This window comes from Notolepis coatsorum (genome assembly GCF_963971535.1).
Source record: "Notolepis coatsorum genome assembly, chromosome: 8".
Classification (NCBI taxonomy): Eukaryota; Metazoa; Chordata; class Actinopteri; order Aulopiformes; family Paralepididae; genus Notolepis; species Notolepis coatsorum.
Window position 1 is genome coordinate 9456541 of NC_140172.1, and position 144179 is coordinate 9600719.

A 144179-nucleotide genomic window follows, 5' to 3' on the forward strand; every position below is an offset into this window, starting at 1 on the left:
CATTTAGTTTTCTTGTTCGCCCAATAATGTTAACCAATGGACACACACAAACACACACGCTTCTTTCTCTCGCAGACTTGGTCTCACAGGCACAGCCGATCAAAAAAAAAAGTTTCTGCTACTGTGTTTAAATCCAAAATATAGATAAATCCTCTGCCATTGTTGTGTAACATGTCATCTGTTCTCTAGTCTTCTTCAGTCTCGGCTTCACGTTAAGTTAAATCCTGTCTACAAGTGAAACTGAAACTAAGTTGTTGCATAAGTTGTTAAGGGGGCAGTAGGCAATTAATTTACTGGATGCCTGAACACAGAATGACACCAGTATCACTGACTACCACGGCAAGCCTATAGAATATGATTCTATTTAATAATAATAATAATAATAATAATAATTATTATTATTATTATAAATGTATAATAATTATAAATATTTTTTTCCTGTTGTACCGAACTCATACCAAACCGTGACACCAATACCGAGGTACGTACCGAACCGTGGCTTCTGTGTACCATTACATTTTTTTTTAACAAATTGACAATGACAGAAATAATAACAATAATGACAGTCCAGTAATTAAATAAAAATAAATGTAGATTAAAAGACATAAAAATTATAAATACAATGTGCTCTTGCTCGCTCTTCCTCGCTGTTTCCTTCCCCTTCCCTCCCCCTCCACCCCCCCCCCCCCCCTCAGGACCCCCACTTGGACTATACATCCACTATTTCATTTAACATCAGAAAATTACAAGTTTATATGCTTCCCTTTATCTTCTCCACCACAGCTACCCAGACTGCTATGCTGGCTTCATAAAATTTGTGCAGTGGATATCTCTAGATAAATCACATCGAGAACCCATACCTTCCGGCACATTTTATCCGGTTGAATCCAGCGTGACGCTATCAACTTTTTGGCATCCGTAAGACCGGACAAAATTAAATGTACAGAGGTTGATAACTGAGAAACATCATTCAACAACGATACAGAAGGCAGTGTAGGTAGTGTACCACTACATTTAGTAATTTAGCTGACGCTTTTATCCAAAGCGACTTACAAGTTCTGTACGACAAGTCATCAGGAAGGGTACAACTCTATCAGCTGAGTAACAATGGTTGAAGAAGTGCGTCTTTAGTCGACGGTGAAAGATTGGACAGGTTTCGGCTGTCCTAACTGGGGTGGGTAGTTCATTCCACCATTGTGGGGCAAGGACTGAGAATAGGCGACTTCTCTTTGATGACCCTCCCGGAGCTCGGATAGGAGTAGGTCTGAGGCGGCCAGAAGATGCAGAGCGTAGGGGTCATGAGGGTGTGTAGTTAGAGACCATTGACCGGAGGTAGGTGGGAGCGGTTCCCTTTGCCGCACGGTATGCCAGGTCGAGGGCCTTGAAGCGGATTCGTGCAGCAATGAGGAGCCAGTGCAGGTCCCTGAGAAGTGGGGTTACATGGGCCGACTTCGGTAGGTTTGATCAGGCGGGCCGCTGCGTTCTGAATGAGTGTCCACTTGAATAACATGTCCACTTGTTATTTTATAGCCTTATATAATAAAAACTCCAAACCTTTGTCCAACATCTCATCAAGCAGAATCAGCAGGAACATTGTCCTCCTTCTTCTCCACCATGCACTGCTGCTGGGATGTTAGTGGAGGAGGATGCTTTATGACAACGTGGTAATGGATCAGACCACCTGTAGTCGATACTGATCACATGTAGCTAGTATCAGCCTGATAGTGGTGTTGGGTATAGGATCTGTGCATCCCTATATATTGGTTCAGCGTGTTGTTACTTTCCTGTTAAGAGAGTAGTGTGAAATAGTGACCTGTCCCTTTGTTACTTTCAAAAGCAATGGTTACAACAAATTACATTTAAATGATTGTATGCCCTTCTTTCTAGACTCCATGGCCTTACAGCTGTTTATCTGTGAAGAGGAGGTTCCCCCTGAGCAGCAGGAGAGGAGCCCCAGTCTGGTCCAGGAGGAGCCAGAGCTCCTACAGATGAAAGAGGAACAGGAGGAACTCTGGGTCAGTCAGGAGGGAGAGGAGCTTCCTGTCTCTGTGAAGAGTGAACATGATGAAGAGAAACCTCAGTCCTCACAGCTCAGCCAAACCCAGGACACAGAGCCCCTCCAGATTAAAGAGGAACAGGAGGAACTCTGGATCAGTCAGGAGGGAGAGGAGCTTCCTGTCTCTGTGAAGAGTGAACATGATGAAGAGAAACCTCAGTCCTCACAGCTCAGCCAAACCCAGGACACAGAGCCCCTCCAGATTAAAGAGGAACAGGAGGAACTGTGTCAAGATCTAGAGGAGGCTGATGGCTCCAAGATGACCTTACAACCTATGAAATGTGAAAATGAAGGTGAGAACACTTTGTCCTCACAACTCAGCCAAAACCGGGACCCAGAGCAGATTAAAGATGAACAAGATCAAGGGCTGGAAGAAGCTGATCTCTCCAAGATCACAGTAGACCCAGTGAAATGTGAAGATGGTCAAGAGAACACTCTGTCCTTCCAGCCTCTTCAAACCCAAAGGGAGAAAAACAGAGAAGCATACTCTTTACCCAGCACCTCAACTGAACACATGAAAACAGAACCTGAAGGAGAGGACTGTGGAGTAGCGGAACTAGCCAGTAACTTAGATCCAGCTGGTGATTTGGAACCAACTAGAGATAGCCAGCCTCTCTCTTCAGACTGTTCTCTAACTGAGACTGATGACAGTGATGATGACCGTTCTGGAGCTGAGACTGATGACGGTGATGATGACAGTTCTGGAGCTGAGACTGATGACTGTGATGAATGGAAGGAGAGTGGAGGTCCAGGTTTGATGGCAGTAAAACAAAAGAAGACACAGAAAATACAAACGTTGTCTAACAGGCCTGGGTTCAGCAAGAAGAGAGATCTGAAGATGCACATAAAAAATCATACCGGAGTGAAACCAATTGGGTGTTCAGTTTGTGGGAAAGGGTTCAGTCTGCAATCACGTCTGAAGAGACACATGAGAATTCATACTGGAGAGAAACGATTTAGCTGTTCAGTTTGTGAGAAAGGGTTCAGTATGAAGGCACAACTGAAGAGCCACATGATAACTCATACTGGAGAGAAACCTTTTAGCTGTTCAGTTTGTGGGAAAGGGTTCAATCAGCAAAGACATCTGAAGACACACATGATAACACATACTGGAGAGAAACCATTTAGCTGTTCAGTTTGTGGGAAAGGGTTCAATGATAAAGGACATATGAAGAAACACACTAGAACTCATACAGGAGAGAAACCATTTAGCTGTTCAGTTTGTGGGAAAGGGTTCAATGACCAAGGAAATCTGAAGAAACACATGATTACTCATACTGGAGAGAAACCATTTAGCTGTTTAGTTTGTGGGAAAGGGTTCAGTAGGGAGGGAAATCTGAAGACACACATGAGAACACATACCGGAGAGAAACCATTTAGCTGTTTAGTTTGTGGGAAAGGGTTCGGTAGGAAGAGAGATCTGAAGATACACATGAGAACTCATACTGAAGAGAAACGAGAGAAACCATTTAGTTGTTCAGTTTGTGGGAAAGGGTTCAGTATGAAGGGAGATCTGAAGATACACATGAGAACTCATACTGGAGAGAAACCATTTAGTTGTTCAGTTTGTGAGAAAGCGTTCAGTATAAAGGCAGCTCTGAAGATGCACATGAGAACTCATACTGGAGAGAAACCATTTAGCTGTTCAGTTTGTGAGAAAGGGTTCAGTATGAAGGCACAACTGAAGATCCACATGATAACTCATACTGGAGAGAACCCATTTAGCTGTTCAGTTTGTGGGAAAGGGTTCAGTCTGAAATCAGGTCTGAAGAGACACATGATAATTCATACTGGAGAGAAACCATTTAGCTGTTCAGTTTGTGGGAAAGGGTTCAGTAGCAAGGGAGATCTGAAAACACACATGAGAATTCATACTGGAGAGAAACCATTTAGCTGTTCAGTTTGTGGGAAAGGGTTCAGTAGCAAGGGAGATCTGAAGATACACATGAGAATTCATACTGGAGAGAAACCATTTAGCTGTTCAGTTTGTGAGAAAGGGTTCAGTATGAAGGCAAATCTGAAGAGCCACATGATAACGCATACTGGAGAGAAACCATTTAGCTGTTTAGTTTGTGGGAAAGTGTTCAGTCTGCAATCAGATCTGAAGAGACACATGAGAATTCATACTGGAGAGAAACCATTTAGCTGTTCAGTTTGTGAGAAAGGGTTCAGTGTGAAGGGACAACTGAAAAGACACATGATAACTCATACTGGAGAGAAACCATTTAGTTGTTCAGTTTGTGGGAAAGTGTTCAGTCAGCAATGGGTTCTGAATAAACACATGATAACTCATACTGGAGAGAAACCATTTAGCTGTTTAGTTTGTGGGAAAGGGTTCAGTAGGGAGGGAAATCTGAAGACACACATGAGAACACATACCGGAGAGAAACCATTTAGCTGTTTAGTTTGTGGGAAAGGGTTCAGTAGGGAGCGAAATCTGAAGAGACACATGAGAACACATACTGGAGAGAAAGCTTTTGTTTGTTCAGTTTGTGAGAAAGGGTTCAGTGTGAAGGCATCACTGAAGAGCCACATGATAACTCATACTGGAGAGAAACCATTTAGCTGTTCAGTTTGTGGGAAAGGGTTCAGTAGGAAGGGACAACTGAAAATACACATGAGAATTCATACTGGAGAGAAACCATTTAGCTGTTCAGTTTGTGAGAAAGGGTTCAGTGTGAAGGCATCACTGAAGAGCCACATGACAACTCATACTGGAGAGAAACCATTTAGCTGTTCAGTTTGTGGGAAAGGGTTCAGTAGGAAGGGACAACTGAAAACACACATGAGAATTCATACTGGAGAGAAACCATAACAAATCTGAAGAAACGCATGATAACTAATACTGGAGAGAAACAATTTCGTTCAGTTTGTGGGAAAGTGTTCAGTCAGGAAACATCTGAAGACACTAGAACTCATACAGGAGAGAAACCATTTAGTTGTTCCGTTTAAGCTGAGAGTAGACTTGAAAAGAATAAAGACAACAGGTCCCCAAACACAGCTTGCAGTATATTAAATAGAAACCCCATGTACTTTTTTAGAAGAAGAACACACACATGCGGGATGTGCGACACACAGGAACACTCACACACATGCACTGAAATGTGTGCACTTTTCTCATCCCATCGTCCTCCCCCCCCCAAGGGCAGACATGGTCTGTGGCTGATCCCTAGGAAGACTTCAGTGTTCAATGTTGAAAGACGGACACATCACATTGGACCTGGACTTTAATTTAAAAACAGAAATGGACTTTATATATTATATATTATGTTTTATGTATCAATGTTGTAGAATGTGGCTGCAATATTATCATTCATTGATGATTGTTCCACGGTAACAATTAGGGATTGGAAATGTAGCAGCCAGAATAGTGATTTTGTGTTCATGAAGTTTTTATATTCATTTATTCCCATTTACATTATTGAATTGAAATATTTACACTAAATTTGATTTAATATAAAGATTTAGTTTTTGTTCATATTACCGATGATGGCTATATTATTAATTTGTGAGAAATCTCTTAATGTTGTGGGTTTAACCTATTAGCCCCTCTCCCCGTAATATAAGGAACAGGAAGTGATGTGAACTTTAAAATATTTCTTTATGTCAGTAAGATTTTAGAGACGTAACCTAGGCAAAAAACAGTGACAGACAAAACAACACTAATTACAAAAGAGAGACATACAATGACGCTACCATCTATGTCTGCTAAAACAGCTAGCATGGCAGCTGAGCACCTGACCCAGGTGTTCGAGCATCTCTGTTTGTATCTCCATGCGCAAAAGGCCTATAAATTACTTGTTTGAGGTGCAAATAAAAAAATTAAATGCTGGAAAAGAAAGCTGGATACCGTGTACCATTCTGCCTTATGCTTTGTCACGAGATGTGGCAATCGAGTGCACCATTGCACCCTATATGCCATTGCAAGTTACCCATCTCTATTTGTAAGGCGATTTTCTCGATGGCTCTCTCTTGTGTACGAAGCTCTGCTTAAGCTGATTCCCTCGTACCTAAGCGTGCTTCTGTGCACTAAGCATTGGCAATACAAGTATGCCCTTCGTTCCCAAGATGCTCTGAAACTGGATGTTCCCTATATGAGAACTGAATTGGGAAAAAAGGCTTTTAAATATGCTTCTCCTTCATCCTGGAACAAGATACAGGAGGACCTAAATTTGCCAGGACTGGTCACCCTCGGAGAATTCAAAGCCATCTTAAAAACCTACAAATTCAGTTCCCTCGGACAGTGCAACTGTGTTTGATAACTTGCCTGTTTGATAACTTGTCTGAAATTGGATCTTGCTGAGAATGTTTTATCTGTATTTTATTTTTAAAAGTATTTTATCTTTTATTTTATTTTATTTACCGAACTGTAGGAGTCGCTGTTTACAATGACCCGGACCCACCCCGCCAGCTTCTCCCACCCTCTAATACAGCCAATTGTATTAGTGTGCAGGCCTGTACACTGCGATGATATGATCGCGAATTGCCCCTTTAATTGGCCGTTGCGATTGGTAAATATTATCTGGGGGCGGGCTTGCGAGTAGTGCTTTCAAGCCTTGCATTCGCATTTCACTCCTAAGTTATCCAAGGCGTGTGATTACGCCACTCACGCGAGCTGTCAGTGCGACACAATGTCGTGGTGCTATGAAAGAATCTGTCGGCAATGAATGAACTTACTGCGATCACCGATAGCCTGAGTGAAAAAAAAGATTTGCGTGTGGAGTGAATCTAGGTCACGCTATATACTTGGTACTTGTAGTCTATCGTGCGATTAAAGACCATGTCCCTATCTGCGTAGTCTATACATCCAACACCAAATCCCATAATTCCTAGCAAAACGAAACTGAATGTGGCCTCTCTTCCTTTCAATATGGACTATTGCATCGCCAAAGAAGCACCTCATTTCAATACATTTAAGATACAAATTTTGCTCTGCAAGAACAACGGAGTGGATATCAGTCCATCTTATGACAACCACGTCCGATGTGGAGAGATGATAAGATGATGATGATTGACGTGATGATGTGATGATTGATTGACGGGGACACGGACACTTCTAACGTTCAGGTTCAGCCATGCATTAGGTGAGTAGTAGTAGCCCACTATTAGGACGTGAAATACTGTCTACTTAAATTTATAAAATATCAACCTATCTATCTATCTAATAATGAGACAATATGCAAATAAGATAATACAATTGTCACGGTGTCCCCGTATATGAAATGAAAGTGGCTTGCAACTTTACTGGCTGTCACAAACTGTTTATTTCTCGTTTAGCATATTACATTCCACTTCTATAAACAATCAAAGTCCTACCGTAAGAGCCTCATACGGGTCAATTAAACCTTTTTGATTAGTCTTTCCTTCGAGCTAAGTTGGACTGAACATTTCACTGTCAAAAGCGCAAATGTAAATAAGGTTGCGTCGCAACACGGTTTTCAAAATAAAGGTCACATATACAAATACCTCTCAATTCTTACTAAAAAAAAGTCCCGGATATACATAAACATTAATTGGCATAGATCTCTATAAACGGCCCAACACATTGATCACTTTAGGCACACACTGAAACCAGTAACATCACAAATATGAAGCAGGTAATTACCCATACAAATAATAAACCTTTCATGGGGTTATTTACAATAATAATTCATTTGATTTCTAAAGCACTTTTCATTGTGAAACAAATGTATGCAGAGTTTCTTGTCCTCCTGATTAATGCAATGGTGTGTGTGTGTTGTGGTGATTTCATTCAAGGAGCACTACACAAGTGCGCGCACACACACACACACACACAGTTTGTTGTTTTTGTTCTATTAGTGATTTACACACTTTCTCGGTTGGTTCATTATAAAAGATACAAACCTGAAAACAAACGCACTTAAATGTTAAATAAAAGGACCACAGTAATGAGGCAGGAGGAACATATTTTTTTAATAATGGTAAAATTGTTATTTAAAAATTTGCCCCTAAAAAATATTTTTTGCAAGTGTGCCCCTAGTGAAAAAGCTTAGCGTACAGCCCTGGTGTGAACGGCCAGCCAAGCTGGTGACAACCCAGGAGCTGTGAGCTGGATTCGAACAGGCGAATCCAGCTCACAACTCCGGGGTTGGTGACGAACGCAATCTCCGCTCGGCCACCTAACCGCCCTTGGTGAGTTGTTTCTATACAATTCAGTTATATGACATTTAGGTATGACACAGGACTACACAAGCATTTTTAGTATAGAAATGTGTCAACAGACTAAAGCAGGGAACCACAATATTTTGCATACGAATTATGCAGAATGTAATATCATAACTGTCTATTACTTTTCTTGCAATTGAGCCAATTTTCCTTAGGTACGGTTTTGAGGTGTGTGTTCAACAGAATGTAGTATCAAAAACACATTCACAAAAAGTATGGGTTACTGAATGCTGAATTGCACTATTATAATCACTAATCCCAACCTTACCTGTGTCCCTGTATCTCTTGTCTCTGCTGCCCTTTGATAAAAAAAAACATCCCTATGTCCATTTTCCTTTTTTTTGGGGCATATTTCAGTTAGTCACAGCAAAAGTCACCTAGTAAAAGTGAGATAATTGACAATATCAAAACATGCTAGGGCTGTACCGAATAGTTCGAAGCTTTTCGAATTCTAAATCAACATAATTTTTTTTTTTTTTTTTTTTTTACATTTTTATTTGCCAAGGTATGGCGAGTGCCATACCTTGCCATACCAAATGGACACCCCTGCACCAATTACATAATCCGACATTGTGTAAGAAACTAATATATTCGCCGTGACAATAGTTTTTGAATTAGTCGTTATGACGCTTTCAACACATCCATTCGTAAAGATTATTGTCCGCCATCTTGGTTTTTCCTATGAGAAAGTCGAACTGGCGGAGTGATTGTAATTCGGTTGTGGGCGGGTTCTGGGATCACGAGCGTGTGTTATAAGAAATAACCACGTCTAACTTGACTGTTTCAGCCAATCGGAATCAAGAAATTTGCATGCCATTGTATATGTTATGCCTATTCCAGACCACGCAATTCAACCAGCCGATCACTTCTTTATCCATCGCAAGGATCGGACAGCAGAGTCCGGTAAACAACGTGGAGGAGGTAGTGCCTTCATGTTTAACAAAAATTGGAGCGATCCAACTAACGTGAAGGAATTATCCAACCACTGCTGCCCAGACCTGGAGTATATAACCATCAAGTGCCGTCCTTTCTTCCTCCCGAGGGAGTTAACGGCGATCATCCTTGTAGGAGTGTATATTCCACCGCAAGCCAGCAACAACGCCGCGCTCTCCAGACTCCACGACGAGGTAAATAGAATACAAGCGACGAACGTTAACGCCGCCATTTTGGTGCTGGGTGATTTCAATAGCGCCAATCTGAGAAAGGTATTACCTGACTTCTATCAGCATGTGACTTGCAACACCAGAGGCGGTAACATCCTAGATCACTGTTACACGCAATTTAAAGGTGGCTACAAGGCTCATTCTGATAGTGGCTTTGGTAAATCAGATCACGCGTCAATCTTTCTTTCACCAAAGTACAAACAGAGAATCAAAAGTACTCCTGTAGTCTCGCGAGAGGTGCAGAAATGGGATTTGACGTCAGAGGAGACGCTCCGGTCTGTGTTTGACTGCACAGACTGGAATGTGTTCCGCGACACAGATAACATTAATGTCTACACGGAAACAGTGCTGGACTATGTTTGTACTAGGGTGGAAGAAACAATCCCCACTACCAAAATGAGAGTTTACCCAAATCAAAAACCCTGGGTAGACAAATCCGTCCGTGAAGCTCTGAGAGAGCGCACCAAAGCATACAACGACGGCCTAGTGGCAGGCAACATGAATGACCACAAGGTGGCGCGATACAACGTAAGGAGGACAGTGTCAGAGGCCAAACGGCGCTACAGGGATAAAATTGAACTCCAGTTTGAACAAGCTGACTCTAGAGCTATGTGGCAGGGGCTCAAAACGATGACAGACTACAAAGGCGCCTCCCTCAAACTGAACAGTGACATCTCCTTAGCAAATGACCTCAATACCTTCTATGCGAGGTTTGATGCTGGTAATAACAACACCAGCTCACAAGCCACGGCAATGGGGGGGGGGGGGTCGGCTGCTGATGGAGGCGCAGTGTTCAGGGTAACAGAGCATGAGGTGAGGCGGACCTTTAAAAAAGTGAATATCAGGAAGGCAGCAGGTCCGGACGGCATCCCCGGCCGCGTCCTAAAAGTCTGTGCCGACCAACTGGCCCCAGTATTCACTGACATATTTAACCTGTCCTTAGAACAGGCTGTCATCCCCACCTGCCTGAAGAAGTCCACTATTATCCCTGTACCCAAAAAATCCAAGTCTGCTTGCCTCAACGACTACCGCCCTGTAGCTCTCACCTCCATAGCCATGAAGTGCTTTGAGAAGCTAGTAAAGGGCTACATCTGCTCCTCCCTCCCCATCAACATGGACCCCCTGCAATTTGCATACCGCCCCAACAGGTCCACGGAGGACGCCATAGCCCATGTGCTGCACACAGCAGCATCACACCTGGACAAGAGGCAGGGGAACTATGTGAGAATGCTATTCATCGACTACAGCTCGGCATTCAATACCATAGTCCCCTCCATACTCATAGCCAAGCTCAGGGACCTGGGCTTGAACTATGACCTCTGCCAGTGGGTCTTGGACTTCCTGACTGGCAGACCCCAGGTGGTGAGAGCAGGCAACTGCACCTCCTCATCCATCACCCTCAACATAGGGGCCCCCCAGGGCTGTGTTCTGAGTCCCCTCCTCTACTCCCTGTACACACACGACTGTGTGGCTCAGCGGAGTAGCAATACAATCATCAAATTTGCTGACGACACAGTGGTGGTGGGCCTGATCTCTGCCAACGACGAGAGGGCCTACCTGGAAGAGGTCAAGGTCCTGGCGGGATGGTGCCAGGAAAACAGCCTCTCCCTGAACGTCAGCAAAACAAAGGAGATGATTGTGGACTTCAGGAGGTCGGGGGTCAAGGACTACAGCCCCCTCAGCATCGACGGGGCACCGGTTGAGAGAGTCAACAGCTTTAAGTACCTCGGAGCCTACATATCCGAGGACTTGACATGGACCACACACATTGACAGTGTTGTGAAGAAGGCACGACAACGCCTCTACTTCCTCAGGCGCCTAAGGAAGTTCCAAGTCAGTCAGAAGATCCTTAAGAACTTCTACTCATGTACAATAGAGAGCATCTTGACCGGCAACATCACCTCCTGGTTTGGGAATAGCACTGCACAAGACCGAAGCAGACTACAAAGAGTGACACGTTCAGCCGAACGCACAATTGGAGGGGGGCTCCCCACCCTCCAGAACATTTACAACAAGCGTTGCAAGGGCAAGGCTAAGAGAATCATTAAAGACTCCAGTCACCCGAACAACTGCCTCTTTGAACTGCTGCGGTCAGGCAAGCGATACCGGAGTCTCAAGGCGAGCACAGAAAGATTCAGAAGAAGCTTCTATCCCCAGGCCATCAGGCTGCTAAACGAACAATGAATGAACACTACACAACAACAACCACCAAACGCACATAGCACACACATCCACACGCACACACTCACTTTAAACAAACACACTGTAGCACCCACTCCACACACTTTATAGCACACACCCACTTTAAACAAACACACTGTAGCACCCACTCCCCACACTTTATATTTATTGATGAAGGATTGCACTACAACTCGTACACCTTACTGTAAATTGTACCTAAATTGTACCTCATCCCATTTCTGCTTTGCACTAGATAGTACTGTACATTAGTACACTGCATAGTATTGTATATTATATGGTAACTCAGAACATTGTACATATGTCTATACCGAACACTGTGACCTCATTTTCTTCTTCTAAATTACATGCTATACTATGTTATTTGATACTATCTTGTCTAGCACAGTCTCTGGAGCGTAACAGTAAGAAGCATTTTGTATGAAAGTATTCTGTACTTCTGTATGACAACTAATAAAGAAACTTGAACTTGAAACTTGAAATGTCTATAAAGTCTCGAAAGTCTCGACTACATTGAAAATGTAGAGAATAAATAAAGGTGGATGATGATGATTCAAACTGATGGGGAAATCAAACGTCTGGCAGTGTATAAAGAGATTTTAATCTCAATGATGCTTATCTGGTTAAATAAAGGATTTTATTGATTGATTGAAGTGACATCAATCAATCACTATCATGTAGTGATTACAAAAAATTATATACAAAGCCAGAATAATGTTCATTCATACAAATACATTGAAAGAGGTGGACACATTTATTGTCTTATTAATAGCCTTTTTGTTTTTGGAGGAGAAATTAGTTTTCATGATTTGCTTGGTTTCATTTTACAATAATAAATAAGTGTTTAGTTATTCAATTTGGATTTGTGGATATGAAATCTTGCTAAAAGAATGATTCGATTAGATTGATTGTATTGCCATTACATGTATTGAAAACCAAACAAAACATAGGCATAAAGTGTGTGGATTTGACAACATAGGAAACAGAGACAACATCACTCTGAAATAAACCATGTATACCTAAAGCATTAAATCAAATCAAATGTATTTGTAAAGCCCGAAATCACAAGTTAATGTCCCCATGGGCCGGACAAGTCTTCTTCTATATGAATTGAAAATGGGGGACCCTGATGGAAACAAGACAAACGTCTTTCTCAGGTCTGCATCCCCTTAACAATTGTATGTATTGAGCCGTACTGTATTGTACCCATTCTGCAATCTGTTAAATAAAGTTTTCATTCATTCATTAATTCTTTAACTCTATTCTTAATCGCATTGTGTGTAGAGGATGCCTGTTTCATCTTTTAGATTTAGAGTGACTGTAGACTCAGTGTTTCCCAACCGGGGGTACGCGTACCCTTAGGGGTACGTGGGTGGTCCCCAGGGGGTACATGAAAAGATACGTTTTTTTTCTTTTTTTTTACCAACTTTTTTTTAAGCTTTTTTCAGTTCAGAGGAAAGAGACATTCACATCAGCATTTCACATGAATTCCCACAGTGGCATAAAAAAGTGTCTTTGCACTATATAGATTGTCCGTCAGTATAGTCATATACTGTGTAGCCTGCCTGCTTGCAGTTGTGATTTTTAGAGATGAATCATCGTTTAATAATAAAATGTGTGGCAAACAAGGTATGTTTATCTCCGTTATATTAGTGAGAAATAATGCAACCTTGGCCCAAAAAGCTAGTACTCCTGGACATTCCCACATCATATGTATGTATGTTCCTATGACTTTTTGCAGACATAAAGCACATAGAGGACTTTGTAAAACTTTGATTTGACAGTTTCCTGGGTGACAGATAAAATCTTTATCAGTTTGTGATGAGTTAATTGATTATTATAATTACGAGAGGTTAACGGAATATTATCCCATACATTCTGCCAATTTATGCAGGCGTTGTAATCCTTTAAATCTATATTCCAGACAGTGGTATTACCTGTAGTTCTGTTTAGTTTTCCTTGTATTTTATTATATAACCCAGAAACAAAACTATTTTTAACATTTATGTCACTCACTATAATCATTAAAGGATGAACTGGTAAAGGCTGATTCCATGGGACACCATAAGTGCGCATTGCAGTGCGCAACTGTAAAAAAAAAAAAAAGGATGTACTAGGGACATTATAGATTTGTTTGAGCTCTTGAAAGGATCTGCGACCGTATTCACTGTATATGTCAGATAATTTGTGAATACCTTGTCTTTGCCAATTGGGAAATGTAGCTGGTTTCCCTCCCAACAGTAAGAAGTTCTTATCAAAAATAGGGGTATCTAGGTGCCATTTTGTGTCCCACTGTCCCATTTCGGCAATATATTTCCAAACGTAAATTGAATGTGCTATAATTGGGCCGAATTTAGTACGGCAAAATCTTTGGGATAGACCAGAAAAGAGGATATATTTGAGTGTATATGGAGATACAATGTGCTTCTCCATATTCACCCATGGTATGTCAGAATCATTATTGAACCATCTTAGCAACGGCCTGAGCATAAAAGAGAAATAGTACTGTTTGAAATTATGAACCGATAGCCCTCCTGCTTTCCTACTGTAAAAAAAAATAAATGTATGTACAGGGAAAACTGTACCCAAATAAAGAATAATGCATGCCAAAATTGGGGGAATTCAAATTAAGTAATAATTTGATGGATATAATATTATTATTGGCTATACTTGTTCTATTGTGCAACGTTCAGCTTCCCACCGGACTGTCAGGTGTTACACCGAGCATCATCATTGTAGTGTAGCTAGTTAGCAAAATATCAAGCCTCTTTCAAAATGTCTGTTAAAGGGGAACTATTTTACTATTTCTTTCACTATTTGGGCACTTTTACACAATTCCTGTGAGTCTATGGAACACCTCTGTAATATATATATTTTTTTTATTCATTGTTTTGTATTTCTAATCAAGTCCTCAAAAACAGCATTTTTCTACCTCAAGATCTCGAGCTGTTTTGAGCCTGGGCTGCAGGTGCCACCTAAACCACTGCGCCGCGTCATCGTCTATCTCAACATTAACATGCAGCAGTGACGGTGCATGTGCACTCGTGCAGGGCGGTACGACGGTGACGGAGATGGGCTGCTACGGCCTGGGCGTGAGCCGTATCCTGGCGGCAGCCATCGAGGTGACGTCCACGGAGGAGGGGCTCCGCTGGCCGGGCCTCCTGGCGCCCTACCAGGTGGTGGTTCTGCCCCCGAAAAAGGGCAGCAAGGCGGGCGAGGCGGCGGGCGCGGCGGAGGCGTTGGCCCGGACGCTGGGGAACGGCGAGGCTCTGCCCGGGCTGCGGGGGGAGGTGGTCCTGGACGACCGCACCCACATGACCGTCGGCAAGAGGCTGAAGGACGCCACCCGCCTGGGCTACCCCTACGTGGTGGTGGCGGGGCAGAGCGCTCTGGAGGACACGCCCCGCTTCGAGGTGATCGCTCAGGGGACGGGCGAGACGCTGTTCCTGAGTAGAGAGGGACTGCTGGATCTACTGGGAGGAGTGGAGACGGTGTGAACTCACTGGGAGGAGGGGAGACTGTTAAGGCTGAGACTACTACTTATCGATTTATCGATAAGTGATGTCACTTATCGATTTTTTTGCATGTGTAATATTTTTTTTATAAATGAATGTAAATACTTTTTTCTCAAAAAAGAAAAAAAAAGTATTTAACGTTAGTTTGTGTGTGTGTCGTGGGCAGTGTTGTGCTAGTTACTGAAAAATAGTAACTCAGTTACTTTACTAGTTACTTCATTTCAAAGTAACTTCGTTACTGTACTAGTTACTTACACCCAAAAGTAATGAGTTACTGTGAAAAGTAACTATTTAGTTATTTAAAAAAAAATTAAAAATAAAAATTGCTCAAGTCCCATGCCCCATATACTCAAAATCGGTTGATCAACTTGACAGTTTCCATTCACATCACCGAACTCTGCTAAGCAATGTGGTCTAGAGCGTTTCATTATATATTCCCTCCCCGCTGTATGTATATTTCTCTCCCACCCACCCACCCCCTCCTAATGTACAGTCCCCTCCCCATCATATGTATATACTCTGTCAGGATCTAGGGGTAACAGTACTGTATATTTGAATACCGCTTATGTCACAAATGTATCAGTACTAAATACCTATATGTCCCTATGCCATAAATGTCATGTATGTTGTGTATGTCATAAATGTCTATATGAATTGAAAATGGGGGACCCTGATGGAAACAAGACAAACGTCTTTCTCAGGTCTGCATCCCCTTAACAATTGTATGTATTGAGCCGTACTGTATTGTACCCATTCTGCAATCTGTTAAATAAAGTTTTCATTCATTCATTCATTCATCCATTCATTAATTCATTCATAACCATCTTGCAGCGTTGTTTAAGATATCAATCAAAGCATTGCAACGTTAGAATAGTTAGGATATCAATTGTGCATGAAAGGACTATATTTATATTGTTTGATTAGTATTATGAGATTCCCTGGCAGATTTCGTACAGTCAAAATCCGTTGATCTTGAGTTTCAGTGAACACATTGCACTCACCGTCACCAGTCTGCGGTGGTCGAGATGTAACGTTAGTCCAGTTGACTCCAGCAGCCCTTCAAACATGTTCTTTATCTCGTTTCCATGTTGTATATTAATTATCTCTCCAAGTAGTTGCTAAATGGTTTGTTAGTTCGTTATTATTACTATTATGTAGATTCATAGCGAGCGTCCTCTTGTTGTTTACTGTAGAGAGCGTCTATTTCTTTCAGAACGTCAGTGGCCAATCAGAAGTGCGAAAACCAGAATGAGGCTACGGAAAGAAATAATAATAATAATAATACTTCGTTTTATATAGCGCCTTTCAGTCTACAGTAAACAAAACAAACGCAGGCGAAATAAGGACGCTCGCTATGAATCTACATAAAAAGAACGCAGTAACGAACTAACAAACCATTCAGTAACGTAAGTAGCGTTACTGAATTTACTGAATACTTTGTAACGCGTTAGTCCCAACACTGACTGTCAGCGACAGGACTGGTAATAACTGTGTGTGTGACCTGTGAAACTCATATTACTGTCAGCGATAGGACTGGTGGTAATAACCGTGTGTGTGACCTGTGAAACTCATATTACTGTCAGCGATAGGACTGGTGGTAATAACCGTGTGTGTGACCTGTGAAACTCATTACTGTCAGCGATAGGACTGGTGGTAATAACCGTGTGTGTGACCTGTGAAACTCATATTACTGTCAGCGATAGGGTCTGGTAATAACCGTGTCTGTGACCTGTGAAACTCATATTACTGTCAGCGATAGGGTCTGGTAATAACCGTGTCTGTGACCTGTGAAACTCATATTACTGTCAGCGATAGGGTCTGGTAATAACCGTGTCTGTGACCTGTGAAACTCATATTACTGTCAGCGACAGGACTGGTAATAACCGTGTGTGTGACCTGTGAAACTCATATTACTGTCAGCGATAGGACTGAATGTGTATCTGAAAATAAACAAGGGTCTGAACATGTTTCCAGCCTCCCACTGACTCAGTGTGTCCAGCCTCCCACTGACTCAGTGTTTGCTCACTGGAGCTAAGATTAGTTGTTTAGCTGTATATATTGATTGATTGTAGGCCTGTCCCTGACTAAGGATTTGTATAGTCGACTTTGATTGGCCAAAATTAGCTACCAGTCGAAAAAAATATATATTATAATATATATATATATACTTTTGTATCATTCCATTTGGGCTTTGGGGGGTGCTTAATGTCTGAAGGAGTCGACTGAAGGCTTCTTGTCCTCTGCGAAAGCATGCAATTGGTCCACTGATGGATACATCTTGATATGTCTAAGAGATAATATAAGATAAGATATTCCTTTATTGATCCCCTTGGGGAAATTCCAGTGACACACACATACAGCTCATCGTCTCATTAACAACAACATATCACAATCATTAAATTTTTACAGTAACAATGGCACAACATAAATTCAAACAGACATGTACATTTGTTGACACATGTCCACTACAGAATGCCTGAGACACCATATGCGATAGTCGGCTGCGACAACACCGGGGTGTCGTTGCGCCAGGTGGCGGGAGGGAGGGTGGAAAGATTGTCCAGCGGGAGGGGGCAGGGACGGGGGGGATCGGGCTTTGGTAATGAGACAGTCATTTAGGCTCTCCCCTCCAGCATGCGTACTAGTCGGCTGCCATCACCATCACGTGGGAGTGGCGCCGGGCGTACACGCGGGAGGGGGGATTGGGTAGAGAGTGGGGGTGGGGGAAGCCGCTTGCCACTCTTATCTCCCAGAGGGCCTTCGACTCCAGCAGCTCCCTGTTTCGACCTTGGTCCAGGAATTTGTTTTGTCTGACTGACTGGCACATTTATCCCAGCCACGTCACTTTAAATTTGATTTGAATAGAGTGAAATATAACTATTGATTTGAGTGGAGTGAGTTTTAACAACTCTGTCCAAATGACTGAATGCATTATTAGTCCAAGTGTCCAAGTGTCTTAATCAGTTCATTTTGGTAGGTCCTGTGCGCGGTAAACAGATCCAAAATCTTCTTATTGCAGTCCAAAAGCTTCGATAATCCAAAAACGTCTTCAAGTTGGTAGCCCGATTATGATGTCCCAATAGGCAGAGAGGGTTAGCCTTATTCTGCTTCTTGAAGAAAATATGCAATCCACTGATTAGATCCATTTAGAGTTGATTTGAGTATAGTCCGGCAACCGGCACGAAGCAGAGCATAGCAGCGTCAGGCTTCATGGAGCAGTAGAGGCGGCGGTAGGAACGGCCTTGAGGAGCCTGGGGAGAGGAGAGAAATGCGACTGTCTCTGGGAAGGGCTGGGAAGGTGAAATGGTGAAATCCTCTTTCAGTGCCTCTGTGCCCGTTTTATTAGGCAGTTAGCCTCTCTGGTATGAGTGCCATTAGCGTTAGCCACGCTTCTAGACCTCTTTGCTTTTGTGTATATATATAAAAAAAAAAATTGCATTCGACTACGAGGTTGGCAGTAGACTATGGCTCCTTTCGATCGATTAGTCGACTATTCTACTAGTCAAGGTCAGCCCTAATTGATTGATTATTTTATGTTTGTGTCATGCACACAAAGTGCCAAACCCTCATTGGTTTATATTGGTTTATATGTTTTAATTGACAGTGTATTTTCTTTCCTTGGAACCGTGTGTCTAAAACCAACAGAAATATAAAAATGCTTTCAGTGAACGCAACTGGCAAGAGGTAAGAAACTATTTTAACAAGTACATTTCTGCAATCAATGATAACATTGACTTTTAACTGGATCTTGGATGCTGTGACTGCAACTTGTTCCTGTTCGCAGACGACTCAGCCCTACTGGTCTCTGACAGAGACAAGTTGCAGGTTTAAAAAACCCTCAGCTCTGAACTAGGCAGAATCTGCACCTGGCTCGCTGATAACAAACTATCATTACACCTGGGCAAAACAGTCCATTCTCTTCGGATCAAATAACAAACTCACTGTGTTACAGTGGGTGACAATATTGTCACAAGGAAAGATGAAATTACCTACCTGGGTTCCATCCTAGAGGCTAATCTTCTTTCCTGTGACAAAATGGCAACCAATGTAATAAAAAAAAGGCAACCAACGAACAAGATTCTTGTACCGATCTCCTCTCTGTTAAACAAGAATACCCTGAAGACTCTAACAGGAGCACTCATTCAAGAGTACTACGACTATGCTTGCACCTCATGGTACCAAAGCACCTCAAAAGCCCTAAAAACAAGATTACAAACAGCACAAAACAAACGGGTCAGACTACTGCTTGACCTTACTCTTAAAACCCACCTCACCGCTGCCCATTTTGACAACCTAGGATGGCTTAGAGTAGACGACAGAGTACAGCAACTTGCAATGGGCCTGGTCTACAAGATACACTACACCACTAAGATACCCATGTACATGTCGAAATACTTCCCAAAGGTCAGTGAATTCCACGACCACAACACCAGAGGGAGTTCCACAAATCATGTTAAACCCAGATTCGGCTCAAACAAGGGACTAAATACGTTCGCAAATATGCCACAACAATGTGGAACGCCCTACCCTCAGCCGTAAAATAATGTGAATCTCTACCCTCCTTCAAAACCGCTCTCAAAGAGCACCTACGGGAGGCTGCAATTCAAAACTGGCCCCGGTAAATGTCCAAATCACCCAACCCCCTACAATGTACAGTTTCTTCCCCCTCTAATGTATATATGTATATATTTTCTCTTAGGATCTCTGTCTCTTAAACCGTACTGTATATTTGTATATCTTGTATGTCATAAATGTCTGGATGTAACAGTACTGTATGTTGTGTGTATGTCATAAATGTCATGATGAATTGAAAATGGGGGACCCTGATGTAAACAAGACGACAGCCTTTCTCTGGTCTGCATCCCCTTAACAATTGTGTGCATTGAACCATACTGTATTGTACCCATTCTGCAATCTGTTAATAAAGTTTTCAATCAATCAATCAAGTCGCTAGTAGCAGCTAACCTCGATAAACAAGATGAGTGCGACTGATTAGAGGTAAAGGAACATGCCAACATTATGGAAATGTTTTTACCGTCTTCTCCAGAGTCAGACAAGAAGATAGATACCAATTTCATCCCTGTGTGTTCAATAGAAAGCTATCCGGCCTGCAAGCTAGCCTAGCTTAGCACAAATGAATGGAAGTGGATAAGGGGCCAAAACACACCGTTTAGTGGTCCGTATCCACTTCCATTCTTTTGTGTTAAGCTAGGCTATCTTGCAGCTTCATAGCTTTCTATTTAACGCACAGAGAGTCTTTCAACATTTCCCATAATGTTGACATGTTACTTTTAACTAGCTGGGCGATTAATCGAACATTTATTTAAAAAAATTTATTACACCTTTTATTTTACAAAAAGTTATGTTAGGAGAAAGTTAGATTTGCACTTTATTAATCCCAATAGGGAAATTCATTCTTGTTTGATGATCAAGAGGCACCTTTTATTTGTTTTAAGTGAAGTTTGGTGAAAAAGCAAGTTATTGCACTATTAATCCCAATAGGGACATTCATCTTTGTTTGATCACGAGTAACCTTATATATATTATATATATAGTATATATATATATATATATATATATATATATATATATATATATATATATATATATATATATATAATTCTATTTTTTTAAGTGAAGATTGGTGAAAGTTAGGTTTGCACTTCAATCCAAATAGGGAAATTCATCTTGGTTTGATAATCTTTTTGTGTCAGATAAAAACAAAGCTCAACACTGCTCAAAACGGCTGTATTTCCGGCGTTGGGTGCATGATGCGCATGCGCTGTGATGGCGCCAAATACGGAAATACAGCCGTTTTGAGCAGTGTTGACCAGTTTATAAAAATGATTTAAAATGTTTATTAGCAACGCCAAGCTTTCAAACCCGCGTGTGTGTGTGAAACCCTAATGGAATGCTGGGTACCTTTGAAATGTATCTTTCTTATATATTTTGGACCCACCGCGAGCTTTTAAGCAGTGCTTGAGGCGCACATTAACATGGTTAGTAACGTGGGAGCCAGTGACTGCGTATTCAAGCGAGGCTTGCATAGCAGTCACGAAAGGGGCTAACTTCTACCTGGGTAGTCTGTCTGTCATAACGTTAGTGATGTGTGGGACAGTGTATATTGACTATATTCCTGGCTTCAGGGATAATACTGGTTTGTTTATCTATCTATCTATCTATCTATCTATCTATCTATCTATCTATCTATCTATCTATCTATCTATCTATCTATCTATCTATCTATCTATCTATCTATCTATCTAGTCAGTCAGACCCTTGTCAACCCCCAACAGCTTTAGTCAGTCAGACCTTTCTAAACCCCTAACGTAGCTTTAGTCAGTCATACCTTTCTAAACCCCTAACGTAGCTTTAGTCAGTCAGACCTTTCTAAACCCCTAACGTAGCTTTAGTCAGTCAGACCTTTCTAAACCCCTAACGTAGCTTTAGTCAGTCAGACCTTTCTAAACCCCTAACGTAGCTTTATGTAGCAGGTATATATAATATACTGTTATGTATTCCACAAATAATCCCTCACGTTTTATTTTATTGCTTTGGTTTTATTTCATTGCTTTCGTTTTATTTTATTGCACTTTTGGGAGCTACGTCTTTTATTTTGAAATCGACACCGTTGTCACTTCCTCCCGAAGTGACGTATTTCCTTTCGACCGCCCCTCCTCACGCTGCAGTCTTTACTGGGTATTGAGGAGGTAAGATGTCTACTCTGGCTGTAAATATATTTCTGGTCTAAAATAACGTTATTATGGTTTAAATGTTGTAAATAAGGTTTCGGGCTATGAACCATTTGTATATAATAGTATCTATGTTAAGGATGAGCAGTTGTGCATTTGTTGTAAAGAAATTTAGCTGTGGTGACGAACTTTTGTAAGAACACATGTGATTGAGCTAGTAGTAATGGACGAGCAGGTTGAGTAGGCCCTGTTCTGAAATGTGATATATTTTCCTCATTGCAGCCTGTGAGCAGTTGGTGCAATCCTGTGGACAAAAGATAATTGTATTTATCTGTGTGTCTCACAGGTAAATGAATGACCCATATTGTTTATTTTGTATTAGTTTATTGTACTGTTTTATTATAAATGTTTTATTTTCAATGCTTGATTAAAAATGGCAGTCTTTACTGGGTATTGAGGAGCCTGTGAGCTGTTGGCGCCATCTTGTGGACAAAAGATAATTGTATTTATCTGTGTGTCTCACAGGTGAAATAAATACTAAAATGGATCACGAGCCTGTCTTCACTTCCTATACACGTTCGACAGAGGAGTAGGCTGCAGACCGGCTACATTGGTGCCGTTTGACCCGGATCTGCACAAGAACCAGCTTGGTCACCGGAAGTCGAACGTGAAATTATGTGAAAAAAATATCTTCTTCTCTCTTTATCTTTTATATCTGGTTTTTCTCCTCTCTTAGTCAAGTAGAAGGGAGAAATATTGTGGCCAACATATATATATATATTTTTTTATCCTCTTTTAGTCAAGTAGAAGGGAGAAATATTGTGGCCAACATATATAAAAATTCTTTTCTCCTCTCGTAGTCAAGAAAAAGGGAGAAATATTGTGACCAACATATATATATATTTTTTTCTCCTCTTTTGGTGTAGGAATAGCCAAGAAAAAAATATTGTGATCAGTAGAATATATATAATTTTTTTTCCTTCTTTCCTGATAGCCCGTTTTATAGAAAAAAGGATGGATCCCAATAGAGGTAGAGGGGGGAGCCGTCGGAGAGAGCGGGTCTGTTGTAGAGGGGGGAGCCGTTGGGGAGAGGGTGGTCCATGACCCTAGTGATTTTGCGTCCGGGAGGGGGGCACAGCTGTTGGCTCGAATTAACTCGCCGGGTGTTGGTTTGGGGAGGGGTTCATCGCTGCTTAATTCTTATGGGAGAGGGTTACAGCTATTTAATTCCCCAGGGCCGAGCCCAGGTGAGGGGAGGTCACGAGCGCCCAGTCAGACCCAGCAGGTTAGTGTCCCGGGCAATGAAGGTTCCCCAGTCTTCACCTCAACCCATCTACCAAGCCACACACCCTTTGCCCACAGACCTACCTTTTCACCTGCGGCCATTCCCGACAGGAACGACCCAGCATTGAGTGACCTGATATCACACATTGCCCAGCAGGTGGGACAGTCAATATCGGCTCAGCTGAGAGGAGAGAGCCAGGCGAATGAAGGCAGTCAAGAGCGGGTTCAATACCCAGGTGGGAGCCAACCACGTGTCGACTCCACACTCAATCTGACTGGCGTAAAGCTGGTCATGCAGTCGGATGTGAGGGAGCCTCCAGTGTACAGAGGAGATGGGTCTGACAAGATCTCAGTGCATGAGTGGGAGGAGCTTATGGACACCTACCTGAGGAAGAGGGGTATAGGAGTGGACGAGCAGCATCAGGAGATGTTGTCCAGGTTGATGGGCAGAGCCAGAGACGTTGTGAAAGTAACGCTCCGTAGCAACCCATTACTAAAGCCTCGTGAGAACCCCAGAGTTGTGACTGACATACTGAAACAACATTTCGGTGGCGTGTCATGTTCAAGCATGCCTCTTGCAGATTTCTATAGCACTGTGCCTGTGACAGGGGAGGACCCTGTCAAGTATTGGATCCGACTTAACAAAGCTGTTGATGCAGCTGAGGAGGGCCTGAGCAGGCATGGGCGACATATTGATGACCCCCGTCGGGAGGTGACCATGATGTTTGTGAAGTATTGCCCCGATCCCTCCCTTGCTGCAATCTTGCGGTTCAAAGCACCAGAGGAGTGGACAGCTGGTGAAATACAGGACCATGTTGACCGTCATCAGATCAGCATGAGAGGACAGCTGAACACCAGAACAAACCGTGCAGGTCTGGGGAGACCTTTAACAGTTCATGTCCAGACACCTGTGTTTGAGGAGGGGTCTGCGCCTAGCCTTCCAGAGTCGCCCCCTGTTCAGGTCGGAGCGAGTGTCACGATTGATGGTAATTGCCTGAAGACTCTGATTGGCCTGCTTGACCGGACACTCTCTCAGAACAGTCAAGCGATGGCTCAGAACAGCCAAGTGATGGCTCAGAACAGCCAAGTGATGGCTCAGAACAATCAACCAATGGCTCAGAACAACCGGCCGATGGCTCAGAACTACCAGCCGAGGGCTCAGGGCAACCAGCCAATGGCTCAGAGCAACCAGCCGCGGTATGGACGGCGAGATGTCTGCAAGGTATGCAAATCGACGAGGCATTCCACTGTGTCACACTGCATGAAGGAGCACCTGTGCTTGGGTTGTTTTGAACCTGGCCATATCCGCAGAGACTTTCGCAGTTACACTCCCGGACGGGGAGACCAGGAGAGCAGCAGTATTTAAACTGTCTAAACCCGCATTTGAAGGGGGAACGTGTGGGTGAGGACAAACAGACCCTCAGTGCTGAAAGTGAACATGAACAGTGTTATGTGAAAGTGTGCAGCGCAGCACCGGCTGGTGTGAAGATCATAGCACAGAACATGCAAAGAGTTGAGCCGTATGATGAGCTGTTCTATGCTCCAGTCAATGTAAATAATATGTTTCAGATGCAAGGGATGCTCGATTCGGGTTCCATGGCATGTACTTTCAGTGAAAATGCAGAGGAGAGGATGTTGAAGGGAAAAGTATTGCAAGAATCAAAACCGATGACTGAGGAAGTGGTTTTAGTGGGGTGTGGAGGGAAACTCACTAAAGTGTGTGTACGAAGTTGAACTGAAAATGTATGGAGTGAGCTGCATCGTGCCAGTTCTTATGGTGCCAGGCCAACGGGATGATCTCGTCGTCGGCACGAATGTGATCAAGTTCCTCATGCACAAGTTAAAGAACAGTGACGATTACTGGCGGCTCATCTCCGTCTGCAGTCCATCCTCATCCCCAGGCTGTGAACAGTTTTTGGACCTCATGGCGAATACATCCCGTTGGAGGGGTGAAGAGCTACCAGATAAGATCGGCACGGTCAAGCTCAAGCAGTCGATCACTCTTCTGGCGATGCAAGAACACCTCGTCTGGGGTAAGCTACCCAAAAATACCATCATGTCGCCGGGAAGCACTGTGATAGTGGAACCGACTTCATCAAGATTCATGCCACGGAATATTATGGTTGGTCGGATCGTGACACCTCTGTGGGGTGATGGGTGGGTCCCCATGAAGGTCACCAACCTGTCTGAGATAGACCAGTTACGCTGAAGAGGAACTGTAAGCTGGCAGATGTGTCTCCCTGCTTGGCTGTGGAAGATTTGGAGCTTCTCCAAGGCTGTAGTCGGATTGACAGGGCTCCTCCGACCGAGCACCATACGGCAACCAGTCTTTCAGACTTCGAACAGAGGCTACGTGATGTTGGTCTTGACAAGCTCGATATCCAACCCTGTCATACCAGCAACACAGGAAAGGAGAAGTTAGTCCCGCTACTCGAGTCTTACAACGACATCTTCTCCAAGCATGAGATGGACTGTGGTGAGGCAAAGGGCTTCGTCCACCGCATTCGACTTACCGATGATCGTCCATTCCGCCTTCCTTACCGGAGAGTACCCCCTGCTCACTACCAGAAACTACGACAGGTCTTGACAGACATGGAGCAACAAGGGATAATTCGGAAATCAGTGAGTGATTATGCTTCACCGCTGGTGATGGTATGGAAGAAGGACGGTAATTTGAGGATCTGCACCGATTTCCGATGGTTGAATGCGAGGACACTCAAGGACGCCCATCCTCTTCCACATCAGTCGGACTGTCTGGCCGCCTTGGGAGGGAACACCTTCTTCAGCACGATGGACTTGACGTCCGGCTTCTACAACGTTCCCATGGCCGAAGAGGATAAGAGATATACAGCGTTCACTACACCGATAGGCCTACATGAGTATAATAGAATGCCGCAGGGACTGTGCAATAGTCCCGCCTAATTTATGCGCATGATGCTGAGTATATTCGGGGACATGAACTTCAGCAGCCTGTTATGCTATCTGGACGACCTGCTGGTCTTCGGATCAACGGAAGAGGAGGCATTACAAAGACTGCAGGTCGTCTTCCAGCGACTGCGAGACCACAGTCTCAAGTTGAGTCCAAAGAAATGTCATCTGATGAGGTCGTCTGTCAAGTTTCTGGGCCATATCATAGACGGTAGCGGAGTAGCTGTGGATCCCGCAAAGGTGGAAGTCATATCCAGCATGTCCAAGACAGATCTCATGGAGGAGGATGGGTGTACACCCTTAGTACGCAGGATCAAATCCTACCTGGGAATGGTTTTCTTCTATCAGCACTTCATCCCTAATTGCTCTTCCATCGCTAAACCGCTGTTCGCTCTGACTAGGAGAGGAAGGATGAAGGTGAAGGCGGGAACATTCAGGAGACTGAGACCCGATGACTGGACTTCAGAGTGTGACGTCGCCTTCGTCAGTCTAAGAGAGAGTCTGCTGGACTGTGTGGTTCTGGCGCATCCTGATTTCTCACGTCCCTTGATTCTGTCAACCGATGCTTCTTTGGACGGGCTCGGAGCGGTGTTGTCACAAGTACCAGCTGGTGAAAGTAAAGCGCGCCCCATAGCTTTCGCAAGCAAGACCCTGAGCAGTTCTCAGAAGAATTACCCAGCCCACCGGCTCGAGTTTTTGGCACTGAAGTGGAGTGTGTGCGACAAGTTCAGCCATTGGCTGAAGGGCAACTCCTTCACAGTATGGATGGACAACAATCCACTCACTTATATAATGACCAAGCCCAAGCTCGATGCTTGCAAACAACGTTGGGTCGCAAAGCTCGCTCCTTATACGTTCAGCCTGAAGCACATCGCAGGAACCAAGAACGTAGTGGCTGATGCTCTCAGTCGGGATCCGTTTGCCAAGACGGTTGGGCGAAGGCTGGTCACAGAGTCCTACAGCAATCTGCTCGCCGAATCGGGTGAGGTTGGAGAGGACGGGGTTCAAGATGTTTTCCGAAGGTCCAGTGTCAACGGACAGAGAGGATCAGAGGACAGGTCTCTGATGAGTCTCGTCAACTCTCTGGAGGGAGAGAGAGGTCAGAGCGCGTTGCTGTGATGCAGTCCCAGTGTTCGCCACCCTTGTGTAACAACGCTGTGAAAGCGGTCCTTGATTCCCATGACCATTGGGATGCAGCTGCGGAGTCCAGGGCAACAGAGTTAATCCAAACCGTTCAACATCTTGCTTCACCAGGACAGGACTTGCTACCGGCCTTTTCTCTGGCAGAACTTCAGGGAAGCCAAGAGAGTGACCCTGACATCTTTAAGGTCACGTCTTTTCTGATTCGACAGAGGAGACCATCGAGGCGAGAGAGAGACGGTCTGGGCGCAAGTGCTCTGGTACTGATCAGACAATGGGAGAGACTGAAGGTCACTGATGGAGTGCTCTATAGAGTCACTAAGGATCCGTTGAGCAATCAGAAGAGGCTTCAGTTCGTCTTGCCTCGAAGTCTAGTGGACGAGGCCTTGCGGGGCGTACATGACTTAGCCGGACATCAAGGGCAGGCAAGAACGATCTACCTGACAAGACAACGCTTCTTTTGGCCGAGGGTGGAGCGTCAAATTAAAGACTATGTGAAGTGCTGCCGGAGGTGCATTTTGGCCAAGACTCCAGATCCGTCTGCCAGGGCTCCACTTGAAAGTATAAGGACCTCCGCACCCATGGAACTAGTGTGTTTGGACTTCTGGAGTGCGGAAGATAGCAAACAGCGTTCGGTGGACATCCTTGTCCTGACAGATCATTTCACAAAGTTGGCACATGCCTTTCCCTGCTCAAATCAACAAGCGAAGCAAGTTGCGAAGAAGTTGTGGGATAACGTATTCTGTGTATATGGATTTGCGAAGCGCATACATACGGATCAAGGAGCCAACTTCGAGAGCGAGCTCATAGCGGAACTGCTTAGGTTGTCAGGTGTCTCCAAGTCACACACTACCACCTACCATCCCATGGGGAACGGAGGGACTGAGAGGTTTAACAGAATCCTGGGAGGTATGATCCGTTCACTGCCGCTGAGAGAGAAGGCCAGGTGGCCTCAGCAAATACAGACTCTGACATTTGCATACAATGCGACGGTGCATGAGACAACTGGGTATGCACCCTTCCACCTAATGTTTGGGCGGGTTCCGAGGCTCCCTGTTGATGTGATGTTCAGACAGGTTCTGCATGACCCAGTGGTTGTTGACTACAGCAGCTATGTGACGACGCTTATGTCCCACCTCCATGAAGCTCGCCATGCTTAATCTGCCAATGACGTCGTACAGCGTCTTTGAGATCAATATTTCAAAAATCTGTCATGGCAATCATATTTCACCCACGGAGACTTGAGACTTGCTGTTGATCTCCTCTCAACTCTCCAACGGTTCAAGACCGCCATCTGGTGGCCGATCGGCGAATCGCCAAAACCGGAAGTGAGCGGCCGGAAGTGGTGCTCACTCATATTTCGTCCGGCCACTCGCTATCGCTCGCGGGACTCCAGCTTGATACACTGGATAGCGATCCGTTGCCAATAACTCGATAAACAACATGATTTGGACGTATATAGTATTATACAACCTAGAAATGGATCGCATATATCAACATCCCATAATAGCGATATTTCTGCTCCACGCTGATCACCCAACGGTCAGAGGAAGCTGCGGTGAGTTTCAGCGTGTTTGATTATTATTATCCATATAAACTGCTCTGATCTATGTATCGCCCATACTACATAAATGATTTAACGTCGGCCACGGACTTATAAACCCCCCCCCCCCCCCCCTCCTCTCCGGTCACCAGCAGATGATGAGGCATGACGTTTGGACCTTGTACAATTGAAATTTTTTATCTGACGTCAATCGGTATCAAACTACATTTGATGATCTAATATATGTATTTATGGCTATAACTCACGTTCTGCAGAATGCTGCAGAAAACGATAAAAACATATTTATACTTTAGACCGTATTTTAGTATGAATATGTGAATGAAAAAGTAGAACGTTGCTACATCCTAAACGATAGATACTTGACGTTGAATGGGCCATAGTAATGTCAATTTAGCAATACAATTTAAAAAGTTATAGCCCTGCAAAGAAGGGGAACATCTCCATAGACAAATAGAGCTGGCAGAGGATGGTATAAGGATGGATATAAGCGTGGCAGAGAAAGGGTTAAGGATGAGCAGTTGTGTACTTGTGGTGGAGGAATTTAGCCGTGGTATCAAACTTTTGTAAGAACACATGTGATTGAACTAGTAGTAATGGACGAGCAGGTTGTGTAGGCCTCGACCTGACAGTGTGACATATTTCCCTCATTGCAGCCTGCAAGCTGTTTGGCGCCATCCAGTGGACAAAAGATAATTGTGTTTATCTGTTTTGAACCACAGGTAAATGAATGACCCATATTGTTTATTTTGTATTGGTTTATTGTACTGTTTTATTATAAATGTTTTATTTTCAATGCTTGATTAAAAAGGCAGTCTTTACTGGGTATTGAGGAGCCTGCGAGCTGTTTGGCGCCATCCTGTGGACAAAAGATAATTGTGTTTATCTGTTTTGAACCACAGGTGAAATAAATACTAAAATGGATCACGAGCCTGTCTTCACGTCCTATACACGTTCGACAGAGGAGTAGGCTGCAGACCGGCTACATATCTACCCTGTCACCCGAGATGTGCATCGCACACAATCTGAACCCCATAGCCTCCGAGGATATTGTGAAAAGCTTTGACACAAGCTTTGACACAGTGCAATGGCCACATGCCCAGCCTTATGGAACAAGGCCCACCGATAACTAATTGAATGCTGAAGCTGTGGAAGACAGAGGGAAAATGAGAGTCAATGTTTACAGTTTAAACTTGATTTGAACAGGGACAGCACACATTAATGAACATAAATGTAAATGTGTGAGACAGTGTTAAGCCAAAGCTAATTTTCAACTGTTGTCCCCGGGCCTGGTGTTAAAAAGCAGCTAAAAAAGCATAACATATATGGCATACAGGTAATTAACACTTTCACTGCCCAAGCTTAATTCCTTATTAGTCCCTTGAATGCCCAGAACCACTTCAATGTTAGCGTTAATATCGCCTAATCTATGTTTTAAATTATGGCTATGTGTCTAATCTGCCCGTCGCTTATCAAAGACTCATTTTCCAGTCAACATTGTCGTAGCAGATTGTTTTTTTATCGGTTCATTTCCGTTTTCTACCATTCTGAAAAGCACTCGGTTTCACTGAAAAAATAAGAGATTCCCTGATAATCGCCTTTTCCTGGAATATTCTAGAACGTTGTAATTTTTCGGCCTATTTATGAATCGTTTTAAAATAAACGCTAGATTATCGATAGTATATGTGTACGCATGCACGCTCGTGGCGCGCGCTGAAAATCGCTTCTCCTATTTCCTGACGGCGCGCACAGTCAAACAGCCTATCACATTATAATCACATAAAAGCTTATATATCCGTGAAAACGGGTCTGATTATCCTTAGACTGGTAACATAGATTCCTTACCTGAGATCAGATGGTATCCAAATGGATTATTCCAATTCCTGATCGCCATTAGAAAAATTCGCTCCTTTTATTGATTCACCGTGTATACTGTAAAAACACATAATCCCCGCTGCTCTGAGCCTCACTAGTGGAGCTGATCGACCCCGGCTGCGTGAGTGAGAAGTAAAATGTGGAGTGCAGGTTTTTTTTTTTCATTCATTTTCATTGAATTCAATCCAAAAGGGTGAATTACCATCTGGGAGACGATAGGGGGCGCTTTTTTCACATCTGAGCGCCTGAGGTAGCTGAATTTCCAACGGTAGACTCGTTGATGAAATATGATTTCAGATCGAAAAAAAATTTAAAAAGGAGAACAAACGAATATTCTCGTGAGTGGGCATTCAAAACACGAGAAAACTCGTGGATGGCATTCAAAGTGTTAATAACAGGTTAAAATCACATCATGCTAAATATATACAGCAGACATGTACAGACAATGTACAAACAAACAATAATTCTACATATTAGGTACAGGCAAGCATATGGGGTTAGAGTTCTGCAGGGCTGTGTAGTTATTTCTTAACCATGTTTTGAAAGTGTGTTTGAATGATCTGTGTGTTTCTATATATTGCGGATGTAACTTGGAATGGAGTTCCAGGTCTTGGCAGCTCTCACGGCTGATTAGCTAAATGTACTTGTCCTTAATGGAACAGCCAAGTCACCCGGTACAACGGTTCTGGTGAACCTGCTGCTGGGGGTTGAAAAAATGGGAAAGTGGGGGTGGGGCTAGACCATGGAGGATTTTGAAGACCAGACTGGCATGGGTTAGTTTGATGATGTTGTCCCAGCTCAAGAGGGCATGCTTGTCCAGGATATTGCAGTGGTGGTGACGGATACAGTAGGTTTCTGGTTCCCTGTGACACTCACACCCTTAGTGATAACCACAAGGTTGAACATAAGGTCTCAGTAATCAAATTACCTACAGTATATCTGACAATCACTGTGGGCTAGATCCACAAAGAATGGATTGCACGGTGCAAGTTGCACCCTTACTTACAATTCATTATGAATTGAAAATGGGGGACCCTGATGTAAACAAGACGAAAGTCTTTCTCTGGTCTGCATCCCCTTAACAATTGGGTGTATTGAGCCGTACTGTATTGTACCCATTCTGCAATCTGTTAATACAATTTTCATTCAATCAATCAATCTGCACGGTGAAAGATTGAATGAAAATGTTTCGTCTTGTTTACATCAGGGTCCCCCATTTTCAATTCATGACATACACAACATACAGATATATATCATGATATTTATGACATACAGTACCGTTACATTTGACATACAAGATATACAAATATACAGTACTGTTTAACAGAGATCCTAACAGAAACTATTCGAGGGGGAGGAAACTGTACACTAGGAGGGGGTTGGGTGGTTGATAGGCTTTGGACATTTATGGGGGCCAGTTTCGAATTGCAGCCTCCCGTAGGTGTATGGGGGTAGATTTCTATCAAAAATAAACAAACGCAAAAGTAGAATCCACAATCGTAAAGTAGAATCCACAATCGTAAAAACTATCCACACAATCATAAAAACGATCCACACAAACACACCTCTCAATTTGTGTTTCATAAACACACGCTTGATTTGTTTATATTTACGTACGGAATTCTAAAAACAGCTTGATCTGCTTAGATTTACGTACGGAATTATAAGGACACACTTGATCAACTTGGAGTTACGTACGGAATTTTGAGACAAATATTTCGCTGTTTTCCCCGTGGGGATTCGTGTGTGACGCTTCTTCTTCTTAGAGGTCCATCAAAAATAAACAAATGCAGAAGTAGAATCCACAATCGTAAAAACTATCCACACAATCATAAAAACGATCCACACAAACACACCTCTCAATTTGTGTTTCATAAATCATGAAAACACGCTTGATTTGTTTATATTTACGTATGGAATTCTAAAAGTTACGGACAGAATTTTAAGTTACGGACAGAATTTTGAGACAAATATTCCACTGTTTTCCCCGGCGGGGATTCGTGTGTGAAGCTTCTTCTTCTTCGGCGTAATTTGCTGTGCATTATCCAATCTTTCGGACTCTGTTGTCCCACTGGAGTAAGCAATATTCTATTCATCCAAAGGTCAAATAGGAAAATAAGATGCATGCCCTGCATAGTTTTGCATTGAATGATTTGAGATAGATTTATGATTATAAATAATGGGTCGATGTTTTCTCAGACCTCCACTAACGGGGGTGTAAAAAGTACTCAGAAATTATACTTAAGTGAAAGTATCCCAGGTGGCCAGCATACTCGGCCCAATTCCGGCTACCGGTCGGCACACTCGGCATATGTCCGGCACGGCACGCCAACGATGAGCCGGATCTGGCTCGGTAATGGTTGCTATATAAACTATATACATTCGAGGGGGAGGAAACTGTACACTAGGAGGGGGTTGGGTGGTTGATAGGGTTTGGACATTTATGGGGGCCAGTTTCGAATTGAAGCCTCCCGTAGGTGCTCTTTGAGGGCGGTTTTGAAGGTGGGTAGGGATTTACATAATTTTACGGCTGTGGGTAGGGTGTTCCACATTGATGTGGCTAGGGCTGACCTTTGAAGCTTCGGGGCCGAGATTCGATTTTAATTCGAAGCTTCGAGATACATTTTTTTTCTTTTTTTTTTATATCTTATGTTGTGGGACTTGTACAGCACTTTGGTCAACTTTGTTGTTTTTAAATGTGCTCTATAAATAAAGTGGCTGCTCTCCATTACCCAGCCAACACCATTACATAATTATGTTGCAAACTTCGTCTATAAAGCAAACAATTATATAAATATTTATATGTATAGAAACAAAGGCAGAATTCTACATAGTTTTTTTTTATTAAGACATGTTTTTATATATGGGTCAGGATACTATAAAAAATAATATAGAGAATTGTCAGTGCTGTAAAGTATAAACCTTTTTAAATCTTAGACAAACGAAACACTTTGCTTTTATGAAATATTGTAAGCCATCATTTGAGGCTTTATAAAAGCAGCACAATGAACACAAATCTTTCAGTGCCGAGTCCGACCTCATCTTAAATAATAATGTAACACTTCCGGGTTATAATATCTACAGAAGGGATGGAATGGATACGAAAGGGGGCAGTGTTCTGATCTACACTAGAGACACCATCCGTTGTAAGGAGATTCAATGGCAAGACTAGAGCTGCCGCGGTATTGATATTTTCCTTACCTCACAAATTTGCGAAATATTTCCTACCACCGCGGTTATTACCGCACAGTGCGCAAAAAAAAAATTTGAATGAATTTTTTTTTTTTTTGTAGTCTACTCTTATAGCCTGCCTCTAGTCTAATGGCGCTTTTCCACTGCATAGTACCTACTCGACTCGACCCGCTTTAGGTACCTGGGCCCTCCTTCATCAACGTGATTTACGCACAGATATGTGCTTAAGCTGTGCGTACGACCATTTCTAAGCAGAGTGTGGGATTCATCAATTTCAACTTGAACTTGACTTCGTGCTTATATTTACGCACAGCTCGGACCATGCGTACCTGGCGCCCGTTGGTAGAATATATTATTACAACAAGGAAATGAGCTTCTGTGCATTAGTTTCAACACTGGCATGTTCTGTATGAACCGTAATTCACTATAGTTCATTGTAAAATAGCAACAGTAGTGTAATTATGGTCAAAACCCTATAAATAGCATTTGGAATAATAGATCTTTCTTTCAGAATGAATGCAGCATGGTTTATATAGCGTTATCGGAATATACGGGGTGTACTGAGTGACTGCGCTCCGCGTAGCTCAACTCGTTATTATTTTGCGCACAGACCGCAGAAACACGGGAACGTTTTGATTATATTTAAAAGGCTTTACGTTAAACGAAACAAGTGGAATTTCGAAGCTGTAAGCAGAATACAAGTCATATGAACACCCACGATATAGTGTTCTTCCCCCTTTTTACTGTATAAGAAAGAATATAAAACGCATTGCAATGACACCAGGGTGTATGTGTATTACAAAACCCTTGCAATAATGTGTCTTAAATGAATGAAAAGCACAGATGTGATAATAATAATGATAATAGCTTCATTTTATATAGCGCCTTTCAAGAGACCCAAGGTCGCTTTACATAGATAGGGGGGGGGGGGGGGGGATAACAAAGTAACAAACATAGTGGACAGACACAACATATAAATATGATGATGGAATTCATTCAAGTCCTCTCCACCCTCGGGTCTTTGCCACCGGCACGGTCCATCGTGATATTGGAGATGGATCGAGCAATAGACTGTTACTGTAGCTGTCAAAGCTCCATCACAAATGCAGTTATGTGAATAGAAAGGGATTCCACTCAGTCAATGTTGCGATGCGCATTTGCCTGATACATGTTGTTGCTGCATGCCGGGAGGAAAGGCATGCTGCATGTTTTCAATTCATTAAATAAAACGGATACTTTTTGCAAGGGTTTACTGACTGTCATACAAATAATCAACCAACTACATACTGTAACTCTTCAGTGCACGTTCTTATTTACATTGTGACAACAGCCTTGTGAGTTCCCGCAGTGACCCGCACACAGACATGATGGAATTCAAGTTCAAGTTTGTATTGATCACATATAGGCAGGCTACACATGGCGTATCTGCTACATCATACATGGCAGTGAGATTAATTGTTCTTGTATATGCTCTCGTATTATTGTTTATATAGGCTACCCAATACTGACATCAAAATAGATTGTATGCCTCTAGAAATCATATGCAGCAGGTAGAAGATTGACGGAAAATCCGTCGCGATTTGGAATAAAATTGAGGAGAACTTTAATCCCTGGGTATTAATCAAACAAAACGGAAAAAGGCAGTCATATTCCAGCACGGTCTTTATTAGTGTTTGCGCTGCCCAGGCAGCAATGGTTAATAGATATCAGATTCATATCCGACATCACCGTACGTGTACACGTCTGTCAGCCTGTCTCATAACACGCTTCCCTCGGTTTAGTCCATTCTTCCACATTTCATGGGGGTGTCCATTACCGTATATGGTTAATCGGGGCGGTTTTGGTATGCAAATACGTGAAAGTGTGCACGAGCCTCGGCGCAGGGCCAAGGTGATATTTATCATGACAGGTGTGCGTAGAACCTGCGTACGCACGTGTGGTAAAGCCCGTTTATTTTGTGCGTGCACTCATTCTAAATTCTGTGCTTACGTGTGGAAATAGAACATTTTCTACGTCACGTTGATGAATGAGGGCCCTGGTACTTCGTTCCTTTTCCACTGCAGCCAGGTACTACTCCGTTTGTCTCCGTGTGGGGATGCAGGCGGGGCCGCTTGTGTACACTGAAAGCTCCGTGGGCATAGCCATGTCCGAGGGCTTGCAGCAAGCCAGAGTTTAACACAGTTTCAATCAATCAATCAATAACAACATTAACCAGACTCTCGTTGTGTCTATTCTGCTAAAGCTAACGTTACCTCATTGTGTCTATTCTACCAAGCAACCCGGGTTTAACGTTACCTCTCGTGTATATCTGCTGACGGTAGTATTAGGCTAATAACAACAACCAACTTAACACATCAGCGATCTTGTTGCGACACTAAACTCTCCGCTCGGTGGTAAATTGGGTTGATGTCGGTTTTGTTTCATCAATAAATGAGGCAGAATACACAGTGAATCCATCCTTTTTTGTTTATTGCAGTTGGTGCTGTCGCAAACAAATCCTGAATGAAATACATCCTTAGCGAGGCAGTAAAGATGGCGGCTTTCTGTTTTTGTTCAGAGACTCCAACGTGTCTCTTCTGACCAATCGGTGGTCTGCAATGTTTCACATGACTTTTCTGGTACCACTTCTACCCAATAGGGTCGCTTGGAACCAAGTAGGGTATATCTGCAGAGCCGCAAGCCCAACGTCTGGGCACTACTTTATTATTTTTATAAAAACCAGCGGTGATGCGGTATTCAGCCCAACTCTGCGGTGGGTGTGATGCGGTTATCGCGGCAGCTCTAGGCAAGACCCAAACAATCTAGAATGTATAGGTCTGAATATGATGCTGTCGCCTCAGATGTCCTTTACACTTAGTCATTTATACACCACCTTCCTCCAACATGAGCTTTGTGATACATTTAAGAATGTACTAAGTCAATGTGATTTTAAGAGAGGTCATTATAATGGGTGACTTACATTTGAACTGGGAAGACAAGGCAACAAGGAAGAAGCTCAACCTAATTACTGACAGTTTTAACTTAACTCAAATGGTTAAAGGCCCAATGCGAATAACAAACAGCACCAGTACTCAGATTGACTTAATATTCACTAATAGACCCGAAAGAATTACAAAAACACACAATATGATAAACTAACAGGCAAGCGGTTCAATACAAATGCTGGGAAAAGTGAATCCTTTGGCATTACAAAACACAAGCAAGAGAAGTTTAGATTACACATACAAAACTTAAACTGGGACGATATCCTGCTTGAAAATGACCTAGAAACAACTAGTCAAGTTTTCACAGAAAAATTACAATCTACAATCAATACATTTTCAATTAGGATAAAATGCACAAATAAGAAATAGACTCTCCCCTGGGTGAAGGATTTGGTGAATAAACTAATGAAGGAACGGGACGCGGCTGGCTCCCCCTCCCTCTGACAGGCAGCTGGAAGGTCTGGTTCTGTGGGAGGAGTTTGGAGCGGGCGGAGCTGTTCCTCTCTCTCTGCCTGGTGTGATGATGTCACTGTGGCGGGATGTGTGTGAAACGGAAAGTCATAGGATGAGGGGGGAGAGAGAGAGAGACCCCAAATATAAAAATAAACACTCTAGACACTATTGTTATGAAGTTCTCCCAACTGGTATTTTGCACTGTACGCGTTGCCCTCAGTAATGACGTTTTGTATGCGATTTAAAAAAAGGGGAAGAAAAGAATAAGGCCAGTATAGAAACAGCAGGAGGTATTGCTTTGAACCAACATGCCCTCCTTTTTAATTTATTTCTCCATTATAAAGCTCTTTACACAAACCAGTCATTTCTGTACAAACACTGCGTTCTAGAAAACACAAAAAGGAGCGGCAGTGAGATCGAGAAAATACTGAAAATACTGTACAAAACAACATGGAATGACTCGGTCACAGAGAGGTGTGGCACTTAATGGATTAGCTTATACATATATATATTGAAAGACCTTAAAAAGAAAAAAGGTACTTATCTCAATTGTAATAATAAAAAAAAGTGCCATTTTCGACCCCCACCAATTCTTTTCTCAGAAATGTACATTCTTTCAACCATAATAAGGAAGAGCTCTGTAGCCAACTCGTTATGACAAAATATGAAAAGTTTAAAGTAGCTTTTCTTTTAATTACGTTACTGTAAGTATTTAAATAAAATAAACAAAACAGTCTTTTGTCCAAAAAGGAATAGGAAGAAGCAATATGCTTATAACCCTAACCCTTAAAGGGGAACTACCGTAATTCCTCTAATAGTAACCCCGGCTTGTATTTGTTTCAACTGTAGCGGGTACCAGGCTTGTATTAGGAGGAGGCCTGTATAAGAGGGAGGCCTATATTTCAAATTTTCAAACGGATCATAATGAATAAATCAACATTTTGTGTCAGTTTGAACCCAGTAAAATGTACTGGGTTCATTTATTGAAACCAACCAAGTACTGTATGAAATAGTAAACAGTGCAATTACAGGTGGTCACTGGTCATTTCAACGTTTTCAAAGTGAAATCAAGTAACTAGCTCAGTATGCAGCTCAGTATATTAGTAACCCGGCTTGTATTAGGAGGCCGGCTTATAATTGCTTAGCTCAAGAGCGCACCCGGCCATTAATAGAGACCCGGCTTGTATTTGAGACCCGGTTACTATTAGAGGAATTACGGTATCTTATAAATGGCCTTTTTCAGTGTTTAGCATTGTTTCCTAGCTATGTGGACTTATATTAATATGATCTATGTCTCTAATTCTCATATTGGCGCATTCTTCCAATTCTCCTCTCACAATATTCACCCTCACTGAACTGAGTCATCTGAAAATGTGCTGATTTGTGATGTCAGAGAGACACAGCTGCATGATAATGTGGCAGATGCCGCCACACACTCACCACAGTGGTTGGAGCCGAGCCTCAAAACGGCTTGAGGTAGAAAAATGCTGTTTTTGAGTACTTGATTAGAAATACAAAACAATGAATTAAAAAAAATTCAAAATTACAGAGGTGTTCCATACACTCACAGGAATTGTGTAGAAGGGCGCAAATAGTGAAAGAAATAGTAAAATAGTTCCCCTTTAACAATCTTTCCAAACACTGTTACATTTTCCAACAGAATCATCTTTAAACAAAATCACTTGTTAATAAATAAGTTATTTTACAATCAATAGGCTACTGTCCATCCAGTATTTTTTAGAAAGCAAAAGGTATATGCTGACTAGATCAGAACAAAAACTGCAACAAATACTTGAGTAAACATACTTAATTACTTCCCACCACTGCGTTTAAAGGAACATGCTAACATTTTGAGAAATTAGGGAAGATGGATATTGTTTCTTTCTGCGTCCTGCCCTGCTCTACCTAGGAGCCACCCCTCTAAACCACATGCAGTATTTCCTGAGTCCTATTGCAAAGCTTACAGATGTCAACGAATAATTGGGAGGGACGCAATCTTTTAAAACTTAAAAATGCATTGTTTTGCATCTATATTTAGCACATATTTGATAGAATCTCTATAGAAAATAATCAGGCACCCTTTGGGGCCTATGTGTTACCATAAGGTTCCTCTTCTGTATGAATGTGCTGGTGTGTCTTTAAGCTGTCAGGGGCCAACAAGCTCTCATATCTACTGAAGCTCTTCTCACACTGGTCACTTCTCTCCTGTATGAATGCGCTGGTGTCTCTTTAAGCTGCTATATTGACTGAAGCTCTTCTCACACTGGTCACAGTTGTAGGGCTTCTCTCCTGTATGAATGCGCTGGTGACGCTTTAAATCTCCAGATTGACTGAAGCTCTTCTCACACTGGTCACAGTAGTAAGGCTTCTGTCCTGTATGAATGCGCTGGTGTACGTTTAACTCTCCAGAGGTCTTGAAGCTCTTCTCACACTGGTCACAGTTATAGGGCTTCTCTCCTGTATGAATGCGCTGGTGTATCTTTAAGTTGCCATATTGACTGAAGCTCTTCTCACACTGGTCACAGTTGTAGGGCTTCTCTCCTGTATGAATGCGCTGGTGACGCTTTAAATCTCCAGATTGACTGAAGCTCTTCTCACACTGGTCACAGTAGTAAGGCTTCTGTCCTGTATGAATGCGCTGGTGTATCTTTAAGTGTCCAGACTCACTGAAGCGCGATCCACACTGGTCACAGTAGTAGGGCTTTTCTCCTGTATGAATGCGCTGGTGTGTCTTTAAGTGTTCAGACCGACTGAAGCGCGATCCACACTGGTCACAGTGGTAGGGCTTCTCTTCTGTATGAATGCGCTGGTGTTTCTTTAAGTTTCCAGACTGACTGAAGCGCGATCCACACTGGTCACAGTAGTACGGCTTCTCTCCTGTATGAATGCGCTGGTGTTTCTTTAAGTGTCCAGAGCTACTGAAGGTCTTCTCACACAGGTCACAGCAGTACGGCTTCTCTCCTGTATGAATACGCTGGTGACTCTTTAAATCTCCAGATTGACTGAAGCTCTTCTCACATTGGTCACAGTAGTAGGGCTTCTCTCCTGTATGAATGCGCTGGTGTATCTTTAAGTGTCCAGATTGACTGAAGCGCGATCCACACTGGTCACAGTAGTAGGGCTTCTCTCCTGTATGAATGCGCTGGTGTTTTAGAAAATAAGCCTTTTTGATGAAGCTTTTCTCACACTGGTCACAGCAGTGAGGCCTTGACTCGTTCATATCTCTGCTTGTTGTTGGGGAGCAATGCAGCAATTGTACCTGGAGAAGAGAGAAGTACACCAATGAAGAGTTCAGATTTTGCATTCGTTCAGTTTGTATTTCTCAAGTTCTCAAAATGTTTTATGCTCCAAATGTAGTTGTTGATGTGATTTAAAAGTGAATCTGCTCCAAGGGCGGTTATTGAAACCTGGCGAACATTAATACAATACTGAGATAAATCCCAACAGGCAGTTGCCTGCAATATGACATTGTGGTTGTATCTGTCCTTGTAACAATATCATTGTTGTTCCTAGTTTGTGTTGTTTTGGGGAGCAATTAAGAGTACACAGACCACTAGTACAGATAATTCAGTCTGAAATTATATATTCAATGGAATGGATATTATATTAGCAATATCAATTACATGTAAATTAATCCATGTATTGATTAGCCAAATAGTAGTCTATTGATCATTAGTTTGTAATATGTCTATCAGATCAAGATCATGAATTAAGATCACTTTTTGTCTGTTTCTTTCAAGTCTTATAGTATCCAGCATATATGCCACCCTATAACCTTTCAGTCTGCCCAGCACCTTTGGTCATATCTGTCTGTCATAGTAGTCTTTAGTGGTCCGTCTTTGACCAATTCATTGACAATGTAGGGATGTCCCGATCCATTCACGTGATTTTCAGAGGATCGGGATAAAAAAGAAATAAAAGAAAAATCAGGAGTAAAAGATTTTTATTTTTTTTATTTTATTCAACAAACATGACGATGTTCACGTGTTAAACTCATACTGAGACCTTAGTTTTGGTTTTAAATGACATATCATTCATTTATTTATTGTCACACAGAGCAGAAGAATTTGCCAAAACTAATGCATTTCCTTTTATTTACACCATCGCACGACAGTGACGTATGCCGAAAATAGCAGACCTCACAACGCGTTGCTCCCGCAAGTAAACACAGGCAGGTTATGTCCACCTGATGACTCGGAGCAGCTAGACAAAATGTCAGAAGTTTGGAAGCATTTAAAAATTGAAACCGAAGCCAGTCCAATAGCCAGTTACAATGTTTGCAAGGCGGACGTTCCGTGTGCGTTCAACGTTATGTGACTAGAGGAATGGGGGACGGCTGGTGCCAAACAGCTGTTTTGAATGCCTCGCTTGAATGAAGAACGTTCACCTGGATAGCGTTAACCTTCGCTTTGTGAGGATTATTCGTCTGCGTTTCAGACCAAAATGGAGCAAATCATTACGTAAGTCGAACACTGTGAATGTATACTAAATGTGCAAACGGATTGAAACTTTGAATATTTCTCGTATGGTAAATGTAATGCGAGCCACCGCGCTCGACTGGGGCTATTGATAGCGTCAATATATGAGCTACCTTGCAGCTAGCGTTAGCGTTACCGAACCATTAGCTAACGCTGCCGTTAAAGTCAATGTTAGCTTGCTTGGTATCCAACACTAGCTAGGTAGACAGTGAAGTGATGCTACTGCAATGTATAGCTACGTGCCTAGCTAGCGTTAGCTAAAAGAGCCCTTGCAGTAAATCTTTCATGACTCTCTGCAAGCTAACTAAGCTTGTATCGTTTGCTAACAAGCTAACTGGCGTGAGGCAGCTAGGCTAGATAACATTAGCTAGCTATTAATAAACCAGCTAACGTTAGCTAGCAATCTTTCTTTACCACAATATCATTTTATGTTCTTTACCTGTAACGTTATTTCACACTCCCGTTTTTTCATCAGTCTCTTGTTGTGAAACTGAACTACGATTTAAAAATCTAGTTGACGTGGTCATGATTTAAGAATGGTTGTTGTTGTTGTTGTTGCTACTGCTGCTGGGGATGTGAACGGAGGGGCTTGTCTCGCTTCGCCAGTTTCTGACAAATGCGTCAAATTTGTTACTAATGTGAGAAAGATCGGATCGGGAGCAAAAAAACTAATCACATGTTCACCTTCTTCATACTTTGTACCCTTTAAAGGAAAACTCCAACATTTTGGGAAATTAGCTTATTTGGCATCTACCCTGGAGTTAGACAAGAAGATACATACCCTTTTTCTTCTCTGTGCATGCAGTAGGAGTAGGAAGTAGGCTTGGGCGGTATGACGGTATTACGGTATACCAGGGTATTTCGAGATCCCGCCGGTATGATTCTCAATACTGTGACGTCACAGACTGCTATTACACTGACACTGAGTTGATTGTAGTGCACAGCACGCGCCAGCAGAGGGTTACGTGGCTATCGTTCTGGGACTGGGAGCTAACGTTATAGTAGTACCTGGATGGTGCGGGGTAACTGGCTACCGTTCCGGGAACTCACGTTGATACCTGGATGGTGCTAACTAACTAGCTACCGTCCCGGGAGCTCACGTTGATACCTGGATGGTGCTAACTAACTAGCTACCGTCCCGGGAGCTCACGTTGATACTAGGGATGCACGATATTGATTTTTTGACACCGATACAGATACCGATAATTTTATGCTCCTCAAGCCGATAACCGATATCGATAACCGATATTTATTGTATTATAATTTTTTTTAAATGTATATATATATATTATTTTTTTAATCAATTTTTTTTTTTTTTTTTAGTATTTATAAGCTCCGACGTCATCGGTACTGCTATCGGTACTCGAGAAATTATGGAGTTTTTTTTTTGAGGAATTTAAACGTCGCAAACTAATCTTGTTGGCCGTTTTCTATCTCTCCTCCCTGGGTCTCTCTCTGCCTGCGCGAGCCGGCTGTGCTCTTACACACACACTCACTCACACACACACACACACTCACTCACTCACTCATACACACAGCTCTGCTCTCGACAGCACCCGTGTGTGTGTGTGTGTGTGTGTGTGTGTGTGTGTGTGTGTAAGAGCACAGCCGGCTCGCGCAGGCAGAGAGAGACCCAGGGAGGAGAGATAGAAAACGGCCAACAAGATTAGTTTGCGACGTTTAAATTCCTCAAAAAAAGTCTGGGTCTATTTTACTAAAGTCGATGCTGACAACGCTCGTTGCCACAAGTGCAACAAGACATTTGCCAGTAATGTATAAGCGCTGGTACTTGTCAATGTGGCTGGCGGGGAGCAGCTAACGTTATAGCTCCGAGTAGAATAATGGCCGACAATCCGGAGGTAAATAAACGAACGAGAGCTTCTGATTGGTGGTAAGAAGAAGAGGTGGGTGCAAGCGGAGGGGCGTAATTGGCAGATCGACTGTCTGTCTCCGAATGTAACGTGACTACGTCACAGACAAGAAAGGGAGCGCTGGATTTGTGAAAAACTCCCTGTTCCTAAACCACACGCTATCAGTTTTACCACAGTACTGGCAAAACGGGAGGAGGCTATAATAAAAACAAGCGCCCTTCATCCAAATCCACCCACACCGGATTTCTTTTAACCAAAAAATGTATTATATGTTATCGGAGCTATCAATAACGTTATCGAGTTTATCGGGATGACGTCATAATTGCTGATATCGGCCCGATAATTATCGGCCCGATAATTATCGTGCATCCCTAGTTGATACATGGATGGTGCGGGCTAACTAGCTACCGTCCCGGGAGCTCACGTTGATACCTGGATGGTGCTAACTAACTAGCTACCATCCCGGGAGCTCACGTTGATACCTGGATGGTGCGAACTAACTAGCTACCGTCCCGGGAGCTCACGTTGATACCTGGATGGTGCTAACTAACTAGCTACCGTCCCGGGAGCTCACGTTGATACCTGGATGGTGCTAACTAACTAGCTACCGTCCCGGGAACTCACGTTGATACCTGGATGGTGCTAACTAACTAGCTACCGTCCCGGGAGCTCACGTTGATACATGGATGGTGCTAGCTAACTAGCTACCGTCCCGGGAGCTCACGTTGATACATGGATGGTGCTAGCTAACTAGCTACCGTCCCGGGAGCTCACGTTGATACCTACTAACTGGCTACCGTTCTGTGATTTGTTTACTTCGAGGTTGAAGAAAGTGCACTTTTAGGTTGAAAGAACGGGGGCCGGGGGCGGCGTTGTGCAGGTCGCGACGCATTTTGCCTTTTGACGCGACACAAATTGATGGATATTTATCGGCTACTGCCATCGGCACATTCGAGCTTATCGGCCGATAGGCCGATTGCAGTCAACAAGGCACTTATCGGCCGATACCGATACCCGACCGATACATCGGTGCACCCCTAGTAAAAATTTACATTGGTATCTTTGTGGTGTAGTGTATCTTGTAGACCAGGCCGATTGCAAGTTGCTGTACTCAGTCGTCTACTCTAAGCCATCCTAGATTGTCAAAATGGGCAGGGGTAAGGTGGGTTTTTAGGAGTAAGGTCAAGCAGTAGCCTGACCAGTTTGTTTTGTGATGTTTGGAGCCTTGTTTTTATGGCCTTGGAGGTGCTTTGGTACCATGAGGTGCAAGCATAGTCGTAGAAACTAGGGCTGACCTTCGAAGCTTTTTTTGGCAATCGAAGCTTCGGGGCCGAGCTTCGATTTTAATTCGAAGCTTCGAGAAAAATATATATATATATATATATTAATTATAATAATTTTTTTCTTATGTTGTGGGACTTGTACAGCACTTTGGTAACCTTTGATGTTTTTAAATGTGCTCTATAAATAAAGTGGATTGGATTAATTAATTAAGTAGCCCCTTTCGTGACTGTGACGCAGCCAACAAGGTTTCACTCGGCTGCGCTGCCTGGGTGCAGTGGGGCTGCTCTCACAGCCAACGACATGACATTACAAAATTATGTTGCAACCTTCATCTATCAAGCAAACAATTATATTATATTTAATTTATTATTTATAATTATATCAGACAATGCACCTACAAAAGCAGATGATTACAATTAAATTAGCCAACTTGGTAACACATTAGTCATAGCAGCATAGGCATAGCCTTATTAATGTTTTGTGTGGCGTCGCCGTCGTGTACAACGATACTTACGTTTTGTAGGTGATTTGACAAAGTTGTTGTAGAGTTGTGATATGCCATTTTCTTCTGGCATATCTGGCACTCAGCTTTTTGGGCATTGTCTTTGCATATTTTAAAGTGTAACCACACGTCTGATGACTTCTTCGTCGACATGTCTGCTGCACATGTCCTTGTTGTTTTCAACACAGATAATCTCCACATGCTTGTTGTAGAGAGGTGGAGTCGAGGCGCCGCTTACTTTCGTTTCATTGGAATGGAGGCGCAAGATTTGAGGCAAAAATAAAAAAATATATATATATATTTTTTTTAACTCAGATTTTTTTTTTATGTTCGAAACTTGTGCCATCGAACGAAGTTTAGAAGCTTCGAAGTATTTAAGACAGCCCTAGTAGAAACCTTGAATGAGTGCTCCCGTTAGTCTTCAAGGTATTCTTATTTACCAGAGAGGAGATCCTGTAAACAAATCTTGTTCGTTGGTTGCCATTTTGTCACAGGAAAGATTTGCCTCTAGGATGGAACCCAGGTAGGTAATTTCATCTTTCCTTGTGACAATATTGTGACCCACTGTTGTAACAGATAAGACATTGGCCTTGCTGAGTTTGCAATTTGATCCAAAGATAATGGATTCCGTTTTACCCAGGTGCAATGGAAGTTTGTTATCAGCGACCATGTACATGTCAAAATACTTCCCAAAGGTCAGTGAAAACCAAACACAACACCAGAGGGAGCTCCACAAATCATGTTAAACCCAGATTTGGCTCAAACAAGGGACTAAACATGTTTTGCAACTATGCAACAACAATGTGGAACGCCCTACCCACAGCTGTAAAGGAATGTGAATCTACCCACCTTCAAAACCTCAACCCCCTCCAATGTAGTCCCCCCCCCCCCCCCACCTACGCAACCTCCTCCAATGTACAGTTTCTTCCCCCTCAAATGTATATACTCTTTCTTAGACTCTTTGTATCACAAACAGTACTGTATATTTGTAGATCTAGTATGTCATAAATGTCTAGATGTAGCAGTACTGTCTCTGTATGTCGTGTAACCCCCTCTCCACCCCACCTACCCAACCTCCTCCAATGTACAGTTTCTTCGTCAAATGTATATATACTCTCTTTTTTAGACTATTTTTGTATGACAAACAGTACTGTATTTGTAAATCTGGTATGTCATAAATGTATAGATGTAGCAGTAGACTACTGTCTCTGTATGTCGTGTATGTCATATATGAATTGAACATGGGGGACCCTGATGTAAACGAGATGAAAGTCTTTCTGGTCTGCATCCCCTTAACAATTGTGTGTATTGAGCCGTACTGTACTGTACCCATTCTGCAATATGTTAATAAAAATGTCAATCAATCAAAGCCAGCTGCAGATTCTGCCGAGTTCAAAGCTGAGGGCTTTTACTAGCAAGCTAGTAATAGACAACAGCTAGTAGCAAGCTAGCTAGTAATAGCCAATAGCTAGTAGCAAGCCAGCTAGTAATAGACAACAGCTAGTAGCTAGCTAGCTAGTAATAGCCAATAGCTAGTAGCAAGCTAGCTAGTAATAGCCAATAGCTAGTAGCTAGCAAGCTAGTAATAGACAACAGCTAGTAGCTAGCTAGCTAGTAATAGACAACAGCTAGTAGCAAGCCAGCTAGTAATAGACAACAGCTAGTAGCAAGCTAGCTAGTAGTAATAGACAACAGCTAGTAGCAAGCTAGCTAGTAATAGACAACAGCTAGTAGCAAGCTAGCTAGTAATAGACAACTGCTAGTAGCAAGCTAGCTAGTAATAGACAACAGCTAGTAGCTAGCTAGCTAGTAATAGACAATAGCTAGTAGCAAGCCAGCTAGTAATAGACAACAGCTAGTAGCAAGCTAGTAATAGCCAACAGCTAGTAGCAAGCTAGCTAGTAATAGACAACAGCTAGTAGCAAGCTAGCTAGTAATAGACAATAGCTAGTAGCAAGCTAGCTAGTAATACACAACAGCTAGTAGCAAGCCAGCTAGTAATAGACAACAGCTAGTAGCAAGCTAGCTAGTAATAGACAACAGCTAGTAGCAAGCTAGCTAGTAATAGACAACAGCTAGTAGCAAGCTAGCTAGTAATACACAACAGCTAGTAGCACGCTAGCTAGTAATACACAACAGCTAGTAGCAAGCTAGCTAGTAATAGACAACAGCTAGTAGCAAGCTAGCTAGTAATACACAACAGCTAGTAGCAAGCTAGCTAGTAATAGACAACATCTAGTAGCAAGCCAGCTAGTAATAGACAACAGCTATCTAGTAGCAAGCTATACAGGAGCTAGAAAACAGGCGGTCTCGTTAGCATTAGCCTACTTTCTCCGAGACTAAACTAATACAAAGGTGGGTTAATGATCTTGGATCCGAACAGAATGTACACAGGATGAGTGGAATATTTTACGGAACATGTAGCAACAAGTAGATAACGTTTAAAACACGAATTACAACTTTTTTAAGCGTTTATCAGGCGGAGATTCACACAACGCAGCTCACCTGGCTCGTAGGCATCCGGAAATACTGTGCAGGAGCCGCGCGTAATGACGTCACGTGGGAGTGTTCAGACACACCAAACCCCAGAGCACGTAATGACGTCACATGGGAGTGTTCAGACACCAACCCCCAGAGCACGTAATGACGTCACGTGGGAGTGTTCAGACACCAAACCCCAGACCACGTAATGACGTCACGTGGGAGTGTTCAGACACACCAAACCCCAGAGCACGTAATGACGTCACGTGGGAGTGTTCAGACACCAACCCCCAGAGCACGTAATGACGTCACGTGGGAGTGTTCAGACACACCAAACCCCAGAGCACGTAATGACGTCACGTGGGAGTGTTCAGACACCAAACCCCAGAGCACGTAATGACGTCACGTGGGAGTGTTCAGACACTAACCCCCAGGAGGAGGGTGCAGAGCCTTCTAAAATATTATTATAATAATCATTATAAGGCTCTGGTAGGGTGTATCTGCAGTGCCGGAGAACCCCACCCACCAAGGGTTCCAACCGGTTCCAACCACCCACCGTTTTGGGCTAGTGCGCATGCGGATGGACATGCGGTTTACAGCTACAGATTGCAGAATGGGTAAAGTACAATACACACAATTGTTAAGACGATGCAGACCACAAAAAGACTTTCGTCTTGTTTACATCAGGGTCCTGTGGGTTAAGATCCCCCCCACCTCCTCCAATGTACAGTTTCTTCCCCCTCAAATGTATATACTCTCTTTTTAGACTCTTTTTGTACTCTGATATGTCATAAATGTCTAAATGTAACAGTACTGTCTACCTGTATGTCATGTATGTTATATGTTATGATGAATTGAAAATGGGGGACCCTGATGTAAACAAGACGGAAGTCTTTCTCTGGTCTGCAGTGTGTATTGAGCTGTACTGTATTGTACCCATTCTGCAATTTCAATCAATCAAAAGCGTGTGTACAGGGCGGTTAGGTGGCGTAGCGGAGATTGCGTTCGTCACCAACCCCGGAGCTGTGAGCTGGATTCGCCTGTTCGAATCCAGCTCACAGCTCCGGGGTTGTCACCAGCTTGGCTGGCCGTTCACACTAATACAATTGGCTGAATTAGAGGGTGGGAGAAGCTGGCGGGGTGGGTCCGGGTCGTTGTAAACAGCGACTCCTACAGTTCGGTCGGGGCGCCTGCTAAGCGAGGATAGGACCTGAGTGGGATAGTGTGATCCTTCCACACGCTACGCCCTCTCGGAGAATATCCGCGCTGCCAGGTGAAAAGAAGCGGTTGATTGGCTGGACGTGTGTCGGAGGAAGCACGTGATAGCCTCCACTCTCCCAGATGATCTGACTGTGGGGGGTAAGTGCGCAGCGACCAGGAAGGGGATTGGGAATTGGCATACGACTAACATTGGGATGGGAGAAAAATCGGAGGAAAAAGATCAATAAAAAAAAGAAGAAGAAAAAAAAGCGTGTGTACATCTCAGCCGGTCTGTGGCTACCGTTTTCTAGATCTTGGCTGTTTTAACTGTCACCATGTATAGTAGGGGTGGACGGTATAAACGGTATACGGTATAAACGGTATGAATTTGCTCTACGGTATGGATTTTGAGTATACCGTGTAACCGGTAGTGCAGCTCTAAAATAGCAATGACGTCATGTAACCACAGCGCGACTATTTCACTGGCATTTGCCCCTAAAAATAGATAGAATTAGTCATAGATAATAGATATGTGCGAACTGGAAAAAGTTATTTAGGAGGCTTCGCGCAGTGGGCGTGCCAGCCCCTACCGCACGCATGTAAACACGGGTCTAGTAGTCTAGTGGGACGGGACACGGGAGCTGTCGGCGTCTCCCTGAGCTAACGTTAGCTTAGCTACCGTTACAAAATGACCCAGTCAACTATTCACTTTTAGTTTAATACATGATGGGGCATTGTCTAACCGAACGGTATCTAGTCGGCCAGCTACCGATAGCTCCTGACATCAACAAACGCTCCACAAAGTCTAGTACTAGAGACGTGTGTGCTACCTGTTAGCTCACGTTAACACAAGTTAGTTCACCGTTCAAAACGAAATGTCCCATTGAACTAAATAATTCACTGAGGCGTTGTATTAACGTTATATATGCAGTAGCTACAGATAGCTCATGATATCAATGTCTTATAACACTGATTCGATGCGTATTCGAGCTGAGGGCTTGCTAACGTTATAATACCAATACAATAGGGTCCAGGTGCAGCGCCGGAGAATCCTGGCCGTAGCTCTGCTCGAGGCTACTCGAGTATAGGTCCAGGTGCAGCTCCGGAGAATTCTGGCCGTAGCTGGAGGCTACTAGAGTACACACAGACAGTGGAGCTTGTTGCGTGGTGGCGATGTCTCGCAGATAATACCAGTACAAGTCTAATTATATAATATATATATTTTATAAAAAAAAATATATATATATAAAATAAAATAATTTTTTTTATCAAAAACGATGATACCGTGATATATACCGTTACCGTCTATGCTTCAAATTATACCGTGATATAAATTTTAGACCATACCGTCCACCCCTAATTGTATAGTCGGTGAGAGCCACCTCATTCACTCCAACACCAACCAGAAGTTATAAAAGCCATTGTGATGGAAGGAGCTGGACGCACTCCTGTCTACTCTCAGCTGTTTGTGTAAATACTCTGTAATATTGAATATTCACTCTGTAATAAATCTTCTGATTGCTAAACCCTCTCCTTATCCTTCAAGGTCAATCTAAAGAACGCGACAGTCCCCAATTTTCAATTAATCAAGACATTTATGACATACAAGACATACAAATATACAGTACTGTTTAACATACTACATAGTACATACTATGTCCTTCTGTATGTATTAGTTCGCATATATACATGTATTCATCAACTAACATTCAAAGATATACATTCATAAATGATTAATATATTACTTTATTTATTTATTTAACATTTATTTATCCAGTGGAAACTCATTGAGACCAAGGTCTCATTTACAATGGTGCCAAACAAATGTCACAAGCAGCAATGATACAGACGCTAGTAACTATACTCAAGGTAGCCTACACAAGGGTTAGGGTTAGTACTGTAACTATACTCAAGGTAGCTACACAAGGGTTAGGGTTAGTACTGTAACTATACTCAAGGTAGCTACACAAGGGTTAGTACTGTAACTATACTCAAGGTAGCTACACAAGGGTTAGGGTTAGTACTGTAACTATACTCAAGGTAGCTACACAAGGGTTAGGGTTAGTACTGTAACTATACTCAAGGTAGCTACACAAGGGTTAGGGTTAGTACTGTAACTATACTCAAGGTAGCCTACACAAGGCACACAGTACTATCATATAACATTTACACTATTTATATGTACCAGTTACACATGGCTCCAAAGAGAACAGTAAAAACTATATTATTTAAACATAGAAATCAAGATGTAAGACCCAGGAGGACTGACCACTGGACCTGGACAGTTCTCTGCTGGGCCCTGGGTCTTCTATAGAGGTATAAGGTATTCCTAACCATGGCTGTGTACATAGCTTCTATAGAGGTATAAGGTATTCCTAACGTTGTTGTGTACCATCTTGATATCGGACCGATACTGATGTGTAAAAAAACGGCCATATCGGCCGATATTATATCGGCGGCCGATATATCGCGCATCACTAGGTATAAGGTATTCCTAACCTTGGCTGTGTACATAGCTTCTATAGAGGTATAAGGTATTTGTGCTGGTCAGTTTAAATCTTAATAGCAAACCACTTCTGCAGTTGTTTTTAAATATCTTAAATGTGGTTTCACTACTACCATAGTGTCTTTATACCTGTATCATTGTATATATTAATACTATATCTATAGAATTACTACCATAGTGTCTTTATACCTGTATCACTGTATATATTAATACTGGGGATGTCCTATATTATCGGCCTACCGATATTATCGGCCGATATCGACATTAAAATGTGATATCGGAAAATATCTGTATCGGTTTTAATTTTTTTTTTCTTTCTTTTTTTACATTTCTTTTTTTTGTATTTTATTTTTTTATAATTTTTTAAACAAACACAAACAAACATGACAACACACGATAAGATATACAAGCATTAATTGTCAGAGCACATCCAATGAGATAACATTTTAGTTAATTGTCTTATATAAGATATACCCCTAATACCTGTTATCTAAAAAACCTACACACATATGCTCCAGCTCGAACACCCCCCTCCCGGACCCCACCTTGAGAAGTACCTCCACTATCCCTCGCACCTAACCAGACACTACCATTATAAGCTAGCTTTTATTCTCTCCACCACTTCTAACCACATTGACATTTTGGATTCATTGAGACCCAGAATTCTTGCTGTAGATATTTCTTGATAAATCACATCGAGATATGTAAGAAACCAAACTTTACGGCACATTTTTCCGGTTGAAACCAGCGTGATGCGATCAGCTTTTTAGCTACTGTGATACCCGATAAAACCAATCTCTTTAGCTGTGGATTCACTGCAAACTCAAAAACATCATTCAATAGTAATACCGAGGGGTGTACAGGTATATTCCAAGATACGAGTTTTGATAATTGTTGGGTCACATCTTTCCAGAATGCCTTAACTGGTGGGCAGTCCCAATACATGTGCATAAATGTCCCTTCGTCCCCATTTGTACATTGGGAGCATTTGGAGTCTTGTTTAAGCCCCATTCGGCACAGTCTTATAGGAGTCAAGTATGTCCTGTGAATATAGTTAAGATTGATTTGTTGATGATCCGGGTTCCTTGATGTAAGTCGGACATTTGCCCAGGCTCCTTGCCAATCAAAGTCATTTTCCAGGTCTGGTATATCCCTCCTCCAGACAGAGTCTAGTTGGAGGGTTTCATACGAGGACGTTAGTAATTGATGATAAAATTCTGAAACAAAACCTCTCGATGTCTCTCTTTCGTAGAAGAATTTGTGGTATCTGTGGTGTTCAATTGGTCTGTCTAATGGAACACCGTGAGACTTCAAACATAGCTGTAACTGTTTGTAAAAAAGCCATGTGGACTTGGTGAGATTAAATTTTTTTGCGTATTTCTTTATCACTACAAAAACCCTGTTTGTTAAAAACATCCCCTAATGAGTGTATGCCTTGCTCTTCCCATATAGGGAATCTTATAGGTAGTTTTTCAATTAAGAGTGCATTGTTATTGAATAAGGGAGTATGATTGTGCCATTTATGTGGGTTAGGATTTTTTTTTTGTGATTCACGCCATATCCGGATCGCATGAGTAATTATGGGGCCAAATTTTCGTTCACAGTGCTTGATTGGTAGTTTAGTGTATGCTATGTCCTTCAGTCTATGTGGGGCTACTATGTTTTCTTCTAATTTTCTCCAGGATACTAATGCTTGGGGGTCAAACCATGTTGTCAATGGTCTTAATGTGTACGCCTTAAAATATTGGAAAAAATCTGGAAATGCCATGCCACCATCTGCTTTATTTCTCTGTGCGGTGGATCTTTTTATACGTGGTGGTTTGTTATTCCAAATAAATTTGTATGTGGAGGAGTGTAGGGCTGGGCGATATGGCCTAAATATGATATCACGATATTTTCTGACCTTTCGGCGATACACGATACGCATCACGATGTTTTTCTTTTTTTCCCCAAACAATTCATTATGAGGCTTACCAAGACAGTATTTGAGTTTGCAAGCTAACATTAAAGACAAAATAAAATACCCATGCATTTAGCATTTTTATATTATATATTAGATTTAGATTATTGGATTATTAGATTATATATTGCATATATTTAGCAATGAGATATTATATGATTTAGATATGAAATATGATGAATTGAAAATGGGGGACCCTGATGTAAACAAGACGAAAGTCTTTCGCTGGTCTGCATCCCCTTAACAATTGTATGTATTGAGCTGTACTGTACCCATTCTGTTAATAAAGTTTTAAATCAATCAATCAATCAATAGGATTTTAGCATTTTTATGAAACTACTGTATATTTGTATGTCTCTAAATGTTTTGATGAATTGAAAATGGAGGACCCTTATGTAAAAAAGCCGAAAGTCTTTTTCTGGTCTTCATCCTCCAGTCAGTCCACTGTTGTTGTATTGAGCTGTACTGTATTGTACCCATTCTGCAATCGTTAATAACGTTCATTCATTCAATCATTCAGCCGGCAACACAATAATTTTGATTGACAGTCGAGTCTGCCAATTACGTCACACCGCTTGTACCCGCCCTGCTGTTCTTAGCACCAATCGGCAAGCAGCGCTATTCTTTTTTTACTTCCTGAATGCCCTCCTTGATTTTAACGAGAGCTCAGCTCAACGACAACAACAACAGCTCACCGCAGCCGACGAGTGATTACTAGCGCACCGCAGCATGACAACGAGGCATAATGATTTTACTGCAACACATGTTATAATAAAAGCCTTTCAATACATCCGTCTGATTGAAAACTTTATTAACAGACCGCAGAATGGGCACGCACAACTCGGCACGGACTGAGATATGAACAGTAACGCTTGCTATCTATGTCGTCATCGGACGTTGCTATGTTTGGGTAAATACGCTGATGTGTAACTATATAACGTGTAACTATATAATGTTGATGCCACAAAACGAATGCCTTTGTTAATCATAACAAGTACTAACTTTGATGCAGTAGTGTGTGTGTGGGAGCGGCGTTGTTCAAAAGTTTGAACGGGGTGGACCAGATTGACGCGACACAATCCTCTTGGGCAAAACATCACGATATCCACGATACGTTAAAAAAGTGTATCGTTAATGAACTGTACCCGATATTTATATAATATCGTCATATCGCCCAGCCCTAGAGGAGTGTAATCTTTTCCAGTAACCCTCTGGAGGGGGTAACGGTAGCATTGAACTGAAGAAGTTGATTCTAGGTAGTACATCCATCTTAACTATTGATATCCGTGCTTGTACTGTGTTTTTAAGTTTTGCCCATCTATCAAGGTCGTCTTTGATTTTGTTTTGGATTTTTGTGTAATTGTGCTTCACCGTTTGTCTTATGGTGGGGAATATTTCCACTCCCAAGCATCTGAAATGTTTTACCATCGGTATCTCTCCTGGGAGGGTTATATCTTTTTTTGCAGGGGTGTTAAGTGGAAGGAAAGCCGACTTCGGCCAATTTATCTTAAATCCCGATAAATCACCAAAGTCCTCAATCAACTTGAGCAGATGAGGCAATGTGGTGTTGGGGTTTTGCATGAACAATATTACGTCGTCCGCATATAAACTAATTTTTTGTTGTGTGCCCTTGATTACGATTGGTTCTATGGATTGGGATTGTCTTATATATTGTGCTAAAGGCTCTAATGATAGATTGAATAGTCCGGGACTAAGAGGACAACCCTGTCTGGCAGAGCGTGATACCGGAAAGATTTTGGAGATGATTGTGCCTGTTGTAATCATGGCCGATGGGTCTTTGTATAATACTTTAATCATATCAATGAATCCTTTTCCTAACCCCATCCTTTCTAGTAATGCCCATAGATACGACCATTCCAGCCTGTCAAAGGCTTTCATAGCATCCAGGGACAGCATCGCCTTAGGTATGGTGTCATCCTTGTCGGCATCTAGTACGTGCAGTATTCGTCTTATGTTATCAGTGATCAGGCGGCCTCTTATGAAGCCAGTTTGGTCCGGGTGAACTAAAGACGTCATATGCTTTTGTAATCTGATGGCTAATATCTTAGAGTACAGTTTGATATCGGTTCCGAGGAGGCTTAAAGGTCTATAACTACCGCACTCGTTGGGGTCTTTGTCTTTTTTAAGGAGGACTGTTATGAGTGCAATATTGTCATTCTTATGGAAGTTCCCCTCCTTGACTGAGTATAAGATCATATTTAGTAATAAGGGACCAATTATGTCCCAACAAGAAAGGTACATTTCTGATGGGAAACCGTCTCTTCCAGGAGCCTTACCACTTTGCATTGCGGTTATGGCCTTCTTGAGTTCCTCTAGTGTGATCGGTGTTTCTAACTGTTTAGCGTCATCCTCTGAAAGTTTAGGGAGAATAATTTGATTAAGAAATGTGTCCATTTTGTTTTGATCGAAGGTCGTTTCTGATTTATATAAGTCGGAGTAGAATTCTTTGAATGTATCGTTTATTTTTACAGGATCTGTTACAAGTACTTGTTGTGCTCTAATGGTAGTTATATCTGCAAATTTTGCATTGATTCTTAATCGCATGGCTAATAGGTGACTAGGTTTGGAACCATGGGAGTACTGCTGTTGTCTTGTGCTGCGTATTTGTATTTCCGATTGTTGTCTGTATATGGCATTGATCTCTATTTTTAGTACGTTAACTTGATTCTCTAGTCGAGTTGAGTTGTTGTATTTTAGAGAATTAAATAACGTTGAGTAAAGCGTTTCCAGCTCAGACAGTTTTGTGCATTTATTCTTGCGCATTTTGGAGGAAAAGCTATCCGTGAAATCTTTGATCATTCCCTTTACCGACATCCATAATATTCTGGGGTCTTGCACCGAGTTTGCATTCTCCCGTTGGAATACTATAAGAGCTTCTTTGAGTTGTGTAATGAATTCCTTGTTATTAAGCAGCAACGAGTTAAATCGCCATCTTGGGGCTCGGGAGGATAGTATACCAAATGTACCTTTAAGGAGTAAATAACAGTCATTTCCACTTCATAATTATCAAATAGTCTCTGTGATGCAAAGACATAATCTATTCTGGATAATGTATTATGTCTCGCAGATCGACAAGAGTACTTTCGGGTCGTGGGATTAAGTAACCGCCATAAGTCATTTACACCTGTAATCTTCGACCAATCCTTTAATGCCTTCGATGAATTATTTTGTTCGCTGGAAAAGGCGAGGTAAGATTTGTCCATCCTTGGGTTCCAGATGGCATTAAAATCCGCACCCATTATAAATGAGTAATCGGGAATGTCTAACATTGCATTGGTTAGTGTAGTGAAGAAATCTTCTTCGTACAAATTTGGGGCGTATACCGCTACCAACGCTATTTTCCTGTTCTTATGTTCAATCTTAGCTATAGTTATCCGACCTTCTACATCAGACCATACTCCCTTTAGTACAATATTCAACTTACGTTTAACGACTATGGCTACACCCCGAGTTCTCGTACCAATAGAAGAGTGACTAATATTATGGTATGTGTTGTTCGCTAATTTATCTAGGTCTTTCTCTAGAATGTGCGTTTCGCTTAGCAGAGCAATGTCCACATGTTCTTTTTTCATCAGTGTGAGCACGCTTTTGCGTTTGAGTTGGTTATTTATTCCCCCGGTGTTCCATATCATTATATTCAAACTAGCCATAATCTATACATGTTGTAGTGTAATTTTTGGTAATGCTTCTAGAGTGCGAGGCAATAATAGATATACATCCCACTAGTGAGGTCCCGTTGAGAGCCGAGCTTAAAAACATACATATATACAAATAAAAATCCCCTACCCTTCCCTCCCACCGAGAGTCGTACAGGATTGTGTTCCATGAACACAACCTTTGCGTATGACTCCCTCCCTTGCACCACCGGATATCCCAGAATGATCAAATTATCCTTAACATTCCTATGTATACCATAGGATCTAACACTCTAAATTCTACCATAAGTAGAATGTCGACTGTGGCTTGGCCACTTTCCCGTAAAATAAAAATTTAAATAAGATAAAACTAAAAATAAAGACCAAAAATAAGCTTCAATTATCATGCCCTAATCACTTACATTTTATATGAACTTGTGTAATTTATAGTAACCCATGAATAATATGGAGGTATTGAACTGAAGAGAGAGCCTCAATAAATCAGAGAAAACGGATGAAAAAAAACAAGTAAAAGGAAGAGAACATTAACTTAGATCTTAAAAGAGCTTTGCTATGCTTAAACATCTAAAGTATAAATTGGAGAAGTAGTGGAAATATTTCCAATTAATAAAAAACAGTTTTTAAATACGTATATGCAGCATTTCCCCTGACCGGGGTGGGCGATGATCCGTTGTGTAGAATGATCTTTCAGCCGGCCACTGCTATGATGGTTCTGTGGTTCTGCATCTAGATGCTGTTGATTATTCCCCCGAGGGGCTTCTGGTAGAATGACTGACCATGTATTGCTGTTATTCCAGAATGTTCCCTATATCAAAGAATGCTTTAGATCAGGGGTGGGCAATTATTTTTCCCGGGGGGCCGAATGAGCAACTGAAAATATGTTGGGGGGCCGGGCCAAAATTCCAAACTCAATTATGCATAATATACATTTTATTTCTATATAAAAAGCAGTAAATGGCATTGTTTTGACCCCTGGTAAGAGTGTATGTTATTATTTGGCAATTAAAAGGTGAGGTTAGCTTTCAAAAATAGAATTTATTCAAATAGAATTTATTTCCAAAATGATAAACAAAATGTGAAACTTTAATAACAAAGGGCATTTTGAGTTTCATATACTATTGAAACAAGGATTTTCTTAGCTTTCTAAAGACATCACTTCATCTTATAGCAAAAATAAACAAGACATGTCACTGAACTGTGTAAAGAAAAGTGTCCCAGTTTTGTAGCCTTTTTTTACTTTACATGCCTATATTAAACATTTAAGAAAAAAAAATATCAAGTGTCCCATTTCACTTGTTATATTTCCACATTTTAGTGTTCTTCAGTTCTTTTTTGTTTCATTCAGTGTGAGAAATCCAGTCTCTGTTGAGCTTTAACAAGTCCATCAAAGTCAGGTTGCATGTCTGAGGTGGAGATGCGAAGCACAGCTGCCAGATGTTCATCAGTGAGAGAGGATCTGTACCTGGACTTGGTAAACGAGAATGAGAATGTCTGTTCACATATGTAGGTGGATCCAAAGAGAACCAACATCTTCTGAGCATGTCTCCTAAGCGTATATTGTGCGTGTGAACGTTGACATGAAAAGAAAAAAGTAAAAAAAAAAAAAATAAAAAAAAATATTAAAAAAAAAGATTTTTTTTTATTTATTTTTTATTTTTTTTTATTATCATGTAATCTTTCGCGGGCCGGTCAGAATCATCCCGCGGGCCGGATGCGGCCCGCGGGCCGTACAATGCCCAGGTCTGCTTTAGATGTTCTAGATTATTCCAATATGTCGTTTTTACATTGCTCTAATGTTCCAGTATGTTCTGGAGTGTTCCAATTTTGAATCCAATATGTCCGCAATAATAGAATCCCGACGGGGAAAGCATTCAATAACTCTGAGCACGTAGGTCTCTCTGTCCCAAATCCTCGGTTCATTAAAGATTATACTATATGGTGACCTTGCATAACAGAGATTAAAAGGCCATTTATACACTATCCTGCGTGTTGTGCAGACAAGTATTTGGCTGCATCTTCAGGCGAGTTGAGGAAAACCCTTGCTCCTTTTTTATCAAAATGCGAAGTATTGCAGGGTATGTTAATAGGGGTCTGTATTTCTCCAGATAGAGTTGAGACATCACCGTCTTGAACTTGGCACGCAGGTCCACTACATCACGACAATAATCTTCAAAGCAGTGTATTGGTACATCCATGTATTTCAGATTGCCTATTTTTACATTTCTATAGAAATGATGTCCGATATTATCGGCCGATATCGGCATTAAAATGTGATATCGGTATCGGAAATTAAGAGTTGGACAATATCGGTATATCGGTATCGGTAAAAAAACCAATATCGAGCATCCCTATTTAATACTATACCTATAGACTTACTACCATAGTGTCTTTATACCTGTATCACTGTATATATTAATACTATATCTATAGACTTTCTACCACAGTCTCTTTATACCTGTATCACTGTACATATAATTTAATACTATATCTATAGACTTACTACCATAGTGTCTTTATACCTGTATCACTGTACATATTAATACTATATCTATAGACTTACTACCATAGTGTCTTTATATCTGTATCACTGTACATATTAATACTATATCTATAGACTTACTACCATAGTGTCTTTATACCTGTATCACTGTATATATTAATACTATACCTATAGACTTACTACCAGTGTCTTTGTACCTGTATCACTGCACAAATTAATACTACAACTCTGTAGGGCTGGGCGATATGGCCTAAATATGATATCACGATATTTTCTGACCTTTCGGCGATACACGATACACATCACGATGTTTTTCTTTTTTACCCCAAACAATTCATTATGAGGCTTACCAAGACAGTATTTGAGTTTGCAAGCTAACATTAAAGACAAAATAAAATACCCATTAACACTTTGGTTGCCTTGGGTTAAATTCATGATATACCATAGGTTGCCGGCTCTATTTGTCTATGGAGAAGTACCCCTTCTTTGCATGGCTATAACCTTTTAAATTCTATTGCTACATTGCCATTATTAGGGCCCATTCAAAGTCCTATATGTATTGTTCATTGTGTAGCAACGTTAAACTTTTTCATTCACATATTCATAGTAAAGTATGGTCTAATGTATAAGTATGTTTTCATCTCTTTCTGCAGCTTTCTCCAGAACGTGATCTATAGCCCCAAATGCATTATATTGATGATGCAATACAGTTTTATGGCAATCAGCGCGATATAAAAAATTCCAACTAGACGTACTTCTAGAAGTTACTACACGTCATCTGATGTTGACCGGATGGGCTAGGGGGCGTTTATAATTCCGTGGGCAGCGTTATACCAATCATCTAATGTGGGTCAAATGTTGATAATAGCAGTTAGTATCGAAGACGGTAACGTTACACGCTGAAACTCACCCCAGTCTCCGCGCGCCGTTGGGCGATCATCGTAGAGTAGAAATCTTATCATTATGGGATGTAGATTTACCCGGTCCATCTCCAGCTTGTATAATGGTATATACGTCCAAATCATGTTGTTTATCGAGTTATTGGCAATCGATCACTGTGTATTGTGACGAGCTAGAATGCCGGGACCTATAGCGAGCGCCCGGAAGTAATACGGACGTCCAGCACAACCTCTATGCCACTTCCTGTTAAAGCGATTGCGCCGATCGGCCACCAGATGGCGCTCCTGAACCGCCAGAGAGCTCAGTGGGTCCTCCTGGTGGATCTCAGGCCAGCGGAGGGGACATATGAATCCGATCGCAGATTTTTGAAATATTGATATAAGGACGCTGTACAGCGTCCTCCGGAAACTTGAGCATGGCCGGCAATGACGTCTAAAGACGTTTCATGGCAGCCAAAGTGTTAACAATTGTATGTATTGAGCTGTACTGTACCCATTCTGCAATATGTTAATAAAGTTTTAAATCAATCAATCAATAGCATTTTAGCATTTTTATGAAACTACTGTATATATGTATGTCTCTAAATGTTTTGATGGATTGAAAATAGAGGACCCTTATGTAAAAAAGCCGAAAGTCTTTTTCTGGTCTTCATCCTCCTGTACTGTATTGTACCCATTCTGCAACCTTTTAATAAAGTTTTCATTCATTCATTCTGATTGACAGTCGAGTCTGCCAATTACGTCACACCGCTTGCCCCCGCTCTGCTGTTCTTAGCACCAATCGGCAAGCGCTATTAGTTTTTGACTTCCTGAATGTCCTGTGTGCTGAACAACAACAAAGCTACTAACATTAGCTCCCCGCGGCCGTCGAGTAGGAGACCAGTGCTCCACAGGATGACTAAATGAGGCATAATGATTTTACTACAACAAATGTTATAATAAAAGCCTTTCCATACATCTGTCTGATTGAAAACTTTATTAACAGACCGCGGAATGGGCATATCTCAGCACGGGCTGAGATATGAACGAGTAACATGTGGACAGATTGACGCGACACAATCCTCTTGGGCAAAACATCACGATATCCACGATACGTTGAAAAAGTGTATAGTTAATGAACTGTACCCGATATTTATATAATATCGTCATATCGCCCAGCCCTACAACTCTGTACTCTGGAAAAGCTGGTCCGGAAGGCCAGTAACGTGGTTGGGGTGGAGCTGGGGTGGAGCCATCATGGACAACCCCTCCCACCCACTACACACAGACTTGGCTGAAAGAAGGAGCATGTTCAGTGTTAGACATAAAGACTCAATAGATGCAACACTGAACGGCACAGGAAGTCCTTCATTCCGACAACACTGAGCACAGGGTGACAGTACAGCCTGGCGAAATCTTCCTGGACACTTAAAAAAAGATTTCACTTCTCACGATCTTCCTGATCACTTTACACTGTAAATTTTATTGTATATTTCTGTATATCTTTGGCTGGATAGTTGTATATTTAAGATTTTAGAATGTAAATACATACCAGAATGTATATTCCGGACAGTATTTTATTCTTTATTCTACTTTATTCTTATTTTTAATATTATATTCTCATTCCTATTTTAGTCCTATTGACAATGACTACATAAATGTTTATTGTTGTTCAATGTGAGCGATCTGTAGTGCCAAATCTCCCTCTGGATTTCTATTCTATTCTATACCAACTGTGGCTGCAATTAGAAACTGGCCCCGGTAAATGTCAAAATCCTTGTATGTCATAAATGTCTTGATGAATTGAAAATGGAGGACCCTTATGTAAACAAGACGAAAGTCTTTTTCTGGTCTTCATCCTCTTAGCAGTTGTTAGTATTGAGCTGTACTGTATTCTGCAATCTGTTAATAAAGTTTTCAATCAATCAATCAAATCATAATTCATATTCTCCTTTGTTTCATCACAATTTACTCAAGCCTAGTAATAGACAATATTTATGACACTGGGAATACATTGGACCATGCAAATGGACCTTGTAGAAGTGGAGCAATCTTCCATTTACTTAAGTGTGTATTTTTAGGCGGATTTTCAGAGGTTAACACATTGACCGCCATAAACGGCGTACGACGGGTTTGCTGGTCATGCAAATTCTGCCAAACCACGCTGTACAACGTTATTGAGATCATATTTCATTTTTTCGCCATGGTATTCATAATTCCGCTACCCAGCCTCTGCTGAGACAGTGGGACTCTGCACAACAACAGTGCAACGCTTCAATACCGCCGCGGCGCCGCCTGGTGGATGATCGGGCGAGTTACAACCGGAAATGGATCTGGTGATCTCGGTGCATCTGGGAAATCCATCCGGCAGTCACATATCGTTGCGGGACTCTAGACACACATTCGTGTATATGGATCGCTGCCATAACTCAATAATCAATATGATTTGGGCGTTTATTGCACCATACAAACCGGAAATGGATCTAGTCGATCGACGTCAAATAAGTGGGATCTTTTTCCTCCAGTCTCATTGGCGAACGGTAAGAGGACAGTAACGTTACTTTCAGCTTGATTGTTTATTCTTTTCAATGCAAACCGCTCTGATCAATATGTCACCCATACTACATAAAGCATTTACTGACGATCATGGAATTATAAACGACCCCCCCCCCCCCTTTCATCAGCGCATGATGAATCATAACGTATATGATCATGTACCGTTGCATTTTTTAATATAGTGTGTATCAGCAATAAACGGCAGTTGATAATCTATATATGCGTTTATGCCTATAATTCACGTTCTATGAATTACTGCAGAAAACGATAAAAACATACTTATATTCTAGAAGCTATTTTTGGAAGAATCTATGAATGAAAAAGTATAACGTCCCTACATCCTGAACGATAGATAATCGATGTTGAATGGGCCATAGTAATTGGCAATTTAGCAATACAATTTAAAAAGTTATAGCCCTGCAAAGAAGGTGAACATCTCCATAGGCTTAGACTGGTGGCAGTGATCATACATTGATGGATAGAAGCGTGGCAGTCAATGTGTTAAGAGGTAAAGAGGTTAAAATATGATCGGATCTGATTGAGATTAAAGATTTTGAAATCGATCGGCACTTTTCCGGCCGAGCTATAGTAATTTTTTCCGCACCTACTCCCCAAACTCTGCATGCACAGATTGATAAACCTAGACATCTGGACAATCCCGAAACTCAGTGGGCAATCTGTGCATGCGCATGGGGAGTAGGTGCTGAAAAAGTGACTATAGCTCGGCCGAGAAAGTTCCGATCGACTTGGGATTGGTCTCTCCATGTTCAGGAGACTCAGATTGTACAACTTCAAGGCTCCTTTCGAGTGCCGCTGCTGCAAGGAAGGAGCAATAAGAGGAAAACAAAGTAAACATAATTGTACTTACAGATGTTGTGGTGTCCACAGTCTGGTGTCCGTTTCCACAAGAAGAAAGTCTTGGTCCAGTAGAGTTCTGCCACAGAGAGACTTCACACTGTAAACACACAAAGCGTTTGTTGAATAATCCAGAAATGTATGTGGAGTGTATCGAGGCTCGTGTTGATGACGTGTGTGGTGACGGTGAACCTCACATGCCGGTCGTACCATGTGACTGATTCAGGAGCGCGATTCAAGATATAAGGGGCAACGAAGCGCAATAGTCTCCTATGACTAGGGTTGGGTACCTTTCACATTTGAACCGATACCGGTACCTGTGAATCTATACCGATACCCAACGGTACCTTTTTTTTACCTTTTAGTCTCTAAAAATGTAATCTCTGTGTTGTAAGAAAAAAAATCCAAACTTCAAATAATTTATTATCATTATTATTTATTTAGAACAATTTGTTATTATATAATATATAATATTGCAGCGAGCGTGGTCTGCATCTAACTTTGTAAAGCGTTTTCGGCTTGCCACTGCCCCGACTGCTTTGTTGTTGAATCAAGTCAAATCCTAGGTAAGCGTGTATTGTGCGTGTGAATGTGCAGCACACTTCATAGGTTGTTTCCCCAATGATAAACCTTGAGTGTCTAGGGAGGTGAAAGCTGCAATTAACCGAAAGAAGAGGGCATTTCTTAGTGGTGATAGAGATATGATTAAACATGCTCAAAAGGAGCTGAAAGCTAAAAATAAAACATGAAAAACTTAAATATAAAGATAGCGATAAAGATAAGAAAGACAAATGTCCAAAACCAATACCAGGGGCCTTTGGAAAGGCTTTCAATCTATCACTGATTGGACCAACAATTCCAGTTGGTCGGGCTCTGGGATCGATGTTGCAAACCAGTTCTTTGCTAGGTTCAACAGATTTGATTTCTCAGCTGAGCTGGAGAGTATCCTCTCCTCTCTGGCTCAGCCTAGTCCTGAGGACAGTTGTCCCCCTATTGTCATTTCTACTGAAGAGGTTCGTCAGGAGCTTAAGCGCATCAAGGTAAACAAGGGCCCTGGGCCTGATGGTATTTATCCTGCACCCTCAAGGTCTGTGTGACCAGTAACCCTAACCTCCATCGAGGTAAACAAGGGCCCTGGGCCTGATGGTATTTATCCACGCTGCACCGTCAAGGTCTGTGTGACCAGTTGTGCCATGTTTTTCATTCTTTTCTCTCCATCTCTGTCTCCACCTGCTTTTCCTGCAATGTGGTTAACATCATGTCTCGTCCCTATTCCTAAAAAGAACAATGTGCGTAATAGCCTCACTAACCTGAGACCTATTGCTCTGACATACTACATTATGAAGTGTTTTGAAAGGGTTGTGCTGGGCCACCTCAGGGAGCTTGTGGCACCTTATTTAGACCCCTTGCAATTTGCATACGGGAAGAGTGTCGACGATGCACTGATTTTTATGTTGCATCAAATTCATAGCCACCTTGAATCGTCTGCCAGCTCTCTTAGGGAAATGTTCATTGATTTTTCTAGCGCATTCAATACAATCCAGCCACATATCCTAGCAAACAAAAATATCCAGTTTAAACTGCATAACTCAACCAGCCCCTGGTGCATGAAATATCTTGTTCCTCTGCCTCAGTTTGTTAGGCTGGATGATATAGTATCAGATGTCATCTGGACAAAAACTGGAGCCCCTCAGGGAACAGTTTTGGCTCCCTTCCTCTTTGTGCTTTATACTGCGGACTAGGGCTGTCACTAGGCCTGCCGCGATAAGCAATAAATCGATTAATCGGCGCGATAATTAAAATGAATGCAATGATTTTGACGGGCGCGATTAATTGCTATTTGCGCGTTTGTTTTAATGAGGCGGAACCAGTACCCCTCGTCAGTCACTCTCCGTGTGGGGGGCCGCTGGCCTTACTACAGAGTACAGCACGGGAGCTCCGTGGGGCAGTAGCAACGGCACATATAGCTTAACTACATTTCTCAATAGTGTTGCTCCTTTTAACCAAGTAGCGTTCTTCGTAGTGTAACGTTAGCTATTTTTAGACCCAAGTAGTTACTCGCTACTGCCCGGAGAAACTGGACTGCTAAATAAAGATTAAAGATCTAGCGTTGATGCTCATTCAATGCTAACAACATTAGCTAAATAGCTAACAAACGAAATACAACGTATAGCATAGCTACAACACAGAATAACGTTAATACAATTACATGCATCATTGTTTACAATGAACGGGTGGGGCTAGTCAAAGGACTGGACACGGGGACAAGTTAAACATGAATTAATTTATTATAACAGGTAATCGAGTTGCGCTCCCGTGCCTACGCACCACAGGGCTATTCTATTCTATACGGCTTTGACGCTTCCTCCTCATCGTTGATTGCCTGTAGTAGCTGCATCTAACGTTAGTAGCTAACGTTAAAACTAACCTAAAGTTAGTTGTTCACCAACAATCTCAACATTTGTTTTATCATTAGCTCAAAAACACAGAACCGGACGAGACAAGTTGGCCGCTCATAGGTGCTGCTAGGATAATAACAACAATACTTCCGCTCCGGTCGGTGGGCTTCAAAATAAAAGTCTAAAACACCGGAAAATACGTTTATTTTGTACAGCGTTTTCCTCCACGAGTACTCGAGTACATCATGTGATCAATCGATCTGGATTATTTTTGCCCATCCCTAGTTTATCCTGTGCTGAAGTCTCCATTCTAATAGAGATAGTATATATTTTGGTGTTTATTTGATTATTGTTTCACTGCCTTTTTATTTATTACGTTTCCATTTTTTTCCTCACACTTTATTAACATTTTGTACATGGTACCGCGGCGCACGGTACATTAATAATACATGTACATGTTAAAAGGATGACACAAAAAGCCAGACAGAGGGCTTGTTTCCAGTTTCAGTTTGTTTTATAATAAACAATCAAACTGAGCATTTTTTTATTTAGGATATTTAAAATGTCTTCCAATGTTAAATACAAGTGTATTGCACTTTGAAACGTGTCCTTGCATTATTATGCTATTATCCTTATATTAGTGAATTATTTAGAGAAAATTGAGAACTTTTGGGAAATAAATTTCTCCAAAAAAATATTCTCTAACCGGTCGCAATAATATCGCTTATCGTGATATTTTCGGGGGCAATTAATCGCCCAGCAAAATGTGTTATCGTGGCAGGCCTAGCTGTCACTAATGACTATTTTGTTATCGATTAATCAGTTGATTATTTTATCGATTAGTTGATTAATCATTAATTTACCCAAAAAAATCTATTTCAATAGACCTATCTCAAACCCTGACCCTTTTCTTGATCCTCCAATCACAAATTTTGTCCGAGGTAAGCGACAGTTGTGATTGGAGGATCAAGAAAAGAGGGCAGGGTTTGAGATAGGTCTATTGAATATTTATAAAAATGTAATGTGTATCCTCCTTTTTAGCTTTAGATTTAAAAAAAGACCAGCCAGAGATTATTACCGGCCATAAATAGCTTTTCAGTCTATTTCCATGAATTATTATATGTATTGTGTGTTATCTCTCCACTCCACGCTATGGTAGTGCTTGTGCCAGCACAGGAGATACGATTAAAATGTATTTTTTATATATTATAGGCTATACACATTTAAATCAATATCTTCCTTTTGAATAAAATAGGCTCAGGAATCAGGATTGTTAAAGCTAATTAGCCTAATCCATGTGAAAAAGAGTAGCATATAGTAAATGTATGCAGACACACACAAGAGGGAGAATAGCTTATAGCAGACTTAATGATGTTACAATAACATCATTACAATTTTTGCTAATGAAGTGAAATATTTATTATCAGGCCTAACAAAATTAATATTTGGTTTCAGGTTGGTTGTCAGTTTGGCGATGGGTAGGTAGGGAATTTATTTTATTTTATTTTTTTATTTTATTCTTTCCCACAGCGACTATGGATAGGGAATTTCTTTATTTAATTAAAATGTTCACAACAACATGGATGCATGTACTCTGCCAGCATGTTTAATATCCATAATACTAAATGTTTGACTAAGATTTCTATGAAACTTTATTAAAAAAAAAGAAAAAAAAAAAAAAAGAAAAAAATTATAATTTTTTCTAAAAACTCATAAAATATATTGGGTCGCACCTAAATCGGCAGGGTCGGTCGGCAACCTGAAACCAACTATTAATTTTGTTAGGCCTCATCAACTATCAAGTTCGTTTTTATAGTGTACATTTTTGCTACTTCATTGATCATCATCCTTGAACGTACAGAGAAAAAGAGAGGGAGACCCCCCCTTTCCTCACTATTAGAACTCCATGAAACTGATTTATCCTGTGCCTGTGAGCTAGCTTAGCTAAGTTAGCAGCTAAAGTTAGTTAAAAAGCAGAGTTTACATAGAAACAGCGTGACTCCCAAGAGGAGTTATCACAGGCTGTAGAACGCAGGGCTGAAGAGCTGCCAAGCTGCTTCTAAACTGTAAAGTGTGGGTATCAGCCAGGCTCAGCCCCTCCCTTCCAGCTGGAGCGAAACACGGAAGTTATGTGACTGTCGAGTCCTGGCTCTAGGCAGAATCACGAATAGTGGTCTAATCACGGTCAGTGACAAAAACCATATAAATAAAATCATTAAAAAGGCTGGCTCAGTGATTGGCCTCCCTCCTGATTCCTTGGAGATCATTATTGCCAAGTGAACTAGGACTAAATTGAACACCAATTTTTTGAAGGCCACCCTCTGTACAATATATTTGATGCTCTGCCAAGCTCATTTAGCGATAGGTTTCTGATGCCTCTATGCTCTATTGAGCGACTGAGAAGGTCCTTTGTTCCTGCTGCGGTTAAATTCTTTAGGTCCTTTGTTCCTGCTGCGGTTAAATTCTTTAACGAACAGCGCTATCTCTGTGTTGAGAGGCTCTCTTCTTATCTTCTTTTTACCGTGTTGTGTAATTTGTACTGTATGTAATTGTTTCTTGTTTGTGTATTTGTATTCACTCTGGTGGCAAACCATGTTTCCCCTCTGGGATTAAGAATAAAACCATACCATTAATCAGGCAGGAGGCAGTACTGGGTATCAGGTTGCTCAACTAACAATAACACTATGCAGCAACCATCAAATGCACACAGCGCACACATCCACACGCACACACTCACTTTAAACGGACAACACACTGCAGCACCCACTCTCCACACTTTAGAACACCTAAACACACTACTACAACCCATGCCTCAGTACACCTTACTGTAAATTGTACCTAAATTGTACCTCATCCCATTTCTGCTTTGCACTATATAGTATATTAGTACATTGCATAGTATATTGTATATTGTATGGTAACTCAGTTACTTCTATTCTGCATCGAACATTGTACATATGTATATACTGAACACTGTGTCTATGTGCGTGACTTCTATTTTTTACTTCTATTTTTACATGCTATACTATTTTATTCATACTTATCTTTTGTCTAGCACAGTCTCTGGAGCGTAACATTAGAAGCATTTTGTATAAAAGTATTCTGTACTTCTGTATGACATCTATTAAAGAAACTTGAAACTTGAAACATTTACTGGAGGTCTCTGTGTGACACACATCAGATGCACAATCATTAGGTTTGGTGTGCAGTTGCTTGGTTTCACCTCATAGGCATCCGAAAATACTGTGTTACAAATTACACTACTCTGTTTGGCAGAAACTAAATCAAATTCCATAAACAATCTTAACAAAAATATTAAATATGACTAAACACGTTTAGCAATTATGCCACATCAATGTGGAACGCCCTACCAAAAGCTGTAAAGAAATGTGAATCACTACCCACTTTCAAAAACTCTCTCAAAGAACACCTACGGGAGACTGCAATTCGAAACTGGCCCCTACAAATGTCCTAACCCAGTTGTACAGTAAAGACCAAGTATGGCTTTGTCAGTATTCCAATGTACAGTGTGTGTGTCCCCTACCCAACCCCCCCCCACCTCCAATGTACAGCCCCACCCAACCACACCCCACCTACCCAACCTCCTCCAATGTACAGTTTATATGTCAAATGTATATACACTCTTCTTCTGGATTTTTTTTGTATCACAAACAGTACTGTATTTGCAAATTTGGTATGTCATGAATGTATAGATGTAGCAGTACTGTCTATCTGTATGTTGCGTGTGTCATATGATGAATTGAAAATGGGGGACCCTGATGTAAACAAGACGAAAGTCTTTCTCTGGTCTGCATTCCCTTAACAATTGTATGTATTGAGCTGTACTGTACTCACTGTACCCATTCGGCAATCTGTTAATAAACTTTTCAATCAATCAAACTAGGGATGCCCCGATCGATCGGCCACCGATCGTTATCGGCCGATACTCAGTATAAATATGCAATCTGTGAATTCCGATAATGAGTCATATTCGCCGATAGCGGAAACCGATCAAGCAGCTCTCACTCGCTGTCTGTCTCAGACACACACGACCTGCAAACTGCCGCTGCTCCTCCTCCCTAGCCCCGCCCGCCCCCGTGTAGAGTTTGTAAACAAAGAGGTGCGGCTCCTCTGCTCGAGTCTGTAGTGCATTCGACCTGCGCTAACGTTAGCTACCTAGCTATCGTTACTGTTTAAACAAAATTACCCAGTCAACTATTCACGTTTAGTAGGCATTGTCTAACGGTATTTAGCCGGCTAGCTACCGATAGCTCCTGATATCAACAAATGATCCAGAAAGTCTAGTAGTTCATGTTCATACCTCAGTTAGCTTGCGTTAGCTGACGCTAGTTTACTGTTCAAAACTAAATGTCCCATTGAACTAAAGTTCTGTCCTAACGTCATCTAGCCGGCTAGCAGTAGCTACAGATAGCTCTTGATATCAATGTCTTATAACATTGATTTAATGCGTATTCGAGCTGAGGGCTTGCTGAATGTGAAATGACCAAAGCACTTAACGTTACCAATGGGGTCCCGCTGCAGCGCCGGAGAATCCTTTTTGGAGCTGGAGGCTACTAGAGTACACACAGACAGTGGAGCTGTTTGCAGATAGTGAGCATTTTGACTTGTTGCGTGGTGGCGATGTCTCGCAGATAATACAAGTACAAGTCTAATTATATAATATATATATTTTATAAAAATAAAAAAAAATTATATAAAATAATTTTTAATTTCTTTTTAATCAAAAACAATCGGTATCGGATCGGTATCGGCCGATATGGCTCACGACGATCGGTGATCGGTATCGGTGGCAAAAAACGTGATCTGGGCATCCCTAAATCAAACCCATATTCACTTCTATTTATAGTCTTTGGTGAAAATAAAACATATTATAATCACACAGTATCATTCTTAACATTCAAATACGGCGTCAGTCACCTTAGAACAACATGTAACTCTGTTGTGTTATAATAATAACCACACTAGCCAGACTCAACGTATAACTAGACCCAGGCAACTACCGCCCTGTTTCTATCCTTACATCCATCTCGAAAGTCATGGAAAAAATTGTATACGAACAGATCGAAAAGTACCTTGCGGAAAAAAATCGAATCTACGAATTCCAATCTGGCTTCAGAACATCCCACTCCACTGACACATGCCTTCTCTATTTGAACGACCACATCAAACAAGAGGTGGACGCGGGCAAATACTGCGGCATGGTCATGCTGGACCTACAAAAGGCCTTCGACACTGTCAATCACACCATTCTGATTGACAAGCTAAAAGCAATAGGTTTTGATAGTTTATCAGTGAGCTGGATACAATCCTACCTGAAGGGGAGAGAACAGATGGTGGAGGTAAACGGTACCCTATCCCCCCCCCTCACAGTGAGCTGTGGTGTTCCACAAGGAAGCATACTAGGACCGCTACTATTCCTAATTTATGCAAATGACATGTCGTCAGCTTGTGACTGCAACTTGTTCCTGTTTGCGGACGACTCAGCCCTGCTGGTCTCTGACAAGAACAAGTTACAGGTTGAAAAAGCCCTTAGCTCGGAACTAGGCAAAATCTGCATATGGCTCGCCGACAACAAACTATCATTACACATGGGCAAAACAGAGTCCATACTCTTCGGTTCAAATAACAAACTCAGCAAGACCGACGGCTTCTCGGCTCTACGCTAACCTTTTTCCCAAGGAGCACATGTGCTCCTAAATGAAAAAATTTAGGAGCACACAAAGAAATTTAGGAGCACCCAAAAATATTTAGGAGCACAGTGAAAATATTTCAAGTAACAAGAGTTTTTTTTTTTTTTTTTTTTTTTTAATAAATGTATATTTGTACTGTGCGTGCATGTGTGTAAATTAGCTCTTGCTACAACCCTGCATGTTTACATTTTGTATTTTGTACTTGATGTGCTGTCCCTATCAAATAAACTATCAAATCAAACTACTGCTACAAAAGGTTCAGTCACTTAACTTTAGCCCCTTTTATGCCTATGTTTTGGCTGTGTTGCTCTTCTAGAAAAATAATCCTTTCAGGGTTGCCTATTGAAATACTGTACACCTCCAGTACAGAAACATTGGTTATGAGTTTGCGTGTCGGGTAGACCATTGATTGACAGTCGAGTCTGCCAATTACATCACACCGCTTGCACTCCGGCGCTGCAGCTGGACCCATTGCCCACCTCTGCTGTTGATAACGCTAGCCAAGTTATTATACACACAGATACACAGTGGGCCAGTGACTTTGGTGTAGGGGTGTAACAATGCATCGATCCTAAGGGGGAAATTCAACTGCATCGATTTGAAAATGTTAGAATAGATTATCGCAATTTTAATGTGTACACGTTATGTTATTGTCATGTCCGTTACAGCCAGTGATGCCACTAACGCGTTATTGTAATCTGATTACTTTTCCCCGAAAATAGTAATCTAACGCGTTAATCTTTACAAGCCAGTAATCTGATTGCAGTTACTTGTCCAAGTGGCTGTGCGTTACTATTTCGTTACTATCTCATCATAATGCAGGCGGAATGCAGTATTTTCTTTCGTTTTCGACAGTCAAATATACGTTTGGAAAGCTTTTCCTTGTATTGGGGAGTGCTGGTGGGCGCGGCTGTTATTGTTATTTTCAGGCTGACCTAAACTGCGAGCTAGCAGGGAGACGCTCGCGCTCGTAACGCTTTCTCGCACTGGAAGTTCACTAGTCTACTTAACGTTTGTGTCAGCTAAGCCGGGTGAAAAAAACATTCACTTTGCGGAGGAAACAAAATACTGTCTACCGCATATGGAATATACAGCACAGCACGACCATCGACTTCTACAGGACTCGGAGCTGCACCAGCCAAACAGTATGTTCCACCTTTGAGTTAAACATCTTTTGCATTGCACTATTCATGAACATGGAACACCATACTGCAGTATGTAGGTTGTCAGTAGCACACTGACAACACTGCAGTATATATATTCCCTCCCCGCCGTATGTATATTTCCCTCCCACCCACCCACCCCCTCCTAATGTACAGTCCCCTCCCCATCATATGTATATACTCTGTCAGGATCTAGGGGTAACAGTACTGTATATTTGAATACCGCTTATGTCACAAATGTATCAGTACTAAATACCTATATGTCCCTATGTCATAAATGTCTATATGAATTGAAAATGGGGGACCCTGATGGAAACAAGACAAACGTCTTTCTCAGGTCTGCATCCCCTTAACAATTGTATGTATTGAGCCGTACTGTATTGTACCTAGAGTTGTTCCGATACCGATACCAGTATCGGAAATGCCGCCGATACTGCCTAAAATGCTGGTATCGGTATTGGCGAGTACACGTAAATTCTAGCCTCCGATCCCATGATGTAATTTATCTCCTGCCGAGTCCTGCGGAGAGTGAGGATTATAAAATGAACATGTTTTAAAGTGTGATGCTGTGTCATTTTAACAGCAGATACACTTTCTTAAATTCCATTGTCCCCGACAGTGCGGTGTGACGGGGAGCTCGGACGGGATGTGTTTTGCTGGTGTTATGATAGCATTAGCTGGAAAGATAGCTAGTTGGAACAACATCCGCTTTAACGTTACATCAAATCAGATGATCGCCTGTCCTTTCTCCAGGACCTAACACTGTCCGTGACCGTCTATCAACAATAATGCACCCACGGTGAATTGTATTTAAGTTAAGTAGCTACTGACTAGCGTTAGCTGACTATTACTAACGTTATCAAATGTCAATGCGGGAAGACGAGCTAGGTCAGTTAGCTTAGCTTGATAACGTTACCGTGTCTAAAGTTGGTGCTATTTATAATCCAGCAATAATGGCTGCAGACCTGCAAGCAAAGTACAGCAAGTGCCAAAGGATAAGAGTCTGAGGCGGAGTTTCAAAAGAGAATGTTGAATATTTATTTTGCATCAAAAATCACAACATGAACGTTCTATCTGCCACTAGCTTACAGACTGAATAGGGTATATCTGCAGAGCCACGGAGTAGCGAGTGCAACACCGTTTAATGTCCGTGTGGATCATTGGAGTAGGGTATATCTGCAGTGCTGCAGCCCATACTCATTGATTAATGATACTAATACAAATCTATACAATCACCTGTTGTTGAATAAATACCATTACTTTCCAGTTATTACTAAAAACAGTATAACAGTATCTGTAAAAAAAAAAAAAAAACGTATTTATATAATTTTTAATTTTTTTTTGTATGCACTGGTATCGGATAAATATCGGTATCGGCCGATACCCAAAGCTTAGGTATCGGAATCGGATCGGAAAGGGAAAAATGGTATCGGAACATCTCTAATTGTACCCATTCTGCAATCTGTTAAATAAAGTTTTCATTCATTCATTCATTCATTCATTCATTCATTCATTCATTCACACAATAATAAATAATAATAACGTAGAACCATATCTGAATCGGGCAGGCCTCAAAGGTAGGCTACATATCAGCCTACATGTGGTGTTATTGACCATTTATCTTTTGTGAAATCTATAGATCTATAGATAGCAAGATAGGCCTACCTGCCCTATTAGTACATTTTACTCAAACTGAGTACATTTTACTAATTTTTTTTTGGTCATTCTTATGTTGTGGCAGCAGCAGGGGGGACGACTTCGTAACCTAGTTACTTTCAAAGTAACTAAGTTACTCTGATAATCAAGTAATCAGTAAAGTAACTAAGATTACTTTTTAAAGGAGTAATCAGTAATCAGTAATCAGATTACTTTTACAAGTAATCTGTGGCATCACTGGTTACAGCCAACACACCGACATAAGCTACTGCATCAACGTTATGATTAACAAAGCAAGGCATTTGTTTTGTTGCATTAACGTTATATTACTATTGCTATCGATAAATCTAGGTGTTCTAAAATCTATTGCTATTGGCAGGCATGCGTTGTTCATGGGACGGGGTTGCACTCCGTGCAAGCCCACATACGTACTCGCTATTTGCATATCAATAGCGCCGGTCGTCAGGTGTGTTAAATACGTTCTCGGATACATTCACACCTAACTTTTTGTGAATGACATGTGTTACATTCCATTCGTAGAGGCAATTAGGAACTGTCTGTAGTCTGCTGCTCAAGCAAGGGGACATTTATGGACATTCGCGGGAGCGCGCGCACGCGCCGGGAGCGCGCGTGCACGTGGCACCATTAGGTGCGTGCAATCCCAGTTGATTTCAATAACGCACCACTGGCTATTGGTAAGAGAGATACTATATAATAAGTTAGTGTCTCGGAAAACGAGAGCCCTGATTGCAATGGCAGAGTTTCAGGAAGTAAACAAGCAAAATGAGAGCTTTCCGATTGGTCATTTGCTTTATTTCCCATGAAACCAGTCACTTCACTCTACTGTGATTGGACCGTTGGCTTGAGTGCAATGTGGGACTTGTAGTTTTTTAACGATTCTCAGCGGAGAAATAAAAAGTACGACTGAAGGCTGTAATCTGCAGTCGCACGGCGTGCGCCTAATTGACTTTTGAGGTTCGCACACAAATATTTTTAGGGGCATATGCGAGCAATATGGTCGCACTGTAGAGCCCTTCTTGGTTACAGTGGGTGACAATATTGTCACAAGGAAAGATGAAATTACCTACCTAGGTTCCATCCTAGAGGCTAATCTTTCCTGTGACAAAATGGCATCCAATGTAATAAAAAAAGTCAACCAACAAACTCGATTCTTGTACCGGATCTCCTCTCTGGTAAACAAGAATACCCTGAAGACTCTGGCAGGAGCACTCATTCAAGGGTACTACGACTATGCGTGCACCTCATGGTACCAAAGCACCTCAAAGGCACTAAAAAACAAATTAAACATCTCAAAACAAGCTAGTCAGACTACTGCTTGACCTGACTCCTAGAACCCACCTCACCCCGGCCCACTTTGACAACCTAGGATGGCTTAGAGTAGACGACAGAGTACAGCAACTTGCAATGGGCCTGGTCGTTAAGTAGATACACTACGCGACCAAGGTACCCATGTACATGTCAAAATACTTCCCAAAGGTCAGTGAATACCACGATCACAACACCAGAGGGAGCTCCACAAATCATGTTAAACCCAGATTCGGCTCAAACAAGGGACTAAACACGTTTCGCAATTATGCCACATCAATGTGGAACGCCCTACCCAAAGCTGTAAAGGAATGTGAATCACTACCCACTTTCAAAAACACTCTCAAAGAACACCTATGGGAGACTGCAATTCAAAACTGGCCCCTACAAATGTCTTAACCCAGTTGTACAGTAAATTGCCAAGTATGGCTTTGTCAGTATTCCAATGTACAGTGTCCCCCCCCCCCCCCCCCCTCCAATGTACAGCCCCCACCCACCCAACCTCCTCCAATGTACAGTTTCTACGTCAAATGTATATACACTCTTTTTCTGGACACTTTTTGTATCACAAACAGTACTGTATTTGCAAATCTGATATGTCATAAATGTATAGATGTAGCAGTACTGTCTATCTGTATGTCATGTATGTCATATATGTTATGATGAATTGAAAATGGGGTACTGTACCCATTCTGCAATCTGTTAATAAACTTTTCAATCAATCAATCAATCAATAGCTGAACTGGTGTGGATTAGCTATAAGGCTATTAGGCCTACAGCCTGTCATTACACATAACAACGTGTTCAAAAGAAACAGACACAAACATCTCCATACCTGTGTTGACACACATCAGATGCAGCATCATTGGGTTTGGTGTGAAGTAGCTTGGTTTCACCTGATGATAAACAGAACAGACCTTTACGATCCACTCAACAACCAACTAGCTGCTGCAGTCAAAGCACTGGAGCTGGTAGCTAGTAGCTAGCTAGCTAGTAACAGACAATAGCTAGTAGTTGTTGAGAGCTCCCCACTCTTTCCCAAGACAAACACCCCAAGAGAGCGACCACTCCACCTAATAACGTCCCAATAATAATATACAACACATTCAATAGCTTACATAAGTCATAGACAACAGCTAGCAGCAAGTTAACTAGTAATAGCCAGCAGCTAGTTCTCCAGCTATAGACCACTGCACTTCCGCGTGCCGGAGCCGAGGCGTTATTTTCTTTCCTAGCCGCATTTCTCGGAGACGCTCTCTGATTGGCCACTGACATGTTTGCCCAATCGCGTGCCGAGCTGTGTCTTTGCCCATTTCCGCGTCGAACAGCCTGCAAACTACCATAGATATATAGAACACTAGATAGCTTAAGGCGGAGTCACCAGCGTCACTGAACCGCCGCCATCTTGGGAGGGTCAGCCTTGAGTGAGAGTGAGTGAGCTGCACAGACAAAAATACTCATAACTCGCTGAAATATTGACGGATTTACAAACGGGTTGGTTTGCTATAAACATCAAAGATGTAGTTATGATACTGCATACTTATTAAAAAATAATGTTTTAAAGATGTTTTTTTTACAAACCGCTTAAATCATAGCCACGTTAATAATGCTTTTAATAAACCAAACCGTTTGTAAATCCGTCAATATTTCAGCGAGTTATGAGTATTTTTGTCTGTGCAGCTCACTCACTCTCACTCAAGGCTGACCCTCCCAAGATGGCGGCGGTTCAGCGATGTCGCTCTCCATTGGCCGGCAGCGCGGGCAAGCTATCTAGTGTTCTATATATATCTATGCAAACTACCGCATCTCTACATTTCGTAGCTCCATTTCTGCAGACCCCTCTCTGATTGGTTGAACTCCATTTCTGCAGACCCCTCTCTGATTGGTTGAGCGAAGCCCCTCTCTGATTGGTTTAGCTCGTCACGCGGTAAAAGGCGGATGTAATGTTATCATATCAAGAAGTTATGTACTACCAGATTCGCGTATAACGTTATTTCGTGTGACTTCGCGGTTTATTCATAACGTTATGCACATTTCACAACACAGCCAGCTGTCAGAAACTGTACATTGTAACGTTATAGGTTTATTCACATAACGTTATTTCACGCGACGCGTACGTTATTTCACACGACGCGTTCAACTTGTTTACACTCCCCACTTACTGTAACTGTACCATGACGCACTCCCCACTTAACCCAGTTAATGCCTTAACTAGACAGTTACAATGTAACATTTAGATTAACCCAGTTAATGCTTTAGACAGTTACAATGTAACATTTAGATTAACACAGTTAATGCCTAACTAGACAGTTACAATATAACATTTAGATTAACACAGTTCTGTATCACACTAGCTCCCGCTCAGCGTCTCATTGCATATATCTCGCTTCAGCGTATATACACTGAATAAATTTCAAAATGTACCTTTAAATGCCAGCATTCATCTGGCCACACCCCCATCCGCTTACCTACATAAGCAGGGGTGGTGCCACACACTCATCTCCTTCTCAAATTTCATCACAAGCAACGTGCTGCTCATATGCCCACTTGACGTGGAGAAAAATATTTACTCTGAGGAAAGGAAGAAAGATACGTTGACATCATATCTTTATTTTCTCTCTCACTATTTTCGAGAAAATACGGCGATATTGTCTTCGTCACTGGAGTGTCTGGAAGATGGTGATCATTCTAAAATCCTCCACCGGTTTTCGTATTGGGAGCACGCCGCTGCATGCCTCTCAACTGCAGTTCCTTGCTGTGGCTGGTTGCGGTAAAACCTTTCAGGACACAGCTGAACTGTAGGACGCGCCGCTGTTGTGAGAAGCGGTGGGTTCAGGTTGGTGAGTAATGTTTTGCTTGCGGCTCCACTTGTCTGTTAGTGCTATGGGGGCTGGCTGACAATGTTTACGAACACCGGCCCCAGATTAAGGTCTTTTGTTCAGCTTCTTAGGCAACAGTGGAAGACCTTGGTCTGAAGCCCATTATAGTTAACTAGTGGGCCACGACCATTAACACTGGTGATCCCTGTGTTTTCTGGACGAGTGGATGTTTTCTCTGTCACCGTGTAGGCCCCGTCTTTCATATCCAAATGAGAGTATTCCCTCACGAGGAAATATGGGCATGGATGTTCGTTAGCGGAAGATCTGTGTTCAAGTCAGCTACAGGCCAGTTGGGTATTGTGCTGGCTCCGTCGGGTGTTGGTAAAATCACAGTTGTAAAAATGTGTTAACATCTTGTTTCTCTTTTCTCTTAAAAAGTGAGGAGGGTTTCAGAACGGCGACCTGTCTGAGTGATTGTTATATCATTGTGTACAAGTTCAGGTGATAGCTGCTTAGCGTACGTGCTAGTGGTGGCCTACTGTTAGCCAGTCAGCTGTTAGCTGCGGCGCTAGCCTGCTGTGATCACTAGGCTAGGAAACGTTAGCTTGCGTGCTAGTCGTGGCCTACCTAGGCTAGGCTAGGAAACGTTAGCTTGCTGCTATCGGCCGAGGCCCAGCGCGGGGTGGCTCCGGCCCCTCGCGCGCCGCCGCGGTTCTCAACTCCCCTCTCCCTCACGGGGAGAGGCGGGGGGATTCGAAGTCTCTCCTCTGGTCGCGTGCGCCGTTCGCTCGGCGTCTCGCGGGCAGGGGCGGTAGCGCCCGACGGTTAGAGCGGCCGTTAGCTTAATGCTACACTTTTGAACGTGCTTTGATTATAACATGTTTTAAACACTCTTGACTACGACGTCATCTTTGACAGAGGATGTTCGTCGACCCTGCCCTGAGCCAGGACGGCAAGGACTGCGTCAACAAGGGGGACCGTAGCGACGGGATGGAGCGGCGACGCTGCCCAGGTCGACAACACGGCTGTGTTTACTACGGTGACTTGTTAGAGACTGCACTTCGCTTGATCTGCGCTCCGGGTAGGCTAGGTCTGGACCAGACCTTGAACACTTCTTCTTGCTTTCCCTTCTAAATGTTTTGTAAATAACGATGTTTTCCAAAACGTGTGCTGCTGCACTACATTTAGGATACGATGCGAGTTATGTGTGAATTGTCTTGTCACTGGTATTAGCTTCTCCATGCAAATAGGGTTGTTTATTACAGATGTGAAAATGATCTGGTTTGTTGTGTTGAGAAACATCATGTGTGTTCTTGTACCGAGCACTCTCAACTAAGGGGGTTAAACTAACCTATAAAGCTATGCTTAGTGACATGAGTAAAGAATGATTATTCTCTCAGCCTGTAATGACAATGAACAGTGTGTTCACATATTAACAGGTTTACCTGTTCAACTGGCCGTATTAAGGGTAAAGTAGGAGGCTTGTGTTTCCCCCCGGTTCCCTGGGGACTTCTTCATCCTCCTCTCAGACATGTTGTTGCACTACATTGTGTCACTGTGTGGTAGGGATACGATGTAACCCTTAGCTTGATTGCTGAGGTTGTGCTAAACACTGCTTGAGAAACGTTATTTTCCTAAAAGAAAAGATTGTTTGGTCGCTTTTCGTGTGCTTAGCAAGGCCTGTGGCCGATACTAATCGAGAATTATGTATTCTCTGATTATGAAAAACGGCGTTCCTCTGTAGAGTGTTTTTGCCATTTTTTGTAGGTGATGATGGGTTGTGTGTGTCATGTAACCTACAACTGGGTTGGGCTGGCCACAGAAGCACATGTGTAAGTTTGGTACCGGGGCTCTTGGAGAGCCCTCTCTATTCTGTGTTTTTTCCTTAGTAAAAATCAGATAGCAGGTTAGCACATGCGCTGTATGAAGCTGTTAGACGCTTCATGGAGCTGACTATGACTGTGTCATACTCTCTTTTGTCATTACATCGTATCATGGGTGTGGGGTCGTAAAGGGGTGAACTGGTAACCTTTCCTCCCCTTTTTTCTGTTGGTCAGGGGTAAACCCACCTGTCCTTCAAGGTTCCTGTCACGTTGCGGTTCGGCACGTTACAGGGTGAGGGGGGGGTGGGAAGGAGTTTCCTGGTCCCACGCCCTGGCATATTGGGCGTGTGCACAGCAGAAATTCCCCCACCATAGAGTACGTCACCGTGCGCGTCTCTGTTGGTAGGACTTCCGTGTGCTGTTCAGGTCCATATGATGGATCTGTTTAAAACGGGGGGTGGTCAGGGCTCCTCCTCACAAAGCTCCTATTCGGGCCTTCTGTGAGTTGGGACTCTCCTTCCATGTGAGGGAGCCTCCTCAGAGTACAGAGCCTCCTCCTCAGATTGATAAGGTGAGTGGAACCTCAAGAAGGAGTCCTACTCTATTGTGTGTGTATTCGATTCAATTCGATTATTGAGTGTGTATGGGTTCAGTGCCTCCTCCCCGGAGAGCCCTAAAACCAAACTTTTACATGGCTCAAGGTGCAATATATTCTTTTCAATCTGTACAGCTCGCGTGGGAAGTCTCTCTGGGGATTTCCGTCTCCTCTCTATGGGAGGGTGGTGGAATGTAAAAATGTTAAAAAAATGTACCCCCGGCTGTGTAGACTGGGATACATACTGTTGGTGCTTCCTTCTTTTCTTTTAAAAAGAGTTGGAGTTAGGAAGTATCACACCCCTCTTGTCGTTCCCCTGGGCGCCTTGGGGATTCAATGACAGGTCTAAATAGCCTGTTCATTGATGTGGTTGTGTCCCGACGCATGCATAGTGCTAGCTCGGGGTGTTCTGTAATCAGGCACGCCTTGGTTGCTTGGGTTTAAAACAGCGTTTTTATAAAGCAACTGGGATGGAGGTTTTTCCTCTTCCGACGACCTGTTTTGGTTGTCGACGGATTCTCGTTCATATCTGGGGGATGATGACGGAATGGATCTGAACATATGTAGAGGGGTCTCACGCCCTGGGGGTGGGCCACCGGGCGCGGTTCGCCCCGAACGTCTGGGTGGCGCCTTCTTTTCATGTTTAAGATCAACACGCATATCTGCCCTTTCTCCTGGAGTAGGCATGTCGGCGTGGTTAGGGCACGGGACTGGTTCTGGTCACGCTGGTCCGGATCAGTTGAACCCGTTGTCCGCCGGGGATGCAGATCTGCTGTTCTGGTACCCTGAGGGACTTGGGCTTTTTTCAGGGGGGAAAATGCCAGGTCGGTCCGGGTGTCACAGGGTTAAGCGCTATGGAGACCCTGGTTGGGTAAATTTTTTACTCAGCACTGTCGTAATGGCTTACGGCCATGCTAACCTGTACACGCTTGATCTCGTCAGATCTCGGCCGCTACACAGGTTGGTCCTGGTTAGTACTTGGTTGGGAGACCGCCTGGGAATACCAAGTACGGTGTGCTTGGGGCTGGTTCTCCATTCTTTTTCGCACCTCTCTTACGCATGGCGAAGAGGGGCCTGTTGGGGTGGTCTTTGACCTCCTCTGGTGACCCTGTGCTTCCCGTATCGCCGGGCCCGGTCCGAAGTCATGTTTCGTCGACCCGTAGGCCTGGGTTAACCCTTTTTTGAAAACTGAAACACTTGTACTGCGGTATAGCCGGTGCGGTGTGTTTTGGAGTTTTTTTCTTGAGGGGTTATAGGAACAACCACTGCATTGGGTAACACCAAGGTGGTTGATTCCCTGGTGTGTTGGAGCAGTGTCAACTCCCGGGTTCACCGGTTGAGGGTGCCCCTGCACGTTCATGACGTCTGCCAATCGTGTCAGCCTTCTCTGCCTCAACCCCTCTGGGTGGGTTTTTTTTAAATGGAGGCTTGGTCATGCAACAACGCCAGCTTACGCCCCTTCCGCCGGGGCGGCTGTGTTCAGCTGTCCCCTCTGGCGCCTGTCTCGTCCGCAGTCTCCAGGCTAGGGTTAACAGCCTGTTGCCTGGTTTTTCCCCGGTGCGCTGCCTGCTTCCGTTGGTTAACCTTTTTTGTGTGCTTATGGCCATGCTGACTGCCTGTTCTGCAGGGTCAGTGTGCCAGGCGGTGTACTATTGGGGGGACAGGGCCCGCTCGGCTGAGGGGCCTTTGTCCGAATACGCTGGCGATGTGGGGGGCGGGGTCACTAAGTGCCCACCTGGTGGGGTCTTGATGCTGGCATCATGGACTTCTCCGGGCCCCCGTTCCAGGGGGTCCAGTCCCTTTGGTGGGTCTGGGTCTTCCTTCGCGCTCCGCTGCTACGGCCTTGCCACGGGTTTGGGTTTGCCCTTGACCCTGTGATTCTGGGGGCAGTAACGAGGTTGTTCCCTCCGTTCGTTCCCGGGTGGCATGCGGGTTGTGCGTGTGTGTAGTCGTGGGGTCAAGCCACGGTCTGCTCACCCTGTGCGTTGAGTTGCTTGAGTGCCTATTCGCACGGTCGGGTTCGTCACCCTCCCGTGAAGCCCCCAATAGGGGGGGTGCCCTCCATTAGGGGGGGTCGGGGGGGCTCGGTCTTCCCTGATCTGATGGTTGTGGGGGGCCTCAGCGGGGTACATTTGTCGAGCTTCTAGCTCCCGCTCAGCTCCTATTATGCAATGAGACGCTGAGCGGGAGCTAGTGTGATACTTAAGCATTACATCACGCGCAGGAGTGGTTTGTGAACAATAAACCATGCCTAGGGGTGGTCGTTAGGCCCGAGGCGCAGCCGAGGGTCGTTAGACCCCCCTAGGCATGGTTTATTGTTCACAAATCACGACTGCAAGTGGTGTAATGCTTTTATACAACTGCCATATTCATCCAACCTTATTGCTATACAATAAACACACATTAATCGAAGATTTATTGAAAAAACCATCCGCCAGAAAAAGTAGTTCCCACAACTACAAAAAAGACAAGTTGCCTCCATGTGGAAGCAGCTTGAAGTGCATCCAACCAACTAACACATCCAACTGTGTATTATTGGAATGATTGAGAGAAGTTGCCTCATGTGGAAGCAGCTTGAAGTGCATCCAACCAACTAACACATCCAACTGTGTATTATTGGAATGATTGATTGAACATTTTATTACCAGATGCAGAATGGGTACAATACAGTACGGCTCAATACACACAATTGTTAAGGGGATGCAGACCTACTTTCTATAGAACTTCATTCTTAGATGCTTCTATAGAAAGTAGGTAAAACAAATTAAAAAGTTTTCTTTGCCCTATAGGGAAAAAAAGTTTTCTTCGCCCTATTTTTTTATTTATTTTTTTAAACCTACTGTAGAGGGCCTAAACTTAACCAGTTGGAAACCAAGCGTAAAGTAATAAAATTAGCAATCAATCAATCAATCAATCAACTCAATAGGCCATGCTCACTTAGAACAGCACAGCACCCAGCTCTCTCTCAGTCTGACTATCCCCCGCGTAACGTTGCAGACAGGACAGGAGTGTGTGTGTGTGCGTGTGTGTGTGTGTGCGTGTGTGTGTGTGTGCGTGTGTGTGTGTGCGTGTGTGTGTGTGTGTGTGTGTGTGCTTGGGGTGGGTGGAGACTGAGCCAGCGTCGGACAGTGAGAGTGAGGGCTGCAGAAAAAAGAAATTGAAAAAGAAAATTGCAAATTAATCCATCAATCAATCCGCGATTTTTCTTTTGTTACACTATTATTCAAGACCCATCAATTACATCATCCAACATTGTTTAAACGACTAAGACATTCGCTGTGACAGAATCGCTTGATATTTAGTCGTTTAGTCGCTATCAACATATCCATTTGTAAAGATTATTGTCCACCTTCTTGTGATCCGGCGGATTGATGTGATGTGATTCGGTTGTGGGCGGGTCCTGGGCCAGCAAGCGCGGACTGATCGCAATACATACGTGTAAATGGACTGTTTCAGCCAATCAGAATCGAGAAATTTGCATGCCGTTGTATAAAGAACGTTAGGTTATGACTATGATTGATTGATTGATTGAAAAGTTTATTAACAGATTGCAGAATGGGTACAGTACAGTACAGCTCAATACATACAATTGTTAAGGGGATGCAGACCAGAGAAAGACTTTCGTCTTGTTTACATCAGGGTCCCCCATTTTCAATTCATCATAACATATATGACATACATGACATACAGATAGACAGTACTGCTACATCTATACATTTATGACATATCAGATTTGCAAATACAGTACTGTTTGTGATACAAAAGTGTCCAGAAGAAGAGTGTATATACATTTGGCGTAGAAACTGTACATCGGAGGAGGTTGGGTGGGTGGGGTGGGGTTGGGTGGGTGGGTGAGGACTGTACATTGGAGGTGGGGGGGGGGGGGGGACACACACACACATTTTACACTGTACATTGGAATACTGACAAAGCCTTACTTGGTCATTTACTGTACAACTAGGTTAGGACATTTGTAGGGGCTAGTTTCGAATTGCAGTCTTACGTAGGTGTTTTTTGAGAGTGTTTTTGAAAGTGGGTAGTGATTCACATTCCTTTACAGCTTTAGGTAGGGCGTTCCACATTGATGTGGCATAATTGCGAAACGTGTTTAGTCCCTTGTTTGAGCCGAATCTGGGTTTTACATGATTTGTGGAGCTCCCTCTGGTGTTGTGATCATGGTATTCACTGACCTTTGGGAAGTATTTTGACATGTACATGGGTACCTTGGTCGCGTAGTGTATCTTGTAGACCAGGCCCATTGCAAGTTGCTGTACTCTGTCGTCTACTCTAAGCCATCCTAGGTTGTCAAAGTGGGCAGGGGTGAGGTGGGTTCTAGGAGTCAGGTCAAGCAGTAGTCTGACTAGCTTGTTTTGAGATGTTTGTAATTTGTTTTTTAGTGCCTTTGAGGTGCTTTGGTACCATGAGGTGCAAGCATAGTCGTAGTACCCTTGAATGAGTGCTCCTGCTAGAGTCTTCAGGGTATTCTTGTTTACCAGAGAGGAGATCCGGTACAAGAATCGCGTTCGTTGGTTGACTTTTTTTATTACATTGGATGCCATTTTGTCACAGGAAAGATTAGCCTCTAGGATGGAACCCAGGTAGGTAATTTCATCTTTCCTTGTGATAATATTGTCACCCACTGTAACCGAGAAGCCGTCGGTCTTGCTGAGTTTGTTATTTGAACCGAAGAGAATGGACTCTGTTTTGCCCATGTGTAATGATAGTTTGTTGTCGGCGAGCCATATGCAGATTTTGCCTAGTTCCGAGCTGAGGGCTTTTTCAACCTGTAACTTGTTCTTGTCAGAGACCAGCAGGGCCGAGTCGTCCGCAAACAGGAACAAGTTGCAGTCACAAGCTGACGAGGCAAGTTTAAGCTGATAGCCTTATCGGAGACATGGTTGGAGGATGAAAGGGGTGTTGATTTCCACATTGACGGGTATGAACTATATCATATAAACAGAACAAGTAAGAAAGCAGGAGGTGTGGCACTTTTTGTGGATGGAGATTTTAAATGTAAACCAGTTGGATATATGACAATGGCTATTGATGACATAATGGAATGTTTAACGGTGGAAATCGAAATGGAAAAAATAAGCAATATAATTGTTACTTGTATATACAGGAGACCTGGGTCAAAGATAGAAACATTTACAGATACATTGGATGATTTGTTGAGTAGGGTAAACGGAAATAAGACATTTATTATTTGTGGAGATTATAATATTGACCTACTAAAGGTTTCTAAGCACAAGGCTTCAGCAGATTTTCTTGAATTATTGTATGGAAGAGGGTTATATCCACTGATCAGCAAGCCAAGTAGAATAACAGAAACCTCTGCTACATTAATAGATAATATTTTTATTAATAGCTTTAAGGATAACATCATAAGTGGATTAGTCATAAATGATATAAGTGACCACTTACCTGTTTTTGTTACTTTTGATTGTCAATTGAAGAGAACAAAGGAGGAGGATGGGTACAGATATAAAAGGTTAAGAAGGGATGATGCTGTAAACATGTTCAGGAATGTTCTTTTGAATGAGGAATGGAAGGGGGTCTATGTAGAAGACGGCAATGCTGCTTACAATACTTTTTTGGATATCTATCGGACACTTTACGATAGGCACTGCCCAATGGTTCAACATAAACAAAGAAGTAATGACAATAGAAAACCATGGATAACAAAGGGGTTAGAGAATGCATGTAAAAAGAAAAACAAACTGTATAGAGATTTTATCAAATGTAGAAAAAAGGCTGCTGAAACTAAATACAAAGTGTATAAGAATAAGTTAGTATTCATTATGAGACGGGCCAAGAAAGATTATTACAATAGATTGTTAGGCGAAAATAAAAATAATATAAAGGGCACATGGGACATTCTAAATAAGGTAATGGGAAATAAATCAGCGTCCATAAAAATGCCTAGCCATTTCATTAGTAATAGTAAGACTATAAAAAACATGAATGAGGTGGTTAATGAATTCAACTATTTTTTTGTGAATGTGGGGCCAAATTTGGCAGATGCCATTCAAAAACACGATGAACCATTACAGGAAGGATGGAGAGGAGATAGTAAAGTACTGCAGTCTATGTTTTTAGGAAATGTCAGTGAAGCAGAAATCATGTCCATTGTATTAAAGTCAAAGAATAAGACATCCATTGACAGTGATGGGATAGATATGATTATAGTGAAGAAGACAATTGATTGTATAATCAAACCTCTCTGTTATATTTGTAATCTTTCTTTTCAGACAGGTATTTTTCCAGACAGGATGAAGGTAGCAAAAGTGATCCCACTTTACAAAGTAGGAGATAAGCACAGCTTCACTAACTACAGACCAGTGTCATTGCTCTCACAGTTCTCGAAAGTGCTTGAAAAACTGTTTTCGCATAAGTTAGATGGTTTTGTGGAAAAGAATAAACTGCTGAGCGAAAGCCAGTATGGCTTTAGGCAAAACAGATCAACATGCGACTGCCTTAATGAATATTATTGAAGAAATAACAACAGCAACAGATAAAAGGAAATTAACAATAGGGGTGTTTATTGATTTAAAAAAGGCATTTGATACCTTAGATCATAATATTCTAATTTCCAAATTACGTTCATATGGTGTGAGAGGAATGGTTCTTGAATGGTTGAGTAGTTATCTCCACAATAGGCAACAATATGTGCAGTTGGCAGATGTCAAATCTGAGCTCATGAAGATTGAATGTGGGGTACCGCAAGGTTCGGTTTTGGGGCCCAAACTCTTTCTTTTATATATTAATGATATTTGTGATGTTTCAAAACTATTACAGTTTGTCTTGTTTGCTGATGATACAAATTTTTTTTGTTCTGGAAATAATTTAAAGGAACTAGCTGAATATATTGTGTATGAAATGACAAAGCTAAAGAAATGGTTTGATGTAAATAAGCTATCACTGAATCTGAAAAAAACTAAATTTATGATTTTTGGCAATCGAAAACTAGATGAAAATATAGTACTGACCATAGATGGAGCTGATATAGAGAGAGTTAATGAATTTCGTTTTCTTGGTGTGATTATGGATGATAAATTAACATGGAAATCGCACATAGCACACGTTAAAAAAAAGATGTCCAAGAGTATTTTTGTTATGAATAAAGTAAAGGATGTGTTAGAGTATGAGGCAATGAGAACACTCTACTGCTCACTCATCTCACCTTATATCAGTTATTGTGTTGAAGTATGGGGGAATACTTATGGGACAAATATAAAACCATTATATATACTACAGAAGAGGGCTGTACGAATCACACATAAAGTGAGTTATCGAGAACACACAAATATATTATTTATTAAATCTAGAATAATTAAACTTGAAGACATGGTTAAGTTTCAAACAATGTTAATTATGTTTAGGGCAAGAAATAATAGACTGCCAGAAAAACTACAAAATCTTTTTCATTTAGAAAGTGAGTTTAGTAGGAGAAAATACAATTTTAAACATCAGTTTGCACGTACCACACTTAAACAGATGTGTCCTTCAGATATTGGTGTAAAGTTATGGAATTCTCTCCATAGCGAGCTTAAGGGATGTAACAGTGTTTATCAATTCAAAAAAATGTATAAAAAAGAAATATTTAGTCAGTATGAAAATCAAAATGTGATCTGAATAGTGAGATATTTTTTTTTCTCTTCTCTTTCTTTTCTTTTTTATTCTTTTTCATTATTATTATTATGGTGTCCTTGTTTTGTTCTTGATTTATTGTGATGTTTCTTCTTGCCTTGTTTAAAGAAGACGTGCACGGCCCATGGGGACATTCACGTGTGTTGTCGGGCCTTACAAATACATTTTATTTGATTTGATGCAAATGACATGTCATCAGCTTGTGACTGCAACTTGTTCCTGTTCGCGGACGACTCAGCCCTGCTGGTCTCTGACAAGAACAAGTTACAGGTTGAACAAACCCTCAGCTCAGAATTCGGCAGAATCTGCACCTGGCTCGCTGATAACAAACTATCATTACACCTGGGTAAAACAGAGTCCATTCTCTTTGGATCAAATAAAAAAACTCAGCAAGACCAACTGTTACAGTGGGTGACAATATTGTCACAAGGAAAGATGAAATTACATACCTGGGTTCCATCCTAGAGGCAAATCTTTCCTGTGACAAGATGGCATCCAATGTAATCAAAAAAGTAAATGTCTGAACCCCCCTCCCACCCACCCACCCCCTCCTACATTACATTTACATTTAGTCATTTAGCTGACACTTTTATCCAAAGCGACTTGCAAGTTTTGTACGACAAGTCATCAGGAAGGGTACAACTCTATCAGCTGAGTAACAATGTTCATCAAAGTGTTAAGTGCTACAGTGTAGGTTAGTTTATTAGGACAAGTGCATGACAGTAAGGTTAGTTAGGGTTAGATTTTTTTTCATTTTTTTTTCCATTTCAGATAATGGTTGAAGAAGTGCGTCTTTAGTCGACGGCGAAAGATTGGACGGGTTTCGGCTGTCCTAATGTACAGTTGTCAGTTCCCTCCCCCTCGTATGTATATATTTACTGTTAGGATCTGTTGAACAGTACTGTATTTGCATATCTTCATGTCACAAATGTAACAGTACTGTAGGGCTGTCCCCGACTAAGGATTTGTATAGACGACTTGTAGTCGCCAAAATTTGCCGATAGTAGACTATTAGTCGACTATAAAAAATTAAATAAAATGGGAAAAAAAGTATATATATATATTTTTTGTATCATTCCATTTGGGCTGTGGGGGTGCATAATGTCTAAAGGAGTCGACTGAAGGCTGCTTGTCCTCTGCGAAAGCATGCAATTGGTCCACTGATGGATACATCTTGATATTTGTCTAGTCTAGTGTGTTCATCATTAGATGGGTGAAATCCTCTTTCAGTGCCTCTGTGCCTGTTTTCTTAGGCAATTAGCCTCGCTGGTATGCGCGCCATTCACGTTAGCCACGCTTCTAGGGCTCTTTTCTTTTGGAAAGAATGAAAAAAAAAGTATAATATATATATATATATATATATATATATATATATATATATATATATATATATATATATAAATTTTTTTTGCATTAGACTAAGAGGTTGGCAGTCGACTAAGGCTCCTTTCGATCGATTAGTCGACTATTCGACTAATGGGGGTCAGCCCTACATTCAGGGCCGCCTCAGGGGGTGTGCGAGCAGTGCGGTCGCACAGGGCCTCGCGGGAAGGGGGGCCTCGAAAAAAAAAAAAAAAATTATTACATTTTTTTATTATTTTTTTTTATTTTTATTTTTATTTTTTTATTTTTTTTTTGCGAGGCCCCCCTTCCCGCGAGGCCCTTTTTCATCACAGACCTAAAATCTAGTTTTGCTTATATGCTTATATATTTCACATTAGACACGTTTGTAGAATGACTTGTTCCTGGGTCTGCACCTGGGTCACTATTGGAGCTCTGGTGCTCTGCAGCAGGCATTGGTTTCAATGAGGGGAGGGGTTACAGGTAAGGTAGCGTCTGACTATTCCGCGCGTGCAGCATTGGAGTTTATGCCAGCCAAGGTGAAGAGGACATCGTTCGGCAGATGGACTGAAGATGAAAGTTGTTGCATGTTAGACAGTTCAGTCAGGCTAGCCATCCCGGCTAAAGACAGGGACAGCTAGTTAGCTTTAGCTACATTATAATATTGAGTGCTAACGTGTGGTTCAGTCGGGATAGCCATGATGATGTCGGCTAGTAGCTAGCTTAGCTAACGGCTAACTAGCGTTAGCTAACCTATCCAGAGGGGCGAGGCGAGTGGATGTCTTTTCAAAAGAAGGAGAAGAGAACTTGTGAGCAGATAAATCTGTTAGGCAGCAATACGCCGAAAGGTGTCCAGTCTGCCGGAAAGTACTCGAAGAGGAAGAAGAAGAAGAAATTACACCGTGGGCCAAGTCTCCTTCCAACTTTACCATTGGCGCCGGCCGCGCCGCATTCATTGATACTGCGTTATGGTGAGTCAACCTATGATTATATACCCGCCGTGGACCTGTCCTGACCTATCTATCTTTCTCTCTCTCTGGAGCCAAACTGGTCGACTAGCTAATATATAGTACTACTAGTAGCTAACTGTGTGTGCCTGGTGAGAGCACCTGGCTGTATGTAGACAGTAGCCGCATAGCTTGTTAGCTGTTAGCTAACGCAGAAGCAAGCTATGCGGCTACTACATGCAGCCAGGTGCCTGATTGAGCTAACTGTTAGCCAGTTAGCTGTTTAGCGTCAGCTGGGAACGTTCGTTTGATGCTATCAGTTAGCCTTGAGAATAGCAGGCCCTGGCACTCTGACTACGACATCATCTTTGACAGAAGATGTAGTCGGGCCTGCACCATGACAAGGCTCTGGCCATAGCTTTGTCCCGACAGCGAGAGGCCTTTCGTCAACGTGGAGACCTGTATTGCGGCCTTTCGCCCGGCGTTCCTCGTGCAGGTAAAATGTCATGACATTACCCCACTCTTCCTTCCTTCCCCTCCCGAATGTTTTGTTAATAACGATGTTTTTTTCCAGGCAAAACATATGCTACTTCACAACATTTGGAGATACGACATGTGCTGTGTGTGAATGGTCGTTTGTGTAGCTTGGGTAGCGTTGGGCCGTTGGCCAAAGCTGTGTGTCACGTGGCCTGGTGTCACAGTACCTGGCTAGCCTATTTAGCTGATGTCGGCCATTGGCTCCTTGCTGCTTTGGTTTCTCTGGTATAGACGCTCTTCTTGTTGGATTTAAGTGTTGATCTTTGTCCTTTTGAATCTCTCATACATGCTATAGTCTCTCTCTAACACACACACACATGACAAACACACATGTTCTCTCTCTCTCTTTCTAACACACACAGTCTGCCTATGGCGGCCTTTCTCGATGGCTAGGCTGTGCTCAAGGATCTTCAGTCACAGTGCTCAGGTATTCTGCCACTGTGTACTCTCTGTTTAGGGCCAAATAGCATTTCAATTTCTTTCCAATGTGTCTCTCTCTCTCTCTCTCTCTCTCTCTCTCTGTACACTGTATATTGACTGTAGAACAGGAGCTCTCTCTCGCTCTCTCTTTTGCTATATGTTGACTGTATCATGCCCCGCCTCGGGCAGCGCTATTATTTAAGAATATGTTGACTGTATAAAAAAAAAAAATATATATATATATATATATATATATTTTTTTTTTTTTAACCTTTGGGGGGGGGGGGGGGGGGGGGGGCTCGCGTTAAATCTCGCACAGGGCCTCGCATTTCTCCCAGGCGGCCCTGCCTACATTACTGTATATCTGTATGTCATGTATGTCATAAATGTCATGATTAGATTAATGATTAGATTATTATATCTGTATGTTGTGTATGTCATAAATGTCATTATGAATTGAAAATGGGGGACCCTGATGTAAACAAGATGAAAGTCTTTCTCTGGTCTGCATCCCCTTAACAATTGTGTGTATTGAGCCGTACTGTATTGTACCCATTCTGCAATCTGTTAATTAAAGTTTTCAATCAATCAATCAATACTCTGTTCATTCCTTTGGCATCATTCAAGCCCCCCCCCCCCGGGCATGTGTCTCCAGAACCCACCATTTCCATTGTTGTGCATTTAGTCTGTCTTTGGTTTATTGTAAACACTGTAAATATCAACTGCACAATATCACTTTGTTTCACCTCATTTGTTGTTGGCATTGGTTTATTTTTCCTTTGGTTAATGTATCCCAGGTTACAACACAATCATCTTTTAGGCTAGTTACCCCTTCCCCTTGACTTACTGGGGTTGTAACACAGACTAAAGCGAATGTTAAAATGATTGTTGATCCATGAAAGACAGTAGCAGTATGCCGTAACTGAAACACACTACAGCAAAATGCTGACAAAACTGATCCATTACTTCAGTCATACAACGGGGCCATCTTGTGGCCTTATGATGTAACTCTAATAATTTAGGGCAATATTGCACCATATCCACCGGCATTACACCTGAACAATGTGGTGGCCGAATTACTCTGTTGTGTATTACAAGCATCTCTATTGTCTATCGCCGGACTTGGAACATCTTTCTATCCTATGTCGTCCGTTTCACCTCCCGAGGGAGTTCACAGCAGTCGTCATGACTGCCGTGTATATTCCCCCACACGCGAATACGGGCAAAGCGCTGGGCGAATTACACAATCATCTCAACAGTCACCAGATCAAACACCCAGACGCAGCGATGGTAGTGGCCGGCGATTTCAACCAGGCCAACCTGAAGAAAGTGATGCCGTCCTTTTTTCAGCACATCACTTGCTCCACCAGAGGGAAGAACACACTCGACCACTGCTATTCCCCGTTCAAAGCGGGTTACAAGGCAGTAGCCGCTCCGCCATTAACGGGGTCCACAAGCTCGAGCGATCATGACTCCATCTTGCTATTTCCGGCATATCAACAGAGATCACGTGACGCCGTCGTGTCACGTGAGATAAAGAAGTGGACCGACGAATCAGAGGCCACGCTCAAGGACGTGCTTGCAGACACGGATTGGGATATGTTCATAGGAAGCGCCAGTGACGTCAGTGAACTAGCAGACATAGTGGTGTGCTACATAACAACAATAGCTGATGGTATTGTCCTCAGGAAAACGGTGCGGATTTTCCCAAACCAGAAACCGTGGGTGGATAGCACTATTAGAGCAGCTCTGAACTCTCGTACCACCGCCTACAACCTGGGTAGAGAGTCAGGAAACATGGAGGAGTATAAGGCTTCAGTCTATACTCTACGCAAAGCTGTCAAACTTGCTAAGAGGACATATGCTGACAAACTGGAGACACAAATGGCACAAAACGACACAAGAGGATTATGGCAGGGACTGAAGACAATAACTGACTATAAAGTCAGCGCCCCATCAATGGGGAGCGACGACGCCTCCCTCGCAGACAAGCTCAACACCTTCTACGCTCGGTTTGGTGTAGACAGTGGCGCTGCCGGCTCTCCGGCTAGTGACGTCACTGGCGCGCCGGCTGTTGTGGAGGGGGGGGGGCAACCGCGAGGGGGGGGGGACGCTCTCTCGTTGTCGGAACACAGTGTGAGAAGAGCATTTATGCAGGTGAACACCAGGAAGGCTGCTGGCCCAGATGGCATAACAGGACGTATACTCAAGACCTGTGCCAACCAGCTGGCCCCTGTGTTCACCGCCATATTTAATCAATCACTGGCGGAGTCAGTGGTCCCTGCCTGCTTCAAGAGGTCTACCATCATCCCTGTGCCGAAGAAACCCTCCCCAGCATGTCCAAATGACTACAGACCGGTGGCACTCACCTCTGTGGTCATGAAATGTTTCGAGAGGCTGGTCAAGGACCACATTTGTGCCTCCCTCCCCAGTGATATGGACCCTATGCAATTTGCATACAGGACAAACAGGTCCACCGACGACGCGGTCTCCCAGGTACTGCACAGCACCCTCTCGCACCTTGACCGTCAGAAGGGGGGCTATGTGAGACTGTTGTTCATTGACTACAGCTCAGCGTTCAACACCATAGTCCCCACCAGACTGGTGGACAAGCTGATCGAGCTAGGTCTGAGCTCCGCCCTGAGCGCCTGGGTACTGGACTTTCTGAGCGAAAGACCCCAGGCGGTCAGGTTGGGGGGTCAGACCTCCAACACCATCACCCTGAGCATCGGGTCCCCCCAGGGCTGTGTTCTGAGCCCCCTGCTGTACTCACTCTACACACACGACTGTGTGGCCAAGTTCAGCTCCAACTCCATAGTGAAGTTCGCAGATGACACGGTGGTGGTGGGGCTGATCTCGGACAACGATGAGAAGGCCTACCGGGAGGAGGTTGAGGTACTGGAACGCTGGTGCCAGGACAACAGCCTGCTCCTGAACATTGGCAAAACCAAGGAACTGATCGTGGATTATAGGAGAGGACAGCAGGAGACACACACACCACTGATGATAAACGGGGCTACCGTGGACAGGGTGAGCAGCTTCAAGTACCTGGGGGTCCACATCTCAGAGGACCTGACATGGTCAACACACATAGGCACAGTAGTAAAGAAGGCGAAACAGCGTCTCTACCACCTGAGACAGTTAAGGAAGTTCAGAGTATCGGGGAAGATACTCCAGTCCTTCTACTCAGGAGCTGTAGAGAGCATCCTGACCGGAAACATCACTGCCTGGTATGGAAACAGCACGGCACAGGACAAGAAGGCCCTACAGAAAGTGGTGCGCTCAGCCGAGCGTACCACGGGTATTGCACTACCCCCCCTGCAGGTTCTATACAACAAGAGGTGCAAATCCAGAGCCTGCAGGATAATGAAAGACCCTCACCACCCCAATAACAGCCTGTTTCAGCTGCTGAGGTCAGGCAGACGCCTGCAAATCCCAGCTACTAGGACAGAGCGGCTTAGGCTCAGCTTCTTCCCCCAGGCCATCAGAGCCATGAACAATGTACATTGAGTGCTCAGAACATTGAACTGTCCACACACAAGCACACATGAACACACACACGACACGCACACTGTGCACGCTCACACACGAGCAGCCACTTAACACTTTAACATGAGCGGACACACACTCATGTCGCACACACGCACACTTATGGCCAAAGGAAAGGACACTTTAAATTAGAATAACAGGAACAGTGTATTGCACTACCAAAGCTAACTAGCATGTCACACATGCGCTGTAAATAACTATGTACAGATACCGAGATGTCACTCCATGTTACCTGCTACCTGTTACTGCACAATGTTGTTTCTTCTTTTGATTCTATTATATGTACCACTGTATTGCACATCGTTGCGGGCAAGACCACCCGCATTTCATTGTATACCTGTATGCCGTGACAATTAAAACTCTTGACTTGACTTGACTTGACTTGATTACTTATCTCTAGTACAGAATAATGGTGTCTAAGGCGTTTTAAGCTGCCTGCACGTGATCTGAAACCTGTCTGCTCTGCACAAGGCAGGTCATCTCGTCGATACGGCATGGTGGAGGTGTGCCAGCTAGCAGGGAGGGGCTACCATGTGACACGATGACCTCTGACCTCCTCTCACCACCCAGCACATCACCTGTTTGACCTGCTGCCCTCTGCCAGGCGCTTACAGGTCCATCACAGATCAACTACTAGGAATGTGTGTCTGACTCTTAACCACTTAACATGCGCCCCCAAAAGTGGCCTTTTTAGTTTTCATTTTTGAGGACTGCATACTTTTTTTGCAAACCAAAACAACATACTTTATACGTATAGGACACGCATGAGCCTGGTCTCTTTTGAAAGATGACATTCTGAAGTTTCTGATTCCAGAAAGAAAATTCAATTTTAGTGCTAACGTAATAGAGTAACATAGGTCTGAACTTGAGTGGTAGAAAAGCTTGTTACTCAAGTTTTTCTGTAGTAGTTAGTAGTCCAGAGGTAGTATTTCCCCAGAAGGTGGTCTGGCTTACAAATTCAGACGGACCCATAGCCTGAAGCCTTATCTAGTACATGTCCACATTTCATAAAGATCCATTCAGAAATGAGTGATTAGCCTGTACAGCATTAAGTGGGGTACATCTAGAAAGCGGCAAGATCTGATAGGTGAGATAATGGAAATGCATAGAGTAGTAAAGAAAGGAACTATGGTTGCATTGATATGGGTCCCGGTGCCTCATGTGGGCATTTTGGGGAATGAGAGGGTGGATAAGGTAGCTAACTAGCTTTTAAGAAAGGAGAAATAGACACAGTAATTCAATGATCAAAGGCAGAGGGAAAGAGTATAGTGTGGAGGGAAGCTAATAATGAGTGGCAGCGGCAGTGGGATCAGGAGACTAGCGGAAGACAGTTACATATAGTGCAAAACAGAGTGGGTGGTGTGAGAATCAGGGGAGGAAATAGGAAAGAGGCGGTGGTGATGACAAGGTTAAGGATAGGGCACAGTAAGTTGAAAGGGACTCTTAAAACGATGGGGAAGCATCCAACAGGGTTATGTGACTGTTGTCAGGTAGAGGAGACAGTGGAACATGTAGTGGTTAAGTGCAGGAAATATTCATCAGAAAGGGGGGACATGATGGAGGGAATGGAAAGAGCAGGGTTGATAGGAGCAGGTTTGAAGGGCATATTGGAGTGTGGAGGAAGTGGACAAGGCAGGAAGTGTTTGATTAGCTTTCTTAAGCGAACAGGACTGATGGGACAAATATGATAAAAGGACATTGTAGGAGGTAAATGATACCAGTTTGTGGGGTAGGATTTGAATTTGATTTATTTTCATTTAGTTTGTGTTTAGGCTTTTATTTTATTTTATTAGGTGGTGATGTTAGGGTTGGGTACTTTGTTTAGTTTGTTCTGGGTTTGTTGTTTTCTTTTCTTTGCTGGGTTCTTGCCTTATCTGCTCCACTTGCTGGGTTGTACAGTAGGTGGCGCTATGCGCCTTTCTGTCGTTGCGACCCGCCATTAACCCCATAGAAGAAGAAGAATCAATGTGCTCTTGGGTCCAATAGCATATATCTGCAGTGCCGCAACCAGTGTACTGTGTGTGAGGGCTTGTACTGTGTGTGACTGTGCGTCTGGGCTTGTACTGTGTGTTGTTGGGCGGGGCTTCCCGTAAAACCCGGAAGTAGTCCGTTTGTGCTGTTTATTTTTACAAGCAGTGAGGACTCGACAGCAGCACATTTCTGTAAATGTCCTAACCCAACCCCCTCCAATGTACAGTAAATGTCCTAACCCAATAATACACGAGACCCTCTTCTTGGAACCAAGTATGGTTTCGTCGATATTCCAATGTACAGTTTTGCTTGTACAGTTTTACAGTTTCCCCCACCCGCCTACCCAACCCCCCCCCCCCCTACCCTACCCACCCAACCACCTCCAATGTACATCCCCCCCCACCCAAGACCCCCCCCCCCACCCCACCTACCCAACCACCTCCAATGTACAGTTTCTACGTCAAATGTATATACTCTCTTTTTTAGACTCTTTTTGTATCACAAACAGTACTGTATTTTTAAATCTGGTATGTCATAAATGTATAGATGTAGCAGTACTGTCTACCTGTATGTCGTGTATGTCATATTATGATGAATTTAAAATGGGGGACCCTGATGTAAACAAGACGAAAGTCTTTCTCTGGTCTGCATCCCCTTAACAATTGTGTGTATTGAGCTGTACTGTATTGTACCTATTCTGCAATCTGTTAATAAAGTTTTCAATCAATCAATCAATCAATCAATCAATCAATCAATCAATCAATCAATCAACGCACAGTCCAGGCCCCTCCTATGTATGGGGCGCGTCTATATTAATCCCAGCCGAAGAGTGCAAGAGCGCTTCCGCATTTTGCCCTGATTGGCCCCGGTAACGCCCTCCAAATGCGCATTTTCTTTTTCGCCGCTCAGACGCCGAAATGAAATGGAATACATGTATATTATCGCGACGCGGACCAGATTCACTCGCAACGCCATAACGTTATTTCCCTGTACATTGCAACGTTAACGCAACGCAGCTGTCAACTGTACTTTACATATTATCCAAACGAGGACCACATAACGCCATAACACGCCATAACGTTATTTCCCTGTACATTGTAACGTTAACACAACGCAGCTGTCAACTGTACTTTACATATTATCCAAACGAGGACCACATAACGCCATAACGTTATTTCGCTGTACATTGTAACGTTACATATTATCCAAACGAGGACCACATAACGCCATAACGTTATTTCGCTGTACATTGTAACGTTACATATTATCCAAACGAGGACCACATAACGCCATAACGTTATTTCGCTGTACATTGTAACGTTAACACAACGCAGCTGTCAACTGTACTTTCATAACGCCATAACGTTATTTCGCTGTACATTAACACAACGCAGCTGTCAACTATACTTTGTAACGTTATTATTTCGGGCATTCATAACGTTATTAACAGATTGCAGAATGGGTACAGTACAGTAGGCTACAGCTCAAAACATACAATTACCAAAGTAAACAAACCCTGGTCACACAATACAGCAATTACAATTAAAACTCATAGTTGCATGTTGTCTAGTCAATGTAGTCCTTGTATCAAGAAGTCAATCAACCAGTCTCCTTAATTTCTTATTGTTTCTGGTGGTGGTGACTGCAGTATCCTCAAGCAACTCATGTAAAGTTGAACACGATATGAAAAAGAAAAAAAACAACAAAAAATATGACTAATGCCAACTTTATACAACAACGAAAAAAGTTACTGGTCATTGTTCATAGAGTGAAGGTAAAACCAAGACATTAATATAGACTACCAGATGGAGATGTAATGTAATTTTACAAATACAATCATTTAACAATTTACCCTTTAACCCAATTGAATAAGCTAACTGAAGTAGTTACATGTGTTTGCAGAGCTAAATATTCAGCAGGACTGCCAGACAATGGGTCACACAGACAGAAATTAGTCAGTAAATAGTTGGCAAGGATTAAAAGCAGTCAAATGTACAATAGCCTAGGAGTTCCAAGTCCATTGATGCTACGTACTATAGCAGTGTGACATATACGCCTATGGAAACCTGTGTGACTGACTGTGTTGCAATTAGTCTAATGTCTCCTTCCTGTACTTGAAGCTTTCCCTTGAACTCACTAGCGAGATGAGAGACCGGTGAGAAGATGCAGGAGATATATCACAGTTGTTGTTTTAATAGAGCGAATGTTAGTAACAGTGAGTCAAGACAAGACAACGCATGTTCTAATTTACCATATTCACACAGCGGCAGATTTGCTCTTGTGTACAGTAGCAGTGATCGCCTGCTGCGTCCATCGCGTATATATATATACTGAAGAAACACACTCCTCAATGTCAGTTTCAGTATTTAATAAAAGACAAAGATGAAGACACCCTGAAACAGACACAGACAGCACAGTCAGCTGACAAAGTATATCCTGAATACACAATCACACTATAGTAACACATAAATATATATATCTATATAATGCATATATAATATAATATATAATATGTATGAACAGTAGAGCATCTCACATGAATGATGAACGAACGTCTCTGCAGGAGGCGAAGTGAAGAATGACAACTAAAATGTCCGCTCAGCGTAGTGCACGGCATATCCGGTTGGATGCTGGTAAGACGCTGCCCTCTAGTGGCCGGCGATAAACTCTTCATCCCCCCCAGACCGGAAAGCTAAGGGTCGGAATAGATTAACGGTCTAAATCCTGTATCCAGCTGCCGGACTCGGGCTCGTAGCGTGCAGGCGGCCTCCTCACGCGGCCCAGCCGAGTAGGCAGGGGCAGCGTCGGTGGCGACCGCGGCACCGGGAGCGGCGTGCCCAGGAAGGCACCGGCAGGAGCGGTGAGGTCAGAGGCCGCCTCATCTGCAGGCGCCGTAGGGAAGGCGCCCATAGCCGCGTCGCGGAGCCCATCAGCCGGCTGCTGAGTAAACCCCTGGGGCACCGCGGGCGGGGGCTGACGGGTGGGGGCCAGGGTGGGCACAACGGGTGGGGGCAGGCGTCCCAGGGCAGCAGGTGGCGGCGACGGCGCAGCCGACTGCTGATGGGCGCAGGGTGTGGCCGGTGTGTAGGCGCGGAGGAAACGCCGGTTGCGCAATGTCAGACGTCCCGAACCGTCAACCCTGACCCGATACTGGTCGTGGCCCAGTGACTCCACCACCACACCCGACCTGTCCCATTTGTGAGGGCTCGGGCCCTGCTGGTTCTGGAGGAATACTCTCTCGCCGAGTGCCAACGGGCGGAGCGGTCTTGAGTGAGTCCCCAGAGACTCGGTGGTACGGGACATACGGGTCCGAAGGGCGTCCTCCTTAGCCGCCCATGCCTCGCGCCACAGCAGGCGGATATGCGGGTTCGAGAACTTCTCGAGGCGGTTCACGAAGGAGAGCGAGCCCCGAAGGGGGCGGCCGAAGATGATCTGCGCTGGCGAGAGGTTGCAGTCGGGGTCAGGTGTGTTTCTCAACTGCAGCATCGCGCGCAGGAAGCGGTCCTGATCAAGGCTGCCCGACGGGCCGGTGTTGGACATCAGGAGGCGCTTAGCAGCCTTCACCGCCACTTCTGCCCTCCCGTTCGACTGCGGAAAGCTGACGGAGGACACGCGGTGCTTGACGTGCCATAGGCGGAGGAAGTCCTCAGTGTGGCTCGCCTTGAATTCCGGACCGCCGTCGCTTGAGAGCTCCTCCGGTACGCCGAAGGTGGCGAAGAACGAACGGAGGTGTTGGACCAGGCCTGCTGAGCCTGCCAGGGCAGTACCAGCCGTAGAGCTCAGGACCTCCACCCAGCCCGAGAGCCGGTCCCCGACAACTAGGTAGTGGCGGCCCCCATAGTTGAAGAAGTCCGCGAACACCGCCTCGAACGGAGTGGATGGGGGTGATGATGGCAGGGGGGGTGTAGCCGCCTGTGACGGAGCATTGCGGTTGCAGTCTGCACACCCGTCCCTGGTGGCTTGAATGTCCCCTGACATCCCAGGCCAGTAGACTATCGCTCGGGCATGCTGCCCCATCGCTGAAGTCCCCTGGTGGGCGGCGTGGAGATGCCGAAGGACTCTCTCACGGAGGGATGGGGGAACCACGACGCGGTCCTGATAGAGCAGAACGCCGTCCTGTGCGTAGACGGACTCACAGACTGATGACAGGCTCGCCAGGGCGGGGTCGTTGACGTCAATCCCACCCTCCTGCTCGATGAGGCGGAGGAGGTGGCCAAGGCCCTCGTCAGCCGCTGTCTCCCGTGCGAGGAGGGGCCAAGAGACGGCACCGAGCTCTCGTGCATCGTCACGGATGGAGGCCATGAGTGCTGACTCCACGGCGTCAGGCTCGCTCGGCAGCCACAGTGATATGCCGTTCGTCGAGCCAGAGGGGGAAGGGTGCCTTGAAGTGGCGTCAGCGGCATAGTTGCTCTTGCCAGGCAGATGCACAATGTCAAAGCGCCACGGGAGTGTGCGCTGCTTGAGTCTAAATAGACGCGAGTTCGTAATCTCATCCAGCGTGCGGTCGCCAAAGATCTTCACCAGCGGCTTGTGGTCGGTGACCACGACGAGGTTGTCGGACCCCTGCGTGAAGTACCGCGTTTGTTCCAGACCCCAGGCCACGGCCAGGGCCTCTCCTTCGACAGCCGCATAACGCTGCTCCGCAGGGGACAGGAAACGCGACCCCGCGAGGGTGATCCTCCATCCTCCTGAGCAGCAGTCCGGTATGCCCGAGGCACAGTGACAGTGTTGCTGGAGCAGGAAGTAGCCAATGCCGAGCTTGGACCAGTCAGGGCGGAGGCAGGTACGCTTCTGCATGTCGTAGATCTCCACGCCCTCACGGATGGCCCCAATTATGGCCTGCTTGGACGTCTGGAAGGCCTCCTCCAGAGCGGGGGACCATCGGAACACACAACGTGGGCTGAGGAATGGCTTGAATGGAGCCATCGTGTCACGCAGCTGGGCATAGTTAGCCACCTGGTTAACAAGGCCGAACCAGCTCCTGATATCCGTCGTGGAGCCCGGTGTAGGGAAGTCCCGGATGGCGTCCAAGTATTTCGGGAGTGGTTCGATGGTAGACTCCGCCACCCTGAAGCCAGCGAAATCGACGCACCTCTCCGCGAATTGAAGCTTATCCGGGTTCAACACGATGCCCGACCGGCCGACACGCGTGAGGAAGTCGATGGTCCTCCACCAGTGTTGCTCCAGGTCAGTGTCATAGTGGATGACGTCATCCACACAGCGTTCCTTGCGCTCATAGTCCGAGAGGACGGCGTCGAACCGGCGGTTGTAGCCATCCCCTGACGACAGGAAGCCCTGCGGTGCCCTGGTGTAGCGCCAACGGCCGAAGGGCGTGATGAAGGTAGTGAGGTGGCGATCCGACTCACGCAGGGGGACGCTGTGGTAGCCGTTCCAGGCGTCAGTGACGGTCTTCCAGGTGCCCTTCGGGACACGACGTGCGAGGTGGAACGGGGACTCCGTGGCGAAGGTTTCACGTTGGCAGAACTTGTTGAGGGGGGAGAGGTCCACGGTTCTACGGGGGGAACCGTCGTGCTTCCGAGTGACTACCATACGATGGCACCACGTGACAGGCTCGCCGTATGGCACACGTTCAATGACCCCAAGGGCCTCGTCCCGCAGGAGGTCATCGTGGACCCTCCGCTGCCAGTGTAGAGGCACGTTGGCCGCGGTGTGGCATGCCTTGGGTGTAGCTGCGGGATCCACGTGCATCTCGATAGGCGGTCCTTCCATGCATGGCAATGCCCGATGAGGGCAGGTGTTGAACGTCGATGAGGCATATCTCCCGAGTAGCCAACCTTTCATCCGGCTGTTGTTCTCTGGCGTACAGGGGAACGGCAGTGCCGCGGGGCGCGCGGGGGGGACCGTGCGCTGGGGGCATGAGCACTGTGCGTCCTGGGGGTCACCTGGCCCTACGCAGCCGCCGTTGGTTGACCTAATAGCATTGACGGACAATGGTCGGTCTGGCGTGTCAGCCGTGTCAGGGCTACGCCCGTCCCTGGGCCCCCCTGTAACGTCGTCCGACGGGAAGTTCACAGGCAAGAGGCCGAGGTTGAGCAACGACTCGTAGGAGAGGAACATAGTCCGGACTGAGCTGCTCACGTATACCATGGAACGGCAGGACGTAACGCGCCCCCCGCTGCAGGTCGTCGAGAGCCTAGCGAAGAACGCTCCCTCGATGGCTATGGGGGATCGATTGGCGGCTGACAGGCTGAGGCTGACGGGTCGCAGGTCGTCCTGCGCGAAACCGCAGGCCAGGAACTCCTCCAGAGACCAAAGGTCCGACTGCGCGCCAGTGTCTGCGACGGCAGATATCCGAGCCCCGTTGGCTGAGCCCCGGTTGCTGGTGCCATCCTTCCGTCCGACTGGCATGTCCACCGAGATGGTGATCAGTGCTCGGGGGTGGTCTCTCAGCCTGGCTCGTCTCCATTCGCCCTTGGAGAAGATGTGGTGCTCGAGTCTGATGGGTGCAGGCCTGTTGACACAGCCATGCGACGTAGGGGCGTGGCGTCGGCGATGGCTCCCGCAACGTCGGCCAGGGCGGGCTCCAGCTTGCACCGATGAGACCTGGGAGATCAGCTCCGACCCCACGGCGGCCTGTTGACCGTCAGATGGTGGCTGTTGACGCCTCTGTTGTCGGCGGGCCCTGTAGCAGCCGATGCACACCTGGTGAGGCTTAGGATTCCACCCGTGAGGCCCCTCCGTGAAAATGTTAAAGACGCTCTTGCATTCCGGGCATGACGCACGTTTAGCCCCGTCCGCAGGGCTCGGGGCGGGGCTCGTCTGTGGAGTCGTCCTAAGGCGCCGGAATGACGACATGGCTGACAGGGAGGACGACGGGAGAGCGTTACGGGCCATCTCCTTGTTCTCGACGAGCGCGATTACCTCGTTAACTGGCTTGACTAGGATGTCAGTCGTCCCCAGCGTCTCGCGGCGTATGTCCGAGTCATAAATGCCATTGAGCAGGACATCGCGGACAATGTGGTCGGTGTAGTCGACGTTCGCACCACACACGCATGCCGCACTGTATGCGCATGTCTCTGCTTTGCCCCGCACTCTGGCAGCGAGTGCGCGGAATGTCTCGTCTCGTTCCTGGCGTAGCTGAAGTAGCTCAGTGCGCAGGACGCATGTAGCGACCGGGATGACAGCCAGAGAGCGCATGACGGCGATCAGGTCCTGCAAAGGTCCGGTAGCGGCGCCGGGGGCGGCTTTCAGTAGGCTGTCTCCAAGCACAGGCCCGGCGCACTGAAACAATTGGACGGGGGCCTGGGCATCCTCTATGCCTGAGCCGGTGCAGAATACGTCCCAACGTCGGATGAACACATTCCATTCCTCTATAGACACGCCCACGTCAACCCTGGGCCGATCGAGTCTCGGGCCGCGAGGGGCTGGGGCCTGGGCCGGCGCGGCCATGACAGGCGCTGCGTGCTGGTGGGCGAGTCCATGATTGTTCAACATAGCAATGGCGAGTGCTTCAGACACGTCGCCGGATGTGAACTCACAGGCGGGGACAGAGCATCCAACGACGACCATGGTGTCTTCATGAAGAAACACACTCCTCAATGTCAGTTTCAGTATTTAATAAAAGACAAAGATGAAGACACCCTGAAACAGACACAGACAGCACAGTCAGCTGACAAAGTATATCCTGAATACACAATCACACTATAGTAACACATAAATATATATATCTATATAATGCATATATAATATAATATATAATATGTATGAACAGTAGAGCATCTCACATGAATGATGAACGAACGTCTCTGCAGGAGGCGAAGTGAAGAATGACAACTAAAATGTCCGCTCAGCGTAGTGCACGGCATATCCGGTTGGATGCTGGTAAGACGCTGCCCTCTAGTGGCCGGCGATAAACTCTTCATATACCTTATTAGCGCTTTAATATGGCGTGTTCTGTGATTAATGTGATTGACCAGCGTTAATGTGATTGACCAGCGTTGCTAATATGAACCAAAGGCTTTAATATGGCGCGTTCTGGCATCTGTGATTAACCGTGTTGAATGGGGGTCTGAACCAAGCGAGGACCAGTGGTGCAGTCCTAATATGGGAACTGGTAACACGCCACGCCACGTGCATGCGCGCGCGCGGGTACGTGCATGCGCACAGAACTGATTTATACACACACACACGCACGCACACACACACACACACAAGCGCATATACGCAAGTGCAATCTTTCTATCATACAAGCTCTTCTTGCTCTCTATTTGTGTGAATGTGCGCGTGGAAAGCTGGCGCGCAGCACAGACGCTTGATTCAATATCATAAGCAGGTAGACCCCCATCACGAATTCCGAGCCACATTAGTATTCACCTCCACTGCCTGTGTAACACAGAATGAAGGGGGAGATGCATTCAGATAGCCAACACCCAGACACTTAGTCTACCTGCGCTTTTTGTTATGTAAAACGGTGGCCGGGTACTTAGTCACAACGAATGGATACAGCGCATTTTTGTGTGCGCGTACACGCGAGTACACATCCGTGCGCGATCGCGCGTACTTCTGCCTCAGTGATCTGGTAACACGGCGTGTAACCGGGTGTGACCACGACTGCAACACTGGCGAGGACCTCATGCGCATGCGCGGCGAGCACCTGGGCGAAGGAAAAGGAAATGCGCATTGCTTACCGGCGAATGGGGAAGAATGCGGAAGCGCTCTTGCACTCTTCGGCTGGGATTAATATAGACGCGTATGGGGCTGCGGCACTGCAGATTTATGCTATTGGTCTGAACACTCCCACCGTGACGTCATTACGTGCTCTTGGGTTTGGTGTGTCTGAACGCACCCACCGTGACGTCATTGCGTACGTTTGCGCTCGGCTCCGCGTTATTTTGTTTTCCTAGCCGCATTTCTCGGAGACGCTCTCTGATTGGCCGACGCCGGTTAAGCTTAGGCACTCTTTCGAAGTTGGTTACGGTTAGAGTTTGTCTGAGCATGGCGATAGAAATGAATGAATGAATGAATGAAAACTTTATTAACAGATTGCAGAATGGGTACAGTACAGTACGGCTCAATACATACAATTGTTAAGGGGATGCAGACCAGAGAAAGACTTTCGTCTTGTTTACATCAGGGTCCCCCATTTTCAATTCATCGTAACATATATGACATACAGATAGACAGTACTGCTACATCTATACATTTATGACATACCAGATTTGCAATTACAGTACTGTTTGTGATACAAAAAGAGTCCAGAAAGAAAAGAGTATATACATTAGGCGTAGAAACTGTACATTGGGTTGGGTAGGTGGGGGTGGGGGGGGGACTGTACATTGGAGGTGGTTGGGGGGGGGGGGTGGGTAGGAGTGGGGGGGGGGGGGGGGGGTGGGTGGGTAGGAGGGGTGGGTGGGGGACACTGTACAACTGTACAAACAACACTGTACATTGGATTATTGACAAGACCATACTTGGTAATTTACTGTACATTGGAGGGGGTTGTGTTCGGACATTTACAGGGGCCAGTTTCGAGTTGCAGTCTCCCTTAGGTGTTTTTTGAGAGTGTTTTTGAAAGTGGGTAGTGATTCACATTCCTTTACAGCTTTGGGTAGGGCGTTCCACATTGATGTGGCATAATTGCGAAACGTGTTTAGTCCCTTGTTTGAGCCGAATCTGGGTTTAACATGATTTGTGGAGCTATATAGAACGCCAGGTAGTTTGCAGGCTGTTCGACGCGGAAATGGGCAAAGACACAGCTCGTCAAATATTAGCAAATCTGGTATGTCATAAATGTATAGATGTAGCAGTACTGACTATCTGTATGTCATGTATGTCATATATGTCCTGATGAATTGAAAATGGGGGACCCTGATGTAAACAAGACGAAAGTCTTTCTCTGGTCTGCATCCCCTTAACAATTGTGTGTATTGAGCTGTACTGTATTGTACCCATTCTGCAATCTGTTAATAAAGTTTTCAATCAATCAATCAAACGCGATTGGGCAAACATGTCAGTGGCCAATCAGAGAGCGTCAGTCAGTGGCCAATCAGAGAGCGTCTCCGAGAAATGCGGCTAGGAAAAAAAATAACGCCTCGGCTCGGCACGCGGAAGTGCAGTGGTCTATAGCTGGAGAACTAGCTGCTGGCTATTACTAGTTCGCTTGCTGCTAGCTGTTGTCTATGACTTATGTAAGCTATTGAATGTGTTGTATATTATTATTGAGACGTTATTAGGTGGAGTGGTCGCTCTCTTGGGGTGTTTGTCTTGGGAAAGAGTGGGGAGCTCTCAACAACTACTACTATTGTCTGTTGCTAGCTAGCTAGCTACTAGCTACCAGCTCCAGTGCTTTGACTGCAGCAGCTAGTTGGTTGCTGAGTGGATCGTAAAGGTCTGTTCTGTTTATCAGGTGAAACCAAGCTACTTCACACCAAACCCAATGATGCTGCATCTGATGTGTGTCAACACAGGTATGGAGATGTTTGTGTCTGTTTCTTTTGAACACGTTGTTATGTGTAATGACAGGCTGTAGGCCTAATAGCCTTATAGCTAATCCACACCAGTTCAGCTATACGTTGAGTCTGGCTAGTGTGGTTGTTATTATTATAACACAACAGAGTTACATGTTGTTCTAAGGTGACTGAAGCCGTATTTGAATGTTAAGAATGATACTGTGTGATTATAATATGTTTTATTTTCACCAAAGACTATAAATAGAAGTGAATATGGGTTTGATTGATTGAAAAGTTTATTAACAGATTGCAGAATGGGTACAGTACAGCTCAATACATACAATTGTTAAGGGAATGCAGACCAGAGAAAGACTTTCGTCTTGTTTACATCAGGGTCCCCCATTTTCAATTCATCATATGACACACACGACATACAGATAGACAGTACTGCTACATCTATACATTCATGACATACCAGATTTGCAAATACAGTACTGTTTGTGATACAAAAAAAATCCAGAAGAAGAGTGTATATACATTTGACTTAGAAACTGTACATTGGAGGAGGTTGGGTAGGTGGGGTTGGGTTGGGTGGGGCTGTACATTGGAGGTGGGGGGGGGCGGGGTTGGTTAGGGGGAGGACACACTGTACATTGGAATACTGACAAAGCCATACTTGGTCTTTACTGTACAACTGGGTTAGGACATTTGTAGGGGCCAGTTTCGAATTGCAGTCTCCCGTAGGTGTTCTTTGAGAGAGTTTTTGAAAGTGGGTAGTGATTCACATTCCTTTACAGCTTTGGGTAGGGTGTTCCACATTGATGTGGCATAATTGCTAAACGTGTTTAGTCATATTTAATATTTTTGTTAAGATTGTTTATGGAATTTAATTTAGTTTTTGCCAAACAGAGTAGTGTAATTTGTAACACAGTATTTTCGGATGCCTATGAGGTGAAACCAAGCAACTGCACACCAAACCTAATGATTGTGCATCTGATGTGTGTCACACAGAGACCTCCAGTAAATATTTCAAGTTTCAAGTTTCTTTAATAGATGTCATACAGAAGTACAGAATACTTTTATACAAAATGCTTCTAATGTTACGCTCCAGAGACTGTGCTAGACAAAAGATAAGTATGAATAAAATAGTATAGCATGTAAAAATAGAAGTAAAAAATAGAAGTCACGCACGTAGACACAGTGTTCAGTATATACATTCTGCCGCGGTATTGATGTTTTCCTTATCGCACGGATTTGCAAAATATTTCCTACCGCGCGGTTATTACCGCACGCACACACAAAAAAAAGAAAAGTTTGAATGCATTTTTTTTTTTAGTAGTAGTCTACTTTTTATAGCATATAGCCTGCCTCTAGTCTAAATGTCGATCTTTAGAGGATGACTTTGCAGCATGAATATTGTTTGGGATTCGGCAAGCACGCATTAGTTATTGAAAGTGAAACACGGATTCGAAGTTTACCCTCTGGTCGTGCGCCGTTCACTCGGTGTCGCGGGCAGGGGTGGTTACCCCCCCGACCCTTTCTTATTATTATTACTATAAAGTTACTACTTTATAATAAAGGCATTCGTTTTGTGGCATTACCATTATATAGTTATACGTTCAATAACATCAGCGTATTTACCGGACCATCTCAGTTCCTTTCTTTGCTCAGAGCGTGCTGAGTTGTCCCATTCTGCGGTCTGTTAATAAAGTTTTCAATCAGACAAGTGTATAGAACGAAGGGCTTTTATTATAACATTCGTTGCAGACAGTAAAATCATTATGTCTCGTTTAGTACTCCCGAGGAGCGATGGTAGTCCACTCCGGCGGGGAGTTAAAGCTAACGTTATTAGCCGTATTGTGATGAGCTCTGATCAATGGCTGACATTCAGGATGTAAAAAACTGCAGGACGCTCCCAACGTGTGACGCGTCTCTCTTCTGACCAATCAGTGGTCTGCAATGTTTCACGTGACTCTTCTGGTAGCCAATAGGGTCGCTTGGAACCTCGATGGAGGAGTAGGGTATATCTGCAGAGCCGCAAGCCCAACGAGAGGAGGGTACTTCATTATTATTATTATAAAAAACAGCGGTGATGCGGTATTCAGCCTACTCTGCGGTGGCCGTGATGTAACAGCGATACCGCGGTAATGCGGTAATCGCGGCAGCTCTATATACATATGTACAATGTTCGATGCAGAATAGAAGTAACTGAGTTACCATACAATATACTATGCAATGTACTAATATACAATACTATATAGTGCAAAGCAGAAATGGGATGAGGTATGAGGTACAATTTAGGTACAATTTACAGTAAGGTGTACTGAGGCATGGGTTGTAGTGCAAATTCTCTACCAATAAATCTAAAGTGTGTTTAGGTGTTCTAAAGTGTGGAGAGTGGGTGCTGCAGTGTGTTGTCCGTTTAAAGGGAGTGTGTGCGTGTGGATGTGTGCGCTGTGTGCATTTGATGGTTGCTGCATAGTGTTATTGTTCGTTGAGCAACCTGATACCCAGTACTGCCTCCTGCCTGATTAATGGTATGGTTTTATTCTTAATCCCAGAGGGGAAACATGGTTTGCCACCAGAGTGAATACAAATACACAAACAAGAAACAATTACATACAGTACAAATTACACAACACGGTAAAAAGAAGATAAGAAGAGAGCCTCTCAACACAGAGCTAGCGCTGTTCGTTAAATAATTTAACCGCAGCAGGAACAAAGGACCTTCTCAGTCGCTCAATAGAGCATAGAGGCATCAGAAACCTATCGCTAAATGAGCTTCGCAGAGCACCAGGTGGTTTTCAAAAAATTGGTGTTCAATTTAGTCCTAGTTCACGTGGCAATAATGATCTCCAAGGAATCAGGAGGGAGGCCAATCACTGAGCCAGCCTTTTTAATGATTTTATTTATATGGTTTTTGTCACTGGCCGTGATGCTGCCCCCCCCCCCCCCCCAGCAGAGCACAGCATAAAACAGGACACTAGCAAGGATACCTTGGTAGAACACATGAAGAAGTGACCTGCTGATATCAAAGGATCTAAGCTTCCTAAAATGAAAAAGCAGAGACTGGGCTTTCTTGAACACAGAATCTGTGTTGTTCTTCCAGTCCAGCTTGCTGTCCAGGTGGACACCAAGATACCTATAGAACTGGACTATCTCCACCTCCTGCCCCCTAATGATGACAGGAGAGACATTCACTGTCTTCCTACTGAAGTTGATGACTAACTCTCTGGTCTTTTTGATATTAAGTTCTAAAAAATTGGCATCACACCATTGGACAAATGAGTCAATCTCCTTTTTATAGGCTTGGTCATCACCTTTGTTGATGAGACAGATCAGAGCAATATCATCTGATAATTTCTGTATATGGCACATGGCCTCGCTGTGTCTGCAGTCCGCAGTAGGGCTGTCACGATTCGTCGAAATGTAGTCGATTTGCATATTCATGATTGACACGTCATATTGTTAATTGTATGTGCCTTTTGCGGTGGAAATGGCAGACGTTCAAAGTCATAACATGCGAAACGTGTAATTAACTAATGCAGTGAATCACATTCAAAATAGAATTAACTTCTCTTAGACCACTATTCGTGATTCTGCCTAGAGCCAGGACTCGACAGTTACATAACTTCCGTGTTTCGCTCCAGCTGGAAGGGAGGGGCTGAGCCTGGCTGATACCCACACTTTACAGTTTAGAAGCAGCTTGGCAGCTCTTCAGCCCTGCGTTCTACAGCCTGCGATAACTCCTCTTGGGAGTCACGCTGTTTCTATGTAAACTCTGCGAGCAACGGGTCCAATAAATGCGTCTTTAACATGCTTTATATCCTCGACATTACTATAATGCCAGTCGAGGTTACAAACCTTTTTAACTAACTTTAGCTGCTAACTTAGCTAAGCTATCTCACAGGCACAGGATAAATCAGTTTCATGGAGTTCTAATAGTGAGGAAAGGGGGGGGTCTCTCTCTCTTTCTCTCTGTACGTTCAAGGATGATGATCAATGAAGTAGCAAAAATGTACACTATAAAAACGAACTTGATAGTTGATGATCATCATAGTTGATATGAATAAATATTTCACTTCATTAGCAAAAATTGTAATGATGTTATTGTAACATCATTAAGTCTGCTATAAGTTATTCTCCCTCTCGTGTGTGTGTCTGCATACATTTACTATATGCTACTCTTTTTCACATGGATTAGGCTAATTAGCTTTAACAATCCTGATTCCTGAGCCTATTTTATTCAAAAGGAAGATATTGATTTAAATGTGTATAGCCTATAATATATAAAAAAATCCATTTTAATCGTATCTCCTGTGCTGGCACAAGCACTACCATAGCGTGGAGTGGAGAGATAACACACAATACATATAATAATTCATGGAAATAGACTGAAAAACTATTTATGGCCGGTAATAATCTCTGGCTGGTCTTTTTTTTAAATCTAAAGCTAAAAAGGAGGATACACATTACATTTTTATAAATATTCAATAGACCTATCTCAAACCCTGCCCTCTTTTCTTGATCCTCCAATCACAACTGTCGCTTACCTCGGACAAACTTTGTGATTGGAGGATCAAGAGAAGGGGCAGGGTTTGAGATAGGTCTATTGAAATAGATTTTTTTGGGTAAATTAATGATTAATCAACTAATCGATAAAATAATCAACTGATTAATTGATAACAAATAGTCATTAGTGACAGCTAGGCCTGCCACGATAACACATTTTGCTGGGCGATTAATTTCCCCCGAAAATATCACGATAAGCGATATTATTGCGACTGGTTAGAGAATATTTTTTTGGAGAAATTTATTTCTCAAAAGTTCTCAATTTTCTTTAAAAAATTCACTAATATAAGTAATAGCATAATAATGCAAGGACACTGTTTCAAAGTGCAATAAACTTGTATTTAACATTGGAAGACATTTTAAATATCCTAAATAAAAAAAATGCTCAGTTTGATTGTTTATTATAAAACAAACTGAAACTGGAAACAAGCCCTCTGTTACAAAGGGTCAGATTAAACCGAATATATATATTTATTACTTGAGATATATTGTATAATATTTGTATATCGTCTGATATCCCTTGTATATTCTTTGTATATATACACGGAATATCCCTTTACCTAGGTACAGGCCAGACCATAATATTCGTTCTCCTATTGGACAGCGACCCCTAGGCGCCAACGGCCATACCCCCAATGGCAAGTTCAAAGCTACCGCTACGACATGTCTCAACATGTCCAGGTTTGCGCAGTAATACGAGACAGAACTGAGGTTGGCACTAGATTATTCACCTTACGTATAAATACGTCGCAGGTGGATACAGAAGCACTTAGACCAAAACGTTGAAGCCTTCACCACGATACAACGTGCCGTGAAGTGGGCCCCTTTTGCCCCTAAATAGAGCCTTGAGAACCGCGTGCGAATAGATAGCTAAAGTGTCAGAGTTTAACGCTGTATCGTCGAGTTCGACTTATTCTATTGTAAAGTAATAGTCTATTATTTATAGTGTATCGTGCGGCTACCGTTCTCAGTGACCATCATGACCTGTTTGACCGCAGTACAGGCATGCTCCTGTAGCGAGCCTGTGTCTGCGTCAGTTATACCCATCTTATTATGCTCATGGACTTACGCTCTTGACCTACTTAAGTGTTCTTCGCCATATAAGCGCAATTCATAATTCTCAATTTGTAACCTATTGTTGCTGCTCTAATAATAAATACCTCTAAATAGAACTTTCATTGTCAAGCCGTATTCTTGTGTGGGTGTTCACCAGATATACCGTGTACTGTATGGCCAGTAATTAAAGTACATAACTAAGTAGTGGTTTAATGATACCATACTCTCAATACAGTCAGGGAATTGTACCCCTCAGTTACACCCTCTGTCTGGCTTTTTGTGTCATCCTTTTAACATGTACATGTATTATTAATGTACCTTGCGCCGCGGTACCATGTACAAAATGTTAATAAAGTGTGAGGAAAAAAATGGAAACGTAATAAATAAAAAGGCAGTGAAACAATAATCAAATAAACACCAAAATATATACTATCTCTATTGGAATGGAGACTTCAGCACAGGATAAAATAGGGATGGGCAAAAATAATCCAGATCGATTGATCACATGATGTACTTGAGTACTCGTGGAGGAAAACGCTGTACAAAATAAACGTATTTTCCGGTGTTTTAGACGTTTATTTTGAAGCCCACCGCTCCGTCTTTTCCGGTGTTTTAGACTTTTATTTTGAAGCCCACCGACCGGAGCGGAAGTATTGTTGTTATTATCCTAGCAGCACCTATGAGCGGCCAACTTGTCTCGTCCGGTTCTGTGTTTTTGAGCTAATGATAAAACAAATGTTGAGATTGTTGGTGAACAACTAACTTTAGGTTAGTTTTAACGTTAGCTACTAACGTTAGATGCAGCTACTACAGGCAATCAACGATGAGGAGGAAGCGTCAAAGCCGTATAGAATAGAATAGCCCTGTGGTGCGTAGGCACGGGAGCGCAACTCGATTACCTGTTATAATAAATTAATTCATGTTTAACTTGTCCCCGTGTCCAGTCCTTTGACTGAATGAGCATCAACGCTAGATCTTTAATCTTTATTTAGCAGTCCAGTTTCTCCGGGCAGTAGCGAGTAACTACTTGGGTCTAAAAATAGCTAACGTTACACTACGAAGAACGCTACTTGGTTAAAAGGAGCAACACTATTGAAAAATGTAGTTAAGCTATATGTGCCGTTGCTACTGCCCCACGGAGCTCCCATGCTGTACTCTGTAGTAAGGCCAGCGGCCCCCCACACGGAGAGTGCCTGACGAGAGGTACTGGTTCCGCCTCATTAAAACAACCGCGCAAATAGCAATTAATCGTGCCCGTCAAAATCATTGCATTCATTTTAATTATCGCGCCGATTAATCGATTTATTGCTTATCGCGGCAGGCCTAGTGACAGCCCTAGTCCGCAGTATAAAGCACAAAGAGGAAGGGAGCCAAAACTGTTCCCTGAGGGGCTCCAGTTTTTGTTCAGATGACATCTGATACTATATCATCCAGCCTAACAAACTGAGGCAGAGGAACAAGATATTTCATGCACCAGGGGCTGGTTGACTTATGCAGTTTAAACTGTATATTTTTGTTTCCTAGGATATGTGGCTGGATTGTATTGAAGGCGCTAGAAAAATCAATGAACATTTCCCTAAGAGAAGGTGGCTATGAATTTGATGCAACATAAAAATCAGTGCATCGTCGACTCCTACACTCTTTCCGTATGCAAATTGCAAGGGGTCTAAATAAGGTGCCACAAGCTCCCTGAGGTGGCCCAGCACAACCCTTTCAAAACACTTCATAATGTAGTATGTCAGAGCAATAGGTCTCAGGTTAGTGAGGCTATTACGCACATTGTTCTTTTTAGGAATAGGGACGAGACATGATGTTAACCACATTGCAGGAAAAGCAGGTGGAGACAGAGATGGAGAGAAAAGAATGAAAAACATGGCACAACTGGTCACACAGACCTTGACGGTGCAGCGTGGATAAATACCATCAGGCCCAGGGCCCTTGTTTACCTTGATGGAGGTTAGGGTTACTGGTCAGCACAGACCTTGAGGGTGCAGGATAAATACCATCAGGCCCAGGACCCTTGTTTACCTTGATGGAGGTTAGGGTTACTGGTCAGCACAGACCTTGAGGGTGCAGGATAAATACCATCAGGCCCAGGACCCTTGTTTACCTTGATGGAGGTTAGGGTTACTGGTCAGCAGCACATACCTTGAGGGTGCAGGATAAATACCATCAGGCCCAGGACCCTTGTTTACCTTGATGGAGGTTAGGGTTACTGGTCAGCAGCACAGACCTTGAGGGTGCAGGATAAATACCATCAGGCCCAGGGCCCTTGTTTACCTTGATGGAGGTTAGGGTTACTGGTCAGCACAGACCTTGAGGGTGCAGGATAAATACCATCAGGCCCAGGGCCCTTGTTTACCTTGATGGAGGTTAGGGTTACTGGTCAGCAGCACAGACCTTGAGGGTGCAGGATAAATACCACCAGGCCCAGGGCCCTTGTTTACCTTGATGCGCTTAAGCTCCTGACTAACCTCTTCAGTAGAAATGACAATAGGGGGACAACTGTCCTCAGGACTAGGCTGAGCCATAGAGGAGAGGATACTCTCCTGCTCAGCTGAGGAATAAAATCTGTCGAACCTAGCAAAGAACTGGTTTGCAACATCGATCCCAAAGCCCGACCAACTGGAATTGTTGGTCCAATCAGTGATAGATTGAAAGCCATTCCAAATGCCCCTGGTATTGGTTTTGGACATTTGTCTTTCTTATCTTTATATCTATCTTTATATTTAAGTTTTTCATGTTTTATTTTTAGCTTTCAGCTCCTTTTGAGCATGTTTAATCATATCTCTATCACCACTAGGGATGGGTACCTTTCACATTTGAATCGATACCGGTACCCAACGGTACCTTTTTTCGGTACTTTAGTCTCAAGAAATTTAATTTACCTACCTCAGTCGTAAAAAAAAAATCCAAACTTCAAATAACTACAATTTCGACAGTTTTCGGCTTGTCATTGCTCCGACTGCTTTGTTGTTGAATCAAGTCAAATCCTAGGTAAGCATATATTGTGCGTGTGAACGTTGACATAAAAAAAAAGTAAAAAAAGAAAATGAATACTTTTTTTTTTTAATTTATTAATTTATTTTTTTTCGGTTTCTCACTTGATTCGATACTCGGTAGTACCGACGTGTTTCGGTTTGGTACCTCAAAAGTACCGAATTCGGTACCCATCCCTAATCACCACTAAGAAATGCCCTCTTCTTTCGGTTAATTGCAGCTTTCACCTCCCTAGACACTCAAGGTTTATCATTGGGGAAACAACCTATGAAGTGTGCCGCACGTTCACACGCACAATACACGCTTACCTAGGATTTGACTTGATTCAACAATAAAGCAGTCGGGGCAGTGGCAAGCCGAAAACGGTCGCAAGTGTTGTTACACTTTACAAAGTTAGATGCAGACAACGCTTGCTGCAATATTATATATTATATACTGTATATAATAACAAATTGTTCTAAATAAATAATAATGATAATAAATTATTTGAATTTTGGATTTTTTTCTTACAACACAGAGATTACATGTTTAGAGACTAAAAGGTAAAAGATTCACAGGTACCGTTATCGGTTCAAATGTGAAAGGTACCCAACCCTAGTCATAGGAGACTATTGCGCTTCGTTGCCCCTTATATCTCGAATCGCGCTCCAAATGTCCTGAATCAGTCACATGGTACGACCGGCATGTGAGGTTCACCGTCACCACACACGTCATCAACACGAGCCTCGATACACTCCACATAAATTCCTGGATTATTCAACAAACGCTTTGTGTGTTTACAGTGTGAAGTCTCTCTGTGGCAGGACTCTACTGGACCAAGACTTTCTTCTTTTGGAAACAGACACCAGACTGTGGACACCAACATCTGTAAGTACAATTATGTTTACTTTGTTTTCCTCTTATTGCTCCTTCCTTGCAGCAGTGGCGCTTGAAAGGAGCCTTGAAGTTGTACAATCTGAGTCTCCTGAACATCGAGAGACCAATCCCAAGTCGATCGGAACTTTCTCGGCCGAGCTATATTAACTTTTTCAGCACCTACTCCCCATGCGCAGATTGCCCACAGAGTTTCGGGATTGTCCAGATGTCTAGGTTTATCAATCTGCGCATGCAGAGTTTGGGGAGTAGGTGCGGAAAAAATTACTATAGCTCGGCCGAGAAAGTGCCGATCGATTTGCGATTGGTCTCCATGTTCAGTGCCCAGTGGTTCAAAATCTTTAATCTCAATCAGATCCGATCAGATTTTAACCTCTTTACCTCTTAACCTCCATTTTCAATTCATCAAGACATTTATGACATACAAGGATTTTGACATTTACCGGGGGCCAGTTTCAGTTTCAGTTTGCTAATTGCAGCCACAGTCGGTATAGAATAGAATAGAATAGAAATCCAGAGGGAAATTCGGCACTACAGATCGCTCACATTGAACAACAATAAACATTTATGTAGTCATTGTCAATAAGAATAAGAATGAGAATATAATATTAAAAATAAGAAGTAGAATAAAGAATAAAATACTGTCCGGGATATATATTCTGGTATGTACTATTTACATTCTAAAATCTTAAATATACAACTATCCAGCCAAAGATATACAGAAATATACAGTAAAATGTAAAGTATCCAGGAAGATCGTGAGAAGTGAACAAATGTTTTAAGTGTCCAGGAAGATTTCGCCAGGCTGTACTGTCACCCTGTGCTCAGTGTTGTCGGAATGAAGGACTTCCAGTGCCGTTCGTTGTGACATAGATTTAACAATAATTCTGCTTGCAGCTTGATATGATGATTTCATTCCATTTATTTTTGTGGTTCTTAGCACTGCATTTTGAGGAAAAACTAACTTTTGTTTCATAGTGGCGTTTCAAATTGCCACTATTCACAAGAGCTACCATTTCTACATTGGTTTGGTGCTGGTTGGAGGGAGGATGAACGCATATTTTATATACAATGTACAGGTGGTTAAACTGGGAACAAAATATACAAATTAATATGTATGTGTACAGAGCTGTATTATATAGGGGGGGGTCTTATCTTATTCCAGGGGTGCCCAACCTTTTTTGAACCAAGATCTACTTTTTAATTTGCCACTTAGCCGAGAGCTACCAGCCCAAATTTGTCCTACTCTCGGCTAAGATAAGATAAGATATTCCTTTATTGATCCCCTTGGGGAAATTCAGGCATAATAGCAGCATGGGGGAAGGGGGGGGGGGGGGGTACAGGTAGTAAAAACAACACAAATGTCAATATAATTTACTATCTAACTAACTGAAAAATATATTCACAGTGTCATAAGGTGCATAAGGCTAGTATTAGTAGTAATAGTATTACCCATTCAATATGCACATGACAGAAAATATTATATGCCATATAATATTTTCTGTCATGTGCATATTGAATGGGTAATACTATTACTACTAATACTAGCCTTATGCACCTTATGATACTGTGAATATATTTTTCAGTTAGTTAGATTCTAACTAACTGAAAAATATATTCACAGTATTCAGTGTCATAAGGTGCATAAGGCTAGTATTAGTAGTAATAGTATTACCCATTCAATATGCACATGACAGAAAATATTATATGGCATATAATATTTTCTGTCATGTGCATATTGAATGGGTATATAATATAATATGCTATTTTATATATCATTGTAACAGTGTAGTGTAGGACTTACAAGAATGACAAGACTGTAACTGTAACTTAAGTTTATTTCACACTCTGCATACACACTGACAACACACACACTCAGTTCAATGGGCATGAGAAAACATGTGTTTACATTGCCAAAGCAAAAGTGGAACAATACAATAAAAATATATGTACAATACAAAAAGGAATAGGAATTATGTGTAAACAGTGCTGTCACATTGCAAAATGGAATACAATCAAAAAACAATTCCACAAAAAGGTCTGTCAACAGTCACTGATAGTTCTCCTTTATCTGTTTTTTTTTTCTTTTTCATGTCTCTACCTTAGTGAGAACGCTGGCACTGGGAAGAGGCAGGGGCGTAGCTGGGGGGGGGTAGCTTAGGATGATTCCAAGGGCCCAGCACTGGGGGGGGGGGCCCAAAAAAAAAAAAAAATTTTTTTACTAGACATCACTCAGGTGTATTATTGATGCTCTCATTGATACTATGTTTGTTTCTGAAGTGTGTGTGTGTGTGTGTGTGTGTGTGAGATATATAGAGAGAGAGGGGGGGCTTTGGTAGACTATTGCATTGGTCCATTCATTGAAGATGAACGCAATGCGACATCCTTTACTAGGCTCACCCACCAACAGTGCAGGTGCTGAACTGCTGATCCGAATGTATAGGTAAAAACCATATTATGCGTTTTCATCAAAAAAAAAATGGCACACAAAAATTCCGCTCGCGCGCTTACGCGCGCTCGCATTCACTGGGGGCCTACAAATACATTCTTTCAGGGGGCCCAGAATCTGGAGCTACACCCCTGGGAAGAGGTAGCTAGTTTTTCAATGTCTGGGTTGTAGGAGTTGGTTGCAAGCCTCAGGCAGTCCACAAGATGGTCATCTGTTAATGTGGTTCTGTACTTGGACTTGATGATCTTCATGTGAGAGAAAGCAGACTCACACAGGTAGGTTGATCCAAAACATGCTGTTAAGTTCATGGCACATCTCCTGAGGTTGGGGTACTTCTCAGGCAGCAGTAGCTCCCAGAACTCTGCCTTCATCCCTTGTGTTGCCCTGGCTTTAATCTCAATGTCAGTTTGAAATGTGAGGATCTCGTTCTCCACAGCATGGCTGTCCAGATTAAACAGTGTGGCCACTTTGGATGTGATGTCATCCACATCTACAGTTCCAAATGGAAAACACATGTAGCTTGCAACAGGTTCAAGTAGAGCTGCCGCGGTATTGATGTTTTCCTTACCGCACACATTTGCAAAATATTTCCTACCGCCGCGGTTATTACCGCACGCACACAAAAAATTAAAAAAAAAAGTTTGAATGCATTTTTTTTTTAGTAGTAGTCTACTCTTTATAGTATAGCCTGCCTCTAGTCTAAATGTCTATCTTTAGAGGATGACTTTGCAGCATGAATATTGTTTGGGATTCGGCAAGCACGCATTAGTTATTGAAAGTGAAACACTGATTCGAAGTTTCCCCTCTGGTCGTGCGCAGTTCACTCGGTGTCGCGGGCAGGGGTGGTTACCCCTAACCCCCCCGACCCTTTCTTATTATTATTACTATAAAGTTACTACTTTATAATAAAGGCATTCGTTTTGTGGCATTAACATTATATAGTTATACGTTCAATAACATCAGCGTATTTACCGGACCATAGCAAGACAAGCAATACTCTATTCATATCTCAGTTCCTTTCTTTGCTCAGAGCGTGCTGAGTTGTCCCATTCTGCGGTCTGTTAATAAAGTTTTCAATCAGACAAGTGTATAGAACGAAGGGCTTTTATTATAACATTCGTTGCAGACAGTAAAATCATTATGTCTCGTTTAGTACTCCTGAAGAGCGATGGTAGTCCACTCCGGCGGAGAGTTAAAGCTAACGTTATTAGCCGTGTTGTGATGAGCTGACATTCAGGACGTAAAAAACGTGTGACGCGTCTCTCTTCTGACCAATCAGTGGTCTGCAATGTTTCACGTGACTTTTCTGGTACCCAATAGGGTCGCTTGGAACCTCGATAGATGAGTAGAATATATCTGCAGAGCCGCAAGCCCAACGAGAGGAGGGTAATTTATTATTATTATTATAAAAAACAGCGGTGACGCGGTATTCAGCCTACTCTGCGGTGGCCGTGATGTAGCAGCGATACCGCGGTAATGCGGTAATCGCGGCAGCTCTAGGTTCAAGTATTGAAAAGTCTGTGAAGCGCTTATCAAACTCTGACAAGATGCTTTGAACTTGCTCCTCATAATGTGTGCAATCAAACTGTGCGGTGTCCTCACCCTGACGTTGAAGTTCTGCTTGCATGTGAGGAAAGTCGCGTAGGTCACTGCGTTGCAGCCTTCTCGCCCACATGGTGAGCTTGCTTTTAAAAGCATTCACTGAGCTGATCATGTTTATTACACATTTATCCTTTCCCTGCAGCTCTAAATTCAGGTTATTCAGCATGCCAGTGACATCGGTTATGAATGCCAAATTCAAAAGCCAGTTGTTGTCCTCTAGATGTGTATATTCGGCATGTTTAGCAAGCTTGAGAAACTCTTTAATTTCAGGCAGCAACTCGCTGAATCTCCAGAAATGTACCTCTGCTCAGCCACCTTACATCTGTGTGCAGCAGCAGGTCTGTGTGCTCCGCCCCGTCTCCTCCATATGTGCACGAAATAGCCTCCTCTGTAGGCTCCTTGCCCTGACAGAGCACACAATCTTCATAGCGATATCCATAACGTCCTTCATATTTAAAATCTTTGCACACAGCACTTGTTGGTGAATTATGCAGTGGTAATTAAGGAAGTCCGGGAAAGCGTCGCTTTTTTTGCACAGTCCGATGAACCCATTATTACAGCCAACCATGGCTGGTGCCCCATCGGTTGTAATAGAGATGAGTTTATGGAGGGGTAGTTTGCTCTGCTTAGCGAACTCCATGAAGGCTTGAAAGATGTCTTCACCTTTAGTGTATCCTTTAAGAGGCAATATGGTGAGCAGCTCTTCTTTTGCGCTCATGTCGTCAAAGGCCATTCTAATGTAAATACATAGCTGTGCCACATCTACCATATCAGTCGATTCATCGAACTGCAGGGAATAACACTCGCATGTATTAATGTCCCTCATGAGTTGCTGGTGGACATCTTCGGACATTTCCTCACAGCGCCGGGTCACAGTATTACGTGACAGCTGAAGGTCTTTAACAGCATCCATAATCTCTGTGTGATACTTGGAATTACCGAAGAGTGAATCGGCAGCGGCAGTCAATGCCTCTTTTACACATTCGCCGTCTTTAAAGGATTTTTTCTTTTTAGCGAGAATGTGACTGACACGATAAGAAGCAATTGTTGCAGCTTTTGCCTTGGTGCTGGGCTTCGTAAAAGTGGACTGTTGTCCCACTAGTGAAGACTTCAGCTGCTGGAGTGCTGTTCTTCGTAGGACTGTTTTTGGAGGAAAATCCGCGCGGTGTTTCTTGTGCATCGTTGTATAATGCCGCTCCAAATTACCCTTTTTCGGCACAGCCACAGTTTGTTTACAAATCAGACATACTGACTTTGCGTTGAAATAAACAAAAAAGTAAGCCTCCTCCCACTCTTCATGGAAATGATATGTTTTTGGTCTTTTGGTTTCTCCGGTTCTGCTTGCGGCGCTGACGCTGGTGCTATCCGGCAGCTCATCGGAGGCGGCGTTGGAGCTGCTCCCTGGCGGCGGCAGGCGCAGCTCGTCGGAGGGTCCTGGCGGTGGCGGCAGGCGCAGCTCGTCGGAGGGTCCTGGCGGCGGCGGCAGTGAAGTCTTGCTTGCGTTGTTGAAAACGAGCGTCCTCTGAATGAACCTCTTTTTAGCTGGTGGTGTTCCATTCATCTTGCAGTTTCGAGTGACTCAAGACTGGTCTCAGAGCCACGTTTATACTGTACCTGCCAGGTGATGGGCCCGACCCCCACTCATGCCACTCCATGAAAACAAAGGCATCAATTTGTATCCCTATGGTGAAGCTCGCTGTCCGGAATGTAGACGGTATCGATTGGCGCAGGCTGCCTTTTATACACAGGACTGCTCGAACGTGTGTTGTCCTCTCCTCCAAATCAAATCAAATTAAATGATTTTCCAAAATAATCTCGCGGCCTACTTGAAACCAACGCGCGACCTACCGGTCGATCGCGATCGACTGGTTGGGCACGACTGTCTTATTCCATAATTATACACGTTTCTCACCTGGTGGCTTAGGCCACATCCCACAGGATATGTCCTGCCGCAAACTTCGACCTCAGGTGTGTGTTCTGCTGCAAGGTAGCTTATAGGCGCGTCTGTCATCTCTTCCATGAGCTTGTAGGTATTTGTACCTAGTGTTTGCCTAGACACAGAAATAGCATTATTAGCAAGACTGGTAAGTATGGTAATATGCAGTACACAGAATGGAATAACTTACTTGTTGTGGGTATAGTTAGATGTTATAGGCTTCCGCTTACGGTTGACCTTGGCCTTGGCTACCACCACATTGAAAATGGCTTGGCCAGTTATTTTTTTCCCTCTGGCTTTGTACCATTGTTGAGGTTGGCTTGTGGAGGAGATCTCTTCTCCTTTTGCACGCCAAATGTCCAGTGTGTGCATCAGCCCCACAGTGTGTGAACAGTAACCCGGCATACTGTAAAAAAATATTATTTTAAAAGATCAGCTTGGTGGCATGTTTATCCAAAGCAACTTACATGTTTTGTACAACAAGACAGCGTGTAGGCTCGTTTCTTTTTTCTTTTTTTTATTATTAAATCGTTTACCAGTCAACATCTAGTTATTCCTTTTTCATTTCAGATAATCATTGAAGAAGTGTGTCTACTCTTTAGTCGACACGTTAAGGACAGCATTATTAGCTGTTACAGGCTGGTCTACAGCTCCACCCTGTGGGCTTACTGAGCCTGTATAATAGCTTTTATATTAAAAGTATAAAGTATAATGTCGCACGTCATGGAAAAGGTGTGCTATGTTTACTTGTGTTCTGTAATACATGGCATTGAGACACAACCCGAATCATTTATTGTACAAACATTAGCTAGCTAGCTCATTCATTCATTCAGCTTGATAGGATGATCATTCAACATCATCCAAGTTGTCCTTAACGTTAGCCATTTGTTGTCGTCGACTAACGACGCACTTCTTCAATCATTATCTGAAATGAAAAACAATAACTAGATGTACGATTTCAATAGCAAAACGTACCCAGCAGTACATGAACAAGCTTGGTCCACAATATTGTGCACGTCGAACTTTACATAGAGCTCATGTGGTTTCTCACTCTTGCACTGCGACCTGTAAGCTAGTTCCTCTATTGTGGTTGTGCCTCCCTCTTTCTGCATCTTAATGCTGTGGATATATCCCTCCATGGCATATTGTAGCCCCTTTTGTCGGGACCTGGAGGATATTGCGGCGTTATTGCTCCAAAATGAGTCTGTTAAGGCGACTGATATGTTACGGAGACCCTCCATGATGTCAACACCTGTTCAACATATCCGGTGTTGTGCCGCATTCTGGCTCTTAGCTTGTCGGACGTAGCAACAGTAACCAAGGGGGGCGTGGCTTTGAGAAAGGTCAATTGTGTAAAAGTGCCCAAATAGTGAAAGAAATAGTAAAATAGTTCCCCTTTAATAACATTTCCAATCACTCAATCGGCTAACACGTGTCTGTTGCACACACGTTACACACCACCCTCATCCGCATGCGCAGTAGTGCAAAAGGTACAAGCCCCGAAAACCCGCCTCAAACCGAGTACAAGCCCCGAAGCCCCGCCCAGACGTTGGACTTGCGGCTCTGCAGATATCCCCTATTGGTCTGAACACTCCTGCCGTGACGTCATTTCATGCGTTTGCGCGCGGCTACTAGGGGTGGGACAATACATCGATCCAGATCGATATATCGATCTATTATCAATAATCAAATAGGATCGACGCAACGTAAAAAGATCGATTCATATTGCGATACTCTTATTTTGAAAATCCCCGCGAGTCACATCCGCCGGCGCCCAGTATTGTGAAACTCCGTGTAGACATTACAGCAGTGTTTGCATCTGCTGTAAAGCACTACAGAGCGTCTATTTTGCGAGCCGATATAAGTCTGTGCAGTTTTTTCCCCGCAACGGGTCAAATGCATATAACAGGCGTTGCATCGTCGCCATTCCTTTATGCCAACGTCGCGTTAAATATCTAAATGAACGTCGCGTTGGCTGCTTAAAAGCTAAGCAGCTAACCGTGAGAGAGAACAGGAGAGTGAAGAGGGGACTTGGAAGGAGGAGGGGTGGGGGCTGTGGGGGACTGTGTGTGTGTGTGTGTCTGTGTGTGTCTGTGTGTGTCTGTGTGTGTGTTAAAGCTCAATATATAAAAACGAAAGTGAACAGGAGGTCTATTTGTATTAAAAACAATAGATTGTTTTTCATTTAAATGTCTGGAAGAGCTCAAAAATAAATACATCAATTGATATTTCCGTAGCCTTTTTTTAGTTGATCTAAATGTGACTGATTGTGTTAAATGGGCACATAATATCGCCTCATATCGATCGCAGGCACCTGAATTGAATCGTATCGTATCGTATCGTGGCAGACTTTGTGATATCGGTAGGCCTGTCACGATAACACATTTTGCTGGGCGATTAATTGTCCCAGAAATTATTGCGATAAGTGATATTATTGCGGTTTTGAGAGAAATAATCTTTTTGAGAAATGTATTTCCCAAAGGTTTTCAATCAACTTTTTTTTTTTAATAATATAATGATAATAGCATAATAATGCAAGGAAACCGTTTCAAAGTGCAATAAACCTTTATTTAACATTGGAAGACATTTTAAATATCCTAAATTACTACCTAACCAATCAGATATGAGGTAGCGTCAGAAGCAGAGTAACCTCGTTCCCAGTTTTATCTCCGTGAGAGCAATGATAAAACGAGCAGAGCAATGTGTGTGGACAAGAGGCGGGTTGCTACGTTTACTGTAGGAAGGGGCTTTTAGACCCATGTTTTTATTTTTTGCTTCGAAAAGAGGGACATCCTCTCAATATGCGGGACGTGGGACATTAGGTAAAATGGCTGTGCAGTATACAACCAAAAGCGGGACACCTGGTCACCCTAACTGTGGCTTGCGTTTGTTTACTGTGGCTCGCGGATTATGTGATGGGCAAGCTACTTGGAAAATGTAGTAAGCTACACTACCAGTTACTCTCGATTAAAATATAGCTCAACAATAATCAAATAAACACAAATATATACTATCTCTATTGGAATGGAGACTTTTCAGCACAGGATAAACTAGGGATGGGCAAAAAAAAACAGATCGATTGATCACATGATGTACTTGAGTACTCGTGGAGGAAAACGCTGTACAAAATAAACATCTTTTCCGGTGTTTTAGACTTTGCTCTTTTATTTTGAAACCCACCGACCGGAAGTATTGTTGTTATTATCCTAGCAGAACCTATGAGCGGAAAACTTGTGTCGTCCGGTTCTGTGTTTTTGAGCTAATGATAAAACAAATGTTGAGATTGTTGGTGAACAACTAACTTTAGGTTAGTTTTAACGTTAGCTACTAACGTTAGATGCAGCTACTACAGGCAATCAACGATGAGGAGGAAGCGTCATAGCATCAACACTAGATCTTTAATCTTTATTTAGCAGTCCAGTTTCTCCAGGCAGTAGCGTATAGCGTTTGTTCACGCTACATCACTACTTGGGTCTAAAAATAGCTACACTAAAAAGAACGCTACTTGGTTCAAAAGGAGCGACGCTACCATCACGCTACTGAGAAATGTAGTTAAGCTATGTAGCGTTGCTACTGCCCAACATACGCATGGTGCTCACAGGAGCTCCCGTGCTATACTCTGTAGTAACGCCAGCGGCCCGCCTCCCCACACGGAGAGGTACTGGTTCCCGCCTCATTAAAACAAACACGCATATAGCAATTAATTGCGCCCATCAAAATCATTGCATTCATTTTCATTATTGCGCGATAAATTGATTTATTGCTTATTGCAACAGGCCTAGATATCGGCAAATATCGTATCGTTGTCCAAAGAATTGATATCGTATCGTATCGTGATGAAACTGATGATTCCCACCCCTAGCGGCTACTGCACTTCCGGATGCCTACAAGCCAGGTAAGCTGCGTTGTGTTACTCTCCGCCTGATAAACGCTTATAAAAGTTGTAATTCGTGTTTTAAACATTATCTACTTGTTGCTACATGTTACGTAAAATATTCCACTCATCCTGTGTACATTCTGTTCGGATCCAAGATCACTAACCCTGACCTTTGTATTAGTTTAGTCTCGGAGAAAGTAGGCTAATGCTAACGAGACCGACTGTTTGCTAGCTCCTGTATAGCTTGCTACTAGCTGTTGTCTATTACTAGCTAGCTTGCTACTAGCTGTTGTCTATTACTAGCTAGCTTGCTACTAGCTGTTGTCTATTACTAGCTAGCTTGCTACACAAAAAAGCCATGTGAGCATCAACTTTCCGAATTGAAACGATAAAAAAAGCACAGCGTGTCATTTCATAATACGTTTCCAAATGGACGTTTGGATTAAACAAAGTGTATGCAGTGATGCTTTTCCAGCGGAACACAAGCTGCTTAACGTTACACAGGTATGTTATACACGTTAATTAAGCTATGTAACGTTAGAGTGTAGCCCTTTAGCTTTAGCTAACGTTAAGATAGCAGGAGCCGTCGGCCAACAAAGCTGTTTCAACAAATGGATTCACAAAATGGATTATCATTCAAACGTTATTCAAGCCTCCCGTTACCAGTAAGTAGTTACTACTACTCAACCGCAGCAATGTGCGCTATGTGCCTAAACTTTGCTAGTCAAGACTCGACAGTAAGCTGGGTTGAGGAAAATAAAATACCCGAAAGACTATTAGTATAGGGAGGTGTAGTGGTTACTTCCTGGTCTATAGGGAGGTGTAATGGTTACTTCCTGGTCTATAGCAAAGCCGTAGAGAGAGAAAGTTAAGACACTCCCATCAGCTTGTGTTATCGTGGAATGCGGAAGTAAAGCGCCTCAGGGGCGGTACATAGTTCAATCTTTCAGCTCATCGCCATTCATTTCATTGTTGCCGAGGCGGCACTCGCTGTTAAGTTTACTTTACTTTACTTACTTACTGCATTTTATTTTTACATTTTAACGCATTTGCAGACCACTCATGGATGTAGTCAATAGTGGTATTTTATGTAGCAATCTTTAGTTAATGTTTATCATAAGTTAATAGCTTGTTAGATTCTAAATGCAGTTAGATAACGTTACCATGTATATGTAACGTTAAATGTATATACACTCTTTTTCTGGACACTTTTTGTATCACAAACCGTACTGTATTTGCAAATCTGGTATGTCATAAATGTATAGATGTAAGTAGGGATGCCCCGATCACGTTTTTTGCCACCGATCACCGATCACCGATCGTCGTGAGCCATATCGGCCGATACCGATAGTTTTTGATTAAAAAGAAATTAAAAATTATTTTATATAATTTTTTTTTTAATAAAATATATATATTATATAATTAGACTTGTACTTGTATTATCTGCGAGACATCGCCACCACGCAACAAGTCAAAATGCTCGCTATCTGCAAACAGCTCCACTGTCTGTGTGTACTCTAGTAGCCTCCAGATACCAAAAAGGATTCTCCGGCGCTGCAGCGGGACCCTATTGGTAACGTTATGCTTTGGTTATTTCACATTCAGCAAGCCCTCAGCTCGAATACGCATTCAATCAATGTTATAAGACATTGATATCAGGAGCTATCTGTAGCTACTGCTAGCCGGCTAGATGACGTTAAGACAACTATTTAGTTCAATCGGACATTTCGTTTTGAACAGTGAATTAACGTCAGCTAACGCGAGCTAACGGAGGTATCAACATGCACTACAAGACTTGCTGGAGCATTTGTTGATATCAGGAGCTATCGGTAGCTAGCCGGCTAAATACCGTTAGACAATGCCTACTAAAAGTGAATAGTTGACTGGGTAATTTTGTTTAAACAGTAACGATAGCTAGGTAGCTAACGTTAGCTCAGGTCGAATGCACTATCTAGACTCAGCAGAGGAGGTCCGCCTCCTCTGTGTTTACAAACTCTACACGGGTACGGGCGGGGCTAGGGAGGAGGAGCAGTTTGCAGGTCCTGTGCGTCTGAGACAAGCGAGTGAGATATCCACTTGATCAGTTTCCGCGATCGGCGAATATGACTAATTATCGGAATTCCCCGATCGCATATTTATACTAATTATCGGCCGATAACGATCGGTGGCCGATCGATCGGGGCATCCCTAAGCAGTACTGTATATCTGTATGTCGTGTGTGTCATATATGTTATGATTAATTGAAAATGGGGGACCCTGATGTAAACAAGACGAAAGTCTTTCTCTGGTCTGCATACCCTTAACAATTGTATGTATTGAGCTGTACTGTACTGTACCCATTCTGCAATCTGTTAATAAAGTGTTCAATCAATCAATTCAAAACCATACTGACGTTGGTAAAGTGAGCAACACTAGTTTCGATCGTATTCGTATTAGTACATCTGATTACAACCAAGAATCAAGCGGTTTATTTGTCACATCATTCCAGGTTCAACTAGAAGACTGATAAGGTGAATATGCCTACCATATTACTACTACACCTGCATATAACCCATACAACTCTGTATGATATCAATAATGCTGTATATACCGTATACATATATTTACTGTATATATATTTATACACATTTGTCGGTATATACCTGCATATAATCCTTTTTTCATACCTGTAGTTACTATATCTATATCTGTACATATCCCTTACGTACTCTTACTAGTTATACCGCTGGCCAGTATGACTTACTACCATAGTGTCTTTAAACCTGTATCACTGTAGATAATAATACTATAACACCGTACATACTGTACATCTGGTTATAATTATTACTCAGTACTAGTACTCTTTATATATTTTGTATCCAGTCTAATCATCTGTACATTGAATATTGCTATTGCACTTTACTGCTATATTTGCACTCCGGTTGGATGCCAAACTTATTTCCGTTGTACTGTACTTGTGCTGTATAATGACAATGCATTTTAATCTAATCTAATCAAATTTTGTGTTGAGCGACATTTTATCTCATGGCACAAGGGCATATTAAACATATTTTCCCTTATTCTGAAATACAGTATATATAAATAAATAGATAGATTAGAAGATAACCATTTGCATTCGAGGCACAAAAGTCTCTGACTTCTTTCCATGTGCAAGCCTGCCAAGATAACTCAAATCTCTGCAGGCTTTCTGGATTAAATAATAATAATAATAATGCAGGACCTGTTGCAGAGGTCTTTATTCGGCATGCAACGACACTCAATGTTTTAGCGGTACACACAGCGGTTAGTTTAGCACACACACCGGAACACACACGCATGCATTGTCTCTTTAGGATCGCCGATGCGATTCGTTTCTGCGATTAACCCATCCCGTCGTCCTTCCCCCCCAAGGGCAGCCGGGAGCAGACAGGCGTCAACGTGAGCCGCGCCAGGGGACCAATCCAAGTGCTCCTGTCCGTCTTCGTCAAGGACGCCACAGCGTTAGCGATCTGTTGTTGTGCATGTTTTTCCATTGGGTTTATCTTATCGGGGGGGGAAACCCTTGCGAGCACGGGGAGAACATGCAAACTCCACACAGAAAGGCCTGGGAGATACCGCACCTGGGTACCTGGCATCATGGAAACCTGGTCCCCAAGCGGGAATCGAACCCTGGACCTTCTTGCTGTGAGGCGACAGTGTTAACCACTACACCAGGGGTTAATTGTGCTAGCCGGGTTGATTAAAAAACAACACATCCAACCAATACGATTTTAACCCTTAACGATTTAAATTTACGATTTAAAAACTGGTGGGTGAACTCTAAACCCTCTAAAATATTGAAATCAAATAGTTTTATTGTCACATACACAATCATACACCTCTTGAAGCAGGATGCTTGCATGCTGTGGAATGGAAATGTTAGAGATGAGAAGATACAAGATGTGTGTTGTTGTAGAGTGAATGAGCAACTCCATAACTCTATCTCCCTGTTTTGTTTTCTAGGATAAATTACCACTATAATGACGTGCATGTGTCCAGTCTGAGGTGAGCAGCAGTCGTGACAGAAAGGCCCTAGCACTACAAACAACAGGAGTGAAAGACTGGACCTTACTATAGGCCTATAATAATAAAAAATGTGTGGAATGCAATTGGTTGCTTTGTATATTTTGTACTGTTGACCAAACTTCTTTCTTGGCTTAATTGAGTAGTATCAATGGTTACAGTATGAAATGTAAACGCTAAGAAATGCAGAGTAAACAGCTTGAGATATGATATTCACTGCATTTCCACATGTGCATGTATGAATGTCTTATAGATAGCATTAGGATGTGTGTATTTATGACCATAGAAGCACAAGTCTCTCTGCCACTTAAAGAAACTTGAAACACTCCCCTGAAATGCTATTATATATATTGAATATAAAGTGTTGTCAACATATAACTGTAATGTGGGCTGATTAATACAATTATGCTTGAGTGTGTAACAACTGGTGATATGGCTAATGTAAAATAAGTCATCAGTAGCTAGCATTTAACGTTCGAAATTGCAGTCATCGCCTAGTGATATAAAGTAATATATATATATATAGACATGTAAATGATATAACGCAACAGTGATCAATGCACATTGTGTAAATAAGTACCAAAAATTGCTGTAACAGTAGTAGCAGATCCGTATAATTAGTTCTGCCCAGAGCCGTGCCGGTCTGTCCCGCTGAAATCAAGTCGACAGGAAGGCCAAATTGGAACTAAAGGTAGCTACGTGATATCCTGTCGGCGAGATCAAAGTGTGTCGGCTCTGGTCTATAGGGAGGTGTAGTGGTTACTTCCTGGTCTATAGGGAGGTGTAGTGGTTACATGATTGCTGTTTCCGGCCGGTCCATAATCTTGAAAACACAATGTATTTGCCCATTGTCCATTTCTAAATCGTCTTGTTTAAAACAAATAAAGCATCAACATTTGCATGGTGTACCTTTCTGTGCGTATTCATCCACAATCTATAGCTCAACATGAAAATATTTGCAATTAATTGTAAAAAAATAAAAATAAAATGCTTAACAAATAATGTTAGTGATAGAAGGGAACTCATTTTGTGCAAAAATGGAAAGCTTTCCAAATGTTCATGAGGTAGAATTGTTACAATAGCCGATAATCCATTTTCCCAAAGATAAATCCCTATATGGGTGGACCTCGCAGGTGGTCCAAAGTGACGTCAGACTACACCTCCCTATTTAGGAACAAATTGTTTGCATGATTAAAAACGATGGTTCGAACATCCGTTCGAAAAACCCTGGCGAATGTTCGAATCCCAAAAACAGGCTTGGGGACAGCTCTAACTGGAGCTGAGCTGAATGTGTTAAAATAGACATAAAAATGTGAAGGATTGGACTTTGCGAGCTAACTGTAATACAATGTTATTTTTTACAATAATTTACATAATATCTTAAGAAATTACTAATGTGTATGGAAACTGACAAAAAAGGTAATGGTAAAGGTAACGCTTAAAATGTATTATTGCAGCGGCAAAAGGCGCAGTGGAAATCTTTGGGTGCACCTAAATGAAAAAGTTAGGCGCACTGATGCAACCAATGTAAAAAGTTAGTCTGGAGCCCTGATTATTCAACAAATGCTTTGTGTGTTTACAGTGTGAAGTCTCTGTGACGGAACTCTACTGGACCAAGGCTTTCTACTCGAAACATCTGGATCAAAACCTTCTTCTTGTGGAAACAGAGAGCAGACTGGACACCACAACATCTGTAAGTACAATTATGTTTACTTTGTTTTCCTCTTATGGCTCCTTCCTTGCAGCAGCGGCACTCGAAAGGAGCCTTGAAGTTGTACAATCCCACCTTAATTGTAAAAAATGCCAAATGTTTTACATTTATAGTACTTTACCATCTCCATGGTCAACTGCAGCGACGTAATTTTCTTCACAATAAAAGATTACATTTCTCCAGATACATTTACATTTAGTCATTTAGCTGACGCTTTTATCCAAAGCGACTTACAAGTTCTGTACAACAAGTCATCAGGAAGGGTACAACTCTATCAGCTGAGTAACAATGTTCATCAAAGTGTTGCGTGTTACAGTCTAGGTTAGTTTATTAGGACAAGTGCATGACAGTATGGTTACCGTAATTCCTCTAATAGTAACCCCGGCTTGTATTTGTTTCAACTGTAGTGGGTACCAGGCTTGTATTAGGAGGAGGCCTGTATAAGAGGGAGGCCTATATTTCAAATTTTCAAACGGATCATAATGAATAAATCAACATTTTGTGTCAGTTTGAACCCAGTAAAATGTACTGGGTTCATTTATTGAAACCAAGTACTGTATGAAATAGTAAACAGTGCAATTACAGGTGGTCACTGGTCATTTCAACGTTTTCAAAGTGAAATCAAGTAACTAGCTCAGTATGCAGCTCAGTATATTAGTAACCCGGCTTGTATTAGGAGGCCGGCTTATAATTGCTTAGCTCAAGAGAGCACCCGGCCATTAATAGAGATCCGGCTTGTATTTGAGACCCGGCTACTATTAGAGGAATTACGGTAGTTAGGGTTAGATATTTTTATTTAATTTCTTTTATTTTTTATACATTTTTTATTATTTCAGATAATGGTTTATGAAGTGCGTCTTTAGTCGACGGGTTTCGGCTGTCCTAACTGGGGTGGGTAGTTCATTCCACCATTGTGGGGCAAGGACTGAGAATAGGCAACTTCTCTTTGATGACCCTCCCGCAGCTTGGATAGGAGTAGGTCTGAGGCGGCCAGAAGATGCAGAGCGTAGGGGTCTTGAGGGTGTGTAGTTAGAGACCATTGACCGGAGGTAGGCGGGAGCGGTTCCCTTTGCCGCACGGTATGCTAGGTCGAGGGCCTTTAAGCGGATACGTGCAGCAATTGGGAGCCAGTGCAGGTCCCTAAGAAGTCGGGTGACATGGGCCGACTTCGGTAGGTTTGAGATCAGGCGGGCTGCTGCGTTCTGAATGAGTTGAAGAGGCTTGGTGGCAGTGGTTGGGAGGCCAGCGAGCAGTGCGTTGCAGTAGTCGAGGCGGGAGATGACTGTTGATTGGACGAGGAGTTGTGTGGCTTATTTTGTCAGGAAGGGGCGGATCCTTCTGACGTTGCTCAGGAGGAATCTGCAGGTTCTGGTTGTTGCTGCGATGTGAGCAGAGAAGTTCAACTGGTCGTCGAGGACAACACCAAGGTTCTTGGCGGTCGGGGACGCGGTCACAGCTGCATTCTCGACTGTGATGGAAAGGTCGGTCAGGGGGGAGGATTTGGCCGGAAGGTGGAGAAATTCTGTTTTGCTTAGGTTTGCTCTTTCGAAGTTGGTTAAGGTTAGAGTTTGTCTTAGAGCAGGGCGATAGAACGCCAGCCCTGATTCCAAACTCTAACCTTAACCAACTTCGAAAGAGTCGCCTAAGCTTAACCAGTGATAAACTAGGCCTTAGGTAGTACTATACTTTATACTTATAGCACATGCATGAGCCTGGTCTGTTTTTTAAAGATGACATTCTGAAGTTATATATCGTATGGCTATCGCGTCCCGCTCTAGCCTAATGAGATACCCCTTATCTCCTAGTACCTACTGTACAACACCACGAACAACTTTATGCACCCATACCTGACCGGGCCCCGCCCCTATGGAGGCGTAGCCTATAAGACCATGGTCATGGTCACCAAACACCCTTCCTCTATTTTCGTTCCATCATATCGGCTGCGTGCACCGTATGTAACTAGTAGTATGAAAAGATTAGAGAAGATTCGTAATGTTGAAAGCTTACCGGAGGATTGCTTTTCCCTTGCTTCTTCGGAGCATGTTTCAGCGACACATGGGGCCTGTGCTGATGTTTCCTCGCCTGACGACGGCAGACCGAGGGGCAGCGTACAAGGTTTGACTAGCAAGTCGGCTTGTACAAAGGTGAGGTCTGTGTCAGTAGGCATCAATGTCGGTATTGGTAATGCTGTGGAGTATGTTTCGGCGCCAGGGCCGGGGCGGCTTGGTGATCGTTCCACTGCAGTGGACGGTTTCCTGGCAATCCTGGAGCACGCTGCTAACGCTAATGCTGCTACTGCTACTTCTGCTAATGCTGATGTTGACGCTGAAATGGGTCGTTGTTCTAATAATCCCCGCCGCGGGATACCGCTTTTCCCTCCTCTTACCAGCTTCATTGATGAAGGTCAGTCGGTGGTGGATGTGGGGGGTTTCGCTGAGTCCTATTTACCTTTTTTGCAGGTAAAGGGGCTAACAACAGGGTGCAGGCCGGGGGTACCGTGGCTAAGCAGCCAGGTAGCTTTTTTCCTGTGCCCCGGCGGGGATGAACGACGTTCCGCCCGGCCGATGCTTGATAGCGAATCGGCTCGGAGGGTGGCAGTATGGTCGGATGAGTTGTATACTGCTACAGGATGGTATTTAGCGGCGGCCAGTGTTATGGCTCAGCTGGCTAGTTTCCTATCCACAGTGGCGTCGGGTAGTAGGACTTTGGGTCCAGCCGGCATTGTAAACATGGTTCATGTTTGGGGTGTTATGGATATCTTGACTCAGTCGCAAGCTATAACTGCGGGGAGGATTAGGATGCTATCAACTTTGGTTGTTAGGCATGTTTGGTTGGAGCAATCTCCTCTTGGGGAAGAGGATAGGTTTTCTCTCCTCACGACTCCTTTTTCCACAGATAGTCTTTTTGGGCATTCTGTGGAGGCGCAGGCGGTTGTTGATCTGGGTCCTACACCGCCTCACGCTGTGCAGCCAGAGGTGGGAGCACGGTCTCGTCAACGACTGTGGCGAGATCCTCGACAGGCGGCCATGTTTCCCCCGCCAGTGGTGCCCTGGTTGGAGAGTCAACAGGGTAGCGCAAGGCCGACAGCCTTGGCGGCCGAGGGATCGGCCATTTTGGGTGAATTCGAGTTTGGTAAAACAAGCCGTCGTCATTTTGCCGCGAGCAGCCCGCTCCCCGTTCAATCCTCTCTCTGTTACTCACGGAAGCGAGGCTCTGATCGTTCTCCTTTGGCTGCGGGCCGCGAACCTTCATTGAAGCGTATGCGGCCCCATTCTTCACTTCTCATGGGGACAGGGGCTGACGCCCAGTTGATGGCTGAGCCTGGGTCTGTCCGTGAGAATGTTCCGTCGCGTGGTTCCTACACCACAGGTTGTGGGTGGGAGGAACCTGGTGTTACAGCTGCCACTAGCTACAGTGGTCAGCTGGGGGACTCGTTGCCTCTTCTGTTGAATGCACAGCAGGGGTTACCCCGGCTTCGTCTTCGCCAGGCGGGGTATCGCGCTGTTGCCTCCCACTCCCGTCACAGCGGCAGTGGTCTGCAAAGGAGAGGCGAGCGTGATTTGGGTGATAGCAATATCACTGCAGGGCTTCGGCGTATAGGAGCCCATGGGGTCCTCATGCCTTGCGTGTCTAGCTGCGGAACAACTCCTCAGCATGCGCTAGAGGGGTGTTCAGGGGGGGGTGTGTGTCAACAAGTTTGATGACAGCTTCTCCCGTATCAAACCGGCCTTTTCTGTCGGGGTCCCCCCTTGGGTGCGTCGCACAGCGGGAGGGACCGGGCCAACTATCTACTGTTCCTTGCGGCCCAGCGTCAGTTGACGGCGGGTGCGCTGTGGGATTATTTTCACATATGGCGACAGGAATGCCGTCTGGATCGGTGGATGGAGAGAACATTGGAGGAGGGGCTTGTTTTGCAGTTCGCACAACCCCATCCTCCGTTCTCAGGTTTGGTGCCGACCCTATTGTCAGGGTCAGACGCAGTGACAGCCCTGGCCGACGAGATCCAATCTCTGTTGGCGAAGCAGGCCGTCGTTGTGGTTCCGAGAGAGGACGCAATGTCAGGCGTCTACTCCCGTTATTGTAGCGAGACCGTTCAGAATGTTGACCGTCAAACTCCTTCTGCTTGCTGTCAGGAGGGGAGACTGGTTCACCTCCATAGACCTGAAGGATGCTTATTTTCACATCCCGATTTTCCCTCCTCACAGGAAATTCCTACGGTTCCTGTTTCAGGGCGTAGCGTACGAGTACCAGAGGATGCCGTTCGGTTATTCTCTGGCTCCCCGCACATTCACCAAGTGCGTGGCGACTGCACTGGAGCCCTTGCGTCGTCGGGGGTTACGAGTTCTATTCTATCTCGACGACATTCTACTCCTCAGTCGTTCGGAGGAGGTTGCCAGGTCTCATACCGGGCTGGTGGTGGAATTCCTCACCAGCCTGGGTTTTGCTGTGAATTGGAAGAAGAGTACCCCTCTTCCCAGTCAACAGGTGGAGTACTTGGGCTTGACATTGAGGTCGAGGCCCATGATTGCAACCCTCTCGGAGCAGCGTCGGGGGGTTCTCTGTCACGCGCTCGGGGGTTTCCGTCTGGGAGGGACAGTTACGGTGCTGCAAGTGATGCGTCTGCTGGGCATTATGTCGTCTGCTCACACGGTGGTTCCTCTTGGCCTCCTCTTCATGAGGAGGATACAGAGGTGGTTTCTCTCTTTGAGAATAGATCCGGTGAGGGACAAATGGAAATGGTTGACGGTTCTTTTGTCGATATGGGGAGATCTCGCCCACTGGAGGAGGGAGGGATGCCTCACCATTGGGGTCCCCATAGGCAGCAGGGGCTCACACGTCACGGTCTTCACCGACGCCTCTCTCACGGGTTGGGGAGGGACGTGTCGGACCCATGCAGTGGGGGGCAGCTGGACAGGTCATGCTGGCCCGGCTACCCTGCATATCAATGTGTTGGAGTTGAAGGCGGTCCTCCTGGTCCTCAAACGGTTCGACCACCTGGTGGTAGGCGAACACGTTTTGGTCAGGACGGACAGTATGACGGCAGCGGCGTATATCAACAGGCAGGGTGGGACTCGTTCCATCCGCCTGCTCCGGGCGGCGGTCAAACTTTGGCTATGGGCATCCCGCAGGCTGCGCAGTCTGAGGGCGCTCCACATTCCTGGTACAGAGAATATGATGTCTCGGGGCGGTCCTCATCACGACGAGTGGGAACTCCGCCCCGACATAGTCAGACAGATCTGGGATCGGTTCGGGGAGGCCTCGGTAGATCTGTTTGCGTGCCGACGCTCTCACAAGTGCCCCTTGTGGTTCTCGCTCAGTCGAGCAGATCATCCCCCCTTGGGGGTGGATGCCTTCTCGACTTTTCCATGGCCGCCCGGTCTTCTGTACGCCTTTCCTTCTGTACAGCTGTTGAGTCAGCTGTTGGAGCGGATACGGAGGGAGCGCAGGACGGTGATCCTGGTCGCGCCGGACCGGGGCACGGCAGTGTGGTACCCGGTCTTGATCCAGCTTCTGGTCGCTCCTCCTTGGGTCATTCCGTGGTCGGCGACGGCCCTCTCACAGCACGACGGGTCACTGTTCCAGTTTCCGGTGTTGGGCCAACGGCTGTTTGCGTCGCTGGTGGGAGGGTGAGTCTGGAGAGGATGGACCCCTCGGTGGTTGATACCATCCGGTGTGCGCATGCTCCCTCCACTGTCGCGGTTTACGCGGGCAGATGGCGTGTGTTCCAAGAGTGGTGTAAGGGGGGGGGCTGGGACCCAGTCTCCTGCCCCCTGGATGCTGTCCTGAGTTATCTCCAGTCTCTTCTTGATAGACTGTCGGCTTCGACGGTGAGGGTATATGCGGCGGCTATATCCTCCTATCATGAGGGAATTGAGGGGACTGTTTTGTTCAGCCACCCTCTTGTGAAGCGTTTCCTGCTTGGCGCTCGACGCGTTAAGCCGGTGCAACGCTCCTTGGCTCAGAGTTGGGATCTTCAATTGGTCCTCGGTCGGTTGTCCTTGGCCCCGTTTGAGCCGCTCGAGCAGGCGCCGTTGGGACAGCTGTCTTTCAAGACCGTGTTCCTACTGGCTGTCACTTCCGCTAAACGCGTGGGTGAGCTCTGTGCTCTCTCGGTACGTCCAGAGTGCCTGTCTTTTCGGGCCGATTGCGGTGCCACTCTGCGACCTAATCCTGCTTTCGTGCCTAAAAATATCGAGTTCCTTCCGCTCCCGGGATATTGTGGTTCAGGCGTTTCGTCCTCCTCCTCACGCCAGTGAGTTGGATGCGGGCCTTCACCTGTCATGTCCAGTCTGTGCTTTGGGAATTTACCTCAGCCGTACTCAGGACCTCAGGGTTACCGATCAGCTTTTTGTCTGTTACGGTGGGTCTCGTGCTGGTAAGGCACTGTCGAAACAGCGCCTGTCCCATTGGTTGTGCGAGGGCATTGCCCTCTGCTACACATTGGCTGGGCAGGATCCCCCTGGGGGCGTCGGGGCACACTCCACTCGTGGGGTGGCTGCCTCTGCCGCTCTCCTGGGTGGGTCCTCGGTGGAGGACATCTGTGCTGCAGATTCATGGTCCTCCCCGGGCCCCTTTTGTAAGGTTTTACCTCATGGACATGACCGGGGGTTCTGTCTCCCAGGCGGTTCTGGGGTCTGTGGCCTTTCCTGCTTCCCGTCCTTTGGTAGGGTAGCAGGAGTGTGTGGGTATGGGCCACAGTGTGTTGAGTCACACGTGGTTCCGCCTGTGCGGTGTGTTCAAGGGGTTCTAGTTCCCTCTTGTTCGCATTCAGGTGGAGTTGACTGCACCCCCCCTTCGTTAGGAAGGATGGGGTGACAGGGCTCCCCGCACCCCTTGATGTGGGCTTACGGGTCCTCAGGGGGTACATCTGTCGGGTCTCGCGTCCGCTCTAACCCATATCTCATTAGGCTAGAGCGGGACGCGATAGCCATACGATATATAACGATAGGTTATGTATATAACCTAGTTATATTAGTATTGGCTGAGCGTCCCGCCCTACGCGGCCCTGAGTTCCCTTTTGAGGGATCTTTTACTGGAACGAGATTTGGCGAGGAAGGGTGTTTGGTGACCATGGTCCTATAGGCTACGCCTCCATAGGGGCGGGGCCCGGTCAGGTATGGGTGCATAAAGTTGTTCGTGGTGGTGTACAGTAGGTACTAGGAGATAAGGGGTATCTCAAGTGCATCGTTTCTGATACAATAAAGACAATTCACTTTTAGTGCTAATGAAATAGAGTAACATAGGTCTGAACTTGAGTTGTAGAAAAACTTGTTACTCACGTTTTTCTGGACGTAGTCCAGAAATAGTATTTCCAAAAAAATTGGTATGGCTGAAAAAACTCCCCGTGTCCATAGCCTGAAGTCTTGTGTAGTACATGTCCAAATTTCATAAAAATCTGTTCAGAAATTAGTGTTATTTAGCCGACACTTTTATTCAAAGCGACTTACAAGTTTTGTACAACAAGTCAGCAGGAAGGGTACAACTCTATCAGCTGATGTTCAATGTTCATCAAAGTGTTGAGTGCTACAGTGTAGGTTAGTATATTAGGACAAGTGCATGACAGTAAGGTTAGTTGAGGTTAGATTTATATATATAAAAAAAATCATTTCAGATATTGATTGAAGAAGTATGTATTTAGTCGACAGCGAAAGATTGGGCGGGTTTCGGCTGTCCTAACTGGTGGGAAGTAGGGCTGGGCGATAAGTAGGGCTGGTTGACATTCGAATTTTTAATTTGTAATACATTTTTTTATTTTTTTTTTAATGTGTATTCAATCTGTTTAAACCAATGGGGGTTTTCTTCACAGTTGCAGTTAAAGATTAGGCTACACTAATATTATACTATAAGACGTCACCATCACTTTCATACCAACCGTGCCCTTATTGGATTATTTATGTTGACGAAACTGATGAGTTATATCAGATTAATCACTTTATTCAAATAGAGGATTTAGTTAGATTTTTTTTTATTAAGTACATTTTTTTTTTTTTTTTTTATCCACTTTTTCTCCCATTTTTCCATATTTTCTCCCATCCCAATTTCGTATCATCCAATTCAACCCTCCCCTGTCACGAACGCTGTTTCTTGCCTCCCACAAGCCGGCTGCAATGTGGACTAAGTCATACATAGCACAAGTCCCCTCCGGTACTTGAGGTAACAGCAGTCGCATCTTTTCACCTGCGCAGCTCGATCTCTGTGTCGAGGAGTAACGCGTGGGAGGCTCACGCTGCCCCCGACATTTCCTGATTCTACTGCGCAGGCGCACCAACCGACTTGTAGGAGTCGCTTGTTCACAACGTTCGATCCCCACCCTTCAGTTTTCCCTCCCCGTAATACGGCCAATGTGTATTACTGCGGACGACCAGCCAAACTGAAAAACAATGTGGAGAGCTGGATTCGAACACGCGAATCCTAGCGTCTCCACACTGGTGGCGAGTGCCTTGCCCACTACACCACCTAGCCGCCCTATTAAGTACATTTTTTTTATAGACATTCGAAGCTTCGTTCGAATACTTCAATAGAAGCTTTGAATGTTAAAAAATGACATTCGGTACAGCCCTACATGAAATCATTATTTCTAGGGATGCCCCGATCGATCGGCCAGCGATCGGTATCGGCCGATATTCAGTATAAATATGAGATCAGTGAATTCCGATAATGCTTTATTTTCGCAGATCGTGAAAACCGATCGATGACACGCGCGAAAAACATGATCCAATTCTCAGCAGAGTTCTCACTCGCTCTCCTCTCACAGCCACACAGCTGCTGCTGCACGTCTTGCCCCTCCTCCTCCCCCTCACAGACCCGTCATGTCAACATACCCTTACGGCAAGAGTCGAGTGCATGAGCAGCTCAGAGCTCCTCTTTCAACATAACAAGCATTAAACAAAATGGCCCAGTTGACTATTCACTTTAGTTTAATACATGAGGCGTTGTCTAATGTTATCTAGCTACTGATAGCTCATGATATCAACTAGGCTTGGGCGGTATGACGGTATTACGGTATACCAGGGTATTTAGAAATCCCGACAGTATTGAAAATCAATACCGTCAAAATCACAGATGCGCTTCAGTTTCTATTACAGTGAAACAGAGTTTCGAGTGTAGTGCACACACGCGCCAGCAGAGGGTGAGACCAGTCCTCACTAGTGCAATAGGGTCCATCACAACGGTGTTCACGTTTTACGGTAATGTTGCGACAGTGCTGTGAAAATACCGTAAAGCGTTGTGGTAACGAGAGTTGGTGTGTGTTGTGCACTGGTGGAGCAAGCAAATAATCCGTCTCTTATTCAAGTTTCAAGTTTCAAGTTTCTTTAATAGTTGTCATACAGAAGTACAGAATACTTTTATACAAAATGCTTCTTACTGTTACGCTCCAGAGACTGTGCTAGACAAGATAAGTATCAAATAACATAGTATAGCATGTAAATTAGAAGTAGAAAATGAGGTCACAGTGTTCAGTATAGACATATGTACAATGTTCGATGCAGAATAGACGTAACTGAGTTACCATATAATATACAATATACTATGCAGTGTACTAATATACAATACTATATAGTGCAAAGCAGAAATGGGATGAGGTACAATTTAGGTACAATTTACAGTAAGGTGTACGAGTTGTAGTGCAAATCCTTTATCAATAAATATAAAGTGTGGGGAGTGGGTGCTACAGTGTGTTTGTTTAAAGTGAGTGTGTGCGTGTGGATGTGTGTGCTATGTGCGTTTGATGGTTGTTGTGGTGTAGTGTTCATTGTTCGTTGAGCAGCCTGATGGCCTGGGGATAGAAGCTTCTTCTGAGTCTTTCTGTGCTCGCCTTGAGACTCCGGTATCGCTTGCCTTATTATATGTGAACTAAAGTGTACAAGGTTTACACAACAGCCCCCACCCGCTTTGTTATTGTATTTGTACCTGTACTATCCGCTGTCAGCTGTTTATCTCTCTCTGTGAGCTTGATTAACTAGCGTTAGCTCACATTAGCTAGCGTTAGCTCCGCGGCTAATATTAGATTACCCTGAACTAGGCCTGCCGCGATAAGCAATAAATCGATTAATTGCCGCGATAATTTAAATGAATGCAATGATTTTGACGGACGCGATTAATTGCTATTTGCGCGTTTGTTTTAATGAGGCGGAACCAGTGCCCCTTGTCAGTCACTGTCCGTGTTGGGAGGCGGGCCGCTGCCGCTGGCTTTACTACACAGCACAGGAGCTCCGTGGGGCAACACCACATAGCTTAACTACATTTCTCAATAGTGTTGCTCCTTTTAACCAAGTAGCGTTATTTGTAGTGTAACGTTAGAATAACACAGAATAACGTTAATACAATTACATGCATCATTGTTTACAATGAACGGGTGGGGCTAGTCAAAGGACTGGAGACGGGGACAAGTTAAACATGAATTAATTTATTATAACGGGTCGTTTTCGAGTCGTGCTGCAGTGCCTACGCACCACAGCTATTCTATTATAATACTGCTTTGACGCTTCCTCCTCATCGTTGATTGCCTGTAGTAGCTGCATCTAACGTTAGTAGCTAACGTTAAAACTAAAAAACACAACCGGACGAGTCAAGTTGTCGGCTAGGATAATCGCAACAATACTTCCGGTCCGGTCGGTGGGCTTCAAAATAAAAGTTTAAACACCGGAAAAGACGGAGCGGTGGGCTTCAAAATAAACGTTTTGGGAAATAAATTTCTCAAAAAAATTCTCTAACCGGTCGCAATAATATCGCTTATCGCGATATTTTCGGGGGCAATTAATCGCCCAG